This window comes from Myotis yumanensis, unplaced genomic scaffold (genome assembly GCF_028538775.1).
Source record: "Myotis yumanensis isolate MYYU_CA2020_CCGP unplaced genomic scaffold, mMyoYum1.0.hap1 SCAF_2, whole genome shotgun sequence".
Lineage (NCBI taxonomy): Eukaryota > Metazoa > Chordata > Mammalia > Chiroptera > Vespertilionidae > Myotis > Myotis yumanensis.
The window spans coordinates 210290206-210407182 of NW_027223753.1; the positions used below are offsets into that span (position 1 = coordinate 210290206).

A 116977-nucleotide genomic window follows, 5' to 3' on the forward strand; every position below is an offset into this window, starting at 1 on the left:
CACCTGTCAGGGCCTGGCCAAGGAACAGTGCCCCTGGGGTCAGCAGCCCTGACACGGTTTTCTTCATCCCTAGAAGGTGAGCCCCAGAGGAACAGGGAGGATCATGGGACTGCGAGCTCTAGGTGGCAGGTGGACTCTCAGGCCTCTCCTGTGCCTGGAGGGGAGCCCTGGTTCCTGGGCTGAGGGCTCCCTAGGACAGAAGGAAGGGGATACGCGGATTCCCCCACAAACATTCACACCAATCCTTTCATCTCCAAGGACCAGCCCATGTGCTCTGCTCCCTCAGGAGCCTGTGCTGGCCACACCCGTGGGAATCCAGCTCTGCTCCTCATGCCTCAGCCACCACTTCAATCCCACTTGGGGACTCCAGAAGGTCTGGACCCTCTGCCACTGTAGCCACACCTGGCAGGTGATCCGACTAGGCACTGTGTGACAGGCGAGGAAACTGAGGCACAAGCAGTAAAATGATGGCCCCAAGGTCACAGAGCCCAGACTAGCACCTGTTCTCTCTGCTTCCCCATCTTTGAACAACCAGGTCTTCCCTGGTCATTAATGAAGGGGACTCCTTAAGAACAGGGATTTGTCACCTTTCATATTCCTTCCCCAGCCCCAGCCCTGGCTCAGTGGAGAGTAAACTGAGGTAAATTGTAGCAGACACCCCGGAACACGGGTGGTGGGTTCTGGGCATTGGCTGCCCAGGGAATTCAATAATCTCTGAATTATCTGAACTGGGGGAAGAGGGGAGGGCGGGGGTGGGGGGAGGCGCACAGGCATCTACACGGTTCCAGCCTCCAGGTGATTATAAGAGCACTGGTGGATGCTATGGAAACGACTGCCTGTCAACAGATGAGTGGATAAAACAACTGTGATACTGCCTGGCCAGTGTGGTTTAGTGGTTGAGTATCGACCTATGAACTAGGAGGTCACGGTTCAAGTCCCTGTCAGGGCACATGCTGGGGTTTTGGGCTCAATCCTAGTGGGGGGACATGCAGGAGGCAGCCAATCAATGATTCTCTCTCATCATCGATGTTTCTATCTCTCCCTCTCCCTTCCTGTCTTAAATCAATAAAAATATAATATTTTTAAAAAGCTGTGATACAGTGGAATATTACTCAGCCATAAAAAAGAATGAAATTTTACCTTTTGTGACAGCATGGATGGACCAACAGGGTGTTATGCTAAGTGAAAGAAGTCACTCAGAGAAAGACAAATACCTGTGATTTCACATATACATGGAATCTAAAGAAGAGTATAAACAAACAAACAAAACAGAAACAGACTCATAGATGCAGAGAACAGACTGGTGGTTGCCAGAGGGGAGGGTGCTGGGAGGGGGGGAATGGGTGAAAAAGGAGAAAGGGTTGAGAAGCCCAGATTGGTAGTTACAGAATAGTCATAGGGATGTAAAGTACAGCACAGGGGATACAGTCAATAATATTATAATATCTGTGTGGTGCCAGGTGGGGACTGGAAGTACTAGGGGGACCACTTTGTATAGTACATGACTTTCTAACCAATATGCTGTTCAGCTGAAACTAATATAAAATAATATTGAACGTCAACTGTAATTGGAAAAATATTTTTTAATTAAAAAAAAAGAGCACCGGTGTGGACCAGGGCACATGGAGACCAGGCCGGTGGAGACGTTCCTGCCAGGCCCGCCTCCAAATAACCGTCCCTTCTGAGTCCGTTTCGGGGTGTTCGCGCTTTCAGTCCCACAGCTTGGCCGGGCCCGGATTCTGAGAGTGGGTAGGCAGGGGTCTGGCCGGGAGTGGCTCCCAGGAGTTCCCCGGGAAGATGTTTTCCGCAGCACGAAGCCCTGCATCTGCTGGCCCTGCATCTGCTGGCGCGCACTGTCCCTCTGGGCACGAAGCCAGAGCACTGAGAACAACCCAGAGGCCGCTCTTCCTGTCTCCAGCCCGCACTGACCGTGGAGGGGGCCGCCCTGCTCCCTGATGGAGGAGTGTCGCCCCAAGTCCATTCATCTGGGGCTCACTAAGTGCGAGGGGCTGGGGCTGGGGCTGGGGCTAAGGCGGTGATGGCGAACCTTTTGAGCTCGGCGTGTCAGCATTTTGAAAAACCCTAACTTAACTCTGGTGCCGTGTCACATATAGAAATTTTTTGATATTTGCAACCATAGTAAAACAAAGACTTATATTTTTGATATTTATTTTATATATTTAAACGCCATTTAACAAAGAAAAATCAACCAAAAAAATGAGTTCGCGTGTCACCTCTGACACGTGTGTCATAGGTTCGCCATCACTGGGCTAGGGAGTCACAAGGTAGGACAAGGCCATTGTCCCCTACGCGTGTACAGTCTGTCCCCGTTGGCTACTTGGTGAAGGACAACTCCGTGGACAAACCCCCGGGTAGTCAGTTTCCCCCAACACGTCCCCCAAACCCAGGGGCTGAGTTCGACCAGCTTCTGGGATGATACGCCAAACCCACCCGAGGTTCCTGGAAGGTCGCTGGGTAACGTTGGTGCTGAACAGATAGGTAAGAATTCTGCGGGCAGAAAAGAGAGAGGGGTCACAGCAATAAGAGGACCCACACTCTCCTGCCTCACCCGGCATCGCCTGCACAGGAGGGGCTGCGACGGACAGCTGAGCCCTCAGGGTCCCACGGAGGTGGTTGAACCTCAGCTCCACCAGGCCCACTAGAGTCACCTTGGACAGCCACCTTAATTTCTGAGTCTTATTTTGCTCCTCTGGAAAATGGGTAGACATATCCCCAATTCACTTAGATGTGCTGTTACAAAACACTTTCCCAGATAGAGCCTTCATTGAAAGCAAATGCAAGCTGGGCAAATGCATCTAGTAAGCTCCCATTTGTGTTAAAAGTGTGCTTAGATCTAGAGAGAACATTTCTGGAAAAACACCTAAGAACGTATTAAACATGAACACTGCTAAACAGGAGGGGGCTTTTGCACTGTGTGATTTTAAAAACCAACTGCACGTATTATATTTTATTAAAATATATTGAATAGCCCTAGCCAGTTTGGCTCAATGGGTAGAGCCTCGGCCTGAGGACAGAAGGGTCCTGGGTTCGATTCCGGTCAAGAGCACGTACCTTGGTTGCGGGCTAAATGCCCAGTCAGGGCGCAGGCAGGAGGCAACCAATTGGTGTCTGTCTCTCACATGGATGTTTCTCTCTCTCTGTCTCCCCCTCCCTTCCACTCTTTCTAAAAACCAACGGGGGAAGAAATATCCTCGGGTGAGGATAAACAACAACAAAAATGTATCGAATAACTTTACCTAATACATTTATTTAAATGTAATTAATAATAAACATATTTCTTTGCTGGAAAAATGCCAAAAAGGAAGGAAAAGAATTTGTACCTTGCAGGAGCCGCGAGAAAGAAATGAAATCGCAGGCACGAATTACCTGAGTGGGGTTTGCCCATCTTCTCATGACCCAGGGCCAACCTGGGACTAAGTGGCCCAGGGACTCATCATTACAGAGGGAACCTTCCGGACTCTTCCAGGATGGACTCTTGATACCGATGATCAGCCCCATCTTCTCTCCTCCTGGCCAGGCTGCCGTGGGGAGACACAGCCCTGCTTCCTGAGGGAGGAGTGTGAACCCCCACATACCACAGTGGGGTCGCACCACCCTCTCTGCTCAGGGAGCCAGGTCTCCGGGGGCTGTACCATCAGGTGCCGGGAAAAGCGGGCGTGGCCAGCTGCGGGGAAGGGCCATCCCCAAACAGAAACCAGAAGCCTGTGCAAACACAGGGGTATAAATGAGGGCTCTGAGCGGCCGGGTCCCCAGAGCCTGCCGTGACCATGGAGGCCAGAGCGCTCTGGCTGCTGGCCTTGGTCCTGGCCTTGGCGATCTCCAGCTCGTCCGCGCAATACGTGGGCCTGTGTGAGTACCACAGCAGGAGCGGGGGCCTGGGGGCAGTGGGGACCTGGGACAAGGGGACAGGACACAGAAGATCCAGGCTCGGGGGCTTTCTGGGGGCCTGAGGAAGGTGACCAGGCCCCCACATGCATTGAATAGTTGCTGTTTACCAGAGACACACCTTTTCTCTCAATAGCCCTATAGACTGGCTCTTGCTGTCCCCATTTTAGACAAGGAAACTGAGGCTCAGGACGTTCATAACAGACCTAAGGCCACCCTGCCCATCAGGGTCAGACCCCGGGGCCGGCCGGCTGGCAGCCAGTGCCTAGCCCCACCGTCCCAAACAAAAAGGACAGACACATGACAAGGGTGACTTCCAGAACGATTCCGCAGTCGTTCTGCCCTTGCCGTGCACCTCCGGGTTGGGGTGTGTGTGTGTGTGGGTGTGTGTGTGTGTGGCTTGAAGAAATGAGGGTGCGACTTTTATCAGTCACCTACCAAGCTGTGTCAAAGGCAGCAGTTCCCAAACTGGGTGCCTGTTAGACTCACCGGAGCCCAGGACCAGCCGATTCTGTCTGAATGTCTCTGGGGTGGGGGGTGGGGGGGTGGGGTGGGGTGGAGTGGGGCCCCAGGGGTGTTTCAAGATCCCCAGCTGATTCTAATGTTTGGGAGCCCGGGAGTAAGGAATTACGGACTGACTGGCAGCCGTAGAGGGGACGAGGAGGTTCTGTGTGCTTTCCGTCTTCCTAAGCAGACGTAGTTAGGTGCTGAGGCCCAGTGGACTTCTCACCTTGGAGACCTAGGCTTGGAGACCTCAGGACACACAGGGAAGGTTGACCAGCTGTCCCATCTGGGGAGAGGCAGGTACAGGAAGGGAGCAAAAAGCTCTGTGTGCACTGTGACTCACTCTACTGAATGTATACACACTGTCATGCTTTCCATTTAAGTGGGGAGGCGTTCATGTAGGTAAACAAAGGGAACTTGGTTTCTGGGTTCAGGGGCCCTGACTCCCTGGGCCGCTGCCAGCCTGCGGGAACACGGGCCCACAGTGACTTCTGACAAGGTGCAGGAAGCGCGCAGGCAGGAGGCCAGATCACCTACGGAACGGTTCTTTTTAAATATTTACACAGAAAGAGGGTTCACCTCAAGCAAACGTTGGGGAGGGAGTCACACCCTTTGAACTCAGGAGGGGGGAGGGAAGAGAGTGCAGACTTGCCAAACAGAGCCAACAGACCAACCCCAAGCCAGCAGGGCGCTGGCAGCTGACTGGGCTTTGTCTGGGCAGCGGAGAGCCAGTGTGCCATCCCGGCCAAGGACAGGGTGGACTGCGGTTACCCCGAGGTCACCCCCGAGCAGTGCAACAACCGGGGCTGCTGCTTCGACTCAAGCATCCCCGAGGTGCCCTGGTGCTTCAAGCCTCTGCAGGAGACAGGTAAGCCGGCGCCCCAGGCACCAGGTCCTTTCTGGGCACGTGCTGGAACCTCCAGGTGCCCAGGAAGCCACAGGCCCCTGGGCCCTGGGCAGGACACCCAGTGCCATGGCTGTTCCTTGGCGGAGGCCTCAGTCAGCGGCTTCATGCCAGGGCAGCCAGCCACCAGTTCCCTGCTGTCCTGTTGCCAAGTGGTTTGTGCAAAAATACAAAAGCAATTGTTTCAAAAAGGTGTCAAAGTCAAGGCATTATATAGACCAGTGGTTCTCAACCTTCTGGCCCTTTAAATACAGTTCCTCATGCTGTGACCCAACCATAAAATGATTTTCGTTGCTACTGTCATGTTGCTACTGTTATGAATCATAATGTAAATATCTGATATGCAGGATGGCCTTAGGCGACCCCTGTGAAAGGGTCGTTCGACCGCCTAAGGAGTCGCAACCCACAGGTTGAGAACCACTGATATAGAGGAACTAACTTAAACTCTATCCTGGAGGGAAACGGACACTGCGTGGGTTTGGAGAGCTGGGCCGATCAGCAAACAAACCACCAACATTGGTGACATGCAGGCTGGTGGCAGCGCTGGGCGTGGAGCCCTGGTGTCTCCACACCCCATCACAAGTGCATCCCCTCCCTGCCCCCTCCCTCAGTGGTGCAGTGGGGTGCAAGATAACCCCCCGGGAACCCCCTGTCAGCGACAGCTGGCATGCACAGGGGTGGTTGCCGTCCTGGTTCCATCAGCCCCGCCTCACACACCCTGGGTGCAGAGGTCACTGTAAGCCATCTGGCAGCCAAGTGCCAGCTTACTGCTAAGGAGGACACCTGTCTGGAGGCAGCACCCAAGGGGCCACCCTTGCCCTTTGTCCCAGGATAATTCGGAGGGGGCTGCATCCCTTCCTGGGCACTGGGTGGCCCTGCAGAGGCCCCCCTCATTGATCATCTGCCCTCCCCTCCCCCAGGGCCCAGTGGGGCATGTGGCTGATCTCCCACGAGGTGGGGGACTCAGCATTTCCCCAGTGACTTGGGGGAGAATGCAGCATAAGGCATTGACCTTGGAGCCTGTCTTGACCTTGAGAAGCTGGGCAGCTGGGGGGTGGAGAGGAGACCTGCTCCCGGTGATGTATGCTATGCTTTGTTTCCAGAATGTACATTTTGAAGCCACGCCCACTATCCCGGACACCATGGGAGGTGAATTTCCACACTGACGTCCTGCCTGCTCATCTCTGCTTTTCTAGCCCCTGATCCTGGCCAGGCTCTGGCTGAAAGCTAATGCCTGGGGCCCCATGTTTTAAAGAATAAAGATCCACGCTCAGCATGAGGACAGGTCTCTATTCCTGAGATTTTGTGTTTTGTGCTTTATTGCTGCAGAGTCACCCTCATTCTCTTGGCAGCGTGTCACACACAGATGAGGGATGGCGGGGGTGTCGTAGCATCTCAGAGCAGAGGGTCTGCCCCAGCCTGGGGAGCGGGAGCGGAAAATCACCCCTAAGTTGCTGCACTGCCTGTGGGTTTGTTGCAGACCTCAGACCCAGAGCAGACGAGATAGATAGGGAGGGTGAGCCACCTTCCAGAGATCACTGCCTCCTGCAGGCTGAGCTAAGACATTTCAAATGTAAGTTTCAAAAAAAAAAAAGAAAAAAGAAATTAGTAACGTCTTTCTCAGTGGAGAGAAAGCCAATAAAAGCAAATTGCAAAGTGGCACTTTTTTGTATTTATTTGCAAGTCAAATTTAACATGTGTTTCACCTTGGGTGGCCACCTCTTGCTTGCTTTCTTCTGAAAATAGACCCGGCTATTCCAATAAATGAAGTAGGGTCCCCTGGAAGATTCCATTAAGTTCCAAGAAGTTATAACATCCCCTCAACGGAGAGTTGTTCCTGGGACACCCAGTTCCATGGACAGCAGGGGCTCCCGGGCGGGCAGCTCAGCGAGCCCAGACGGGTTTGCACACTCGCTCAGGCTGAGCGTCCCCTGCCCTTCCTGTCGATGGGACTCTCTTAAAGACACAAGGACAAGCCTACCGCACCCTCATCATGCTGCGCAGTGGCCACACGGCAGTGCTGTCCACGGACCGCAGGGTGAGGGGTCTTGATCTGGGCCATCCTTCCCGCTGGAAAAGAGACACCTGCTCCCTCAAAATGGCAACCTTTGTTTCTGAGCTCGCACCTGGGACCAGGCCCCTGGAGACAGTTCTCTGCTTGTCATGCAGAGAAGGAACCTGTCCAAGAGTCCCTGCTGAGAGGCGCCTCGCCAGGAGGCCCAGGTCTTTAAATCCTAAGCCCTGTGTCCTTTCTAGCACCTTCAGGCCTTGGGGGTGAGTCCTTCCAGGGACATCTCAGACCAAGGAGCACAGACGGAAGCCCACTGTGCAATAATGTCCAACCCACTCAGCGCCCTCTGCTGGCTGACAGGAGTGATGGTGATTTCCTGCTGTCACAGCTGCAGCCTGGTTTCTTGCCTCCCCTCCTAGATGGGTTATTAAGATACCCAAGACCCACCTGCCCTCACCTCCTGATGCATCCAATCCTGATTAAGCCCGATTTCCTTGAACCTCCCCCAAATCACATCACACAAGCCCAAATCCTACACTAAGTCCTTCCTAACATCTTCTACTGAGATGCCCCACATGGGCGGTGCTCCTTGTTGCCGTGTGTCCTTCAACCCAGCTTGACTGTACGTGTGCTCCTGGGGGGCGGGTTGGGGGTGGGTGGGGGTGGGGCTTTGGCAGGAGGGGTGTCGGCAAGACACAGGCCAAAGGCCTGGTGTGGGTGATGGGGTCCCGGGGACACATAGTCTCCATGGGGCTGCACTGCCCTAGGGGATGGTTGAGAATCTGTGGGCTCCCTGTTGTTCTCCTGAGACCCTCCCGGTGCACCCTGAACCCCTAGGCAGCCCAGCCTGCCATGTGGCTGACTGATACTCAGAGTGATTGGTAAAGAGGACCAAAGCTGGTATTGACAGCACCTGGCATGTGTCAGACGCCAATCAATCACTTGAGATTTGCTAATGCATTGAATGCCCCTAACAAGCCTGCCAGGTGAGGGGTGTCCCTGTCATCGCCTCCATCCCATTTCCAGAGGAGGAAGCAGAGAGGGGCCAGGTAGTCACTTGCTCAGGGATTTGCAGCTGGGTGGCCAGCCGTGCTGGATACGCTACGGCAGGAGCCCTTCTAGAAGACGGTTGGGTCACTGCACCTCCCAGTCATTTCCATCTAATTCATGTTACAAGCAGCAATAGATACTCGGTGAAGAAACTAAGTAGTTAATATGCTTTCAACCTTATTTAAAGGTCCATCATAATTTTCTAGGTTTAAGATAAAACGCTGAAATGCTGACAAACTAAACTTGAATAATTAACTTCTAAGGACTGGCTTGCCAGGAGCCAGCACCAAATCCCACCGAGCCCAACGTGGTCCCTGAGTTCTCTGTGACCCACTGAGGTGGCAAAGGGGTGTGTGCCTGGCCTTCCTTGAGCAATTTAAACAACATTCTTGACTCTGGACAGTTGAGGCTATTTACGTACCCAGTGAGTGCTAATCAATTTTAAAAATGTTGGCTAGGAAATGCCACAGTGTGGACTGGAATATTTGTGTTGTTGTTAATCCTCACCCAAGGATATATTTTCCATTGATTTTTAGAGAGAGTGAAAGGGAGGGGGCGAGGGGAGATAAAGAGAAAAATGAGAGAGAGAGAGAGAGAGAGAGAGAGAGAGAGAGAGAGAGTGAGAGACATCAATTGGTTGCCTCCAGCACGCACCCTGACTGGGGCTGGGATCCAACCTGCAAACCAGGTATGTGCCTTGACTGGGAATTGAACCCACGACCCTTCAGTGCATGGCCAACCCTCTAACCACTGAGAAACACTAACCAGGACAGGAACTTATTTTAAAACTCAAAGTGCAGTGAGTAATCTTGTATTTATTCTTACTTTGCAAATGAGGAAACAGAGAAATTTGTTTTAGAGCACAGCCTTGCTAAGGTTCAAACCTGGGACGTGCCGGCAGTCTAGTCATCATTGGAGGACTTCAGGCACCTGGGCACTCAACTGTCAGCGACTGCCCATGGCCTCAGTGGCCTTTACCCGCCCATCAAACCTCCCTGCCTCCTGCTCAGGTGCCTCTAGACCAGCGGTTCTCAACCTGTGGGTCGCGACCCCTCTGGCGGTCGAACGACCCTTTCACAGGGGTCACCTAAGACCATCCTGCATATCAGATATTTACATTATGATTCATAACAGTAGCAACATTACAGTTATGAAGTAGCAACGAAAATAATTTTATGTTGGGTCACAACATGAGGAACTGTATTTAAAGGGCCAGAAGGTTGAGAACCACTGCTCTAGACTTTTCATGTACCAGCAGCTCAGGGTGAATTCAGATAATGAACCAGGCTCTGCAAGATCCAGGGATCATTTTGGTATCAAATACCTTCCTCGTTGACTTGAACATGTTATACATTTCTAGAACCTTCCAGGAACAATGGAATGAGAACTTTGACTTGCCCAGGAGAAGCCAGACTCCTTGCTGCTGGTGAAAGGGGAGATAAACAGGAGCCCTCACACACACACACACACACACACACACACACACACAAACACTGTGGCCATTAAAGCTGTTAATTGCTTCCTGTGCATGTAGTGCAGTTGGTCACGAAAGGCGTTGCTTCAACACTTACTTGGCAATGGTCCCTTCCGGGCTGGCTGGGTAGACGGGTATTGTTTCAGAACATGTTGGAATTCACTGAAATGCATCATTCTATTCCAGAATTCTTCAACTTTCAAAGGCATAGAGAGGCGGGGTTTTGCTGACACCTGGGGACATTTGTCCATGATCTTACCCGTTAACCACACGTCTGGGAGGAGTGTTCTCCCGGCTAGTTCATGTGACAAGATGGACTCTCCTCCTTTGCTCCAGGTCTCTTCCCAAGATGAGGAGTGTGATGAAGGGGTCAGGAGCTACACTATCAGCATCTGAACTCTGCCTCAGGCAAGTTATCTAGTCTCTGAGTCTCAGTTTCCTCATATGAGAAATGGAGCTGGTGGTGGCTGTCTGGCCCCAAGGATGGTTGTTAAATGAGACAACGTATGAAAAGGCACTTGACCCTGTGCTACCTGCCACCTAGCACTGGGGGGCAGGCATACCACGGCTGTCACTCTTATTCTTCTCCCCCACTTCACTGGGACCCACCATGACACCTGCCGGAGAGACTGCTGCATTAGAGTGAGGGCGGCTCGCGGGCCAAACCCAGGCTCCCGCCTCCCGCTGTGTGAGGGCTGGTGTCGGCGAAAGCAAGCAAGAGAGAAATGAAATCTGAAAACAACGTTGCTTTATTTGACTTAGGTCACATTTTCATAAATGGCATCTAATTTATCAGAAGACAAAGTTCAAGTCTGCAAAAAATGCACGTACAAATCCAAGAAGGTAACTCTACAGAAATATACAAAGCAGAGCCGTGGTGTGTAAGGTCTGAGTTAGAGCTCACATCTGGGGCCTGCCCGGGGCTGTGTTCCTTGGAGTGACAGCCAGGAACAAGTGCCCAGGGAGCCCAGGTTATTTTAAATATATAGATATAGATATAGATATATAGGTACGGATGTATATATGCCAAGTTTACCTACAACAGTGCAAACCTCTCACAGAGCGCAAGCAACTGTACTAGTATTTCCTAGAGAACATGGCTAAACCAAAGTAAAGTCACCCATACAGTCTTATAAAAAACAGGGCTTCCATAATTCTATATTAGACATAGAGATGTGTGCACACGTTTGCACGCTGGTTAAAAAAATGTTACTTGCATTGACTCTTGCTTTGGAAGGAAAACAAAGGGAAAACATTGAAATAGCTGCTCCTCAAAGGCAACGATTCACAACAGATTCAGCCACGGTCGGCCGGGGGCTGCACCCACGCGGCTACACGGGAAGAGCAAACGGGAGGGGCGCCAGGAACACAGGTTAACTTGCTACACATACACGTTCTGTTGAGCAACTCCTCCCGTGCCCCTCCCGCGGGGATCATGACTGTGAAAATGGAGAACTCTTATGTGGGGTTGGTGGTGGATGTGACGAGCAATTTGAATGGCCAGACTTTTCCTACCATTTTTGATTGGCTGAGGACTTGAAAGCGGAGACAGTTAGGATTAAGCCGGGCAGTCTGTGCCCCAAGGTCATGGAAAAGGACCCTGGGGTGCCCCTGACGGAGCTGTAAAGATTGCAAAGGCTCTACAACAAATAGCCCCCATGGTCACTGGATACTCTCAGCGAAACCACGTCCCGTGGTGCCCTTCGTTCTGGGCCGCGCTGCAGCCTCCAGGACCCCGTGGAGACAGGGCTCAGCCTTGAACCTCGAACCCAGGACTTCCTGCCTCCCGAGGGCCTGATCTGTCCCCCAGCAGGAGAGGGCCCATCGGGACCCAACAGGGGAGAGGGTTTTGGTAACTCCCCCCGGCAGTGGGTGTGCCTGGCGCTCCAGCAGAGCCCCATGTGGCAAAGGCTGTTTTCTGGAAAGCTCCCTGTGCTGACCCACGGCTGTGCCCGGAGGAAGGGCAGGTGTGGACCAGGCCTCAGTGCAGGCAAAGTGCAAGGACAATAGGTCACTTCAGGTGCTGGCAGCAAGAGCCCCCTGAGATCTCCTTCAAGGGACACTGTTCAGGGAACTTGAGAATGGCCCCAGGCAGGCCAGAAGCGGGGGTCACCCCTCACCGCTCAGACGCTTGTCCCCCTGGCTTCAGCATCTCCTCCCAGCTCGCCTGGGCCCCCCGGCGCACGTGATGTAACAAATCACTCCCATCATGAAAGGTAACAGCAGGTGGCTTACAAGTTCCCCAGAACCAGATCCCATAACATTGGTGAACATAGATGCCATTTGTATACAATATCAGGGCCACACTGATTCAGGCGCAAGTATAGGCCGTAGGCACCCACAGGGGATCAGCAGAGTCTCTCTCACATTTGCTCAGTGCAGACACAGCAAACAGGAAGGTGTCCCTCCATCGAGAGAACCTCCATTGAATGCAATCGTTTGGAATCTGGCCGTGTTTTACTCATGTGGCTTGGGCTCAGGCCACTCCCAAGATCTGGGCGAAACCACGAAACCCAGAGAGAAACGCGCGCATGCTGTGGCCACGTCCTTGACTTGGACTACAAGGTGGTGGCCATGGGGGTCTCCCTGGGACCAGGGAGCAAGCTCAAGTCCAGCTGTGGAACCTGCACCCCACACGCCCTGGGAAGGCCCAGGCCAGTGGGCGCTCCACCCGGTTGGGTGCCATAACAAGGAAGCTTTTGTGCTTCTGTTCCCTTCCCTTCAGCCGTGCAATGGTCGCTGCCTGGTGGGAAAGCGCCACAGTGGGTCCCGCCCACAACACTCCCCGCTCTGGGCAGACCAGGAGGCCGGTGTGTATGGACTGCTTCCTGCTGTTGCCCGCAGGGGACTGTCTGATCCAGAGGGAGTGGCACTGGGTCCCTGAGCCCAGACTGTGCCCACAGAGCAGGTCTCCTGAGGAGGCCACGCGACGTCTGTTGGAGGAAGGTTCCACGTTGGCGTGTTCGGAGAGAACGATAAACATTGAGCAAAGGTTAATCCTCTGCTTTCCCCAAGATGGGAGCAGGATGTAGGGGAGGATGCGCCACAGTTCTCAGAAAATCGAGCTACGCCAGAGGGTGGGCATGAGTCCCCTCTTCACACTGCCTTCCTGCCCAGGAGGCTTGGGGGTGAGGACAGGCTTGCCAGTGTGGAAATTAGTGGCCAGGGCTGGGGGTGCCCCGCTTCTTCCCTGCTCCTGGTCTCAGGGAGGCCAGAGAATTGCCCCAGAGGAATCTCCCAGATGTGAGAAGCCAAGTGCAGTGACCCAGAGGGACTTTAACGTGAGCTGGACCGAGGGAGGGTCTGCAGAGGCAGGGGGCTTGGTCGCAGGCATTGCCATCACCTGCTTCTCCCTCATCCGCGGTGCTCTCCCCCTGCGCTCACCACCTCTCTTTCCCTGTCACGTAGGAGGATGGCAGGGGCCATGGGTTCTGTGACTTTGTATGGCCCTGCTCTCTCTCTGTCCCAGGTGGGAGGGAGTCCAGTGTGACAGCCCAGCCCAGAGCACCGCTGCCTGCAAGCTCCGGCCGAAGAGCAGGACCTGGGAGCTCCCGCAGCTGTGCCTCCAGGCTCCTCTGGGTCCTGCTCAGCTCCACTGGAGCCCATCTCATTGGGGGGTGCTCCCTGGAGCCGCTCCCTACAGAGGCCGCAGCCTGGGATGGGCTCCCCAGACCCCGGAGCAATGAATGAAGCTGCCCCTCTGCCTGGAGCCCATGTCCACAGAGACCATGTCCGCGGAGACCACTGCAAGGCTGAAGGGTGGAAGGGAAGGATGGGCGGGCCGCCGGGCTCCTGGGGCCGTGGCACCTTTTGAGGTCATGGCCAACATAACAAGGTAGAAAAGTGGGTGACGGGCCTGGGAGGATGGAGGGAAACCACAGAACTCTAAGACAGTTCAACAGAAAACATGCACGTTCCCAAGAGAGGAAGGGGATTATTTGCAGTAGGTGTCAGACCGGAACACTAAGTAATAAACCCGATTCTGTCTAGAAGTGCAGCAAGTGTATTCACAATACAACCTCAAGGTCCATCTCACTTGGCCAAATCCAAGCGAATCATTTTGTATTTGAAGCATTTTAACAGTGAACAAAAATAAAAAGCTTTATATAAAATATTTTATTAGCAGTCGTCATTTCTCGGAAGTATCTAACTTTATATTCATACACTCTGCATCCCCCCCCCCCCCCCAAGCTGTTTGCTTTACTTTTGTCACATTGTCACTTAGCTGGCAATGGTGATATCTTCGTGATCCGGACCCTGCTCTTACCATTGGCGTGGCAGGCGTGACGTGCGGGAATGTTTTCTCTTCTTCTCGGAGTAAAGGGTGGCTGAGGATTCATAGATGAAGGAAACACCACAGAATAACACTGTGACATACAACCTAGCACAAGCCCGCACGTGAGCACGTGTGCACGCGTCTGTGTGTGTATCACACACTGCAGCCCCTCTCTGCCCAAGCTCGACCCCAGCGAGCTGCGTGAGGAGGCCAAGGCCGTGCCAGGGCAGAGGGAGGCGCACTCCACCCAGGCCGGAGTAAGCTCAGCCCCAGGCCAGCTCGGGACGCCCCTAGGCAAGGCGACTGGAGGGGAAGGGCACGGGAGTCCAGAATGAATAGCCCCTACGCTACCATTGCATTTCATGCCTTATAAAGTATTTTCACACACACCTGTACACTTTGAACAGGAGGCAGGGTGGCAAAGAAAGGAAAAAAAAAATGGAGATTTGGGGGTCAGACTGGGACTCGAATTCTGCTCTTTCCTGGTCCTGGGACCCGGGACCTTCCTGCCCCTCTGCCAGCCTTGGTGCCCTGCAGGTCCATGCCCTCCCCCTGCCCCTGCTGCCTGCCTGCCCTGGAGGGCCACCCATGTTGTCTGAGCGCCCTCCCCTGGCCCAGCGCCTGGGACAGCACCAAGCTCGGGATGGTCGGCCAACACTTGCTGAGTAAACAGATGGGGGAATTCCTAAGGCATCAGGGCAGGGCCTGGAATACTCGATAAGAGAGAGGTTCAATCCACTGGAGCTCGTGTTTTGCTCAGGGAGACAACCGAGGTGATTCCAACCTCACAGACATAGCCCGTCCCTGGCCTCCTGGCCGAGCCTTTTTCAGGGCGGGAGGTGACCTATCTGTGCACAAGTTTTACCTAAAAGCGCATGTCCCATTTCCTGGGACCTAAGGGTCCTGAAGGCCCCTCCTCGAGGTGACGTCATCTGATTCCGGCATCTCCCCTGTTCATGGAGGGCTTCTTCCCCTTCTGGGGAGAACTCCCCACGTCACCCACGGAGACTTGGAAAGAATGCCGTTCTCTAACTGATACTCAACAAGCGTAAGAGAAAGGGGGGCACAACATGATCTCAGGGGGGACAGAGGGGAAAGGTGCCCAGAATGGGGCGGGTCAGCAGAGACCAGGCCCTGACCAGGTCTCGGAGCCAGAACAGTGGGTAGAATCCCAGGTGCCCCCTCATCTCCTGAGAAGTTCCATTTGAAAGTGAAATTCTCCAGCCCTGCTGGTGGCTCAGTGGTTGAGCGTCGACCCATGAACCAAGAGAACGCTGGTTCGATTCCAGGTCAGGGCACATGCCCAGGTTGCGGGCTCGATCCCCAGTGTGGGGCATGTAGGAGGCAGCCGATCGATGATGTTTCTCTGTCATCTATGTTTCTATCTCTCTATCCCTCTCCCTTCCTCTCTCTTTCTCTCTCTCAAAAAAAAAAAAAAATTAACAACATAATAAAAAAAGAAAGAAAGCAAAATTCTCTGAGCTTCCGTTTTCCCTCTGCTAATGTTCGGAAAAGCCATGCATCTGTTACCCAAGAATCCATCCTTCTCTATATCAAGAAGCAGTCAGAGTGAAAGGGGTGTCGGCATCACTACATTCAGAAAGCACTCAAAGACTCTGATTTGAGAAGTTGGCCTGGTCTAAATTCCCATGTAGGAAAGCCAGCACATCGCCACCTACCTTTGAACCACAGCTACTTAGAAAACTAAATCAGTCCATTGCTTGGATGTTACCTTAGGACACTGGAATTAGGTAATTTCTCAAACTCCCCTAAAACAAGAGCAGAAGGCCAGTATCTGGAGATCAGCACAGAACAGCAACATCTCAGTGAAAGCTGTTAAGGGTTTATAATGGAGGGGGGCACTCGCTGAGAGTTGAATTGGGGTGAAGGCAGCAGCATCCTAGGGGTGACCCAAGCTCACTCAACATGGCTTTAGGTCTCCCGAGGCAAACTATCCTGCTGGCAGTACACCTGCGACACTCCACTTAGCATCCTTTTAAAATAGCCCTGGTCAGTTTGCACATGGTTTCCCTTCAAGCACCCAACAGCCCTCATGTCCCCAAAGATCTGCCCCTGGGTACGGGGGAGACCTCCATCAGTTCCTATCTGTTAAGGGATGAGCTAACAGTAAAACACTGAAATGCAGGGAGCATGAACTCCTATGGAAATATTCCTTCTGCGGGACTTACGTGTGTTTGGAGATGAGATTGTAAATCTAAAGGAATCTCACAGTTTCCTTCTGAAATGGCTGAGCCGGGACACTGCTGGCTCAGTGAATGGGCTCAGAGAATGAGATGGTCGACTCTGAGCACAGTTCCTGGCGTGCATGTCCTTGTAGGGTCACAGAGCCACAACCCAGGGGCTGACGTGGAGAGGAAGAGGCCTTTGAACACTGACCTCACCTGATATAATTCTGGGGCGAGATTGATGACTTTCTCCTCTTCCCAACTGTGTACCGCACTCGGCTGTTCCTATGTGGGTCTTCCTATGTGTGATGTCTTACAGGCAAATCTATCTTGAAATTAAAAGACTTTTTATAAAAGCTAAGTTTGACCCTGGTTAAATGACATGGCCTGCAAGGCAACGCTGCTCTATTTGCGTGGGACAAGCAGACTTAACATTACATTTTAATATACCTGGATTGTGTTTATCTACTAAAAAAGGATCTAAAGGTAAAAAGGGGGTCTGTAAGCATTTACAAACCCAATCTGTGTGCAAGTGAAAATTGAACTCTTTTCATTCCCTGAAGTAGGAAATAAGAGTTGGGGGGACAGAACCGAGGAATCTTTGAGCTGAAATGGCCTTGAAGACTAGCTCGTGCCATTATTCACAGAAGAGGACACCGAGGGTCAGAGAGGTTCGTGAGTTTTTTGCCCACAGACACACAGTCTTTCATTAGGGGACCCTGATTCCGGGACAGTGATGGTCTAGAAGGGGAAAGCAATGCCATTTTCCTTCAGACCTGCTTTGGCCAGAGGCACCTCCTACCCTGTAGATACACTCACTGCTTGGGGCTGACAGACACACAGGAGCTCTGTTAGGAAGTCAGAGGCTGTCGCCCTGCAGATACCACTGTTCCTGCCCTAGAGAGATTTACTCATGTGGTTACATCCCTGGGAAGATGTCTACACAAACCAAACACTGACAAGGCCGAGCTGCCACCAGAACCAGCTCCGGAGATGGACTCACCTCACAGCCTGTTTAACGAGCTACGAACACCTCGGCCACACTCAGGGTCTGGGGTCCTGCAAGGGCCTTGGATTCTAATGGGGTCTCAGCAGCTTCCATATCAGGCAGTCAGCGCAGCTTTCACGGCTGCACCTGGGATCCCTCAACGCTCACACCTGGATCTCCCTCAGCCCAGCGTTCCCAGGTTCAGTGGAGGTAGTTGATGTGATATATGAGGAAAGGGAAAATGTTTATAAAAACTCAACAGGGTGGGTCTTCTAGGATATTTTAGGCAAAATTAAGGTGCTCAGCCCCAGCTGGTTTGGCTCAGTGGATAGAGCGTTGGCCCGTGGACTGAAGGGTGCTGGGTTCGATTCTGATCAAGGGCATGTACCTCAGTTGCAGGCTCAATCCCAGGCCCTGGTTGGGACGTGTGTGGGAGGCCACCAACCGATGTGTCTCTCTCACATCGATGTTTCTCTCTCTCTGTCTTCCTCCCTTTTACTCTCTCTAAAAATCAGTGGAAAGATATCCTTGGGTGAGGATTAACAACAACAACTAAAAATTAAAGTGCCCAGAAAGTTAGGAAGAAAGAAACAATATATTTTGCTTAAAATAAGAAGTCTGGGGAAAATAAAAAACTTGGAAAGAGTGGGCCAACTTCGCCTTCCCACTTTCTGTGTAACTTTTTAAAATTTCTGCACGGCTTCGCGAATACAGTTCTCAAGTCTCTCAACTTGGGCCCCACACTTGCACCTTTCACGGGTTCTGTCTATCAGCGAAGCCGGGTCACCCTGAACAACTCTCTCCCACAAAGGCTGAAAAGACACAATTTCTTCAAATGAATGACATTCACAGGCTTTGGGCTTGGAAAGTGACTTCTCATTGGAAAAAGAGACAAACTGTAGAAATATGAAAACTCTGAAAAGCAAGTCATAAAACAGAACCGGTTTCGTCTCCGCCTTTCTCCCCAGGACGCCTAACGGCGCAGTGACCAGGCGAGGGGCTGCTCGCGGCCCCCGCCAGGGACCAGATCCACCTGGTCACGAGGAAGGGTGTGACCAGGGAAGCTTCTTGTCACCAGCTCTGTGGCAGGTTTCAATGCTGCCCCAGTTGTGGGCGGTTTAAATTCTGCACGTGAAAATTACCCCTTCTACGTCTTCTTCCTAGTTAAAGCTGGGAAGGGGGATGGAGAGAAGACCTGTCCCCCCGGGACAGAGCTGTCGAACGCTTGGCACCCACGAGCCAGACGTGGTGGCTAGGGGCTGGGTCCCAGTCGTCCCGTGTCCTCGGGCACAGGCTGGCGGCCGCGCCGCGGCCAGGTGCCCTTGGCGGCAGTGTCTAATGCTCCTGTCTGCCAGCAGTCAGGAGCTCTACCTCTCTGCCCGGATTTTGTACCTCAGGACAAAGTAGGCAATGATGCGCAGCAAGATGAAGAAAATGCCCAGGACGATGAAGTCCAGGTAGAGCTTGGCGTTCTCCACGTCCAGCTCTCTCAGGATGGCCTCCGACTTCTGGAAATGGCAGGTCTCGTCCACGTCGCAGTGCAGGTCCTCGCGGTCCAGGCCGTAGATGGACAGCATGACCCCCTCAAACCCGTACCTGCGGAGGAAAGCGCCCGCGTGAGGAGGGCTCTGCCCCTGCGGCCAGACGCCGTCCTCGCTGTCCCTGACTCTGCCTCCGCCTTCTCCGTGGTCCCAGTCGGCTCCTCTCCGCAGATCTCCCCCCCCCCCCCCCCCCCCCCCCCCCCAGAAATACTTCCTAACCTCCCAGCATCCCTGAGATGAACGCACGGGGCACCTTCACTACATTTTTCCCGTTTCATTTCCTCCAAATGGAACAAATCGTAGGGATTTATTCAGGGAAATGAACTGAAAACCACTTGGATTACTTCTGGTCGTACCTACTTTCTAAAAGTTTGATATAACGGAATGTCTGATAGCCTTCCAAGCAGCCTGCAGCACCTAACAAAACACGACTTGCCCATCCATTGTTCCCTGCCAGCCCTACATTGTCGGAACAAAAAAAAACGCTAATTCTGGGGAGAAAGACACGGGGTTCGGGTTTCCCCCGCGTTGGCGCGCGCACAGGTTGCTGAAACTCTGGACAAGGGCTTTGTTCCCAGTTTGTTGTCCAGAACAAAACACCTGGGTCTGAACGGACATTCCAGAAAAGAAAAGCCCGTTCCGACGTGGGATCTGCGTGTCACGAAATCAAAACGCTTTGAAGACCAGCGTGGCCCCCGAGGCCTACGTGCCAGACAGCCCCTGAGCGTGGAGCATGCAGTTGGACCAAGCGCCCATGTGCCAGAATACTCGTGTCCAAAGATGTTAGGGTCTTTTAGTCATGACTCACTTCCCACTGGATTCCTTTTTTTAAAATTTAATATATTTTTATTGATTTCACAGAAGAAGGGAGAGGGAGATAGAAACATCAATGATGAGAGAAAATCATTGATCAGCTACCTCCCCACACTGGGGATCGAGCCCGCAATCCGGGCATGTGCCTTGACTGGAAATCAAACTGTGACCTCCTGGTTCATAGGTCAATGCTCAGCCACTGAGCCACACAGGTTTTTGTTTTTTTAATATTCCTCCAGATTTCTTATTAGGGTTTACAATATTCAGGAACATGTTGTAAGCATGTTTATTTCAGAGAGGAATGAAGTGCCTGACAGGTGGAAACGCACCCCAGAGGCAGGTCTCCAAAGGACCAGGCCACGGGCCCACCTGGGCTCCTTCAGGGTACGAGTGGCTAGTACTTACTTTACCCTTGTTGTGTGTGTGTTGGTGAGGGCGGGACACACAAAACTAGGACAAAAATAAAAGGCACCGATCCTCTGGGATCCTGTGATATAGGAACAGTGCCGGCATTTAGCTGACAGCTAAGATGTGGCTTTTGTGAGCATGTGCATGTTAACAGGAGTCCTCTTCCCTCTGTCATTGTAAAGGCCCCAAGTTATACAGGGTCTCCGCAACCATGACCACCACACACACACACACACACACACACACACACACACACACGCTACCTGACGTAGGAGATGTAGGACATCCACTGCAGGTAGGTGGGGATGGTGCCAAGGCTGACGAAAAATCCTGAGAAGAGCAGGATGGGGATGGTCGTCATGGGGCCCACGAAGATTGCCACCTGGGGGGACACAGAGAGAGCTTCCAGTCCCGCCCGACTGTCTCTGCAGGTGGCCCCTGGAGGCCATATTCCTGGACAGTCCCTGGGACCACTGAGAAAGGACCAGTTTTCTGGACGGGTCATCCACGGGCCAGGATGGCGTGGAGAAGTGTCTGGTTTGGGGAGTGAGCAGCCGGCTCTTGGGTGCACGATTTACCCGAGTTCTGGCTTAGCTGTGAAGGAAAGGCCTGGCCTGAGCTCCCTGAAGTCATGGAGGTGCAGAAACGGCAAATGCACGTGGGTTTGTGGGTGGGTGGTACCAGGAGTCTAGAAGGGGCGCGTGGAGGGACTCAGATGGGGTGGGAATGTGGGGGTGCAATGGAGGTTGGAGGGATGGGCAAGTGGATCCCCTGAGGCAAAATAGGCATCCAGAGCTTGAACTCTGAGCCAGCTGTGTGACCCCGACCAAATCTCATTGCCTCTCTGGACCTCAGTGTTCACACCTGTAAGATGGGGCTAGCACAGCATCGAATTCAGGGGTGTGCCGGGGACTAACGGAGCTATTATGTGGACAGCACTGAGCACAGCACTGGCATACACTACGTGCCGCATCGGGGCACCTGCTGCTGTCGATATGCCAGTAGTGACCAGCCAGGACACTACGCATCCTGACCCAAAGACTGACCTGGACAAGCCGATCTAGGAAGTTAGGGCAGAATTAGGAGGAGGCGGGCGGTGCTGCGCCCTCCCCGTCCCCCCTCCAGGGGCAGCAGGGAAGCGTTTCCTTGGCTGGTACCTGCAGGGATGTGGCGGCAGCTCCAATCAGGAGGCCCAGGGACTGCGCCACCAGCGAGGTCATGGTGCCCAGTGCAGCAAACAGGACAAACCGCACGGCGTCGGAAGGCTGCGACGTCATCCAGTACACGATGCTGCAGTAGGCCACCGGGAACACGATCTGGGAACACAGGGCCCATCAGCCTCCCGTGGAAATCGCGATCTCCCACCCCGGTCTACAGGGTGTGAGGACAATGCCTGCCCCTCTTTCAACATACGCCCTTCCCAGACGTACCTGGAAGGGCACGTCGGCCAGGGTCTTGGCCATGTAGTAGGCCTTCAGGCTGTACCAGTAATTCAGGTGTTCCCGGAGAAACACGCCCATCTCCAGGGGAACTAGGAGGCAGGACAATAAAGAAGGCATCAAGCAGACATACCTGGCGTGCCAAATACTGGCTCAACAACCTGGCCTGTGCCGAGATGCGGGCCTTTCAACACCCCCGTGCTCAGGGTTTGGATGGAGGAGATAAGGACCGATTCACTAGCTTAGGAAAACCGCCATCCATTTTTATAACCTGAGGAGTCATCGAGTGGAGAATATCCGTGCAATAATGAGTGTTATTTTAGCGATTACTATAACACTTATCGTGCAACTTATTCTCATTCAATAACTGTGACAATGTGATTCCTTCCTGCGGACAAGATCTCTTGTGAGGTCTTGGAAATTCCAGGCAATTTAGGGAGGAGCTTTCTGCAGAAGCAAGGCTGTCTGCACTGTCAGCCCCACATGACTCTGGGAACAACCTAGACTGGCATGGAAATCCACCCAGAATAGCTTCATCCCCTCCCAAACTTGGCCGGACTGGGGCTGTCTTAATAACCAATGGGGTAAGCCATGCCTCTGAGGGGCTCCTGACTAGAAAACCTTTTAGCAATCTCTCCCGTAAGCCTTCCTCCCTGCGTGAAAGCCTTCCACCCTTTGGCTTAAACAGAAAATACAATACCTGCATCTGTCTACAAAGAATATTTTATTTTTTAAAAAAGCCAGGCACTGTATGTTCAGAAAACTCCTCTCTTGCCCAAGCCATGACCTCGGTCCCCAGTTGGTGGGTTGGAATGACAGAGGAGGAAGGAGAGGAGGCTCTGTGGTCTGTGGGGCACTCACACGTGAGCACGGTGGGCATGAGGGCCGCGAACATGAGGAACAGCATGGAGAAGAAGAGGAAGCCGGAGTTACTCATGACCTTCTTGGCTTCGTTCCCGATCCCCAAGTAGAGCAGGCCGATGAGGAGGCCGATGGCAATGTGCGAGGTGGCCCGCAGGTGCATCAAGACCTGGGGGCAGACCTGGCTGTTACTCACACGCCTGGAAGTGGGGGAGTGAGGCAGTGACGGAACAACAGGTCCAAGGCCTCTGGAGACATGGTCCATGTCAGACCTCATGATTCATGCCGCCCTTTTCCTCCAGAAAAAACCAACCTCCAACCCTAAAGCAACTCACCCACATGCACACATGAGGCAGCATTTTATTGCTGTTAAAACAGATTTGCTCAAAACTTGCAAGCAAGGTCTGTCTGCCTTCAGAGGAGAGGACAAGTGACAGCGATGGTGGAGAAAGGGACCAAGGGTGGGTCTATCAGAGGCCACCCTTGAAGAGCTGTGGCATGAGTTGCTACAAGCCCTTCCATCTTTTAAACTAGGTCCCAGAGGCCCACTGAGCACCCGACCCATCCTGGGAAGGTTGTTCACCTTAAAGGTGGATGTTACTCTGTTCTCAACCATTCAACACCTCCTTCCCAATAAGCCCCCACACAGCCCCAGTGCCCTAGGCCTTGCTGTGCTTTCCTGAGGGAGGGGTGCACTCTCTGGTGACATGCTTGGCCATACGACTTGCTTTGGCCAGAGGAATGTGAGCACAAGTGACAAGTTGCCACCAGAAGTTTTACATTTGATTTCTCCCTTGCACCTTCCCTATGTCGCATTCTAGAAAGGAGCTGCCCTTCCATTCTGAGTCCCAGGAAGAGAAGAAACAGGGGGCAGAGTCATAATGCTCAGCCACCAACCAGTAACACAAATATTTACTGTCAGAGCCTCTAGCATACGAGGGAGTGTTTGTCACAGCAGCATCTCGGAGTGAATGCTGACTGATGCAAATGGAGGAAAAACAGTCAGGACAGATACACCTGAAAATGCCGGCAGCTTCCTTTGCCACAAGAGGCGACTGTAGACACACTTACCGCATCCCTCACGGTACTCAATAAGGCCCTCTTGAAGAGGATGAAGAACTGGGTGAGGCAGCTGGCGGAGACGCTGTGGCAGCTTTCCGTGGAAGTGGAGTTCTGAGGACACACGGAGAAGGGAGAGAAGGTGAGACCCCCGACCCCATGACCCAGTTCCTCAAGGCTAAGAAAGAGCACCGTGCCGCAGGGGGAAAAATGCAATGAGGGCTCCCCCAGGCCGGGGGAGGAATTACCTTTTTCCGCCCCTTCCATCCTTTGGACTGCTTTACCTCTTCCGAGGGCTGGTGCTGGAGGAAGGGGTTCACCTCGCCATCGGCCCCAGGAGGCTCTTTCCTACAGTCAGCGTCACACAGGCCCTCACCGACGGCTCTCACCAGGCGGCCGTTCTGATCACCGTACTCACCGGACGCCACCTCCATGACTGCATGAGACACAGGTGTGTGCTGTCAGCCAAAATCCGGGATAAGAGCCTGAGACCGCCAACGTGAACTGTGGGCCTCTTTCATTTTTGCAACTACAGAGCCATGAATCCGGCGGGAATATGTTTAACTGATTATATACAAGTGCATGGTCACGATCATACAATCAAATCATTTAGCTACCGATGTTCTTTCAGCTCTAAACCCCCAGCAAGGTCATGGCTCATGTCAGGAGCCTGGGAATGAAAATAATTAGCTCGTTCTCTATTAACTTAGGCATCCATCCAGGGTTACTGACCGCCTGCTGTGGGCATCCAAGCCTCAGAGCAGAGCTGGAAGATGAGCCAGATGGAGCAGGATTTCTGTTTGGAGAGTTCGCATTTTGCATGTGGGATTGGGCATGAGTGATGAGAGCTGTGGCAGTTCAGGGGGACCACGGAAAAAGGGGTGACCAGGGCCTGAGGTGTGCTTGGCACCCTGGGGGCATTGAAGTCTGGGACCATCTGCCCCACCTTTCATAAACCGGACGCGGTGGCCCATTTTCATCAAGGAGGCCACACGGGCTCAGCACTGTCCGCTGTGCTGGTCACTCACACCCACCCCTCCCCAGACGCCAGTCTCTGTGCACTCCAGTCCTCTCTCCGGGTGACGCGGAGGAGATAGAAGCCACACCCTAACTTTTCTAGAACTTCCCGGAGGTTGCATGGACCCTGTTTCTCTTTCTGTCTATCTTTCCTTCTAGGTTCTCACCTCTTTGCAGGCCTTGGACCTCACCACCCTCCCCCGCTCAGCACACCTGTCCCCAACCATGCTTCTCTCTTGTGACTATAAACCAGACCCGGCCCCACTGCCTATAAACAAAGCTGTCTGTTCCCTTCAAGTTCCCATTCCCACACTCTGGCTCAAGTGAGAGAAGTGTTTCCCAGGAACAGGGTCTTGTGGAACATAACTTGGGAGATGATGTTGGAAATACGAAATCCTGGGAGTATGGCCAGATGTTTGAAAGAAAAGCAACTGAATGAGAAGTGCTGATGACCAGGAGGGTTGTAGTGGGTTGAATAGCACGTCCACCTGGAACCGCAGACTATGACATTATTTGACAAATGTGTTTTGCAGATGTAACTGGTTATGGGTCTTGAGGTGAAACTATCCTGGAGTTAGGATGGGACCTGAATACAACAACAGAGACACGCAGAGACAGAGCCATGCGAAGACAGAGATTGGAGTGATGGGGCCACAAGGTTATTTCTTGTTAGAAATAACTTCCTTTAACCTGGGACTAACACCAGAGGTGTTAGAAAATATTGCTCCTAACAACAGCTCCCTTGTTATTTTATCTGGAGGGGAAAACAACCTCTTTTTCTGTCCTTAAAAGTTCCACCATGGATGGCACTTGAGCCACCTGTGGACTATTCACGTAAGCCCTGGCCGAGGGCCTCTGGTAAAAGTGAAAATCCACCAAGCGTGGCAAACAAACAAACAAACACTTCCTTTTCCTTCCTGGTCAAGGTTATACTTACCAAAATCAGCGGGGTTGTGGTAGGTTGGACAGTTCAGACCTAAATCCCTCAAATATGGTACAAGATTGGAGACTTTCCCCCGGTACACACACTGTCCTTGACTAAGAACGTAAAGCTAGAAAAAAGCAAGGAGAGGTAAACATCAACTCTACCTGCCTCCATGCTCTCAACATCCATCCACCCACCCACCCACCACCTACTTAACCACACTCCCACTCCCCCATCCATCCACCACTCAACCACCCACCACCAATCCATCCATCAATCCACTACCCACCCATCCATCCATCCATCCATCCACCATCCACCACCCACCACCTCCTCACCTCCACTCCTACATCCACCTACCACCCATCCATCCATACATCCAATCACCCACCCATCCATCCATCTACCCATCTACCCTCCATCCATTCATTCAACCAAATCTATCTATCTATCCATCTATCATATCTATATTCTCTCTCTCTCTCTCCATTTAAGACTCTGTTAAAGTTCACAGGGAAATCCATGGTGAGTCAGGGAAAACTGAGGATATCATGAGGCCCTGAATTATTTTCTTATATTGTTTTTGCACACTAACTAACCACCTGCCTGGGGAAGATTCGTGAGCCTACACCTTTCAACCCTTGGGATTTTTTTTCTCTCATAATATCAAAACCTAAGGTTTACAAAACATGATATTATACAGTAGGTCCTCAGGTTACATCAGAGATCCATTCCTATGGCACGACATAACTCGATTTTCACCATAAGTCGGAACCCACCTACATAAGCACCTACATCACTCACATGGAGCACATCCACAGCAGTAATGAAGTAAAACAGTAAAAAAATTTAACAGAAAGATAACAATTCCTGACCTTTACTTGTGGTAAATAAATAATAAAAAACATAAAGCACATATGTACATACGTCAAAATGACAGAACTTTTTTTTTTTTTAATAAATAAATGGGAGATGGCGACATAACCACGAAACGACGTACGTCTAGTCTGACGTAACCCAAGGATTGTCTGTACAAATAATCTCTCATTTAATTCAGTAAAACGGGTATTTCCCCATTGCAACATGAAGCCTCAGCAGTGTCTATAGTGACTCACCCAAGTCCCCATGGCCACACAACAGCTCCTAAGAAGACACTGGCCAGCTCTCCTGACCTCCTTCCTTAGTTGCTTACGGCTCCAACATCTTATGAAACACTAAGGCCACGCAACAATGAAGACAACCCATGGACTAGGGGAAGCTGAGAACCAGAACTCAGGTCCCCACAGGCTGACCACAGCAGGGATATACCTGGTCGAACATCTCGAAGAGCTTGGCGCTGGGCTGGTGGATGGTGCAGATGATGGACCTCCCTCCCTGAGCCAGGCCTTTCATCAGGGAGACCACCTGGAAGCAGGAGGAGCTGTCCAGGCCGCTGCAATCAAGGGGCACCATGAGACATTTGTGGGGACCAGCCCCCCCCCCAAACCATGCCCACATTCAAAGCACACTGGGTAGGTCCGTGTGCAAGCTTGAGCCCACGGGTGTCTCCAAGTCTCAGACAGGGAGAGTGGGGCAAGTAAGGCCTCTGCTCTGTGACCCCAAAATAGGAGGAGAACAAGATGGGGCAGGCAGGGCACACACCTCCCCCTTCTGAAGCTGCAGTAGGGGCCCCCTTAAATCTGCTGGCGCAGAGGTCAGGGGCTCTTCCCCTGCTGCTCCTGAGTACCTGGTTGGCTCATCGAAGAACATGACAGGAGGGTTGTTCACCAGCTCCAGCCCGATGGCCAGGCGCTTCCGCTGCCCGCCTGAGAGACTTCCGGTCCGAGTGGTGGCACAAGACAGCAAGCCCAGGGCCGTGAGGATCTCCTTGACCTGGAGGGAGGAGCAGAGCCAGAGCAGCCATCAGGGACCTTCCACCACCTGTCACCACCTCCAGCACCACGTGGAAACCTGCTGCCTCCCCCACCCACTCCCAGCACACACAGACCCACGCAACACCCATCCCAGGCTGCCCTTTTCCAAGTCCAAGGTCCTGATTTCAGCCTGGGAGGCTGAAGCAGTGGTGAAGCAGGGTCCCTATCCTGCCCCCTGTCCTGGCCTTCACTTGTAAGTCTGGCTCAGGGCCAGGTCAGGGAAGGAGTTCAGTGAGTATCTGTAGAAGGGTGGATTGGCGGACACATGGATGGATAGATGACCAGGTGGCACAAAGGGCAGGCCACCAAGGCGGTGAAACGAGATAATGAATGAAAGTGGTTGGCAGGCATGAACATTTAGTTGACGGCAGCTCCTGTAGACACACAACTATCCAGGCCAGGCCTCTCAGAAAAAAGGGAGAGAGCCCCCTTTGCCCTTGTCAATAGGAAAACAAGGTCTCTGAAGGGGTAGCAAGACGATAAAACTGCTTGAAGCAGCCAGTCCCTCCACAGCGGTCCCGATGTCCCCCCAAGACGCAGGCCCACTGAGACACAAACAGTGCACTGTGGGCTGAGCCCTCCTGTCTGATGGGATTATTGATCCACTATTGGCTCAGGGAACAGAAGGGTCAGCAGACTTCAGGGCAGACAGCAGTGCCAGGTTCAGCCCAGCATCTTCTCAGAGGTCAGCTGTCGGCCTCCCGGCCTCCACAACAGGCTCACCTCCCCGGGGTCCCACCTGAATTTGCCCAGCCGTCGTCCCAGCCCTGGGTGGCTCCTGGGGCCATCTGGGTGGACCCAGTCTAGCAGCTTCTCTGGGAGATGAGGTCATGCAAAGGAGAAAGAACTCACAAGGAGGACAATTTCCATTCAGGCTCTTGGATGACTTAAGCACAGTCACTACAAAATTAGGCTTAGGTGACAGAAAGAGGCAGGACACCACAGCTCCACGGGCTGGGAGGCAGTTGGTCAGACAGGCCTGGATTCGAATCCTGCTCATCCTCTCTCTTGTTGACCCCTAAACCCCACTCCACTTCCTCCTCTAGAATGTTGTGCCTTTGAGGGACACCAACCCAGAAATAGGTCAGCGAGGCCATCCTCTAGAAAAGGCTATCGACGTGGGGCAGGTGGGGCGGCTCTTCCGGGTACACTTCCACCCTGGGCAGACAGAGCCACAGGCCAATGTCACAGCACGAGGACTCACACTGGTCATTCTAGGCTCATTTTGGGGCATCACAGACATGGCACAAGCCCTTTGCCCACGCTGGAGGTGGAGGGGACGCTGGAGGTGGAGGGGACGCTGGAGGCGGAGGGGACGCTGGAGGTGGAGGGGGCGCTGGAGGTGGAGGGGGCGCTGGAGGCGGAGGGGACGCTGGAGGCGGAGGGGACGCTGGAGGCGGAGGGGGCGCTGGAGGCGGAGGGGACGCTGGAGGCGGAGGGGACGCTGGAGGCGGAGGGGACGCTGGAGGCGGAGGGGGCGCTGGAGGCGGAGGGGACGCTGGAGGCGGAGGGGACGCTGGAGGCGGAGGGGGCGCTGGAGGCGGAGGGGACGCTGGAGGTGGAGGGGGCGCTGGAGGTGGAGGGGACGCTGGAGGTGGAGGGGACGCTGGAGGTGGAGGGGACGCTGGAGGTGGAGGGGGCGCTGGAGGTGGAGGGGACGTCCCGCTGGAGGCGGAGGGGATGCTGGAGGCGGAGGGGATGCTGGAGGTGGAGGGGACGCTGGAGGCGGAGGGGACGCTGGAGGTGGAGGGGGCGCTGGAGGCGGAGGGGACGCTGGAGGCGGAGGGGGCGCTGGAGGCGGAGGGGGCGCTGGAGGCGGAGGGGACGCTGGAGGCGGAGGGGACACTGGAGGTGGAGGGGACGCTGGAGGTGGAGGGGGCGCTGGAGGCGGAGGGGACGCTGGAGGTGGAGGGGACGCTGGAGGTGGAGGGGGCGCTGGAGGTGGAGGGGGCGCTGGAGGCGGAGGGGACGCTGGAGGCGGAGGGGACGCTGGAGGTGGAGGGGACGTCCCGCTGGAAGTGGAGGGGGCGCTGGAGGCGGAGGGGGCGCTGGAGGCGGAGGGGACGCTGGAGGCGGAGGGGGCGCTGGAGGCGGAGGGGACGCTGGAGGCGGAGGGGACGTCCCGCTGGAAGTGGAGGGGACGCTGGAGGTGGAGGGGACGCTGGAGGTGGAGGGGGCGCTGGAGGCGGAGGGGGCGCTGGAGGCGGAGGGGACGCTGGAGGTGGAGGGGACGCTGGAGGCGGAGGGGACGCTGGAGGTGGAGGGGACGCTGGAGGCGGAGGGGACGCTGGAGGTGGAGGGGACGTCCCGCTGGAGGCGGAGGGGACGCTGGAGGTGGAGGGGACGTCCCGCTGGAAGTGGAGGGGACGCTGGAGGTGGAGGGGACGTCCCGCTGGAGGTGGAGGGGACGCTGGAGGTGGGGGGGACGTTGGAGGCGGAGGGGACGCTGGAGGTGGTGCCTTCCCTTCACCCGCCCATCCAGCGTGTTTTCTCCAGTGGGCTCCCAAGAGTGACACTGCAGGTTAATTCTGTTTCAAAACTAGTCAGACAGAACAATATCTGGCCCTGGGACCTCGCTCCTGAGGAAGACCCCCTCCCTGGAGGCTCTTGAAGTCCAAGCCCGCTTTCTGGTAAACAAGGCCTGACAACACATTCCACTCAGGCCAGAACATTCCCATCTATTGTGTTTCCAGGCAGGGAGCTGGAGGGAAGTGAGTCAGGGCATGTAATGGGCTTCTTATCCTTAGAATAACCACACACTCCCCCTGAAGGATCGCCGGGGGAGGTGGACCTGCACGTGGCCGAGACCAGGAGGGTGGGTGGGCGGCCTGGAGACTCCCAGTGAGAAACGTGTGCAGGGCCCGAACACACCTGTGGGCCCTGCAGGGGTGGCTCGCTGCCTTGGTCAATCGGCATCAGACGGATCTGAGGAGAAGTGCAAGGCCCTCACTCCCTGGGGGTGATGCAGCCACAGGGTCCAGGGGCGACCCCGAGTGAATGCACGTAAACGCAGCCGAATGTAAACGTGTGCATGGCCCAAGCATGAGGCTCTGTTCTGGCCCATGTCTTCGGCCTGGGACATGGAGGACATGCACTCGGCACGCCCCCCAGAAGATCCCTCCATTCCCTACCAAGAAAGCCATATGCACCTGCCCTTTCTGCCCGAGCAGACAGAGGGGGTTCCCGTGGACTTTGCCCCAAGACCCTACCCAGCTCCCTCTGCGCTCTGGGCTTCCGTCAGTAAGAGCGACAGGGACGGGAAGGCCAGGCCCCGCCTGCCTTCGGGGCAGTGTGAGGCTGGCTTGGATGGTGCCAGCTCCCGGGATGAGGTTAGAAGCTGCCTCTGAAGGTCATGACGTAACGGACAAAGCCGGTGCAGGAAGCAAAAAGGAGACCGGCTGTGCTCCTCAATATAGAAAGTCAGCTGAGCAGCACACACTGTGTTCCCAGCCGGTCAGCAAAGGCTGCCCACCCTCCTCAGCCCCTCCTCCCGTGTGGAAAGGCGGGTCCGTGCGGGTCAGGCTGCAGGGAAGTGCTCCACGGCCTATTTACTTATGGGCCACGCCTGTCCGCAGCTCAGACACGCTGAAGCAGTGGTTCTCAACCTTCTGGCCCTTTAAACACAGTCCCTCACGTTGTGACCCAACCATAAAATTATTTTCGTTGCTACTTCATAACTGTAATGTTGCTACTGTTATGAATCGTCATGTAAATATCTGATATGCAGGATGGTCTTAGGCGAACCCTGTGAAAGGGTCATTCGACTGCCAAAGGGGTCGCGACCCACAGGTTGAGAACCACTGCACTACAGTCCTCATCTCACTCAGCCTCACGCTGCCCAGAGGCGATAGGGCCTGGCCTTCCCCCTCCCTACCACCTTCCAGGGGAAGCCCAGGGCACTGCAGGCGGTGGTGGAGATTACCCCCCGGGTCCTGGGAAGCCAGGGCTGAAGGGACTCCCCCTCGCTGCGCTGGGTCACAATTGAGTTGTTTGCACCGAATCAAGTTTGCTTCTTCACCGCAACGCAAAGTGAAGGTGCCTGCTGGTGTCCAATTGATGCCAACGACCTTTGATCAACAAGGGACAGAAACACGCGTGGGTCCCACATTTCCTACATCTCTATTTCTGGTTCCGTTGAACCCGCTTATTCCTCTCAACCTCAGAATGGAAGAGTTCCACGTGACACATCTCTGGCAGCACAAGTTTCCCTGGTCACAGAAATGGGGCTCTTCACCTACACTGTGCAGCTAGCCTTCCCCTGCCCGATTCAAGGGCTGAACCCCAAGAGCCTGAGGGTGCGGGGGGAAGGGAAGGCAAGGAGAGGAGGACAGGAAGGGCGAGGGGAAGCCTAAAGATGCCAGCTTTTCCTTCCATACCGGGGTGGTTCACATTTATGTGACAGCAGCTACTATGTGGGACAGGAGAGGGACAGACGTAAACAGAATTGCTGCTAGTGTTTCCTTGGCCTGTAGAACTATTCCCTTCGCCATCCAGTTCCCTTCAACACAGGAAGAGTCCCGCTACACCACTGGGGCTAATCCCGTGGACCCTACGCCTCCCCCTGCTGGGCTGTGAAGACAACATGGTATTTCATGGGCCGAACTTCACCAAATTCTATACTGAAAACCCCACCGGCGCTCAGTGTGGAGTGGAGAGGAGGGAAGCTGAGTTTCCCTTCAATGTGTGTAAATATAAACTAGTTCCTCTCCCCCCCTCTTCCCCTCTCCATGGGGCTTCCGGTGCTCCCCACTGGGTCTGCTTACCCTGCACCCTCGCTGTTCCCGGGGAGTGAAGAGAGCCATGAAAGGGATTAGATGGCCTACTCACCCTGGAAACTTGGTCAATTTATTTTTTTAAAAGGCTGGTCAATAACATGTGAGAATCAAATTTCTTCTTGCAAGTGTGTGTGGGTGGAGGCTGGTTATTTTTAAATGAGTGACTAACCACCTTCATTGTTAATATTTTATAACAACAACTGCGCGTGCGGCATGTTAACTAAGAAAAACACGGCGCTTGGGCAGACCCGAGGCCGGCCCTCCGGCCACCTGAGCTCTCGGGCTGGTGTCCCGCTGCGCCCTTGCTGGTGTGGCAGCCCCAGGACACGAGAGTCAAGGCTGTGGCTTTGGCAGCACAGTGGCCAGTTCTGGCTGCCCGGCGAGAGTGCAGCACACTGCGATGACACCATCGCCCACACACAGACGGTAAGGCGACAAATCAACAACGCCAGCGCCAAAACATCCCCGCACATGTGTTTGCCAAATGCAGTTCATGCACTTTCTGGCCCACCTGTGGCCCCAAGGCACACACTTACCATCTCCTTTCTGCCTTCGTCTTTCTCCTTGAGCTTCAGATGTGCGGATACCTGCAGGGGATGAAGGATACAGTGTGGAGTCAGAACAGATGGCCCTCGGCAGGGCAAACCTCACAAGCCACACCACAGGCCAAGAGCCCAGGGGTTGCAGGAAAACCCTCTGAGAAGGCTGTGGCTTCCCAGATCCCTTGGCTCAGCAGAGCGGGGTCTAAGACAGCTGTGCATGTCTGGGTGCTTTCCGTTCTCAGCTGAATTTGCAGCTGTGTCCGTGAGAGAAATTAGATGTGGGCAACTGTGAGATAAGGAACCTAAGGCCTCAGGGGCTTGAAGACTAGTGGTGTATATTTAGGAATTTCACAAGCCACCTGGGAAACCGTTGGTAGCTTAAAACTATCCATTGCTCATTATGGAGTATTTGAGAATATTTACACCACAGAAATTGGCAAGCACTACATATCAGGACTCTGGTGGTGTTGTTGTCTTGTTTGCGATCCTGGTTGCCAGCACACCCCTGGCCCCCTGGCCCTGCCGGGGAAAACCCTGACTAGTCATCACCACGCCCAGGGTCAGCGTTGGTTCTGTTCTGCCAACTTCTGTGGCTTTAGGAAATGAGCCTGTTTCCTCTTGGGCACAATGGTGAGGGTAGAACCTGCCCACCAGTGGGCTGGTGAAGTCGCCATGAGGATCGATGACAGACTGAGACGCAGGGCAGAGGGGAGAGGAGGCCGCAGTTGTGGAGTCAGACAGGGCCAGGCCTAGGTCAGCTCGGTCAGGCCAGCTGCTTGCCCGGTGACACCAAGTGTCACTTCTTGGTTAGTCTCATGGTTGTGAGGGTCAGAAGCATTCATGAAGATGCATAACCCATAGCTGGTAGTCAATATTAGCCCTACGTGTGTGACAAGACCTCAGGGAGAAAAAGAGATCATGGCTTCAAGTTAGAATCTCATTGAGTTTCATTGTGAAAATAAATGAATTTCACAGCAGAGCCTGGGAAGACCGTAGGGGGAGGAGGGAGATGACAACAGGAGTCACTAGTCTTGTTTGCAAAAGAAAGCAGCAACTGAGCCAGAAATCAAAGTGAAGATTCTCTCTGGTCACCTGAGATGAGACGAAGTAGCAATGGGATGTGTAAAGCTTTCACTAAATGTCCCTTTCTGTTTGCAAGCTCCTCCTAAGGGCCCTGTGGTCTCATCACATAAACAATCAGAGCCACCGGGGCACAGGCCTCCTCGGGGGGCCAGCTGGGGGACAGGTGTCCCCTGCCTTACACAACACTGAGTTCCAGGGACGACGAGGGAACAACCCCGTAGGGCCCTCCTCTCTGTCTCCCCACAAAGCAGGTTAAGGAGCAGATCACATAGCTGACACCTTACCCTGCTCCCCTTTGCTAAGAGTTGCCCTTGGGATGCAAGGCTGAGCAGTGCCTCTCTCTGGTGCCAAAGGGAGGAAGCTCTGCCCCCTTGCGATGAGGAGCTCGGGCTGGAAAACCAAGGCAAACCCCGGCCTCTGACCAGGGCGCAAGGCAGACAGGCTGAGGGCGTCGCGTCACATGCCAGGAGCGGCTCAGAGGCCCTGCCTTTTACAGTGGACGAGGAGGAAGCAGAAAACCAGGCACCTTGCCATGAAATGCACCGTGAGGAGCCAAGGGTGCTGATGGGCCTTCCCATCTCTTCTCAATGGGAGACACTCCAGGGGTTCCTGGTGCCCACAGTTGGGTCAGTGTGGTCCCTGATGGTGTGGGTGGGGTCTTTTAAAATCCTGGCCTTGAAAGCCCAGGTCAGGGCACTTGGCGGGGTCCTGGTCTGTTCAAAGAGCATGATGGCCAGGGCATTCTGGACCCCAGTGTACAGGGTGCCTGGGGCCAACAGCTCCCTCTGGAGGCTGGCTCCCTCTGTGCTTCCGCAGGACTACATGTCTGATGGCTGTGGGCTCTGTGAGTGGAGGGCCCGGGACCCAGCAGGTGGGCAGAACCCAGCAGGCAGGTGAGTCAGAGGAGGAGGAGACTTAATCCAGCACCGGGCTGACTGGAACTTGGCCCTAAATCCACAAATAACTGAAGAACAGCTGATGGAAAGAGCAGACCCTCAGCCCAAGGGGCTAGGACCGGGGTCACCTTGGAAGGGGCCACCCACATCAGTCGGGTCAATACCTTTCTCAGGAATTTGACCTTGATTTGGCCACCCAGGGTCTACGTGAACCCAGGGTCTAGAGCAGCAGTTCTCAACCTGTGGGTCGCGACCCCTTTGGGGGTCGACCGACCCTTTCACAGGAGTCACCTAAGACCATCGGAAAACACATATATAATTACATATTGTTTTTGTGATTAATCACTATGCTTTGATTATGTTCCATTTATAACAATGAAAATACATCCTGCATATCAGATATTTACATTAGGATTCATAACAGTAGCAAAATTACAGTTATGAAGTAGCAACGAAAATAATTTTATGGTTGGGGGTCACCACAACATGAGGAACTGTATTAAAGGGTCTCGGCATCAGGAAGGTTGAGAACGACTGGTCTAGAGGTTTGTTTTCAACAAAGCTGTCCAAACAGGGCTGGTGTCGAGCTCCGCTGGGAGGAGGGGCCTGGCAGAGCCCAGCCCCACAGGGAGCGCTGCCCGCTAATGGAGGAGAGGGGGGCAGCTCACCATCATGGCCTCCTGCACCGTGAGGTGCGGCATCAGCATGTGGTCCTGCATGATGTAACAGGACACCTTCCGGAAGCAGCGCAGGTCTCGGGCTTTGCCATTGGTGAGGATGGTCCCCTTCATGCCGGTCTCCCTGCAAGGCCAGGAGAGGACTGGTCAGCCTGGCTCCTGCTCCTGCCCCCGCCTCCAGGGCTGGGGAGGGCCTGAGAGAGAGGCGGCCCCTCCCAGCACCTTCCAGGCTGGACCGTGTGCCACAGAGATGTGGGGGCAGGAAGGACGGAGACCTGGGACAGCCTAGTATTCGCAGGAAGGAACTGCAGAGAAAATGCCCAGCATAGTAGGGAAGGGCAGAGGGAGGTCTCTCAGGGACGGCATGTTTGTAGCAAATGCCCATCAACAAGCAGCGATGCGCATGGATGCTCCTACAGGCGGCCACAGCTCAGATATACACCCGGGCTTCTTGGGAGGATTTCTAAGGTTGGCTTCTGAACAGTCCTGTGTGTAGCCAAGGTTACAGCAGCTGCCCAAAGGCCAAGACTCTGCAGTCTGGGGTGTGGCCGCTACATCAGAACCAGTTCCCCAGGGCCCGGGGACACAGCAGGGCCCCGGGGCTCACGTGGCTGAAAGAGGAGGGGGCCTGCGCCTTGGACCACTCAGCCAAACGTGTGGTCCTCCACCGGGCAAGGTATTCATGGTGGACAGAGTGGGCATTCATGTGTACTTTGGAAATGGAAGGAGCACAGTCCTGCCAGCCACACTCCCTCCCTCCCTCACCTTGCCCATCCTTACTGCCTGAGGCCTTCTGGGGCGTGGCCCCAGGCTTCACTGGAGCCTGTGCGGAACCTTCAGAAGGGACGGATGGACTGAGGTGGCTTCCCTGTCCATATTGCCGCCACATGCCACATATGGCGGGGACCTCATTCTCCGGGGCAGGGTGTGCTCACCTGTATCCGGCCAGAATGTTCATGAGCGTGGACTTCCCAGCCCCGGAAGGACCCATGATGGCCACCAGCTGCCCACTGTTGAATTTCCCAGAAATTCCTTTCAGCAGGGTCTTGTATCCTGCAGAAAAGCAGATCACACTCACTCTCTATCACAGGACTGGTTGGTTTTAGCCCCGGGGCCGTGCAGGTAAACACACAGTACATTTGATCTTGGATCCAAGGCCAAAGCGAGATTTCTCACGCCTCTGTCCACTTCCTCAATCGAATTTCATGGGTTATGTTAATGAGAGTGACCAGTGTGTGATGCTTTAGACCAGTGGTCGCCAACCTTTCGGACCTCATGGACCACCGGTGGACTGCGGACCACCGGTTGGCGACCACTGCATTAGACTGCACAGAGCACTCTCACACATACTATCTACAGCAGTGATGGCGAACCTATGACACGCGTGTCAGAGGTGACACACGAACTCATTTTTTTGGTTGATTTTTCTTTGTTAAATGGCATTTAAATATATAAAATAAATATCAAAATATAAATATTTGTTTTACTATGGTTGCAAAGATCAAAAGATTTCTATATGTGACACGGCACCAGAGTTAAGTTAGGGTTTTTCAAAATGCTGACACGCTGAGCTCAAAAGGTTCGCCATCACTGATCTAGGGCAACGGTTGCCAACCGGCGGTCCGCAGACCACTGGTGGTCCGTGAGGTCCGAAAGGTTGGCAACCGCTGATCTAGGGCATGAGGAGTCCACCATTCTCCTTTTGGAATGAGGAAGCGAGTGTCCCGGATGCACCAGGGACTCGTCCAGGCTCCCACATTGCTTCTGCCCAGGGTCACACCACTGGTCACACTGCTTCTGCCCCCACGACGGTTAAATTATTAATTTATTATTTCATTTGTGATTTTTATTTACAAGTTATACAAATATAAATGATTCATATAGGATTTGTTCATAAATTATTATGCTAACCTATTAATTATCTGATCATTAAAAGCTTATTATTTGTAGCCACACCAAATTGCTTTGGAATTTCTGCCAAGTCTCCATGCAAGAGCTTTGTTAAAAGACACACACAAAAATCTACACATCCCAAACAGAGGCACACGAATTCTTTTTGAGTGAACTGTCCATGTGTGTGATAAATAATAAAACAGAAGAGACTGGATTCGTGTTCAAAGACTCCTAAGTCAGAAACACTTCTCAGTTCCTGAGAAACGCTTGCAGAACGGGACCGTGCAAATGCAATATTTTAGCTCCCACACGATGTTTAGGAGGCCCAGTGAGAAAGGGGTGTGGGGCCTCCCACCAGATCCTACTCTCCCCCAGCCTGAGGCTGGATGCTCCCTGGACCCCAAACCTGTATGTTTATTTGAGCCACAGCCACAGTCTGGAGAGTTCCCATCTTTCACAGATAAGACACCTGAACACCCAAACTGTCACCAGGTGCCACCTTGGCTCAGATGGGGAGTCCCCAGGGCCTTGATTAATCAGGCAGAGAGAAGCGGAAACGAAGGCAGGAAGCATGTGGCCCTGCGACGCGGCTCATTACGAAGAGTGGCAGTGCCCGGGGAGGGCTGAGACAGTTGTCCCTGTGGGGAAGGGACAGAGGGACAAATGGAAGGCGTCTGGAAGAGTGGCTCAGAGCTGCAAATGAGCCAGATGCCTACCACTGGGAGGTCCATGACACCAGGTCAGCAAACACCAGCCGGTGGGAGCTAAAGGAGACCCATGGGTGGGAGGGGATGGGGACCCCAAAGGACTGTGTCTGCCCCTCAATGGACAGACAGACAGAAGGCCTGGAGGACACCAGAGACCCCTCCTCTGCAAGGTCAAGCTCGCCGTGCAGCAGGTTCCGAATCAGGATGGAGCTCTGTTGGGCCAGGGGCTCTGGAACCTGGGCCACAGGGGACCTGCCTGACATCACCAAGGGAACATGAGATGTTCTGCTCATTAGATGCTCCGCCAGCCGTCTGCTCATTTACTGGCCTCCTGTCGGTACAGATCCCGAGCAGGGTCACCTCCGAGCAAACCCTTTTATAAGCTGTTTCTTCTCAAAGTTCAAGGCTGTTCCCCAGCTGGTTCCCTATAAACCAGGAGCTGCCTGAGGATGCAGACGCATTGCTGAGATGCCATGGCCACTTGGAGGCCACGGGCAGTCAGTCTGCACATGGGTCAGGACAGCCCCAAAGCAGCCTTGCTCTGCGACTCAGAGGCCCTTCCCTCCGGGCCGAGCCCCTGGGCACTGCTCTCCCTCTGACGTCACCTGGTGCTGGCCCTTGGGGTTGGGGTCCTCCCTGGGGCTCAGATCATAACAATCGCTGCAGGAAGGTCACAGGCCGGGATGCCCATGGGCAGGAAGCCAGGAACACACACGGGTGTGGTAGCTGGGGCGGCCTCCGCCCCTTTCAAGGGAACAGGCGGGCAGAGTGGGGGACAGACTGTGGTCTCCTCCCTTACAGCCACCGGGCTGGAGCTGTGGGTCTGACCGTGAGCCCTGGTGCTGAGCAGGTACACTGTTGAGTAAAGTGAGTCACTTGGCCTCACGGGCAGACGACCCATGCCTCGGAGAGGGGCACCAGGTCCCAGGAGAGACAGGAGTGCGTGTGTGTGACATGCTGCAGGGTCCTCACCTGTGGGATCCATGTGGGGTTTGGTGGTGGAGAAGGTATGAGGCCCAACCTGGGGCTCCCTTCTCTACCTTTAGAAACGGTTTTTCTTTAAATATGACAAACATGTATTTGGGATTTAAGACTTAAAAGTGACACTGGAGACAGAAGTCAAGGAGGCATCGATCTCCTGGGCCCACAGAGGCTGCGATGGAGGAGGCGGCGCTCACGCAGAAGTGGGCTCCCGGCACAGGCTGAGGGGCCAGAACACCTGTTAGCACGTGCACGGCCCTATTTCTACGCAGCAAAGCTGCCCTTCACCTCGGAGCCTTGCACGGTCCCCTCTAACACAGTGAAATACAGATGGACCATCCCAACACCCCGGCCGCCCTACTTTCCCGCCGATCAGGCCTACTCAGCTCGTTTTCTTGGCATCACGGCAAGATCACCTGACAGGCTGGGCCATGGGTATTCATCCGCCCCGCAGGGCACAGGCGTTCCATCCTTCTAACAGCCAGGCCAGAACCCATAACAAAACCCGGACCAGAGAGAAGAAGGTAGGCGCAGAGAGAAATGGAGACAGACAGACAGAGATGACGGTGCCTGCGCCCCTCTATCGCAGGGAAGAGGACTCTGCTCAGACTCGGGGGGGCCCGGGGAGAGCGCTGCCGGCATCCTCTGAGATGGAAGATGGAAGGGGCACCTTCTGCGGGGAGAGGACAGGGGACCACAGGCGGGAGGGCTCTGCCCACGCTGGCATCAGGAGCGTTGGGGCAAACGGGCTGCTGGGCAGGAGAAAGGCCCAGTGGGAGGGGCAGCTGGAGATCGGGTTCTTGTTTGTCTCGGAGACCCTGATGCTTTCCAAGTGGGGACTGGGGAGGGGTCTCCAGGGGAAAGAGGACAAATGCAAAATGTGAAGCTTGGTTCTGGCTGAAACTCAAGCCGGGGCAGCTGAGCAGGAAATGCTGTCAGCTCAGGCACCTCGCCTTCCATCTCAGAGCCTCTGGCCCTGCCTACGCCCCCAGCGGCACGCTCAGTGCACTGATGGACGGAGCAGGCATGAATGGGTGTTGGAGAACCTGTGGAGAGAGGCACTTCTGAACAGCTCAGTGAAAACTGAAGGGCTTCCTTAGCTGCCCGCAGGATTCACTTCAAAACGTGACAGACTCAGAAAAAGCCTGGCCAGGCGCCTGGATCTCAACGACTGGGTTCCTGAAGTTCAATAATGGGGAGAACAAAGGGGACATCAGAGCAAGACTTCTCCTAGAGGCCAGCCAGCCAGCCAGCCCCAAACCGAGTGCCGACAGGAGCCCAGGCCTCTGATACCTGCCCCGCGCACACCTCGTCTCGCCTCCCCGCTCTATTCATTATTGCCCCTGGGACCCCAGAGGGTCAGCTCCATGATAATGTGACCAGAACTGGCCCCTAATCACCAGGTGCTGTGTGTAGGACGGTGCCTGGCATGCAGTGGTCACATAAAAAGTGTTTATGGAATGAGTGAACAGAAGGTGAACGCTGCATAAGCAACTTCAGGGTCACAGCCACTGTCTTGGGCACCACCATTTAGTAAGAGCCTCTCTCCCACTAAATGCCCCCAACAGGACCCCTCTGGGCTTCAGATCAGCGTGTGCTGGGTCAGCATGAAACTCCCAGCAGCCCCTGCAGGTCCCGCTCTTCAGACAGCCCCTGAGGTCAACCCACAGGGATGAGTATTGCTGTGCAATGCCTTTCAGAGGGGCCGCTGGTGTCCCTGTGTGGATGGCACAAAAGTCACCGGTAAGCCCTTATATAATCACAATCAAAACGTGCGTGATATTTCCTTCAGAGTAATTACTTTTTGATACAAATTTTCCCGAAGTTTTGCATGCACAGAGAGAAGTGCACAACTCGTGAGTGTGTGCAAAGCTTGACACTCTCCAAATTGAACCTCCTGGGGAACCGGCTCTCAGGTCAGGAATGGGATGTGCATGGCCCTGGGAAGCCCCCTCCCACCACTTCAGTGGGTAAATGCTCTTGAATCTTAAGTAGGACTCCAGAGGGGCTAACTTTGAGACGGAGGGATCTATGTTTCCCAAAGGGGAAAAAGTTATTTTCCTCCCTTGGAAAGGAACATTATGCCCGCAGAACATTCCTTAGCCGGGAAATTGTGCCCAATAATCCCATGAGCACCTGCTGCTGCCCTCCGACCCTGCCCTGGGATGAGCTGGTTCTTGCCCAGAATGGATGTCCAGAAATCACGGAGAAAGGAATGACTGACCATTCGCACGTATCTGTCAACACCTACCAGGCTCTGGGGACACAGAGCAGCTTACGTCAGGTTGGGTAGGGTACAGACTTTCTCATTCGTAGACATGTGCCCTGAAGGACAGTTCTGGAGAGGAGCCCAGTCCCCCAGCAAGCCCAGCTCTGGAACCGTCCATTTGGGGTAGGGCAGGGTGCCAGCTTTGCTCACATTTTCTCCTTAATGCCTCACAGCAAGCTAAACACCAGGTTCTTCTCCATATTTTATAGATAAGAAAGAAGGGCTCAGAGAGGGTTAACGACCTGCCCAAGGCCACAGAGCAGCTCCACAGCGGAGCCAGCATTCCGACCACTTCTGCCCAATTCCAGAGGTGGCCCTTGTACTGGGCCACCAGCCTCTGCCAGCCTGGGCAGTGCAGTTGAGGGGTCTGAGCAGTCAGCGCCCCCCACCCATCCCCCTGCCCATTAATCGCGATGGTCATCTCAACTCAAAAGTATCATTCAGTCTACTGTTGCACCAATTCTTTAACAGAGGATTGGGAAAAACTACAAAATGAAATCTCTTTGGTCACCGGAGGCCAAGGCTGCCCCTGGGGGTGGGCAGAGCCGCTCCCAGTGTGGGTGTGGCAAAGTGATCTGACAGCTAAGGCCCGGATGCCCTCCATGCATCCAAAGAGCTCGTAACTCATCCAATTACCCTCATCCTTCATTTCCTTTACTTTCCATGAAACATTCTCAAGTCAAAAAAAAAAACAAAAAACAAAATCCTTGCCAGGACATGGCCAGGTCTCATTTAGGGAGGACGCACACCCTGCTGGGGTCAAGGCCCCTCTGCATTCGTGAGGAAGGGTGCGTCCTCCCACTCACACGGCGCTCCCCTGGCTCCTTGTTATAAAACTGCCCCTGCTTCCTGCCACCACCGGCTGCCCAACAACAGGGATTAGAGCAGCTGCGTTTGAGAGCAGCTCCCAGCACGCCAGGCCCCTTGGGGGCCATTAGGCGCGATCCTAGTGACCTGCGGAAAGTAATAAGCAGTTTGTCCCTCAAACTCCAGCGAGTGACTCCCTCACTCACTCAGGTTTCACTTAACGCAGTTTCTAAAGTTCCAGGGTCAGGCCATCGCTGGGTTTTGTTTGTGAGCTGCACCCAACAAAGGCTGTGGTCTGGCCGCTGTGGGGGCGGGGCTGGGGCAGGTGGAGTGGGTGCCCCCTGAGAAGCAGGCTCTTTGTGTGCTTGTCCAGATGTCAAATGCCAGGCTGATGGCCGGGTGAGCAGGCTGTTAAGGTCACCGCAGACAATCAGGTCATCGTAGACAAAGGGTCACGATCCTGGTTTTGTCCTTTCACCTGAGAGCTCGCCAAGGTGGCTGGGCCACACCAGATACTCCTCCTCTAGGCCTCATGGAAAAGAGGTGAGTCCCGTCACAGATGAGGGGTTCCCAGGGCGCAGAGAGAGGCCTGGTCTTCAATAGAGATGGTCAGGGAGCTGTCCCAAACCCCCCATGTTCCCTTCTTTTCCTCTTGGGGTCCCTGCACCCATCAGTCAGGGGCTGGAGATGGAGTTTCACATCCTGCTGGTCCATGTCCTCATCGGGACCCCTCCTCTCACAGAGGGGACAGTAAAGCCCAGCATAGCACCCCCAACAGCCCCAGTCCCTTCACTCGGCGGCCAGCATGTCCGTTTCCTACAGAGCCCTGCTAACACTTTGATTCTAGAATCTAGACTCTGTCCTGCAGGATGCAAGAGGATAACTTTGTGCTGTTTTAAACCACCGAGTTTGTAGTCATTGATCACAGCAGCCTCGGGAATTAACACACTCACCCTGACCCTGCACACAGCGGCTCACCCCCATGCCAACCCTCACCGGCCCCACACCCGCTGAGTCAGACCCTTGGGTGGGCCCGTCCTGGTGCTCACTCAGGTTTGAGACCATCGGCTCCTGTCACTTCAGTCTCTAGACGGTGACTGAACAAAGCATCACCCGTGGGCCACTGCTCTCTCCACCCACCCTGAGAGGACAGGGGTGGGGGAGTGTGAAATAGCACAGGAGCTGGGGAGAGTGAGCCAGCCCCTAAGAGGTCAGCGCTCTCCCAGCGGCTAATTCACCTGACTCATCTCTCAGCATTTATCCCGGCCTTACTTTTACCATTTGGTTCTGGACATCAGGCACCCACGCCCTTAACTGCTACAGCGCCCTCCTCCCTTCATAGTACAGTTTTTTTTAAAAACCCAGTGTTCCCTACTAGAAACTCAGAAAGCCAAATACACTGACAAGAACAGCACCTGCTTTGGTAATTTTGCTTAAAATAAAATGCACTAGAATCTACCTTAACACTGGCCCCACGTTTCTTAGAAACATCACTCACTATTCTGCACTTTCAGTAACAGGCGTGTTTGTGAAACGAGTAACCAAGTTGCACCGGCATTCTTAATGCAATGGAAGTTCTTTAGAAACAGCATGAAATTATTAATACCGCCTGGGTTTTCAGGCTCCCCATAGGGACACTTTCAGTGCATGGCGAGCTCGCTGGCACCACCATGAAGGAAGACGTCCACCTCACACTGGTTTTCATGAAAGCTGGTGGCCCATCGTCCTGAGAGGCAGTCACTTTTGAACGTGGGCAGTGTCTTATGAGTCTGTGAACATCAGAATTATTATATTCCCAGAGATCGCCATGCTGCTCAGTGGACTGCAGGTGGCTGGAGTGACCATTCCACCTCCCTGTGCCCCATATTCCTCTGGCAAACTTGCCCACACCCGCCCTGTGCTGGCAACGTGACCAAGCAGCTGAATTTGCCCCTAACTGCCCCCTCTGCCCTCAGTGACTTGGGTGGCCCTAGTTGGCATGCCTGCTGCTTGTGAGCATGTGCACTGTGCACTTGTGACGGCTGTTCACTCTCCCCGAAGCTAGGCAGTGGGTTTAATCTGAACCGCAGCCCTCCACACCGCTCAGCCCTCCACGCTCATCTGATTTCTCTCCCGTGACACTGCCTCATTCCCACTGACAGCCAAGCTTTGAGGCACACATCAGGAGGAAGTAAACATTTTCATGTTTCCAGTTCACTAAAAATGGCCGTGAACCTGGTGGTCACTGGATCTGTGTCACATGACAGAGGGCAGAGAGGTGGAGCATGAGGGTCAGTCAGGCTGCACTTGATCCTGGGAGGCAAGGTGAGTTCCTGGCAGAGAGGTGGCTCCTGCAAAGAACCCACAAATACTGGTTGAACAAACCCCTTTCTTAACAGGCAGTCCACCTGGCTAGCCCCTGGGGAACGGCTGCAGAGAAAAGAGGCTGGGAGACAGGCAGGAGAGGGGTGTCCTTGAACGGTTTCTGCCAGGCTCAGCACTTTGAAATGTATGTCATCGAGACATATCCCATTCTACAACCAAGCACAGAACTGCCCTGGCCAGTGTGGCTCAGTAGGTTGACTGCCAATGAACCAAAAGGTCGCCGGTTTGATTCCCAGTCAGGACATATGCCCGGTGGTGGGCTCAACCCCCAGTAGGTGGTGTTCAGGAGGCAGCCGATCCATGGTTTTCTCTTTCCGTTTCCCTTCCTCTCTTTCTCTCAAATCAATAAAAACATATTTATTTATTTTTAATAAAAAGGTTTTTATTGATTTCAGAGAGGAAGGGAGAGGGAGAGAAAGATAGAAACATCAATGATGACAGAAAATCATTGATTGGCTGCCTCCTATACCACCCCCACTGGGGATCGAGCCCGCAACCAGGGTATGTGCCCTGACCGGGAATCAAACCATGACCTCCTGGTTCATGGGTTGATGCTCAACCACTGAGCCACACCAGCCCAGCAAAACATATATATATATATATATATATATATATATATATATATATATATATTAGCACAGAACACTTCTGGGAAAAGGGTAACTGACCAAATTAAAAACACGACCCTCTTCTTCAAGGCAGATAAAAATCAGGGATGAGGAAAGAGTGCATGGTTTGGCCCAAGACACACACACCACACACACCACATTTCTGCCAAGTGAAGAATGGCAGGACTAGAAGCATATGGTTAGAGGCTGCCTGCTCACCATTTAGGACCCAACCATTTTCTAGACAAGCTGATATGCAGGTCTTTAGAAACAGGAAACTCACAAGCTTCCTCTATAATTCTTAATAGGGATTCCGATAAGATGTGAAACTAAACGTAAGGGCTCCCACTTTTCAACCAGACTTTTGTATATAGTATGTTCTTATGTTACTAATGTGCATTGTGATCGTTTATATTAATGGGACACCTAAGTTATCATAAAAGGGCATTGCCTTCCCTTTGCAAATGTCTTCACTTGCCTCACCAGCAAAACCTCAGAAAAACAGAGTTACCCACCATCACTTCTAATTTCCTGTATTCCACCGTCGGCTCAGTGAGTCTCAGAGACTTAAGAACTATAATCTCCACATAGGTTTACAAAAATGTCAACTCTGGCCCTGACCAATTTGGCTCAGTGGATAGAGTGTCGGCCTGCGGACTGAAGGGTTCCAGGTTCAATTCTGGTCAGGGGCATGTACCTTGGTTTCGGGCACATCCCCAGTGGGGGGCATGCAGGGGGCAGCTGATCGATGTTTCTCTCTCGTCGATGTTTCTAACTCTCTATCCCTCTCCCTTCCTCTCTGTAAAAAAATCAATAAAAAAATATTTTAAAAAATGTCAACTCTGCTGTCAAAAAATCAAATAAGCAAGTAAAACCCAAGACTATGAGAAAAATCATGAGCCACTGACAACTTGCATGTATTCAGGAACCCAAAAGGTTGAGCAAAGCATACCAATGATGGTGTTTAACTTCTCATAACACATAGAAATTAAGCCCAAAGAAACCAGAACTGCCAGGAAGGCCCAGGAGAGACAATGCATGGCACCTCCTATTCCACCAGGTGGTACCAGGCCTTCCAGGTGATAGAATGCAGCCCAAGTGGCAGAGATCATGTTGATCCATCGGTGGGAGTCACCAAAAAGTGTGCACCAGGTGCCACAGAAAGCACACCTCACTCACACGCCCAGGATGGAAGTGACCGGGCAGGGAGCAGGGGAGCAGACACCTTGCAGCGTGACGGCTGGATTCCAGCCAGCTGACTGGATCCCTGCTTCAGATTCCTGAGGGCAATTTCAGGATTCCAAAACCCACCCTGATCATTTTTAAACACCTGGGAGAAGGACCACAGCTGGTTGCTTCCTGCCCAACCTGCTTAGCCCAACCCAAGAGGCCCTGCCTCTCATCACTTCACCCACATGGTGAACCCAAAACAAAACAAGACAAAACAAAACAAGAATATTTAAAAGGATTCAGATATCAGTTGTCTCACAGAAAGCGTGTTAGGCCTGCGCGTGTGGTTCTACCTGCAGCTTTGAATAGAAGTCTGGAAAATCGTGACACCTCCCCACTCTGATGAAAGCTACAAGAACACAAACACCACCCGGAATGCCAGCCAGCCATTTTCGTTAGGATGGTCCTACGAAATATCTGCGCGCTATTTCCATTCCAGTGAAGTCTCCCAAAGATGCTTTAGAAGACATCAAAATAATAATAATCGGTTTTTAAAATATCTCCATCCATCAGATCTATTTTAGAGACTTTTCTGGAGTAAAATTAGGCTATGGGAACTTTCAGAGACCAAATGTTCCAAGCTCCTGCGGTGGAGCATGGGGTTTGCACCCCTGGGGAGGGGGTCCACAGGTCCCCCAGTCCAGGGGAAGCAGAGACCCCGCCACCCCCGGAGGCATCCGGACCCCAGAAACTCTGCATCCTCAGCTCCCGCTTAGCAACAGCATCGGCGCGCAGCCAACCGCAACCAGCCGCTGAGGTTCTCCTGGAGCATTGACCGCGAGTAACCTTGGCGCGGAAGGCGGTGGCCGTCACTGCGCCTGCGCAACAGCGCACACCTGCCCCGCCCGCACTTGCCCGGCAGGCACCCAGCAGCGGGAGGGGCTGGACAGTTCTCTGCTCCAACCGGGCAGATTTTAGGGTTCCCTGGGAACAGGAAAGTGCTCCAGACAGCCTCCAGCAGACCCACAGCCGGTGTGTCCGGCTGCCTGGCGGGGAGAGCGCAAAGGTCACCCTGAGCCCCAGGCCTGCAGAGTCAGCGGGGCACCATACTGGGAAAGGGATGGGGTTTTACTCCATATTTAAAGCCCATGGAAGAGCTGCCTGAGCCGCCCCTTCGCTACAGCCCGCTGATGTACCAGGGCCAGAATGAGCTCTCTCCCTTGAGACAAGCCAGTCTCAACGCAACGCCCTTGCAAGGACTAGCTGGATGCCAGACAGGGGGCCCCTTTAACCCCAACCTGAAGGGACTGGGCAAGCAGAGGTACCCAGCTCAGCCCCCAGCCCGGTGTCCCCAGCACAGCCCATGAAGGACATCTGGGAACCCCCTCCCCAGGACAGGTGGGAAGACCTCTGCTGTCGCCAGGTTTTGGGGTTGTGTATGTCACGGGCGGAGAAAACCTAACAGCTCACTTTAGGAGCCTGAGGAATGACAGGGGGAGAGCTGTCAGTGGAGTCCGGTGAGAGGCAGGTGGTTAAGACTAGAGGTTCAGCCAGAATGTAGCTGCAGATTGCCTCCCTCTAACCTTCCTCCCTCCTGGGTAAGATGTCCATACCAGCATGCCCCTATGGCTTTCCCAGGATGACTTAAGGATACAATATGCTACAGCTAACAGCATTTGCTTAGTAAAAAAAAATATGTTTAATTAAAAAAATATGCATTCTCCCCCCAAAAAAAAGTAGGAGGAGAGAAGTAACAACTGAGAAATCCCATAAAACTCCTGCTAACAGGTTCACTTTCGAGAGAGGCGGTTGAGATGCCAGGCCAGGGACTTTTTTGTCTGAGCGCACAGGCTTGGGGCTTGTCTGAATGACAATGAAAGAAACAGAAAGAGTGACTCAGCTGCTCTTCTCTGGCGCCCCACCCTTATCAGTTCACAAACAGCGAAGGAGCACATTCCAGCAGAGGCTCCTGCGCACCGCCCTGCCACCATGGATGTGCACCAGCACGCTCGCTGATGCCTGCTCCCAGAGAGGCGTCAGGCCTCCAGGGCCACATGCCTCTTTCCTCCTTCCCAGATAGCCCCAGCTCTTGACGCACTTGACTACTATTTTGTACCCGGTCAAGCTTTATCCCTTCTAATCTGTGAGCTCATCTCAAGACCAAGACCGCCCGGTTGCGAGTCAACCCATAAACCAGGAGGTCACTGGTTTGATTCCAGATCAGGACACATGCCTGGGTTGCAGGCTCAATCCCCAGTAGGATTCTCTCTCATCATTAATGATTCTATCTCTCTCTCTCCCTCTCCCTTTCTCTCTCTGAAATCAATAAAGACATGTCTAAAAAAATTTTTTTAAAGACCAAAACCAAGATCTAATCTGCAGAGTTCCAAAAAGCAGAACTTGGATCAACCAATGAACGTTACTGGAATTCAGATTTCAGCTCAACAGAGAGGAGCCTTTTCTAAGAATTAGATGGTGCAAACATGGACCTGGCTGCCAGGGGAAGTGTCAGAGCCTGGCTACTGCTCAGACAGAGGCTGGCCACTACAGCTGGGGATGGCACACGGACTCCTCCTCCTTGGGTGAGAGGTCACACCCAGGGAGCTCTGAGGCCCCTCTGGGATCCAAGATTTGGATTCTAAATATAGGCCTCGGTTGGACATAATCACAGTCTTGAAGTCACTCTGGCATGTTTTAATGTTGACACCAAGTGCCACTTACCCTACAAAGCAGAAAGGGGACTAATAACACCTCAGCTGACAAAGTGAGAAGTGAAAATGAAGGCTCAGGTCAGACTGGACCTGCAGGCGCACCAGCCTCCATCCCTGACTCTGCAAACTTCTCTTGCTGCCTTTGCTCACATTTGGGCAAAAAATACTGGTGTTTGATGTATTTTATTGGACGGTACACTTCCCTCGAAGGTTCTGGAACTTCATCAGCATGGGTTTGATAGAGAATCACCCCTACTTTGTACGACGGTTCCTTCTTTCTAAACATACTATTTTATCTGACCCATGTAGTACCTTTGTTTCTTAAATAAGCAAATCTGTTGATCCTAGAACTGAACTCAAACAGAGCAGGTGTATGGTTACTAAACACATTTGTGCCAATTTATAACCAAAATAAATGGTTTCCTGCCCAGCAAAATGTCGCCTTGGCTTTTTTGTGGCCGTGGCAGAGTAGGTTCTGGTTTGTAAGGAGGACTTTGGTTCGAGAAGATACAAGCATATTTGAGGAGTTAAAAGAAGACGGGGGCACCCACCCAGCAGGTGAAAATACATGTGGCGAGAATGTCCGCAGAAAGTGAAACAGTGACACCAAGTCCCCGCTGAGCAGAGCACAGTCCTGCAAAGTCGCACTGAAGAGGCCAGATGGCTCAAGAACAGGCGCTCTCTGGGAAAGTGACAGAGTGTGAGCCCAAATAAAGAACTGCCAGGGAACAGGGCTGGCCAGACATTGAAGCAAAGCAGGAAAGGAGACCTCCAGGCCCCTGCTGGCAAAGCCCCCTGAGCCATCTCTACAGGGGCGTGGAGCCTGACAGTGGCGCATTTTTGAACCATGGAAGATGGCTTGGTTTCCGTGCTCAAAGGGAGAGGGTGTGCTGGCTGGAGAAGGGAAGTGACTAGACTCCTTGGATGTAAAGCTCTCCTGGTAAACTAGCTAACCCTTTGTACATAGTCACTATACAGTCATCTGTCACAAGTCTGCCGTGAGAGCTGGTCCACGCTCAGCAGTTTTTCAAAGCCTCTCTGAGCCTCTAGGCAAAAGGTCAGAACTGTTCCCGGAAGACCCGTCATCAAAGGGCCCTGAGGGGTGTCCTGCCTGCCGGCCCCAGGGAGCCTCCAAGAACTGAGAACCTAAGCACTGGCTCCAGAGGGGAGGAGAGGCTCTCTCCACTTGGTTCCGGTTATAAACAGCCCAGCCTCAAGCAAGGAGCCCCTGCAAGCAAGGTTTAGGGTCACCACACTGCACCAGATGAAAGACTAGCTACAGCTTCAAATAAAGACAAAGGCAGAGTACTTCCTTTTCCAAAAGAAAACCCACCTTAGCATGATGGTTCCCAAGAAGCACACGACTAACCCATTCATGCCGGGGGAATAGAAATCCCCTCCGAACCTGAGCAGCCCACCCCCTGAACACCCACTGCTGCCTCGGGGGATTTCGGCAGTCCCCCCTTTAACTGGCTGCCTTTCCCACCCCTGCCCAAGTGGGTTGGATCAAGTCACCCAGCACTTGGTTAGACTCCAGTCTTCCCTTAATGGAATTCCTGAAAGGCATTTATGAAAGGCACATTCCACTCATTTTCACCAGCCTGTCCTTACAGGCCTTGGGGATAGCTATGGAAATGGAGAGGTAGCCAACTTGAATTTGAGAAAGGTGTTGAAACACATTTTTATAGCTTAAAAGCAAACCAATACAGATAAGCAGGAGCTGCCCGGATTGTTCCGCTCCTTCCTGGCATTTGGCAAGGAGGAGGCGGGAGGATTGCATTTCCAAGTAGGAGATGCTATTTCATCCCAGTGGAGTGTTATCATGTTGGGACAGCAGCCTGGCCGAGGAATAGTAAAGAGAACTTGCTAAAGCCCCAGCTATGATTACTTTTGTTCTCCAGCTGAACTTCATCACCAGGTAATCCCGGGAGGGGTATTTAATTTCTCCGAATCACGGCATCTGTCTATGTGGAGGCATGCCACACACCTCAGCCTCACCCCCGAGGTGAGGGGACAGGACAGCTGGAGACTGTCCAAAGGACCAGGAGATGCCTTAGGAATGGCAGAGGTGAGTGACATCCAAGCCGGTTAGTTAAAAGGAAAGTCGGTCCGCATTGTCAAGGCAACACTAATAGTTTCGTAAAATGGGGAGAGGCCCATCCATGCTATGGTGGTCCAGTGGTGTGCCCACCCCAAAGCCAGGTGCTGACTGGGTTCCTTGTTGGGTATTAGCCTCAAATCCCACAGATCTGCCATCAAGCCCCACCTCGTGTGCACCTGTGCCCTGGGCTCTGAGCCTCATGTATTCCACGGGTACAGAGGGCAGAATTAGCCCCTGCGCCAAGAGGACCTGCTTGAATGTCACAAATGGAAAATGCTGTGGCCTCCTCTCGGGGCGTGGGCGCCAGCACTATCCAGAGGACCTCGAGTACTCCACTTGTAAAGTGTGACCAGTCACATCCTAATAAAAAAGAGACCCCTGTGTGAATGAGCCCTGAAAGCCAGGAAGTGCTACGTCAGCGTCAGATCTCAGCACCACCCACATCTTCATCTCAGAAGTTCAGGCTGCGGATTCTCTTCTCAGCATGGGGTCCTAAATGTCCCCAATGACGTGTCTACCTACGGGACGCAGAAGCTGCTTTCAAAAGTCAGTCACACTGAGGGCTCAGCAAGAACAACCAACCTGGACTGTTCAGGTGGTCCCCTGACATAACGAAGTCCACATCGTTCCAAATCTTCTGCCCCATCAACTTCTGCCACGTGAGCGAATTTCTTGAGGGAAAGTGATTACTGTGTCAGAAGCCGGTGAAATCATCCTTGGGGTACACAGTTTTATCTGGGGAATAGTTCCTTTCGTAATTATGTTCTCTACTAGGAATATATTATATGATGTATTTTTCCTCCAAAGACATCACTAATCATATGTTGAAAATGTAACTACAATGAAAATACAAGATGTTTTGTTAGACGCCATATTCAGTGCTTGGCAACTGTCAAGCTCAAGACCCAGTGCCTGACTCCGTCAATACTGCCGCTGATCACTCACACCCTTGTTCTAAGGATGTGAGGTTCTCTTTGTCTGTCGTCTTTTAAAAAAATAATTATGTAGGAGTTTATAAGATTATTCTAATTACAATGCAAGCTTTGCTACAGCATTCTATGTTGAGTCTGTGTTGTAGCACCTTGTTCGGGCAGAGACTGTGTGAGGAAAAATATTTCCTTGGAATTCACTAGACAGTGTCTTTGTGATGGAAAGAAAGCTGGACTGGGAGTCAGACAGCCGAAGTCCAGCGTTGGCTCTGACCTTGAGCAAATCACTTCTGCTTTTGGGCTCCGTTTCCTTCGCTACACACCAGGCATGCAGCCCTCACACCTCTCCTATCCAGAGATCCCTGTCTCCTATGCAATGCTCTGGCGCCCAACCCCAGTGTGGTCATTACAATGAGCTCCACGTGGAAAGCTGAATTTAAACATTAACAATAGTCAACAAGATAGAGACAGCAAAACTAATATGGTGAGAGAGGTAAGAGAAAGAACTCCTTCCCCAAAGGCTGGTCACACTGGGCATCACACCGAGGTGATGCCAAATATACAACTGCCACATCGAGAGAAAGGAAATGAGAGAGAGGCTGGGATCTGACCTCTCAGCTTAACCTCATCATTGCTGGGGACGGAGCTCAGCACCACCCACATCCATTTCCAATCACCAGCAATCAGAGGGACAACGCAAGAAAGGCCAGGTTGAGGGGGAGGAGCCAGACCTGAGAAGGAGTGGCGGGAAGCCGACAGGAAGTCGGTGAACCTGGTGGGAAAGGTACAGGAGGAATTACAGGGATCAGCCCAATGCCTGGGTCCAGACTTTACGCTGACTTGTACTGTACATCCTATTAGTTGGGGAAACGTGGTCCCCAAGTTACTAGCTCACTGGAGATGTAGCACGTGAGAGCCTGCTGGTGATGGGGACGCAGCGAGCGCTGAGAGGAGCCTCGGCAGCTAACTCCTCTTATTCAGGAAAACTCTAGGCTTCCCTGGCTGCAGCCTCCAGTCTAATGGGGCAACCAGTCCAGCAAACAGCAGCAGAGCCAGACCCGCGAGCACCAAGCCTGCAGAAGCAGCACGGGGACCCGGGCATCTCTGAGGGCCTGTGCACAGGCCCCAGGTGAGACTGCAGAGTTGGAAATCACCGCCCACAGACCCAGGCCTGCCTGGCTAGCTGGGGCACATGGGCAAGCCTTAAGCACTCGGTTTCCTTTCTGTTCAGTGAGAAGGTGGACCAGTATTTCACACCCTGAATTGATGCTGCAGTGAGCTCATCTAAATCTAAATTGCAGGGTGCCAAGAACAAAGGACACGTTGGTGTACACAGTCAGGGATGGGCAGACACAGGCGCTGCTACTGAGGAGGGAGCCTGGGAGAAAGTCAGAAAAGGGGCCTTGCTGGGTCAACAAACCAGCCACGGGGACACGGAAGCCCCATGATGCCCAGCTTCCTGGGGCCCTAACCATCTCTGACTCATGGGCAGGTCCCTCAGGGCTCACATCCTCCTCCACCCCTCCTGAGTAACAGGTGTTACTATAGGGCAAGTGTCTATCTGGCAGCCACTGGAGCTGAACTTCCAAGTGGCGGCCCCTCCCTCACTGACTAAGGCTCCATCACGTTGGTGAAGTTGGAGAATTAGTGGGACCAGTTCTAACACTCAGAGAATACAGGGTGGACAAGCCACATACCTGATGGGGACACGATGTTCTTCGCGCGCAAACAATGGTTGAGTATCTGCTGGATTGTCCAGCAAACCAAGGCTCTGCCACGGTCTGCAGATGTTTGCATCTCGGCATGGCAAGCTCTCTTCCCTTTACAGGAAAGCCATCCAGGCATTTCCAGCCATCAGGACAACATTCCCGAGGCCACATGTACCAGATGGACCGAAACTGATCTATGCTGCCCATGGGCTTGCCACGACTGGTCTACACAGACAAATCAAGCCAAACATAGCCAGGCCCTCTGATCACATGGTGCATGTTTTTTGTTTATTTGTTTGGTGAAATCTTATTTCAAGTTCAGGAGAAAAAGGCTGAAACCCTGTGTTGACATTTCAATAGGCTCATACATTTTCAAGATGATTTAAATAATTTGTTAGAAACTAGGGACCATCATTTCTTGATGATGTGTCACGTGTCCTCCCCCGCCCTCCAGAAAGTTGGATGGATAATGAATGCAGGGAGTGAAGGACAGGGAGATGAGGAGTAAGTGCACCAGGAAGAAATACCAGCCCAGGTGGCACTGACGCCACACACTTTGAAAACCTAGAGCCGGCAAAGGAACATCCAGGTTGCTAAGAAAACTCAAAATACTGTCCTTTGTCAATTGCCATTGACGTGCAACAAGCTGATAGCAAACTCAGGAACTATGTGGCTTTCCAGAGACCTCCCAAGTTCCATCCTCCCTACCTCTTCCGTTTTTATTTCTATGGGTCATTCGTCAACAATGTGTTGTTGTTGTTTTAAATATCCCATCAACACCACTCATGAGAGTCCTTTAAAGATCCTTAAACGTAAATGACTGGTTTTGAGAGAGGTCAGGCTAAGTCACCTGCTACCTTTTAACACTTCAAACCTGGGAGGGCGCTCCTGTCTCCCATTTTGCTCTGAAACATTTAAAATAAAACAGTCCCATCTTGAAAGACTAAGATAAACAGCCTCCAGTAAAGAGGACCCTCTGCGTGCACTCCAGAATCCAGCCCACCTGGACACTGGCCCATCTTTGTGAATTCATTGTACTCATATGGGAAGTTAAGAGCCACCACGAATCTTGAATCATCTAATCCACCTGTTCATATTATAGGTGAGAAGGGGGGAAAAAACGGGCATAAAGCAATGCAATAAACTGGCCATGGCAGAGTGAAAGCCTCCCCCTGCCAGACCCAGATTTCCCCAAACCACCTGTTACTTCCTTCACAGGTTCCTCCCACCTCCCAACACAGCAGCCGCCCTCCCTACCTTTTTTCTTCCACCAGGGTCCTTCTGGGACCGAGTAGGAAAGGTCCTTGAATTCAATGTTGATAGCTGCCCTCCGGGGCAAGGAGGACAAGCGCTGGGCCTCTGTGAGGTTGTTGTCCACTTTTTTCAGATGCCCATTCAGCATATCCTTCTCGCACAGCTCCGTGTTGCTGGAGACCACCTCGTCCACCGAGACGCACACCGACTTGAGCTCCGTCATCACTGCAGAGTAACTGCTGGTGTTCTACAAGAGAGAGGTTCTAAGTCACATCAGGGCGAGGAGCACAGGGGACCTTGAGCCTGGTGGCCAGTCCCCAGGTCATGGAATACTTATAGCAACACGTCTTAAACTACAAAGTGACTTTGGTGGGAGAAACAAACTTACCCAGAGAAATCTGTTACCTCTAGCCATCACTTTTTCTTCTATTGAAACACTACTTAAGATATTCAACTTATCTACCAGTCTTCCTTTGGAATCATAAAAATCTAATCACAAAACCATAATAAATGAGTAATAACCAAAGAAGGAAACACTGGCCACCATAAAATGTTACCTATGTACAGTCAACTCATTAAAAATCCTAATAAAGGTACACAAGGCTCCTAAAAAATGTGCAATTGAAAGTTTTATTTAAAATGAGCTCTTTTAGTGCCTTTCTCGTGTAACCTCATCGGCATGTCTCAAGAGCAATGACACCACTTGAACCTCTGGGTTTTGTGCAAGTTGGCCTTTATGATTCCCTTGTAAAATTTCCAAATCACTCTCAACTCTCCTCTCTCATCATATCTTAATAAGAGCACCGAAAAAAAGATTAATATTTGTTCGCTATTAAACAGACGAGGAAACTGAGGTGCGGACGATTTAAGGAACTTGAACTTGCTCTGAGCCCTGTAATCAAGTGAGGGGCAGAAGTGACCCCAGAATCTGAGTCATCAAAAAGAAGACACCTTAGATGCCCCTTTCCACTGCATCACATGAGTACCTAACATGTAGCTACGATGGCTTCCATTGGGAGTCACCGACCTGCTACAGATGTGCCAAGAACCAAGGGTATTTATGCAAAGAAAGGAATATCTTTTTCTAACAGTTTGGCAACTCTGAACAAATCGATATGCTTCAGGTACTGCCAAAACTCAGAAGAACCCTGGGGTGGGCAAATATTATGCTGTGCTTTCTCTTGACTCAAGAGGGAACATTCCACAGGGCCCAAAGCACGACACTCCTTCATGTTGCTGAAGGCAGTTGGCCCGATGGGGAGAGGCCATGGGTAAACTGTCTTGGGTAATTCAGGACCTCGCGACTGCGGCAGGATCGGGGACACACTGGGCGCTGTCGTGTGCGCTAAAGAGGAACGCCGGACTGTTATTTTTCCATAGGTTTGTTAGGCCCGTCGCTTTAGAGCTGATAGCTTTTTATCATTATTGTTCCTAATAAAAAAATCCAAAACAAACCTGACAGTGGATCACCCATAAATATTCCTACAAACCTAGCAACTCCTGTGGCCAAGACAAGCCTTTCCCCTATTGGAATGCGCTGTGGAGGACCTGGCTGTGTCCTCAAGTCCTGGCCTTTTTCCCATCGGGTGCTTAAGGGCTCACAGAGCTTGGAGGGCTTGGTTTTGAATATCTCAAGCACAGAGGGTTGAGCAGATGTGGGCATAGGGGTTTCTGGTTCTTGTGATGTTTGAAAATGTTGCTTTGACATTTAAGAAAAGGGCACAGGTACGTACACACACACACACACACACACACACACACACACCCCTCAGGCATCTCCTGATCTCTGGAAGGCTTAACCTCTGGAAATCTAAACTGACTATAACACACAGTGGATAAAAATTTGAGTGCAGAATAAAACCAACAAAATTAAGCTTGGTTTGCTACTGGCACGGAGCACATGAAATGTTTCAAATGCAAACGTAAGTAGGTTCATACATTTCAGAAGTTAAGGAAGGTCTGTGTTAGCCCAACATCGGGGCTCCTGAGAGCCCTGGCATGACAGGATGCCACCTCTGCCTCCGAGCTTACCCCGGGCCTTCAGTGTCCAGGCCTCTGGAGGAGCAATAGCAGACCCTGCCTCAGCTCACGCTCTTAGCTTTGGCTGATAAGGAGAAAACTTAAAACTTCAGCTCTGGCACCCAGAGCGGGCACCAAATGCCAACCCTTTGCCCACTCATCTTGTCCTTGAGGGCACATGCTGCTGTCCTGGGTTTATAACACACTTTAACTCCATAATTGCCCTCAAAGCACCAAATCCTGGCCTTGGGGGTAGCAGAGGGAGCAACAGGCAAGACAATTAGCTCCAGGCCTGGTCCCCCAACCAAGTAAAAAGGCTAACCTATGGTTCACGCCCACATTCTGCTGACAGACTTGGCTCTTACCTGGGATCCCCCATCGTTGGATGTTCAGTTGGGGGCAAGGAGTATTAAGCAACTCCTCTCCAGTGGTGGCCCCCCTGGACTTCCACCCCAGCATTCCAGCTGCCTTAGACCACCTATGCCCTCCCCCAGAATTCACCACAAGTGTCAACCCCTGCTGAGGCCCAGGAATAGGTCCCAGCTTTCCTTTGTGATGAATACAGGGATGAACAGCCATTACTCCAACCACCTGCTCACAGGCTGTAGCAGATGCCAGACTTGTATTAGGATGAGGGCCTGGCTTTCCCCGCTCTAGACCCTAAGCTTATCTGTTCTCTCACTTACTCGTTCATTTAACAAATTGAGCACCCTGGGGGTTAGCATTCAGCCACACAGACATGGCCTATGGCAGTGGTTCTCAACCTTCTGGCCCTTTAAATACAGTTCCTCATGTTGTGACCCAACCATAAAATTATTTTTGTTGCTACTTCATAACTGTAATGTTGCTACTGTTATGAATCGTAATGTAAATATCTGATATGCAGGATGGTCTTAGGCGACCCCTGTGAAAGGGTCGTTCGACCGCCAAAGAGGTCATGACCCACAGGTTGAGAACCGCTGGCCTATGGCCTCAGCAAGCTCATGTTCAAGATTGAGCCCCAGGCAAGAATATGGGCACTTAGTTATAAGACTGTGAGGCCAGAGCTACAAAGAGTCCATGCAGAGACTCAGAAGGGACATGCAGTCCTGGGCAGGACAAAACTGGGTGACGAAATGATTTGGTAATGAGAGAGAGAGAGAGAAGCCAGAGGCGAGTGCTCACGATTTAAAGTATTAGACAATAACACCTTGTGCATAGTAGGTGTGACTACTGGTATAAGCAGTGACACTTGATGCAGCAAGTACAATGAGCCCTTTAAACTCCAGGATGCAGAGGCTATGCCTCTTACTACCTCCCCAACTCTAGCGGCCTTTTATCATCTCCCCCCTCATCCATTTCAGAGGAGGGGTCTAAGGCACAGAGAGACTGCCCGACCTGCCCAAGACCCCACCGTTAGTGAGTAGCCAGGCCGGGGTCCAGCTCTGTGCGGTTCCCATATCTGCATCCTGTCCTCCCAGCCAGCATCCTTAACAGCGCTTAGCTTTTTACAGGCAAGTTGTAGGTGACCCTGGGTCATCCCAGCCCCTGTCCATTATAGGGAAAGCCACACATAAAAAACTGAGAAACCATACAACCCCACCCCCAGAAACACTGACGCCAAGGCTGTGTACACCACTATCCATTCTCCCTCCATGGGTGTCCAATGGCCTTGCCCAATTAATAAAATCATGGAATCCTGTATGATGAGAGGCAGAGGCTGTCACTCCGAAATAGACCAGCTCTCTGGAAACACATCCTCAGATGAGAGCGACCGCCAATGTAGGTTACAGCTCGCTGTCCTCAGCCTCCTGCGCTCATTAATAATGAAACAAATCCATCTGCCCTCCCCACTGATTCCCTTCCACTGTGTGTTCCCTACCTGACTGAAGCATTGTCTTGACCTCGTCCCCTCCATGCACAATGTGTGCTGCATAATAAATGGTAAATAACAGGAAGTCCATTCACGGGTGTTGGGTGCGAGGAGCCCATGCTTGGCGTGGTCCTGCCTGCTGTTGGTGAGGATACTTCCTAGGTGCTAATGTCAATTTGAATGCTAACACATACATAGATGCCTATTTAGCTGGGAGGGTCTCTAACAGGCAGCAGCCCCCCAGGCCACTATGAGACTGGCTCACTCTACTTACCCAGGAAAGCCTAGTTAGAGATAGAAACACACACACACACACACTCAGCATCATGAGGGAGGAGGGAAGGGAAGAGGAGCTCACAGGCACCAGGTGCTGGCACGCACTCTCTCACTTCTCTGTTCAGTTTCTCATCACTGGCCTTGGTGTCCACCTAGCAGATCTGTCCTTGGTACCCGGGGCACATTAGAGGGAAATGTACTGAGGAGAATTCTCAAGGCCACTGCCTGAGGGAAAATAACCCAAACAGCACACCCTCCACTAAGCAAAGGGCAGATGCCACCTGCATGGTCACTCGGAATGCCAACCTCCCCAAAGCCAAAACCCGGCTTCAAACCGGCCCGTGCCTCCCCCTCCCTCCAGCTCAGGGACTCCCCTACCCAGGCCAGGCTACTGCCTATTTCCTCTCCTTAAACTCACCTCCGGCCCAGTCTGCTTGGGCTGAACCCCAGAGCCAGGGTGACGGTAAAGCAAACTTCAGGATCCCGGGAGCTCTCCCAGGGCTCATTGTCTACATCCTGAGTAGAATTTATTATTATTATTTTTAAAAACCCGGCTACTTTTTTTCAGGGAGGAAATTGATTTGAAAAGAAAAAATTATCTGAAAAAAAAAAAAAAGAACCCAGCCACTAGCACCTCCACGTGCCAACAAAACACTGGGGCTGTACCAAGCATGATGTAACATAACAATCTTGACATAAAAAACTCTATTCTTCAATACATTCTGATTCATTCTTTTCCCACATGGATAAGCCCTTTGGCAGCTTTGAAAGGACATCAAGGGTTACCCAGCACCTAAAAGGCCGGAAACTTTCTTTACCTACAACTATCAGTAATAATCTCCTTCATTTTTCCTTATCAGCATGATTGAGGAATCCCAAAGAGATGGGCAAATGCAAAAAGAAGAATTGCCAAGTGTGATCCAAACACTCAACCAGATTTAAGCAAATGTCCTGAGAAGGGACTTCTCTTTCCTGGTTTTCCTCCCCTCTCATCTGTAAGAAGCCAAGCAAAGCAAGCCCAGAGATGGGCCCGGCCTGTGCTTCGCCCGCTCAAACCTACTCTACCGACCTCCTTCGCATGCCCGCGGCCCCATCCTATCGGTTTACACAAAATCATTATATAATGAGCTGGCGAGGCGCGGTGTGCTCTACAGTAACCTGTTTGGAATCACAGGATGCAGTTGGCAGAACAGAGCATGCGCAGACACCCGGCTACTTTTTTTTTTCTTTCTTTTTTGAGCTTAAGGTAACTGTCGGTTAAATACCGCTGAGCCCTGCTGACTTCAATACAGGATGCTAAAAATGAAATAAGCGGAGGGGTGGGGGTGACAAATTGCTGTGCACTGTGGGTTTACAGCCTATGGGGAGGAACTGGCAGGATAGTAAATACACAGACAGGATAGGAAGAGGGATGGATGGGGAGGGTGATATGGGTTGAAACACATAATATTCTCTATTTGCACTTTCAGTGACCTGAAATCTAGTCTGAAAGTACCTCACTGCAATGCCGGCTTGCTAAGCACAGACATGAAAAGCCCTATGATGGGTGGGTCGATGGTTATTTGTTGTCTGTTTTGTTCTAATGTGACTTTAAGGAGCTATTATAAACCAGCAAGAGGAGATGCTGGACCGCCCGTGGGAACAGCACTTGCTGTATGTAGCAATGAATTCCCCGGCACTAGCTGGTCCCCCTACAGAGTTGGTACCCTCCCGAGAAATGAGCGCCTCTGTCCCCACCCCGTCTCTCCAAAGGGCGCAGAAAGGTGGCCTGCCGGCATCCAGGCTCGCTCTCATCTGCCTAACCCGGGACTCCGCCGCTCCGTCCCCAGCAGATCCCAGCGAACATCCCCGGGAAGCTCAGCGGCAGTGCAGGCTCTGGCTTCGGGAAGCAACTCCCTCTTTTGTTCCCCAGATCGTGCGGGCGCTCCAGAGGGCGGTGCGGGAAGTGCCGGCTCCAGGAGCCCGGGCCGCGCGAGCCCGCGGGGGATGGGACCCTCTCCAGCCCAGGCTGCCTCCCTCCCCCGTGCGCTTCAGGTCCGCAGGCCCCGCGCCCCTCAGCCCAAGGCGGACGAGGTCAAGGCCGTCTGTGTGGATGCTGGCCGCCTCCCGCCTACTCCTGGCCCCTCCACCTTCCCGGCGTCCTCAGCTGGTGCCAGGAGCATCCCGAGAGCCAGGTGGCCGGAATGTGGGCGATGGGAGACGGGCCGCTCCGCCGGGACCAGGGGCAGGTGTCAAGGGGAGGGCGCGGGTCTTTGTGTTTCTTGCTCCCCTGGAAAACAGCACGAAGCCCCCGGGGCTTAAAATGCGCTCACTCACCAAGGCGGTGCCGACCGAGAAAGCGGCCGTCAGACAGGCCATGCCCCGGCGGGGACGGCGGGTCGGCGGCGGCTGCGGCGGCGGTGGGGACGGGCGGCGGGCGCGAGGCTGCGCTCGCTCACTCGGGGCTCAGCCACTGCGCCCAGCGCCGGCTCAGGCTCCCCGGCCGGCTGGAGCGCCGACCCCGCCCCGCGTTGGCCCCGCCCACGACCAGCCATTAGCCAGTGTGCGGTGTTGGGCGGGGCCGGCAGGTGCGCGTGCTCTTGTTTTGCTCCTGCTGGGGGCTGCTCCCTGGCATCCCACTCCCAGAGCCTTTCAGGCCCCTGAGCCTAGGAGGCACTGTGGGCCCTACTCAGCACCTAGGCCCCCGCCCCGAGTCTGGAAACAGGCAGGGGCTAGGCCAGCGGCCCAGGGCTCCCAAAGACAGCAGGGGGGGGGGGGGGGGGGCGGAGGGGGCCCCCATCTAGGACCCCCGGACTAGAAGTCCTGGGAGGGAGGGGAAAGGAAAGGGGATCTTCTCTTTTCATTTGTGCACCTCTCTGCCAGATAGGACCAAGAAGGCTAATGAAGAGATGGCTGCTCCAACACCCGCTTCCCCGTTATAGCTCATATATCTAGGTGACCCCCTACACACACACACACACACACACACACACACACACACACTGAGGCAATATACACTCATATGCAACATTGCTTTGTGCCAGTATAAAGTAAAACGCTTGCTTTTGCAGAGTGATGTGAGTGATGTTTCCAGTGCCTGGCCCTGTACCTGGACCACAGCTATGTACCCGTGACTGGATAAGGAATGACACTCCAGACACCCTCTCATTTGGCCTCAGACTAGAATATCAGATGGCCTGGCGTCTGTTAAAGCCCTTATTATATACTAGAGGCCCGGTGCACGGAATTTGTGCATGGGGGAGGGGGGGACCCTCAACACTGCCTGCACCCTCTCGCAATCTGGGACCCCTCAGGGGATGGACTGATCCCTGTGGGATCAGGTCTAAACTGGCAGTTGGACATCCCTCTCGCAATCTGGGACCACTGGTTCCTCACTGCTCGCCTGCCTGCCTGTCTGCCTGCCTCATCGCCCCTAACCACTCGCCTGCCTGCCTGATCACCCCTAACCACTCTGCCTGCTTTCCTGATCACCCCTAACTGCCTCTGCCTCAGCCCCTGCCGTGGTGGCTTCATCCGGAAGGAAATCTGGAATGACATCCAGAAGGTTGTTCAGCTGTCCGGTCTAATTAGCATATTATGCATTTATTATTATAGATTATTATAGATAAGTGGGACTAATTTTTGGTAACCATGGTGACAAGGCATTCTTTACTCCCAATCTCAGAGGCTATGTTTTGCTCAGTAGTTTTCATGTTGGGACTGCACACAGGAATGCACTTCTTTTCACCTCCAGCACACCTGGGTCTCCCCTCACCATCCACACCGCAGATGAGTGAGCCCCTCTTCTCACTTAGAAAGGAGTCACAGCTCTTTATGCCAGGCAGGTGGACTTCACACCCACAGGGGGCTTTTGTCTGAATAGTTTCGCTTGAAAAAACAATGCATTACCTCTGTTCTATCTGCCTGCTGTATTTCCAGGTGCCAGTCTCTGTGTGCCAGGCCCAGGAGGTCATGTGGTGCCTTTAATGCACTGAACAGGGAGCCAACAACCTCTGAATGTTCTGGAAAGAGGATTCAAATCCACAACCTCCTGGGGAAAGTTTAGGCCAAAGGGCGTAGTCCAAGGTGCCTAATTTCTGGGGGCCAGGGTTGTGGATAACCCTGCAGCCACCACTTGCTCCAGGGGCAAATCCTACATTAAAAAAGCCTAATATGCTAAGTGTCCAGTCCTCTGGTCATCCATTCAACCAATCAAAGCATAATATGCTAATGATATGCTAAGGCCACTCAACTGCTCACTATGACGTGCTCTGACCACCAGGGGGCAGATGCTCCAACTGGTAGGTTAGCTTGCTGCTGGGATCTGGCCAATCGGGACTGAGGGAGATGGGCCAGACATGCCCTGGAGCCCTCCTGCAATCCCTCCCCGGCTGGACAACCTCCTGTCCCTCCCCAGTCCAGATTGTTCACTGGTGGAGTCCCTCAGCCTGGCCTGTGCCCTGTCACAATCCAGGACCCCTTTGGGGATGTCAGAGAGCATCAGTTTCAGCCCGATCCCGCAGGCATAAAAAAAGGTTAATATGCAAATCAACTGAACAGCAGAACGATTGGTCACTATGACATGCACTAACCACTCGATGCTCAATGCAGGAGCTGCCCCCTGGTGATCAGTGCGCTCCCACAGGGGTAGTGCTGCTCAGCCAGAAGCCAGGCTCATGGCTAACGAGTGCAGTGGTAGTGGTGGGAGCCTCTCCCTCCTCTGCGGGGGGAGCGGGCCTAAGCCATCAGTTGGACATCCCCCAAAGGCTTCTGCATTGCGAGAAGGTGCAGGCCAGGCTGAGGGACCACCCGAATGCACAAATTTTATGCACTGGGCCTCTAGTAGGACATAAAGCAGGAGAGGATGACACGGAATGCACTTGGGGAGGGATTCTCTGTGAGAATCTGGCTGAACACTGCCCAGCTGCATGACAGGACAAGTGGCAGGACAGTGTGGCCTATTGTGTTGGCATCTATTCTCTGTCCTAGTCTCACTCTTACGAACATGTTCAAAGATTCCTCTGGGAAATCCCCTTGCCCCTGAGTTCTATGCCAGGTGATTTGTGGCAGTGGCTGATCAGGAACCAGAGGTGTAAGGCGATGTATGCTTGCTGGGCTCCTGGGAATGGCCAGGGGGACCGTGCAGAGGATGAAGCCAGTGACAAACTGGGTCCTTGTTGGCGTGGCCTGAGCTGCTGGCTTTTCTGTTACAGTCCCTGGGAGAGCCCTCACTAAACACCTACCCAGTGTGATGATAATAATCTTAGCCGCATGGAAAATAATGTGTGTCAAGCTTTTCTCACCATGCACGGCACATAGCAAGCACTCCAGTCTGATCCTCACTGATGCTGCCCTTTTTTGTGCCAAATTAGGGAATAGGCAAATGGTAGAGTAGGTCACATATGTGACATTTGTGTCGGGACTCCTGGTTGTAAAAGACAGAAACCCAACTCCAACCTGCTTACGCTACAGGTAATGCATGGTCTTAGGTAGCAGAGTGGTTCCAGGTGCACTGGTTCTAGGCTGCACTGGTCCCAGGACTGAGCACCTGTTGTATGTCCTTAGCCCCCGATCTGGAGCTCTCTCCATGGCTCTGATCCCTCTCTGCTGGCCTCTCCCTCAGCGTGGTTGTCCCTGCACGGCCCTCCCGACAGCTGTATTCTATCAGCTGACAGCCAGCCACTGTGCCCAGGGAGCTGACAAACACCGAGTGGTCTGGCTTGAGTCACATGTGCTGAATGGGCCAAAGGGAAAGTCAGCCCCAGCAGACCATGCATAAAAATTGGGACCTGGGTGCTTCCCCGAGGCTATTTTAGGGTGCTCTGAGAAGAAGTGTGGGTGCCAAGCAGGTAAACACAAGAGGAGCTCATCACAGGACCGTCCAGTCCACACCCAACCCCAATAAGAATTTCTGCTAAGACAGGTTGGCCAGGCTGGGCTTGAGAATCTCTGGGCTAGAGGCCTTCCTGCCTTAACAAGTAGCTGTTCCAGTATTAAGTAGCTGTTGCTCAGTGGTTAGAGCGTTGGCCCATGCACGGGGGCCTTGGGTTCAATTCCCTGTCAAGGGCCTATACCTGGGTTTTGGGTTCGCTCCCTGCCTCTGGCTGGGGTGAGTTCTGGAGGCAACCAGTTGATGTGTCTCTCTCACATCTATGTTTCTCTCTCTCCTCTTCCTCCCTCCCTTCTACTCTGTCTAAAAAAGGCAATGAAAAATGAGGATTAACAACAACAACAAAATAGTTGTCATTGTTAGCAAGCAGTTCCTGTGACTAATTGCACTCACTGTCACCCTGGGAGCTCTGTGTTCCACAGTCACACAGTTAGTCCTCCTCCTCCGCACAGTAGGCCTCGAGCTCTTCAATTGTGGCGCCATATTTCTCTGGAGGCCTTTACTTCCATGGACCAAACATCCCTGGTCCCTCCAACATTGTGTCATAGAGAGGCTCCCTCTTTCTCTGCATGGGTTCTGTTTTTTCGGTGTCCCTTGTGAAACTTGGGGTCCACCACTGAACACCTATTCAGGGTGCTCCCTCCTCGCTAATGAGTGAGCTCTCCCAGGTTCACTCACACTGTTGCTAAGGACAAGCCTCCCTGCCGCTGAACCAGCTAACTGTGTTAGGCAGTTGGACAGACGAGCAGAGCAAGGATAATGGGCCAGGTACAAAGGGAGGAAAGCCCTGGGTGCCCAGCAAAGGACAGTTGTAGGGCGGGACCTCGCCCCCAGGGTGACCTTTCCTCCCTAGCATATCACTGGTCATGCTGTTTGGAACCCCCCACCTTTCCTCCCTAGAGTTAACATCTAGGCCTCAGTTGTATTTCAGCTCCAGGCCCAGAAAAGCAGCAAAACCAGATAAGCAATGTCATGGCTGCCCTCAGGACCAGTTGCATTGGATAATGACCAATCAATCAGTGGAGACCTAGACCCGGAAAGGACACACCTGGAAAGCTGATGAATTTGAGATCTTCCCCTGGGACCTCCCCTAAAATCTCTACCCTTAAAACCTCTAGGATTTAGGACCCAGGGAGCTCTCCCTCCTGGGAGCACACACTGGGTCTTTCCCAATTCCTCTCCCTTTCCTCCCCCCAGACACCTTACCATTGCCTTCCTCACTCCCAAGTTCCTAGGGCCCTTCCTTTGCCTCTATAACTTGTTTCTTAAGCCCATTTCTTCTATGAATTACATCTTCTACCTCTGTGATTTTCTCAATAAACTAGAGGTCCGGTGCATGACAATCGTGCACTGGGGGCAAGCGGGGGGTACCCTCAGCCTGGCCTGTGCCCTCTCACAGTCCGGGACCCCTTGGGGGATGTCCGCCTGCCAGCCCAGGCCTGATCCCAGGGATTGGGTCTATGGGGGGATCGGGCCTAAGCTGGCAGTCAGACACCCCGCTTACAGTCTGGGGCTCTCATAGTCCAGGACCCCTCGCTCCTTACAGCCTGCCTGCAGGGTAGGTGGGAGAGGCTCCTGCCACTGCTGCTGTGCCCACCAGCTGGTAGCCGACTTCTGGCTGAGCAGTGCACTGACCACCAGGGGGCCGCTCCTGCATTGAGCGTCTGCCCCCTGATGATCAGTGCGTGTCATAGCTACAGGTCGTTCTGCTGTTGGGTCAATTTGCATATTAGGGCTTTATTATATAGGATGTTCTCTTATAGTTTGAGTCTTGCTCTGAATTCTTTCCTAGCCAGAAACCAAGTGCAGAGGTTGCTGAACTCAGGTCCAGTCTGACCCCATGGTTTTAACACCTGGTACCATTCTGCCCCCCACAACACAACGACCTAATATCCTGGGGGCACGCAGGTCCATGAGCTCAATCGGCAGTGCACCACATTCACTGCCCTTATAATGATGTAGTTCCAATTGACTGACTTGCACTTTATCCCCCAAATTCCATTTTTTTATTGATTTCTGAGAGGAAGGGAGAGGGAGAGAGAGATAGAAGAAACATCAACGATGAGAGAAAAGCATTGATCAGCTGCCTCCTGCACGCCCCCTACTGGTGATTCAGCCTGAATCCCAGGCATGTGCCCTAACCTGGAATCAAACTGTGACCTCCTGGTTTACAGGTCAACGCTCAACCACTGAGCAATACGGAATGAGCCCAAATTCCATTTTTAAGGAGTGTCTTCTTTTAAAAAAAATTTTTTTTATTGACTTCAGATAGGAAGGGAGAGGGAGAGTTAGATAGAAACATCAATGATGAGAGAGAATCATTGATTGGCTGCCCCCTGCTGAGGATCGAGCCCGCAACCCATGCATGTGCCCTTGACCGGAATCAAACCCTGGACCTTCTGGTCCGCAGGCCGACGCTCTATCCACTTAGCCAAACGAGCGAGGGCAGGGGTGTCCTCTTTACTGGTATCTCTGCCAGATGCCCAGACACTGAGGCTGGGAAATGAGGGGGTAGGAGAGGGGTGTGCACACTGAGGACTTGGCCTCTGTGTGAGGATTCTGCTCTGGGACTGATGCCCGTGGTTGTCTGTCCCCAATGTCCAGAAGTCCCTTCATGGTATCCCCTGGGAGCCCCTCCCTCCCCAACCTTCCAGGAGGTGGGGGCAGAGGAGGGGCCAGGAGATGAGAGTGGAGGGAGGAGGAGGGGAAGTGCCCAGAGGCTGAGGTGAAAACATAACAAAACAAAACAAAACCAAAAACTAGATTAATGAGAGATGTTTTGAGGGAAAGAAAAATGCAAGTAAATATTTCATAAACTAAATTAGGAAGAGGCAAAGCATTGCAAACAGATTATTTCTGTTTTCTTCCACTAGCCCTCTGGACGAAATGGTGCCACATGCTGACCTGACCAGCTCAGGGAGGCCTGTGTGGCCACCCTGCAAACTCAGAGACCTGAAGTGACCACGTAGGATGGTCTGAAATCAAAACTTTAAGTGAAAGCAGTTTATGATAGGTAGTCATGTCCTAGGCTGATATCTCCTCTGACAGAGGTCAATCTTTACCTTAACTAAGCCTTTTTTATTTCTTTTTTCCATCTATGATAATACATCGTTGGAATGTCAAAGTAATTCTTCTTTTTCCGGGCCCCTCAAAGCACAGGCACTGCTCTGTGGAGACCACACATCTCCTCTTTGTCACTGAGTTCATTGTTGGCTGTTAACTATGCTGTACCCACCTAAGTAAGAGAAGCATGTGTCTATCAGTTTACGTTTTATCCAATCCCAGAGGTTTCCCCCCTTTGCTTTCTCCCACCTCCCTAATCTATCACCAATGGACTTCAAGTAACCCGCTTGCGTCTCCTCTTTTGATTGTAATTTTTTTATATAAAACAAGGTGCAAAACCGCCATTCTCCGGAGCATGGTCTCAATCCCTTGAGGTTCTGCTTCCTGGCAATTGTGGAGAGTTTGGCTCAGATCAACTCACAAAAATTCTTCACAGGTTTGAATGTTTCTTATGTTAACAGCACAGAACAAAGAGTGGCGTGCAAGGCCTAGGCAAGTATTTCTATAAATGGAGAAAGAGGAAATGCCATCTGCTGTCGCGATGGCCTTCGGCGCTGAGGGTGAGGACAGAGTCTCAGAGGCAGACACAGGGACATGACTGCAGGCTTCCTCACCACTGGTGAATATTGACGCAAGTAAATGACCAAACCTGTAGAGAATTTTTATGCGTTTATTTGAGCTAAACTGACAACAATTTTAGGGAAGCAAAATCTCAATGGATTGAGAAAGTGCTCTGGAAAACGGCAGCTTTCCCACTTATTTTATACGTCAGGATCAAAGGGGAAGACATGCGCGGTGTTACATAAAACCCATTGGTGGTAGCTCAGGGAGGCGGGAGAAAGCAAAACTGGGAAATCTCTGAGATGGGAGAGACACGTACTTCCTTTATGTAGGTGGGTACAGGACAGTTAACAGTAAAACTAACATGATAATAACAACAATGAGGGGATTTGTGGTCTCTGCTCTGGGGTGTGGTTGTGCTTTGAGGGGTCCAGAAAGAGGGAAATTACTTTGCTATTCCAAAGGTATGTTATCAGGTATATTATTGTAGATGCAAAAAAAAAAAAGACGACAGACTCAGTTAAGGTAAAAACAGACCCTTGTTAGGGAAAAATACCACCCTAAGACATGACTACCCACCACAAACTGCTCTTAGTGAGGAAGTTTCCATTTCAGACCATCCTATATGGTTACTTGAGGTCTCTGAGTTTGTAAGGCCACCATGCAGGCCTTCCCTGAGCTTGTCAGGTTTAGTATGTGGCTCCCTTTTCACCCACATAAATGCCAGCCTCCCATCACCCCATCAGAGGTCCAGCTGAGAAATAACTGCAGCTCACAGGCCTCTGTGCACCCAAGTTCTTCTGAGGAGCCTCCCTCCCGTAATCCATCCTAGCACACAACCCGGGCCAGACAGAACGGCCCATTCCTCGGGCCACTGCCGTTGTTCTGGAAAGGATTTACAAACCCAGTGGGGCCACCGGCGCTCTCATGGGGACTTGCCTGGGCCCAGAGATGTGGAGGGCTTCTTTCCCTGTTAGAGTTGGCAGCCACATGCAGTGGCCATCTTTCTCGCCCTGAGGAGAGTGTCTAGGTGACAATGATGAGAGCACTCTGAGGAGCAGAGCTGAGGGATGGAGAAAGTCATAGAGCCCTTTCCAAGAAGCTGGGCAGCATGGTGGGTGGTAGGCACTGGGCTCTGGAGCCAGGTGGCCAGCTCTTTGAATAGGTTCATATCTCTCACTTTTTAAAACAATATTTTTTAAAATTGATTTCAGAGAAGAAGGGAGAAGGCTAGAGAGAGAAACATCAATGATGAGAGAGAATCATTGATGGGTTGCCTCCTGCACACCCTTTACTGGGGATTGAACCCACAACCCGGGTGTATGCCCTAACCGGGAATGGAACCGTGGCCTCCTGGTTCATTGGCCAATATTCAACTACTGAGCCACACCAGCCAGGCAGGTTTGTATCTCTAAGTGCTTCCATGACATCCGCTGTGAAGTGAGTGACAATTGTGTCCATCTCAAAGGAATATTGTGAGGATCATATGAGTCAATTTTTGAAAATCATGTCCAGTTCATAGTGTGTCTTATAAGTAGATATTGGTCATTGTCATTATTTATTTGCTCTATGGGGCCCTCTATTCTCCCTCTGACTTTGAGCTGGCATGAATTAGCTTTAAAAGCCCTGATTAAGACAGTTTGGCAATGTTGTTAAAAGTCAGGGGCCAGAATCCAGTTTATGGAAAAATCCTTACAAATAGTTCATGACAACCTGTAAGCCCTTATTGCCTTAGGTTCTGTTCACCCGGGCACGTGACTTATCTCTTCAGCATCTCTTACATATTTCTTTGCCTATGACATCATTCTTAGCATGGCATCTAGTCAGAGTAGGTGTTTGATAAAAATCCTGCGTTACATTGGAACAGCTGCTAATGGTTTGACAAGTTCTGTAACATGTATTAACCCATGTGACATGCAGAGCACCCTGTGGGGTAGGAGGGCAGCTGCCATCACTGAAACATACGTGACTCTGACTCCCCAGACCCAGGTGCAGGGAGGGCTACGTTCTGTTTTCTCTATCAGCCAGACCATCTGCCTCTGGTCCCTAGAACGCAGTGCCTTCATATCATGCTAACTTGGGCATAGATCAACTTTCCTGGCTCCAAAGACCACAGCTCACGTCCAGGGTGCTCAGTACCCTGGTCACCACTGCAGAAGTTCTCTTGGCTCCCTGAGACACCTGAGCTCTCCTGGGATCCGCAAACCCCACCCCTGCCCTCCCTGGACTGGCAAACTATCCTGAACCTCTGTCTCGCTACTTCAGCTCTCCATCCCTGCCCCTTCAGGAAGACCTGGGTGGTCACCCCATTGAACCCCGGCTTGTGAAAGCAAAAGTGTGGTCAGGGAGATTATCTTCTGCATGCCTGGAAACTTCTGGGAAGGTCCCTGCAACTCAAAAGTACCCAAGGCAAGAAAGAAATAAGTCAACTAAAAAATAATTTGAAAAAAGTCTTGACTATTTTTTAAGGGAGGGAAGAGGGAAATGGCTAGAGCAAGGAAATTAATATTGGAAATTACCTCAGTAAATTATTCGGGCACACGGAAATAAGACTCTATGAGGTTTGAAACCTGCCTAGGGCCACAGTGCCCTGGCAAGGACCCAGGCCTCCTGCCTCCTGCCTCCTGCCAACACCACCTTCCCACAGCTGTCACATATGTGTTGAGGAATAGGCCAAACCTATTTCAGATAGGGAGGGAGTTCTACAAGAAGCCCCAAGTTCAATCTGCTACAGGTCACAGGCCAGGCTAGTGAGGACATGGAGTAGACTTGCTTTTCTCTACTCCTCCCGGTAAGCACAACTCTGGACATTACATGAAACACGCGTGAGGGGGCTCTGCAAGGAGGGGAGGTCTGGCCAGGGACCTTGGGACTCAAGGAACCACACGGTGGCGAGGTCCCTGTGTTTTCTTTCTGCCTCATATATCCCAGACTTTCAGGGGAAGAAACCAACAACCTTGAAATGCAAATCGGCACAGACAAAAAAAGACCCAACCAAAGACTGCTTTCTCTAGTCGGAGAGATGGAAAAGGAGCCACCTAGCAATACAGAACGTGTTTAGAAAGTTACTACTCTGCTCCAGCCCACACCACACAATACACTGCTCTGTCCCCAAGGCAAGAAATAAACAATTCAACTAAAACAAGCAAATTACTACTCTGTCCCACCCACACACACTAGCAAAGATGAGGGAGGAGCTTATATTTCCACCTCCGACAGGTTGTAATGAGGTACCCAAACCTGCTCCTACCCCCACTCAAAGTGGAATCCACCCTCCCAGGCAGTGGGGTGGTGGGAAAGGAGAACCAGTACAATCAGGACTTTCACCACCACCCAGTGCTCACAAGGACACTTCTCATGCGTGGAGCAACCATGAGGCCTGCTATCGCTCCCAGCTAGGGAGATATAGGGAGTGACCAAGTGGAGGGCAGAACCCCAACCCTTCTCTGCAGTGATGAGGAGCCTCTCTCTTGGGTGTCTATAAAGGCTGAGTGGGGAACTTGGACTTGTACACTCCCTGGACAATAATGAGGAAGTGTCCCTGCTTGAGTAATGTCAGAGGAAGCCAAAAGACTTAAATAAGATCTAGAATCTCATAACACCAAAATATCTAGGTTTCCATCAAAAATTCCTCCTCTTCCAAGAATCAAGAATATCACAATCCAAATGGGGAAAGAAAAAAAAAAAAGCTATCAGTAGATGTCAACATGAAGAGGACAAAGGTGTCACAATTACCTGACCAAGATTTAAAAGCAGTCATCATTAAAAAATGCCTCCCGAGCAATCATGAACACCCCTGAAACAAATGAAAAAAAAATAGAAAGCCTCACAAAGAAATAGAAGGTATAAAGAATAAAATAGAAAATTCAGAACAGAAAAACAGAATAGTCCAAATAAAAAACTCAGCAATGGGCTCAACAGCAGAATGGAGGGCAGAAAGCAAAGAGTCAAGGAACTGAAAAACAGAACAATTACAGAAATTACCCAGGCTTAGCAACAGAGAGAGAATAAGCTGTACACCAAGTGGACAGGGCCTGGAGAACCTGTGGGACTATAACAAAAGATCTAACAGAAGAACTGACAGTTCCAGAAGGGGGTTGGGGATGTTAAAAAAGTACTCAAAGGAATAATGGCTAAAAACTTCCCAAATTTTGCAAAAGACAGAAATTAACAGATCCAGAAAGTTGATCAAATTCCAAACAGGATAATAAAAACATCTACAGACATACCATAGTCAAACTTCTGAAAACTAAATACAAAGAAGAGATCTTGAAAGCAGTGAGAGAGACATGACATCTTACCTAGAAATAAAAAGCAATTCAAGTGACAGCAGATTTCCCATTGAAAACAATGGAGGCCAGAAAGAATTGGCACATTTTTCATTTGCTAAAAGAAAAAATTGCCAACCCAGATACCTATATCCAGAAAAAATAACCAAGACTTGTCACCAGTAGACATATCCTAAAAGAGTGACTAAAGAAACTTCTTTAAATTAAAAAAAAAGGTAAGAGAAGGAAATTGTATATCAAGAACAAAAGCACTATTAAGTAAAAATATGGATAAAATAGAATAGCCTTCCCTTCTGCTCTTGAGTTATCTAAATGTTGTTTGATGGTTAAAGCAAAAATTGTAATGCTGTCAAATGTGTTTCTAAATGTAAGTAGAGTAAATATTTAAGAGAATAATATTATAAAGGAAGGAGGGTAAAAAGATATAAAGAGAGGTAAGGTTATATGGCACATGAACCTGTAAAACAATGATACCAGTAAACTGATAAAGCATGGATATGTAATAAAATGTGTAGAGAAACCACTAAAATAGCTATACAGAGAGATTCACTCAAAACCACCATAGATAAATCAAAATGGATTTCTAAAAAATGTTCAAGTAACTCCCAAGAAGACGGAAAAAAAGAAAATAGGAAAATAATAAAAAGAACACATAGGGAAAACAAAAAATAAAATGCATACTTAACCCCAAAATGTCAATGCTTATATTAAATGTAAATGAACTATACCAATTAAAAGAGAGATTGGCAAAGTGGACTAAAAATATATAATGATATAGGCAGCATGCAAGTAAAAATACAAAAATGATATACCATGTAAACATTAATCAAAAGAAATTAGAAATGGCTATATTAATACCAGATAAAGTAGACTTTAGGAAAAGAAAGTTATCAGAGTTAGAGAGATTATATTTTGATAAGAGGCCCACGAAGACATAGCAATCCTAAATACAGGGTGGGGCAAAAGTAGATTTACAGTTGTGAGTACTTGAAACACAGGGTTTATTCTTGCATTATTATTTATTAATTATTATGTTATTTTCCATACGAATAACCATAAACCTACTTTGACCCCACCCTGTATATATGAACCAAACAACAGAGCTATGAAATATGTGAGGCCAAAAACTGATAGAACTGCAAAGAGAAATAGACAAACCCACAATTCCAGTTGGACACTTCAACACTTCTCTCACAATAATGCTAGAACAACTGGACAGAAAATCAGCAAGGACATAGAACTCAACAACACTGACCAATGGGATGCAATTAATATTTATAGAACACTCCATCCAACTATTACAGGCAAATACACATCATTTTCAAATGTTAATGGAACATATACCAAGATAGACCACATCTTGGACCATAAAACAAACCTCAACCAACTTAAAAGAATTGAAATTAGATAGGGTGTGCTCTCAGAGTCAAATGGAATCGAATGAGAAGTTAGTAATAGAAAGTTAATAGAAAAATCTGTGAAGACTTAGGATCCAAACAACACACTTCTAAATAATCCATGAGTCAAAGAGGGAGTCTTCAGACACAATACAAAATACAGTTAACTGAAGTAAAATGAAAGTGCACATATTAACATTTGTGGGACACAGCTACAGCAGAGCAGAGACGGGAATTTCCAGCACTGAATGCATATAAATTAAAGATTAGGAAAAGTCTCAAGTCAATAATCCAAGCTCCCACCTCAAAAATGTAGAAAAAGAAATAGAAAAAATAATAAAGAGCAGAAATCAATGAAATGATAAACCTCTAGTATTACCGACGAAGAAAAAAGAGAGAGGACACAAATTGTGAATGTTAAAGATGGAGCAATGGTTATCATTACAAGTTCCACAAACATCCGAAGGACAATAAGGGAACACTATAAACAACTCTACACACATAATTTTGACAACATAAATGAAATGGGCCAATTACTCAAAAATTTGTATACTATACAACTAACTTGATATAAAATAGGTTATATGAGTAGTACTATAACTTTAAGGAACTTGCGTTCATAATTTTAAAATTCCAAATAAGGAACTCTCCAGGTCCGTACAGTTTAGGAATATTTCCCAATTCATTTGATTTGGCTAGTATTACCCTGATACCAGACAGAGATAGTATATAAAAAAAGGAAACTATAGACCAATATCCCTCATAAAAGTAGATGCAAAAATCCTTAACAAATTATTAGCAAATAGAATTCCATAATATATTTTAAAACATATGCGCTATGTCCAAATGAGGCTTATTCCTGGCATGCAGGACTGATTTAATATTTGAAAGTAGGTTAATGTAACATACCAGATTAACAGAAAAAGCACTTGGCAAAATTCAACATCTATTCATGATTTTTTGAAAAACTATCAGAAAAATAGATATAAAGGGCAACTTCCTCATCCTGATAAAGAACATTTACAAGAAACCTACAGCTAACATTATAATAAATGGTTAAAGACTGAATGTTTTTCCCTTAAGATCAAGAGTAATACAGGATATTTGATTTTGCCACTCTTCTTGAACACAGTGCTGAAATTCTAGCCAGTGTGGTAAGGGAAAGAGAAATAAAAGGCACACAGATTGGAAAGAAAAAAGTAAAACTATCTCTTTTTACAAATGACATCATTGTCGGTCCTCATAGGAAATTCCAAGGAATCAACAAAAACATTCCTAGAATAGTAAGTGAGTTCAGCAAGGATATACGATAAACATACAAAAATAAATTTTATTTCTATATTCTAGAATGGACACTGAAATTAAAAAAAAACACATCTATATCATTTATAATTGCTCAAACAAAAGTAAATACTTAGGTGTAAACCTACGAAAAACATGTACAAGACTTATATTCTAACAGCTTGAAAAGCTGATGAAAGAAATCAAAGCTCTTTAAACATGGAGAGACATGTTTTGTTCATGGACTGGAAGACTTAACATAGTAAGAATGTCAATTATCCCTCAATTGATACACAGTTTTGATGTAATTGCAATTAAAATCCCAGCAAGATTTTTTTGTGGAAATAAATAAGAGTAATCTAAAATTTTGGAAAGTCAAATGAATTAGAATATTAAAGCAATTTTAGGAGAGAATGAAGCAGGGGAAATTGAATGACCTGATTTTAAGATTAATTATAGTCACAGTAATCAAGACTGTGTGAGACTAGCAAAGAGATAGACACAAAGATCAATGAAACAGAATGAAAAATCTGGAATTATATCACACAAATATGCCCCAAAATATGATTTTTAACATAGGTACAAAACACTTCAACGAAGAAAAGACAGCTCTTTCATTAAATGGCGCTGGAGCAATTGGACATCCAGAGGCAGAAAAAAAAATAAGCTGGGCCTAAGTCTCATGCCTGATGCAAAAATTAATTCAAAATGGGTCATTGATTTAAATGTAAAACAATTTTTTAGAAAAAAAATAGAAGGAAAAATCTTTGGGATCCTAGGGCCAGGCAAAGGGTTCTTAAACACCAAAAGTATGATCCATAAAATAAAATAAAAAATAATAAGTTAGACTACATCAAAATGAAAAACTTTGTTAGAAAGATGAAAAGACAAGCTAGTCTGGTAGAAAAGACTTGTAAACCTTATACCCAACAAAAAAAAACCTAGAAGGTAGAAAGAGCTGTGAAAACTCAACAGTGGAAAAAAAAATCAAACAATCCAATTAGAAAATGGACAAAAAAGCCTGGCCAGTATAGTTCAGTGGTTAAGCATTGACCTATGAACCAGGAGGCTACGGTTTGATTCCCCGTCAGGGCACATGCCCAGGTTTCAGGCTTGATCCCCAGTGTGGGACGTGCAGGAGGCAGCCGATAATGATTCTCTCTCATCATTGATGTTTCTCTCTCTCTCTCTCTCTCTCTCATCAATAACAAATGTATTAAAAAATTAAAAATTTTTAAAAATAAAATGGGCAAAAGACATAAGCAGACATTTCCTTGAAGAAGATTGCAAATAGGCACATGAACAGAAGGTCCACATCACTAAGCATTAGAGATATGCAAATCAAAATAAAATCAGGTGGCACTACATGCCTTTCAGAACGGCTAAAATAAAAAATAGTGCAACACACCACCTTGGAGGGTGTAGGTAAACTGGAGACTAGTTCGCTGCTGGCACAGCCAGCTGGTAAACAGTCTGCCAGTTTCTTGAAAAGCTGAACCTGCAATTCCCATTTGCCCAGCAATGGCCCTCCTGGACAGTTATCTCTGAGGAATATACAGTTACCTTCACACCAAAATCTGTGCACAAGTGTTGGCAGCTGCTTAACTCGGCTCAAACTTGCCAACGAGCCAGATGACCCTCAATGGGTGACCAGTTAAACAAATGTGCTCCCTCCGCACCACGGAACCTGACTCAGCCATAAGAAGGAATGAACTACTCATACACGCAGCAACCTGGATGGGTCTCCAGAAAATTCTGGAAAAGGCCTATTTCAAGAGATTATATATCGTGCAAGCCCATTCTTGAAATGACAAATTTATAGGATGGAGACAGGAGCAGTGGCTGGTAGGGTTCAGGTGGGGTGGGTGGGTGGGAAGAGAGGGTGTGGCTGTAAGAGGGCAGCAGGAAGGAGCCCCGTGGGGAGGGGGTGCTCTCTCCCTGGACCGTGCAGTGTCCACATCCTGGAGGTGATGCTGACCTAGAGCCGTGCAAGACGCCACCTCTGGGGAAAGTGGGGAAAGGGTCCATGGGATCCCACAACTAAACGGGAAACTACAATTTTAATTTTGTAGTTTCAAAATGAAAAATAAATCTTTAGAGGTCACAGGACAGTCCTCATTGAGGCCCCTCTGGATGAGGTGGCCTCGGATCAAACCTGTAGCAGAGCACGGACATCATGCGGAGTGTGGGGCGTGAGGAAGTACTAAGTGGAGGCACTTTGGGGATGACAGGGGGAACACAGGACCGGACAGCACCTGGGACCAAAGGAGTGTTCGTGACTGTGCTTTGTCCACCATGAACTTGATAAAGGGAAGACTCTTCCTCTTTACTGGAAGAGAGCGAGACAGAGACAGAGAGAGACAGAGAAACACAGGCCTCTGCAGGCCGACAACAGTGGTGGGATGCCACCCCATCACCAGCCATCTGTGATGCTGGGCCTGTTCCGAACCTCTCAAAGCCTCGGCCTTCATCAGTAAAATGGGAATAAAAGGACCACCATTGTGACAATTGAACGAGATGGGGTAGTTATGGGGTGTGGGAGCCGAGAAGAGACAAAAGAGGAGGCTTGTATGCATCCAACATTTCCACATCTGAGCCCATGACCCTGCCCCTAACGTCACTCCCCCCCACCCCCCGAATTGTTTTCACTGCTCACCTTCACTCCAATGGCTTTCTTTATTTTGCTTCCTATGATCGGCTGTTGTGTGGGACGCCCTACAAGGGAAAATGGGTAGATACATGTACAAAGGAACTCCTCGATCACCAGCCTCAGAGTGACAGTATTTCAGTATTAAATAGTAAGACATCAATACGATGGTTACAAAGTGAAAACTTCTAGTTACAAGATAAATAAGTCCTGGGATGTAATGTACAGCTCAGTGACCACAGCCACCAATACTGTGTTACATATTGGACAGTTACCAAGAGATTCATCGTAAAGCTCTTATCACAAGAAAATAATTGTAACTATGTGAGGTGATGGACGTTAATTGAACGCATTGTGGTGACCATTTCACAACATAAACGTATTTCAGGTCATGCTGTTGTACACCTTGGACTAACGGAATGTTATATATCAATTATATCTCAATAAAATTGGAACACTATTATGGCATCTGACTTTGGCCCATCCGAATTTACAGATGCATTGGGGTTCTCACTGGTGCCTGGGCCCAGAGGCTAGAGACGACCAGGTGCGTCCTCACCAACCCCCGATATCTTGCAGGTGCCTGGTCCTGAGTGCCCTCCCATATAGTTGACTGACTGCTGTCACAGACACTCTGCATCACAGTTCAAATCCAAATAATTGTTTGCTGCCTGAACAAGAGACATGACTTCAGTTTTTTGATCTGCCACTAGTTCTATTAATTCCATATATTCACATCACAAAATATTTTTTTTTACTAAAGAGCCTTTTGCCGGTGACTTACCCGCAGGCTTGGGTGTAGACAGCGCCCAGGAGTTCTCCTTCTGCAAAGAGGCCATCACTGGGGAACCTATTTATTTGGGGATTAATAAAGGGAAGAAGCCCCCCTTAAAGCAGAACTCCAGTGTTCACCGCTGCAGACACGTGAAAAAGCCCAAGCCACAAACTGAGATTCAGTTTCTGTTTTATACTAGAGAGAGAATGGTCTAAAATAGGGATGATGCAATCGTAGCTGTGATAACATTGCCCAATGCAATTGTTACTGCAGACAACAGGAAGCCACTGAGGTTACTAAAGGGCAGTCTGCTCCCTCCCAAGTTACTAGCACAAAGGAGAACCCACCACCTGCCTGGTTGACCAACTATGAAATCTACTGATTTATCACTTTGGGTCCGATGGAAGATTTTGCATTTATGAACATGGTGGGAATTATCTAATTTTTGTTAATCCTCACCTGAGGATTTTTTCCCGTTGATTTTTAGACAGACTGGAAGGGAGAGGGAGAGACAGAGAGAGAAACATCAATGTGAGAGAGACACATCAATTGGTTGCCTCCCGCATGTGCCCAGGGATCGAGCCTGCAACCAAGGTATGTGCCCTTGACCTGAATGAACCTGGGACCCTTCAGTCCATGGACCGACGCTCCAACCACTGAGCCAAACCGGTGAGGGAAGAATTTATTTATTTTTTTTATAAAGCATTGACAACAGCACAAATGGAAGTTCATCAGGGTCTACAGGGTAATAGTGAACAGTAAACAGTATTTCCTAGTAGAAGTTCTAGAATAACTTAAAAACATCGTATTGTCATAGCTCTAGCCAATGATTCTTGCTGCAAAATGGGGCAACCGTGAGCTGCTATCTGAGACCTCACAGCTTGAGGGGAGTTGGCCATCACCTGGTGACAAGGACTAGTACCCATAAGGCCAGAGTAGGTACCCGGAACCAGGCTTTGAACTCTATAGCCACTAACTCACTTAATTTGCATCACAACATTGTAGACCAGACACTATTACTGTGAGCAAAGGGGAACAAAGGCATGGAAAGGTTATCTGAATTCCTGAGGTCACACAGCAAGAAAGCAGCTTATCTCAGCTCCCAAACAGGCAGGTCTGGCTCCAGAGGTTAGGCGTTCTTGTCCTTCCCATAACAACGGATTCCTTCTTTTTAAAGCACACACATCTTAATGTAAAGCTGGGTGATTTTTACCTGTATATTCACCTCTCAGATCCATCACCACGGAGGACATTTCCGTGGTGTGAAATGGTCCTTGTGGCGGATCCCAATCAATTCCTGCCTCTAGAGCAGTGGTTCTCAACCTTCCTAATGCCACGACCCTTTAATACAGTTCTTCATGTTGTGGTGACCCCCAATTTCATTGTGACAAATTGAACATAATGAAAGCATAGTGATTAATCACAAAAACAATATGTAATTATATATGTGTTTTCCGGTGGTCTTAGGCGACCCCTGTGAAAGGGTCGTTCAACCCCCAAAGGGGTCGTGACCCACAGGTTGAGAACCGCTGCTCTAGAGGCAGACCCTACTCTGGCTTCAGTCAACACAGGCTACTTTGGTGTCTTCTTGGACGGCAACAAACTGCACTACAGTCTGTACCACTTCGTGTCCGGCTCCTTTCACTCAACATCACGATTTTAAGACTCATCCGTGTTGTCACATGTATCCATTATGCCAGTTTCCTTTTGCCACAGTTGATTTTTTAAAAAATATATTTTATTGATATATTTTTTTTTACAGAGAGAAAGGGAGAGGGACAGAGAGCTAGAAACATCGATGAGAGAGAAACACCAATCAGCTGCCTCCTGCACACCCAGTACCAGTGATGTGCCCGCAACCAAGGTACATGCCCTTGACCAGAATCGAACCTGGGACCCTTCAGTCCGCAGGTCGACACTCTATTTACTGAGCTAAACCCACAGTTGATTTTTTAATTCTCCTACTGATGGACACTTGAGTGTTCCCAGTTTGGGGCTATTATAAATAAAGGTCCTGTTAACATTACTGTACATGTGTCTTGGTGGACATAAACATTCATTTCTCTTGAGAATATACCTAAGCAACGCAATGGCTGGGTTGTGGGATAAGAATATGTTTCATTGTCGTAGAATCTGCCTGCCAGTTTTCCAAATTTAAACCAATTTATATGCCCACCAGTGGTGTAAGAGTTCCAGTTGGTCTGCATCCTTGCCATCACTCTGCCTTCTCAGTTTTTTTAAACGTGCCCGTTCTTATAGGTGTGTGGTGATTATATCATCAACGTTTTAATTTGCCTTTCTGTACTAATGATTCAATTTTCCCCCATTTAAAACTTGGATTTTTTTAGTATTGATTTGTAGGATTTCTTGACATAGTCTGCATGTGTCTGTCACGTAGACATATTGAGAATGTATGTTCTCTTTATCTGCAGCTTCCCAGTCAGTTTCTTAATTTTTTTAATGATAAAAGTTTTTAGTTTTAGTAAAATATAATTTTTCAATATTTTTCTTAATAGTTATAGGGGGTTTTTTTGTTTGTTTTGTTTTTGTTGGTGTTTTTTCTTTTTTTGCACGTGTTTCTTTAAGAAACCTACCACAAGAATATGAAAATACTTTTCTGTTTTCTGCTAGAAGTGTCATTGTTTTCATTTTCACATTAAAGTTTAGGAATTTTGAATTCATGGCATTTATCCAGTTTGATCCATTTGTCTGTCTTTACACCAATATCACACCAGCTTTGTTAAAATAAGTCCTAAAGTATGACCGTGTTCTGGATTCTTTATATTTCTATGTAAATTTTAGAATCAGCTTGTCAGTTGTCACCAAGAAAGGAGAAAGGAGAAAAGCAAACCTATTGGAGTTCCAATTGGGACTGCATTAATCATAGATCACTTTGAGGGGAACCGACATCTTTTTAAAAAATATATATTTTCTTATTGATTTCAGAGAGGAAGCGAGAGGAAGAGAGAGAGACAGAAACATCAATGATGAGAGAATCATTGATCGGCTACAACCCACAACGGGGATTGAGCCTGTAACCCGGGCATGTGCCCTGACCAGGAATCGAACTGTGACCTCCTGGTTCAGAGGTTGATGCTCAACCACTGAGCCACACCAGCCGGGTGAGAACCAACATCTTAACAGTACTGAATATCCAAACCCATGACTACGGAACATCTCTCCATTTACCTGTCATCTTTAGTTTCTCTCTGCAGTGTTATAAAATCTCCAATGAAGAGTTCTTGTCCACTGACTACATCTTTAGTTAGGCTTATTCTTTTTTATACTTTACTAGAGGCCCGGTGCACAAAATTCATGTGGGAGTGGGGGGTCCCTCAGCTCAGCCTGCACCTTCTCCAATCCGGGATCCATCCTGCAATCCAGAATCACTGGCTCCTAACCACTCACCTGCCTGCCTGTCTGATGCCCCTAACTGCTCCCCTGCCAGCCTGATGGCCCTAACTACTCTCCCCTGCTGGCCTGATCCCCCTTACTGCCTAACTGCTCCCCCCTCCTGGCCTGATCCCCCTAATTGCCCTCCCCTCCTGGCCTGATCCCCCTAACTGCCTATCTGCTCTCCCTTCCTCTCCACGTCCTTCAGACCCCTGGCACAGGCATGCTGAGAGCTCTCCACCGCAGCCCCGCCTCCATCTTGATTGTTACGTGATGGCGTCCCAGACAATTCGCATATTCCTCTATTATTAGTATAGATATTATTCTAAGTGATGTGTTTTCATCTCGCTGTCCAATTGTTTGGTGCTCAGAGGTGGAAATAGAATTGGTTTTCCCATATTGACGTTGTAGCTTGCAACCTTGCTGACATCGCTTATTTCTGCTCCAATCCTTGTTCTGTCCTTCCTTCCGCTGCTTTGGGTTTCGTGTGCTCTTTTCCAGGTTCTGAAGGTGGACATTTCAGTTGTTGCTCTGAGGACTTCTTTTCCGCAGTGGGATTTCTAGCTATAAATTGGCCTTTCGGTGCTGTTCTTGCTGCATCCCATACGTTTTGGTCTGTTGTGTTTTATTTTCATTCATCACGAAGTCTATTCAACTTTCCTTGTGATTTCCTCTTTCAACTATTGGTTATTTAGAAGGGTGTTGTTTAATTTCCACATATTAGTGAATTTTCCAAGATACTTTATTAATGATAACAGTTTATAGATTCACTTATATATAGTCAGACAATGATGTGCTCAAGTTGGATTTTTTAAAATTATTCATCCTGTTTGGATTTATTTTCCTGAATCTGTGGTTTGCTATTTTTCATAAGATTTACAAAATATTTGGCTATTATTTCTTCAAATTTTGCCCCTCTCCCTGTCCTCTCGCCTCTTTCCAGAACTCTGGCTACACTGTGTTGAGATTGGTCCTGTCCTGCATGTCTTACCCTTTGTTTTGTTTTTAATCATGATTCTTTTCTCTCTGTGATTCATTTTGGTTGAATCTATTGATCTGTCTTTAAATGTATCAGTCTTATGGTTCTGTGTATTCCATCTACTGTTACTGTCATCTGAAATACCCATATATCAAAATATTTATTTGTGCTTCTAGAATGTCCATTTGATGATTTTTGTAAATCCCAGTCTTCCATGGAAATGCTCCCTCTTTGCATCCACTTTGCCTACCTTTTACTCTATCTTAACACATTAGCACAGTTATTATGAAGTCGTTGATGGCTAACGTTACCCTCTGAGGTCTGACTCTAGACATGCAGCCATTTGCACAGGGATGAAGCCTGGCCCTGCCTGCGGCCCCTCCTGCTGGCGCCTCACCTCTCACCTACAGCATATGGCCCTTTGGGCCGATTTGCTTCCCATTCTGTTACTGCGCCCCCGGCAACCCGTCAGCAGACAAAGGTTGCACCCCGCCCTTAGCAACAGCACCGTGCAATAACCCGGACTGTGTTGTCACAGGAAATCAGGAGGTGGCCTTGGTCCTATTCACATGGCTGGGACAGTCCCACTAACTGTGGGAAAGGCCATTTCTGCGACCCTGGAGCCACGAGAAGAGACAGAAGCAAAGCTAGCAAGCACCTCCCCCAGGGCCAGAGGACTTGAAGGCAGGCCTGTTGGGTGGCTGAGGGTCCCTGTGAATGTTCCCCATCTAGAAGCTGCAAATCCCCACACAGTCACCATCCAACGTGGACAGTGTTGGTCACAGTCAGGTCTCTGGGCGATGACAGAGGGGGCTGGGCACAGAGAGCTGGACCGAGTGGCCTGGGTCGTGCGAGGAGGCGAACATGGAGCAGCATGTGGACAGGACCCCAGAAATATGGTCTAATGTCCAGACCCTGTGAGACTCAACCTGGATCGCTGAGCATCTCACGGAGATCTGCCAGGGCAGCGAGCTGTCCTGTTCCCACTGAGCAGAGCGAGGGCACGTGAGGGAGTCACCAGGGCATCAGTGTCACCCTCCCTGACCCTTTGCCTCACACTGGACCCAGAACGATAATATGCCCTTGTTTTTAGGACATCGACTTGCAAAGGCTTTGCCCTCCAGAATCATCAAATTCCCAAGGGATATTAGAATCTCTTTACCGAATGAGCTCAGCCAGCTCCCCCGCACAGCCCCGCGCCGCTAGGAATGGGGGATCCACGGCTCATGGCCGGCAGCACCATCAGCGCCACCTCGGTGCCGAGTCCCAGTCCCCGGGCACAGGCAGCATCCGGAGAGCTGGCAGTCCCCAGGCAGGGCATGCCAGCACTTTCTCTGGCTTATTGTCTGAGATGTAGAATGCATTTTCCCATAGACACAGGGGTTAGGTTCCCAGGCTAGTCCATAAAAGCCCGTTTTTGTTTTATTTGTAGATAGATTGCATTACTGCCATTCTTCACGGTATTAAATTGTGGACCTCAGTATAGAGAGCTCTACAACACTGCACTTGTCAGAAAATACCCCAAATCCAGCCTCCAGCCTCCAGGAGGTGGGGCCTGGGCTTGGTCCTTTGCACAAGGCCAGTCTGCAGTGAGGCAGGCCCCGGGTGCCCACCTGGGTCCAGGTGGGAGTTGGTGCCTGGACAGTCCAGGGCAACGGTCCAACCCCAGGACCTGGAGGAGACGCAGGGGAGGAAGGGATGGGAAGAGTTGGGTCAAGGCCAAAACAGCCTTTCGTGTGTTAAAGGTATCAGATGGCACAGTGATTTCTAGGGGTGGAGCCTTGAGTGATGTCTGCAAGGGAAGGGGCAGGGACAGTCTCCAGGGGTTACCAATCCTATCTAAACCCTCACTGGGAACAGAAGTACCTGTCACGTTTCGGGAATTCCTCAGGGAAAGATGTGATCTTACAGGCAAGCAAGCACTTGGATCTTTTTCCAAAGCCCATAATAGCAGCATCGTTTGCCAAAGATACACAATTGAGCCCATAGATTGAAAAATGTTCTATTCCAAATAATGTCTATATAGTGCAGGGCTTGGGAGGGAAGTGGACATCATTTTGGGGGGGAAGATACTGCTTTTTTGTACATAAACTTAAGTGCAGCCTGGTTAGCTGAAGTCAGTCCTGTTGAATGTTGTATGTTTCTTACTTCGGTGTCCGGAAAAATGTGACCACTGTGCATTGTGCCTGAATTTGTGTTATAATTTTATCTCTCCACACAGTATGTGCTTCCAGTGCTGTATTAGCATATTTGGGGAAATAACATATCTTGTATCGATTGGTTTACAACATAATGTAAGGGATGGCTTTTCTCCAAAATAATAAAACTCTATTATTGTCATTTTCAAGCGTTTTTATCTGCAACTACGCTCCTCAAACTGTAGGTTTCAATGTGTCTGAGAATTCCTCCCCAGGTAGTTCCTGGGGTGCAAGCAGGTGCTTCCAGGTCTCCAGGGGAGCACACGTGAACCTTGGGGAGTGGGGCTCCTTGGACAGAAGGGATTTCTAGCTTCGTGACACCCCTGAAAGCTCACAGCTCAGATCAGAGATGGGGACTGCTGACGACAGCCTTCCCCCAGCCTGCGCCCAGCTGTCCCTTCCATGGCCTGCACCCAGCTGGCCTGCAGTGCTGTGTGTGCCCTAGAAGCTACAGTGGGAAGAGCCAGCTACTTCCTGACCCCTGCAGAGCACAGGCCTCCACTGGAATCCACTGCTAATCTTTCAGGCTTTTTAAATAAAAAAGATGCCTTTTTGTTAACATCAGTGAGCACAGGAAGCAAGCACATTTAGGGCATCTTTTTGAATAAATGGATGAGAGGTAGGTAGAGAACAGATCGATGGGTAGATGATTTTACCCGTGGTCTTTATCTGACTTCCCTCTTCCTGGTCACAGGTTTGAGAGCCAACTCCCCACAGCAAGGCGGTGACGACAAGGCTGCCCTGCTCCTCCCTGGCCGCCAGGTCGTCACGGCCTCGCTGTGAGATCTGACCATGGAAAATACCCTGATTTCTCCTTTGGCCTTGCTGCTTGCTGTGCCCTGCAGCGCCTCTCTACCTGGAGAGGAGGCGGCTGGTCGGGCCCCTGCAGCCTCTGAAAGGCTGTGGTCTCAGGCTGCAACGGCTGGGCAGGCGGACCTCCTGGTGGGGTTGTCCCCTCTGTATGTCTCAAGGTTGCTGTCCCCGATGAGCACCTGCAGCCTGGAAAATAGACTTAGAGGCACTGCCGAGGCGGGGTGGGGGAGGGTGCACCCCGGCAACCAGCGCCTGGCCGCCCGTGCAGTTTATCACCAGCTTGCACAGCTAAGTAAAATATAAACATGGGCTTCTGATCAGCTGTGTAAGATGGCTTGTTTATAATCCCGAATCTGTTTTGTACACGAGATTTTAATATTCCACACCTTCGCCCAAACAGATGTCCATAAACTGCTTCCATTATTATGAAAACCATATCTATCTATCTATCTATCTGCCACAGCCTGGTGCCTTGCCCAGCCATATACATGCACTTTACCCCTCAGGACAACGTAGAGGTTGGGGGTATTGTTTAGGGCCATGGTCGGCAAACCGCGGCTCGTGAGCCGTGGGAGTCAGGCCAGACTGGTGCTGCGGGGGGGCTGGGACCCGCACCGGACTTGCAGCATCCTCCGGCCCCCCTGCCTGTGTCCGCTCCGGGGCCGCCTGAGCCACCGCGCCACTCTGCTCCCAGCCTCACCTTCGCGCGCAACCTCCTCCTGTCCATGACCCATTACCGTCCCAGCCTAATTTGATATGACCTCTTTATACTCGAACTGTTAACCTAAAACTAAAGGGCCAAACGGAGAGGCTACAAGCATTTAAATGAAAAATTTTTATAAAGAATACTATTCAGAAAGCCCATGATGGCCGTGACCCCCAGGCATTGCTCAGAGGACACGGAGCGCCCACCGCCCCACTGGGACAGTGGGCCAAGCCCATGCCTGCCCCTGCCTGGGTAGAAGAAGAGCCACAGTTTGAATTTCTGGGGCAACAGAATCGGGATAGAAAGACCAGCTCACAGGTAACACACGGTGTTCAGACGAGGGCCTCACCGGTTCTGACGGTCAGCGTGGCGGTGACATTGGCCCTGCCGGCCTGGTAGCTGGTCTTCACCCAGTACAGCACCCCGGCCTCCAGCCCCGTCACCTCCAGGGTCGTCGCCTGGGTCCTGGCGCTCCTGAGCGGCTCCTCGCCCCTGGAAACCTGCACGTGGAAGGTGCTGTTCTGGGTGGAATTTAAACCCAGGACACTTGAAAGCTGCTGCTGGTGACATTGAGGATCATGTAGTCTGTGATGGCACCCGTGCCTCACGTCAGCCCCCACCATGGACGCCTCACTCTGGCTTTGACATCCGGCACCACAGCGCCCCTCCGTGTGGACCACCCTCACCCGCGCAGGCCCCAGCACCTCCCCTGGCCCTGGCACTGCCCTCCACTCCAGGACAGATTCTGCCCTGCTGAGCCCACCTAACGCCCTTAGGACTGAATTTTTCAAAAAGTGAAAGGAGAGGAGGATCTCTTTTAAAAAATAAGACTAAGGATGCACGCTTATTATAACAAAATAAACACATAAAAGTGATTATAGCCTCTTTACCTCCATAAAGAGAGAAGAGATGGAGCCACTTTAAAATGGAGTCGGAGCCACCATCCAGAGGACCAGCCCTGCGCGTCTGATGCCTCCAACCTCGGAATGTTCGAACCGGGCAAAGCAAGCTTGCACTGGGCCTGAGCGAGCTGGTCTCCCAAGCCCTGTTTGCAAAGATAACAAGAAAGCAGGTGCTATAACTAGAGGACTGAGGACTAACGGACTAAAATTTAAAATATTCTTTAGAATTAGCATCACTATATTGTTATCTGCACCAATAGCAATGGCTTCCTTCAATTCATGTAATTGCTCCTTCCCTTTCTCACCGATACCCCTGGCCTTTGCCTCCTAACCAGAACAGGGCTTCTGCCGGAATCACTGCCTCTCCAATAGTATTTGTTTTTTAACTCAATAAATGCTTGTTGCCTCTCACTTTGGCCTTTTAGTTTTAGGTCAACACCTCCAACATACATACAAGACACCGTGTTAAGGGTTAGAGGTATATCTGCCATGGACTGAATGGTGTCCCAAAATGTATATGTTGAAAACTTAACCCCAATGTGAAGGCGTTTGGAGGTGGGACTTGGGGAGGTGATTAGGTCATGAGAGGGGCGCCCTGTGATAGGATTAGTGCCCTTAGAGGAAGCGGCTCCCGAGAGAGCGTCTCTGAGGACCAGTGAGAAGATGCCACCTGTACACCACGCCGGCACCCTGACCTCAGACGTCCCAGCCTCCAGAACTGTGAGAAATAAAAGTCCCCAGTTTATCAGCCATCCAGCCTATGGTGTTTTGTTAGAACAACCCAAGCTGACAAAGACATTGGCACTGAGAGGGCAGAGTGCTGGTGTAACGAACATCCCCAAAGGGGGAAACGGTCTGGCCCCAGGGGAGGGTGGAGACTGGGAGAGTTTGGCGGTGAGGCGAGAAAAAGCTGAGACTGCCACGAAGGGCTTGCTAAAGGTGATGGCGGTGCGGTTTGATGGGCATGAGGGCCACGCTGTCAGAAACTGGAGGAAAGGGCTTGGCTGGCCTGCGCCCGGTTCTGGTGTTTTGTGGACGGTAAGACCTGCACGCGCTGGAACTGGGTATTCAGCTGAGGACATTTCTAAGCCAAGTGTTGTGGCAGCAGCTTGGTGCCGCCTGGCTGCTCACAGCCAAATGTGCGAAGAGAGAAATGAATCTGAGAAGAAACTGTCAAGCAGAAAAGAAGCCAGAACTTAAAGACTGGAAAATTCTCAGACTCTCCAGATTGCAAAAAAAATGAGGAAGTGTGTTGTCTGGGAAGACTAAGAGTGTGACGTCCAGAACCGAGAGAGAGAATTTCTGTTGATTAAGCCACTGAGCCTGTGGTACGTTGTTAGAGCAGCCGGAGCTGACCAAGGCTCCCATATGTATACGTACCCTGCCAGAACCTTCTCTTTAGTCGTAAACAAGCGTGCGTGTGTGTGCGTGTGTGTGTGATTCAGGTAAGGTAATTTGCTCTTTTTATTTTTTTTTTATTTTTTATTGCTTAAAGTATTACAAAGGGTATTACATATGTGTCCTTCCCCCCGCCCTTGACAATCCCCTGGCCTCCCCTACCCCCCAGTGTCTTATGTCCATTGGTTATGCTTATATGCATGCATACAAGTCCTTTGGTTGATCTCTTACCCGCCTCCCTCCTGCCCCCCAACCCTCCCCGGCCTTCCCGCTGCAGTTTGACAATCTGTTTGAGGCAGCTCTGCCTCTGTATCTATTATTGTTCAAAAGTTTATAATGGTCTCTATTATCCATGAATGAGTGAGATCATGTGGTATTTTTCCTTCATTGACTGGCTTATTTCACTTAGCATAATGCTCTCCAGTTTCATCCATGCCGTTGCAAATGGTAAGAGTTCCTTCTTTTTTACAGCAGCATAGTATTCCATCGTGTAGATGTACCACAGTTTTCTAATCCATTCATCTACTGATGGGCACTTAGGCTGTTTCCAGATCTTAGCTATGGTGAATTGTGCTGCTATGAACATAGGGGTGCATATATCCTTTCTGATTGGTGTTTCTGGTTTCTTGGGATATATTCCTAGAAGTGGGATCACTGGGTCAAATGGGAGTTCCATTTTTAGTTTTTTGAGGTAACTCCATACTGTCTTCCATAGTGGCTGCACCAGTCTGCATTCCCACCAGCAGTGCACAAGTGTTCCTTTTTCTCCACATCCTCTCTAGCACTTGTCGTTTGTTGATTTGTTGATGATAGCCATTCTGACAGGTGTGAGATGGTACCTCATTGTTGTTTTGATTTGCATCTCTTGGATGATTAGTGACTTTGAGCATGTTTTCATATGTCTCTTGGCTTTCTGAATGTCCTCTTTTGAAAGGTGTCTATTTAGGTCCTTTGCCCATTTTTTGATTGGATTGTTTATCTTCCTTTTGTTAAGTTGTATGAGTTCCCTATAAATTTTGGAGATTAGGCCCTTATCAGATATGACATTGGCAAATATGTTTTCCCACACAGTGGGTTTTCTTGATTTGCTCTTTTTATATATAAGTATAGAATCATCCTAGCCACATTACTTTTTCCCCTAACATGAAACTATTCCATAGCAATATATAAAAATCATACCCATTGTTTTATTAGCCACATAATCTTGCACTGAATTGTAAATGCCATCATTTATTCAGTCATTCCATGAATGTACGAACATGAAATTTGCAGCTAATTTTCTTTTGTGTTATTGTTAACAGAGGCAAACTTAGTTATTTATTTTTCCTTTGTGTTTTCTCGGTCAATTTAAATGTCACTGACCTGCTACCGTGGTTCTGGGAATGGTCAATAGTATCGTATTCTTTCTCTATGAGCCATGGTTTTTCCTTACCTTAATAGTTTGTTTCTAAGAAATTGACAAACCATTTTTCTTTTACATTGATTTTTCTCATGTTTCCTCTTGTATTTAAAATAGGTTGGTGTTGTGTTGTGTGTTTTTTTAAGGACTTTGTTCATTTGTTTACCTAATATCCTGAGATACTTACCTTTCAACAAGCGAGTAGTTGCCAACATTGCTAAGCTACTACTATCCACCGGAAGTGGCACAGACATGAGGGATGAGTGAGGCCTTACCAACCTGGAAAATGAAAAAACTATAGTGTTAAGCAGCTGTGACCAATGTGTGACAACTGGCCGTTGGGAGAGGAGAGAATATCTGACCTGCAGAACTTGCCAATTTCCAAAGTGTAAATATTCCCGCCATCCACCAATTTCAAGCTGCCAATCTGATCTCACTGAGCAGGGTGCCAGCAGAGATGTGCACAGCAGACCACCAGGAAGCGTCCCCAGCAGTCAGGCACACCTGGTATCAATAGTCTCAAGAGCACAAATAATAGTAAAATGTCACAATAATTAGGAAGTGATGTGGTTGGAGTGTCTATTGCCTTTGGTTTTAAAATTCGTTCATTTTGGATAATGGCTGGGTTTACCAGTTGATCCTTGTTGCCTGTTGGAAGCCAACTCCCACCCTGGACTGGAGACCCCAGCAGCTGGATCGCCTGCCTTCATCTCCTCTTCCTCCCACCACCAGCCTGAGAGCATCCCTTATGCATACAGGGGAGGTCTACCGGAACAATGAAATGCCTGCCCACGGAATTCTTCACTTCTGGCATGGGAACCACTTACAGTGTTAAAAACCCATTTCCTCAACTTCTCACCAGTAAGGAATTAAAAAAAATAATCTTAGGCCTGCCTGACCGGTGTGGCTCAATGGTTGAACATCAACCTATGAACTAGGAGGTCATGGTTCGATTCCTGGTCAGGGCACAGGCCCAAGTTGTAGGCTTAATCCCCAATGGGGGGTGTGAAGGAGGCAGCTGATCAATGATTCTATCTCATCACTGATGTTTCTATCTCTCTCTCCTTCTCTCCTCCTCTCTGAAATCAATAAAATTATATTTTAAAAAATCTTAGGCCCAATTTTCAAGAACGTCCCTGATATGTTAACTCGGGGACCCCCTCATTTATTACTTTTCTCCACAAACACACAGATGGGCATGCACGCACACACACACACACACACACACACACACACGCTTTTGCCTTTTCTAATTAGAAAAACAACAACAACATTGGCTTTGACTAGTTTATTTGCTGAACAGTTTCATAACAGTTCATATACACTTTTGCAGTTGCCCACTTAGGTCACAATGATATTAAAGCTTGTTTTTCGCTCTGAGGCAGCCCATGGCAGAGGGACCAGAGCTCTGATGGTGGAGATGGGCCTCCTGTCCTTGGCCCTCTGCAAAGGGGCATGCGATTTCCAGCAAGCGCTTCACATCTCCGAACCCCTTCTTCCGCTGAAAGGGAGAGGGGACCTCCGGGCGAGGTGGTACAAGGTGGTGCAGGAAGCTTGTGCTGCCCCAAACCTACAGTCTGACAGGAGACAGCACAGCCAAAGCCAGGTCTGAGAGCCCTGAGGCTTGGGAATAACACAGAAATGCGGAGGCACAGCCCTGAGGGGATCTGGGGCTGGAAGCAGGTGCCAGAGGTCAGGAGTCAAGCTGGGACTCAGCCAGGTCCCTGCCTGAAGGCAGGGAGGGGACAGAGCAGCGAGAGGCAGTGTCTGCTGACGGCTCTGTGGGTGAGGCTGCTCGGACAAGGACATGAAGGGCGTAGCAGGCACACATGGCCGCCCTGCGGAACCCGCTGGACAGGAGCCCCAGCCTGGTGTGGGCGTGGGATGCCAGTCGGCCATGGAACCGCTGCTCAGAAACAAAACTTCTCACCCAGAATGAGCCTGCACATGTAACACACATGAAGAAACCTAAGGCCCAACCATGATTAGTCAACAAAACCAACATTCAAAATACAAATGCACTTCAGTTAAACAGAATGCGTGAACGGACAACAGAAACAGACACGGATGCAGAGAAGAGACGGTTGCCAGATGGGAGGGGGGTTGGGGGAATGGATGAAAAAGGTGAAGGGATTAAGATGTGCAAATTGGTACTTACAGAATAGTCACAGGGAAGTAAAGTACAATGTGGGGAATGTAGTGAATAATATTGTAGTAACTATGGATGGTGCCAGGTGGGCACTAGACTTACCATGGGGAGAGTTAGGGGTCACTTCGTAAGGTCTATAAATGTCTACCCACTCTGCTGTATACCTGAAATGTCCACTAAAAATAAAAAAGTTAATAAAATAAAATGTTTAAAATGGCAAAAAATAATGTTATAGGTGATCCTGGCAGAAATAAATGAAGAAAACACTTAAAATTTATAAAAAGAAAAAGTAATTATTATATAACAACAAATAATATAAAAGAGCCACTTAGAAATTTTTTGTGTAAAAGAATAGAACTATTGAAATATAAAACCAAAATATATCTGGGACAGAGTAAAAACAACAAAATTACCATCAACAAAAATAGAAATTACTGAGTTAGAAATCAGACTCTTAGTAGAATGAATAAATGGGTTGCTCCTTTGAAAAATTCTCCAGAATGGAAAATCCAAGAGACAACCTAATTATTTAAAAAGAGCAGAAGATAAACACAGGTTTGTGACGGTTCGTAAAAGCTGGGTGCGAGGTACACAGTAGTCTGTGACACTATCCTCTCTACTTTTATTCTTAGACATTTTTGTGTTGGAAAGGAAGGGAAACATTAGCTCAGGTTCCACTCCCAGGACAAAAGGGCTCATGGTCTGCGGAGTGGAGGGTCCCTCCCCAGCGTCCACGCCCACTGTTGACTAACCCGGTGCCCATTCCAGGGCACCGCCGCCCTGCCTGCCTTCTCTAACTGCAGAAAAACTCAGACACAGAGATGCAGATACTGGCCCTTGGGAGTTGGACGGAACATCTCAAAATGACAGGTCCCGGGGGAGATAGATGGTCACTGACAACACGGTGACGTAGAGAGAACAGGTATTTTTCAGACACACCTAGAACATTTACAAAACTTTACCTCCATCTGGGGCACAGAGCAAGTCTCACAAAAATGTCAAGTTTGGTTTCATTAACATCCCATTGTTTTTTTTGTCCATAATTAAGTGAATAATTCACCACAAAAGTAACTTGGGGAAGAGGGACAAGTGTGTGGAAATTAATAAAACACTTCTAACTAACTCATGGGTCAAAAAAGAAACTATGTTGAAATGAGAAAATATTTTAAATAGCAATATAACAACTACTCTATCATCAACAAATCAACAAAAGACAAGTGCTGGAGAGGATGTGGAGAAAAAGGAACCCTCCTTCACTGCTGGTGGGAATGCAGACTGGTGCAGCCACTGCGGAAAACAGTATGGAGTTTCCTCAAAAAACTAAAAGTGGAACTCCCATTTGACCCTGTGATCCCACTTCTAGGAATATATCCCAAGAAACCAGAAACACCAATCAGAAAGGGTATATGCACCCCTATGTTCATAGCAGCACAATTCACCATAGCTAGGATCTGGAAACAGCCTAAGTGCCCATCAGTAGATGAATGGATTAGAAAACTGTGGTACATCTACACAATGGATTACTACGCTGCTATAAAAAAGAAGTAACTTTTACCATTTGCAACAGCATGAATGGAACTGGAAGCATTATGCTAAGCGAAATAAGCCAGTCGGAAAAAGATAAATATCACATGATCTCACTCATAATCTCACTCATATGTGGGATATAATGATCAACATAATTGGATGAACACAAATAGATCCAGAGACAAACAGCAGGGGGGGGGGGGGTGGGTTAGAGAGCAACCAAAGGACTTGTATGCATGCATATTAGCATCACCAATGGACACAGACACTGGGGTGGTGGGGGCTTGCCTGGGGTGGGAATGGCTGGGGGTGGGGGTCAATCGGGGGAAAAAGGAGACATATGTAAAACTTTAGACAAAACTTTAGACTACTACATCTTAAATTATGAGGGATGCAAGTGAAATGTTTCTTAAAGAGATATTTAAAACCCTGACAGCTTACAGCTTACATTAGAAAAGTGGGGAGGCTAAAATAACAATGAACTAGATTTCCAACATAGGAAGTTAGATAATGAACAAGCAAGTGAGCACAAGGAAAACAGGCGGAAGGAACTGATAATGCGTTAATGAATTAGAAGCAAACTGCACCAGATGCCTGGCATGTCACTCAGATCTGTGGGCTCCCCTGAGGTGCCAGCAGTGGCCTCAGAAACAGACAGGTTCCCTCCCAGCTGACGGCTGTCACCCCAAGCCTGCCCAGCTCCCCTCTCTCAGGTCCTGCCTCCTGGTTTCTCTGACGCACTGGAAGTAGGGTGCCAACAGGATCTCACTCAGCACTCAACCCTGAGCAGCCCAGAAGCACAGGATGCTAACAACCCACGGGTAACTCCACTGGCGGGAGGCGGGAGCCCCAGCCTTCAATCCTCGGACAGACAAGTCTGGGAGAATTCTACACCCTCCCCAACAGGTCCCAGCGTGGTCGAGCCCCAGCTGCTCACAGCAGTTAACACTCCCCAAAAAACACATGCATTATTTCAAACGAGGTTGATTAATCATAAGCAAAGGGTTTGTTAGTTTTGCTGGGTTGTTTTTTTTTGTCATCAGGTCTTTAAAATTGCCATCATCCAGAACACATTCTCAGACCTCAATGCAATTAAATTACAAATCAATAATGCGAAACTCAAAAGCATGTTTAGATCATTTAAATGCTCTCTTAAATGACTCTTGAGTGAGGAAATGACCGTGGAAGTTGTGAGACGCGGGTTCCACCTGAGTGGATGGCCAGCAAGAACTCCGGATTTCATAACAGCTAACCACCATCCCTAGAAACAGCTACAGCAAATCAGACAACGGAAAAGTGAGCTCACTGCCAGCCAGAGGATATAGAGGAGAGAGCAAGTGTGGGAGGGAGTGGAAGGAGGGAGGAGAAGGGGAAGGAGAACAAATTATGACTGAGAACAATGAAAGATGGGATTTAATTGCAGCGAAAATTAAAAATGCACTTACGAGATACTATAAGTAACTTTATCCAATGAATCTGAAGCCAGCAATGAAATGGATAACCTTTACAAAAGTAAAATTCACCAAAGTTGGATCAAGAAGAAAACAAAAGCCTGAATAAGCCTATAAACCCTTATATAAATTGAACAAGTAGTCAAAATTTTCCCATCCCCTGCCCCAGGCATCCCAGACAGATTTTTACATAAATTTTCCCAAATCTTCAAGAAATCGATCATCTTCATCTTACACAAATTGTTTCAAAGAATAGAAAAAGAGGCTGTGCTATAATCCATTTTAAGATGCTAATATAAGTTTGATAATAAATTGGATGAGTAAGATATATATGTACAACTCAAATACAGACTTAATGCACAGAGTGGGGTAAAAGTAGGTTTACAGTTGTTTGTAAGAAAAATAATACAATAATTAATAAATAATAACACAAGAATAAACTGTTTTGCATACTCACAACTGTAAACCTACCTCTGCCTTACCCTGTGGAGACTACATAAAGAAATCTCACCAATGAATCACAAAAAACAGTTGAACATTTAAAATGGACAAAGTAGATGAACAGGATATTCACAGAAGAAACTCAAGCATCCAATAAATGCAGGAAAAGATGCTCAAATTTTTCAGTCCACGTGGAACTGGAAATTGAAAAAATAACAAACCATTTATACCCATTGCACTGGCCAACATGAAGTCTGTCTGTAACAAGGGTCCCAAACACCTGGAGAAACAGTATTTCCACATACTCTCAGGGGGGTGGACAATCCACAACCACTTGGGAGGGCAATGTGGCAGCATTTGGTGAATTTAAAGCTTCCTATCCTCAGCAGCCTGATCCTTTTATTTATTTACTAGAGGCCCAGTGCATGAAATTCATGCACAGGGGAGGGGGTCCCTCAGCCTGGCTGGCAATCGAGGCCTATCAGGGGGCTGACCAGCCGGGGGGAGGGACCGCAGGAGGTTGGCCAGCCGGCCCCCTGATCAGGGCTGGGGGGAGGGACCGTGGGAGGTTGGCCAGCTGGTCCCCTGATTGGGGCCAATGTGGGGGACCAGCTGGGTAGTGGGGGAGGAGCCGCGGGAGGTTGGTTGGCTGGCCCCCCCATCGGGGCCAATCAGGGGGCCAGCCGTGGGGAGGGGCCACAGGAGGTTGGCTGTTGGAGTGCATTGACCACCAGGGGCAGCTCCTGCATTGAGCGTCTGCCCCCTGGTGGTCAGTGGACATCATAGCAACTGGTCAACCATTCATTGCAGTCGTTCCAGTCATTTGGTCGTAATAGTCGCTTAGGCTTTTACATATGTATAGATTTCTCTTGTTGATCCTCCCCTGAGGATTTTTAAAGAGACTGGAAGGAGGGGGAAGGAGGGCAGACAGAGAGAGAAATAAACATCGATGTGAGAGAGACACATTGATTGGTTGCCTTCTGCATGAGCCCAGACCAGGGCTGGGGATCAAGCCTGCAACCCAGGTACATGCCCTTGACCAGAACTGAACCTGGGACCCTTCAGTCTGAGGGCTGACATTCTGGCTAGGGCGTGCAACCTGATCCTTTTAACGGTAAAGGAAGAGAGGCACGCAGTTTGGGCACGAGATTACATGGTCAGCGGACAGCAGTGCCCCGTTCGGTCCGTCAGGCTGCCCGCCTCCCACATACAGAGAATCTCCCCGTGCAGTGGTCACTCTCGAATGGCACTTGGACATTGTAATAAGTCAAGATGGTTTTCACTCTAAGAATTGCCTTGTAACAAAAACAACAACAACAGCAACTTCCAAAGTGTTTCATCCAAATGGAAGGTCTCACCATGAAGTGTCAGCTCCTTGCGCGTGTTGGTATGAGATGTCAGAATTGCAAGTAGAGAACAAACCAGTGGGTGCATTTTTAGTTTTCGTGCCACACGAAGCATCAGTGCCCTCATGTGAGGATGTTTCCAAAGATGTTTAACCATTTTATGTAAAAACGGCCTGCTTTCTGAAAGGAAACCAAGGGCATCTTGCTGGAGGAAATTCTTGTTTCCAAAAGCCGATTGGATTGTAGGCGTCTCGGAGGGATACGGGTAGGTGCCCCCGAGAGTCTGGCTCTTCAGCTGGAAGGAAAGTGGGAGCCTCGTGCCTGGCTCGTCGTTTTACAGATGAGGAACATCACCTGGCATTCCTCCTGGTTCCTTGTGATTGTTACGGAGACTTTGGTGTGTCCCCCCAGTTACCTGGTGACCTTTCTCAACTTTGGGGGAGCACAGTGTCCCTGGGAGGGGAGGTGCCAGTAACTGAGCTCTTCTGGAGATACTCCAGCATTGGGCTTTGTTCATCAGATGTTGGGCCTTAAAGTAGATTCAGAAAACAGTTCCATCGTCCGTCCCCCTGCTCCCGCCTTCCTGTGACTGAGCGGCAGTGGGCAAACTCCTAAAGGGTATAGGGCTGAGGGGTGTCACAGCAGACTGATGGGCGGGGAACTGTGAGCGAGGATGTGTTAGGGTGACTGCAGAGCTAGGGGTAGGACCAGAAAGGAGAAAACACGTGTGTAAATGTCGACATCAGTCTTGAGTTTGTTGAGAAGCATTTATTGAGCACCTGCTCTGATGGAAGTCATGGTGCGAGGCAGGTGCTGTGAGACGTCCAGAGCTGAGGGACATTGGTTCCTGGCTGGGGTTTTACAAGTTCATTAACAGTAAAGTTCCATGAACACATACAACACGCCTGTGAACACGCACACACACACTCATACACACACGAACACTCGTACGCACATGCATCCGAAACATAACAAACCTGGGGCCAGCATTTGATCAAGTGCCGAGGTTTTGTAGAAGCACAAAGAAGGAAGTACGTCCTGCGGGATGAAGCAGCAGATCGGCTTCTAGAAGGAATGGGGGTGTCAGCTGTGCATCGGAGGAAAATTCACAAGCAGCCCACCCCATCGTGTGCAGGAAAGAGCCGGTGGTGGCCTCGCTACATGACCAAGGAGCGGGTCTCCAGCTTTGAAGACCTGGAGCAGCCCACCACTGCTTTACAAAGCCAACCTCAAAACTGCAATCGGAGGTCATTTCCTACAGACACGCATCAAACCGCAGCACCTTGATGGCAGCTAAGAGAGGTCATGAGGGGCCACGGAGCTCTGAGAAGCTGTGAGGGACGGTCTGGGTGATCAGGAGGCTTCCACAGCACGGGGATGGCTGAGGGGGAAGGTGTGCAAACAAGTGCTTAGGGTGAGTGGGGAAGTACATTGACATTTTGAAAAACATGACCAGGAAGAGCAGGAATATCCATGTAGCTTCCCCTTCCTGGCAGGTTGAAGGTCGGTGGCTGGGGAATTTGAAAGCAAGGACAGCAGGGAAAGAGGCATGGCTGGAAGGCATTCCAGTGCCAAAAGCTCCCTGTTAGAGATGCCGGCACATCTCTCCGAGTTCTGGACATCGAGGGTGAAGGTACTGCCAGGAGAAGTGGGCTCTACTAGTAGATGAAGAGAGGCAGCTAGACTGGAAGTTGGATGCAATGAAAGCACCAGCAGCAAAGGCAGCAGGCAACAAGGTTTCAAAACGAAACACCGCGTATATTGATACACAGTCTGTATTGACACACAGCCTTGTTCCAGGGAGGACTGGGTGGTAGGATCTGTGCTGTTGTGGGACAACCAATATTGAAGGGTCCGAAAAGCAGGGCCAAGCTCTGGTGGCTTTTGTGTGTCAGCACCTACCCTGCCTTTCTGCAGTTACCCACCCGCTTGGCCCGCAGGAGTGCTTTCCACCTGGCCCAGGAAGGGCTGACTTCTTGACAACCATGTGGTCCAGCTCTGAGCAATGAGAGCTCTGAATTTCCCTGCCACGGGGATTGGATGGCACTTGCTCATGTGACTCAGGCTGGGCCAATCAGAGTCCCTCCTGGGCCTCTGCCCTTGGAGCCAGTGGGAAAGCAGTCTGTGTCCACTGCCAGCCTTGTCCCCCGCCTGGCCTTGAGTGCCTTTGAGAGACGACATCCTTGCCGGTGGCCCCCTGTGTGCACCAGGACTTCCCATTTATGTGAGCCAGTGAATGCCCTGTTTTGCTTAAACTAGTTTAAAGTGGTTGCAGCTCAGAGAGAGTCCTGACAGATAAGCCAGTTTTTTATAATGGTTTTTACAGCCAGTATTTTATAATGGTTTTTTAAAATGACATTTTAAGAAAATTATAGCTTTATAGCTAATAATTGCCCAAAATAGAACTGGGTATTAATTCAGACCATCGAGAGAGGAATGATACATTTTGGAGGCACAGATAAACCTTTGCCTTTATACATTATTTCCCAAAATATTCTCTCTCTCCCTCTCTCTCTCTCTCTCTCTCTCTCACACACACACACACACACACACACACACACACACACTTTAGAGAGTGTTGTGAGAAAAACCAATCTTCCCAGGTGACGGGATGTCATTAACTACTAGAGAGCAGTCCTCTACTAAGTGGTGCCTTGTCATTTTGGAAGAGTTAACGGAACTTCTAAAACAACCCCCGCGGGCTTTCCTGGAGCGGCGTTTGAATTGGTTGAATCAGGCTGAATGGTCCCAGAACCCTACGCTCCAGCCACAGACTCCATTTTAAATGCAAAGGAGACACTGACACCGTCTCATTTGGTGAAGTCGCTGGGGGTCCTAGAAGGCGATATGGAAAGTTCTGGAACAGACCTGCTGCCTCTCTTCCCCAATGAGCATAGGGAATGTCTCCTGAGGGAAAGCCCAACCCCGAACCCCCTTGGCGGGTCTCCTGGATTCACTGACCTCTGCGTGCAATCCCTAGGTGACCTGGCAGCTCTGCACACTGGCCGGGCCCCACATGGACCCCAAACAGGCTTTTTTTGCAGGATCCTGTCCTAGCCTTCAGGCTTAGAGAGGCCCCCACTCCCTAGGGCCCCTGGGCACTGGGAGCCCCGGCCACTGGCTCCGCTGGTCCCACTGCTGCAGCTCCCCAGGCCATTTCCAGATGCCGGCACTTCCCAAGGCAGTGCCTCTCCTCCCCACCCACCCCCTGGCCCTCACAGGGGGACAAAGCTCTGAGAATCAGGCAACCCTCACCCAGGGGTCACATGACCCCAAAGGACCCCATGTGAAGCCCTTGCTTTCCTCTTCCTGCCTGTCAAGTATTCAAACTGTCCACTGCCCAAGGCTGGGCCAGGTGGCGGCCTGCGGGGTGGGGAGGGGGAAAGAGCAGCAAGTCTCCAACCTGCAACCGGGCAGCCCCTCTTCCCTCTGAGTCACCAGACACCGGCCTGAAAAAATAGCGTTTGAAAAGCAGCACCATAGATTATCCTCTACTGCTTTTCTGCTTCTGTGATGCAGTGAATGGGGAGACAAATGGCGAATCCACAGTGCATTTCACACACACACACACACACACACACGCACACATACACACACAGATAAATCTAGAGAGAATTGGTGATCACTTGGGGGATGTCCCCCACCTGTCTTGGGCGTGACTCCAACTGCCTTATTCCACTGTGTGGGGGCACGTTACCCCCCTCACCCTGACCACGCCTGCTTCATACATATGTGTTACGTCAGTAAAATAGGGTAAGGAAGATGGCTGAACCTAAGTTTAATTCTTTAGCTTTCCAGAAGTTTCTCTATTTGCACTAAAGATGCCTCTTGGAAACACGTGCTCTCCTAGGAGGTCGACATTGGCTGGAAGGGAGACACACTGCTTTGTTATTAGTATGATTTATGTAGAATTTTTGTAAAGCACATTGTGAACATTTTTATAATCCTCTCAACATTTCAAGGATTGGGAAGCGAGAGAGAGGTCAGCAAAGCAGGGTAAAATCCATAATGCTCTGATTGTTCGGAATTCAGAATGCTAGAGGAGAAGTATTTCCACAGCCTCGTTTCCAGAAGAGCCCGCTGTGAGCCAGCTTTAACTGTTCCCAAGCCAGCCAACCGCGAGGGAGAGCATCCGGCATACAACTTCAAAGGCCGAAGCACGGAAATCCACACCCCAGGTCATTAGTACCGTTGGCGTTGTTAGTCAGCCAGGGCTGCAGAACATTTTCTGCATCTGAGAAAGCTGCTTAGCTGCCTCAGTTTCCCCGCCGAGGTCGGGAGCAACCAGGCGCACAAAGACCCAGGCAGCAAGCGCGAGGCTCTGGGCCACTTCCCAGGCCAGCGAGGACATGATCCTGAAGTGACCCACTCTCCGTTCCCAGACCTCAGGCAAGGTCACATTTGTTCCCAACACAAACACATCTGAAGCCGCAAGACAAATGGCCACACCCAGCAGCTCTTGGAACGCCGCCACAGTCGGATTCCACCCTGAGTCCTGATCTGTGACCTTTTAAGTGTCCTTGAAGCACGCTTGGCGTCCTTGTTTTCCTCTTCCTGCCTGTCAAGTTTTGAATGGGAGGTGGATGGTGAGAGTGAGTGGGGACAGAAGGAAGAAGGCATGCATCCAGGCGATGAGGTCCTGTGCATCTGTCTGCCTGCTAGAATGTTTCCGTCTGGGCTTCTAGTACTCAGGCTTCCACCCTCTGGTCATTCCTTCATTCAGTAAGTCAGGCAGTTGGGCAGTCAGCAAATTAACGAGTCATAAAACATTTGTTGAACTCCTCCCAGCTCCATGCACTATGCTAAGGTTACAAGATGAATAGGTGTTGTTTTGGCTCTCAAGGACTTTATTGTCTAATGCAAGAGAAAGACAAATAAATAATGGCAGCATGGAAAATGCTGCGATCACAGTACAAACAGTACATTCTAGAAGCAATGCACTTGCTGTGTCGTTTTGGCATTTTATGTTAATGATATTTTTAATTAAAAATCACTTTTTAAAAAATATTTTTGATTTCTGAGAGATAGAGACAAGGAGAGATAGGAACATCAATGATGAGAAAGAATCATTGATTGGCTGCCTCCTGCACTCTCCCTCCTGGGGATCGAGCCTGCAACTCGGGCATATGCCCTCGACTGGAATCAAACCATGGCCTCCTGGTTCATAGGTCGATGCTCAACCACTGAGCCATGCCAGCTGGGATAAAAATTACTTTTTTATTCGTGATTTTAATAGACCTGCTTTAAAATATGAACACATGTTGTGAGATCCCTAACATGTAAAAGTGAAATGTATGAAAACAATATTACGAAAGAAGGGATGGGGAGAAGGAAGGTACAGTTACCGTTGCAAGGTTCTTACACTGTGTAGGTGAACTGGCGTGATATTAGATGAAGGCAGACTGACCAGTTAAAGGTGCAATAAACATAACACTAAAAACAACAGGGCTGCCACTCAGTGACAAAAGAATGAAGTAGCGCTGATAAACCAAAGTGAAGAGAAAATGAAATACCGAAAAGTGCTCAGTTTAAAATGCTATGTTTATTTTACTTCACACACAAAAAGATGCTTGATGCTCATTTGATCAAAATAAGGGAGGAAAACAAGGGAAAAGGAACAAGATGATAGATTTAAAGCCAACCATAGCCCAAATGATCTCAACTATCAATGGGCTAACATTTCAATTAAAAGGCAGAGACTGTCAAATAGAACCTAAATATTTAAAGAAACTTCCTTTAAATACGACAACACAGACTAAAGGTAAAGGAATGGAAAAAGATATGTTGTACTAGGTGCGAAATTAGCTGGGAAAGTCATATTAATACCAGACAAAGCCGACTTCGGAGCAAGGAGTATCGCCAGGATGAAGAGGATGACTTCAGAATGAAAAAGGACAAGTTCACCACGAGGATGTACTAAACAATCCTAAATGTGTATGCACCTAATTACAGAGCTTCAAAAACTCAACAGGGAAAAGATGACAGGCCTAAAAAAAGAAAGAGACACAGCTGCAATTTTAGCTGGCAATTTAAATGTTCCTCCCTCAACGATTGATAGACAGAAAATTAGTAACAGTATTGCCTTTACTCAGGAACCAATTTGCCTGATTTATGGCTGTAGACACTTCACCGAACAATAGCAAAATACATTCTTTTCAAGTACCCATGGAACATTCAGCAAGAAACAAGTCATAATGATTCATGTAAAGTGATTCAAATGACATAATGTCTGTTCTTTAACCATAAAAATAATTAAACTAGAACTCAATAACAAAAAGTATGTGAAAAAAAATCCTAATTTGGAAATTAAATAACACACTTCTAAAAAAAACCCCATGGGCCAAAGAAGAAATCACAAAAGAAATTAGAATATATCAAACTGAATGAAAATGAAATCACAACATATCAAAATTTTGGGATGTAACTACAGTACTGTTTGAAAGGAAATGTACAGTTTTCAGTACTTATGTAAAAAAAAGAACAAAGTCCACAAATCAGTGATCTAAGTTTGCAAGTCAATAAACTAGAAAGACAACAGTGAATAAACCCAAATTAAGAAAAAAGAAAATAACAGTCAGAAATGATTGAAAAAGAAGATAAAAAAGAGCAGATAATCCAATGAAAGCAAAACTAAATTATTGGGAAAAATAAATGTAATTGATACATCTCTAGCCAGAAAAATCAGAAATTTTAAAAAAAGTAAAAGCATAAATCACCAGTATTAGGAATTATAAATAGGACTATACATACAATGAACATTAAAAGAATAAAGGAATATTATGAACAACTCTGTCAATACATTTGTCAAGTTATTTAAAATGAATAGATTTATTGAAAAATAAAAATAAATGACCTGAATATCCCTATATCTATTTTTTAAATTGAATTTATAGTTATACATTTCCCTCTAAGAAAACTCTAATCCCAGGTGGCCTCATTGGTGAGTTCTACTAAACATGTTAGGAAGAAATATTAATTCTGTACAAATGCTCCCCCCAAATCCCAGTGGCTTCTTTCTTTCTTTCTTTCTTTCTTTCTTTCTTTCTTTCTTTCTTTCTTTCTTTCTTTGTAGAAATTGACAAGCAGATTATAAAATTCCATGAGGAAAAACAGAGAACATAGAAGGGTCAATTTTTTGGGAAATGAATTAAATTAGAGGAAGTATACTACTTGACTTTAAGACTTACTAGAAAGCTACTATAATCAAGACATTGTAGTACTGATATAAAGATTCATGGAGGGAAATGGTTAATTAATTTTTTAAAAAGATTCCAAAGTAATTCATTGGGGGGACGAGACCTTCTTTTCAGAAATGGTGCTAGAATGACAGGATGTCCATATGATAAAAAATAAATAAACCTCAAACCTTACCTCATGTCATAGTTACTGGGTGGTCACTTAACATGGATGTCCTGTTGGCTATGTAAACTCTAACTCAATAAGCTTACATTTTTTAAGAGCTGTTTATTTTTAACCGATTATGTCATAATCAAAAAGTGCCCACAACACTGGATCCTTAGTCTTGATTTTTTTTTTTAAAAAAAATTGATTTTAGGAAGGGAGAGAGAAAGAAACATTGATTGGCTACCTCCCCTACACGCCCTGACAGAGGATCGAGCCCACAACCTGGATATGTGCCCTGACCAGGAGTCAAACCCAAGACCTTCCAATGCATGGAATGATGCTCCAACCAACTGCGCCAGGGCTGCATTCTTAGTCTTATGATGGCCATCTGTGAGCAAATAAATGTTGATACGGAATTATTTACCTGGCAGAAATCGATCTAGTTTTTTACTTGACAAAGGAAGATATACGGATGTCTAAGAAACACATGAAAAGATGTTCAGCATTGTTAGGAATCAGGAAAATCCAAATAAATCACAAAATGTCATTGCACACTCACCAGAATGGCTAACATGGAAAAGAATGGCACCCCCCATTGCTGGTAAAGGCATGGTACAACTAGAATCCTCATCATTGGGAGTGAAATGGTCCAACCGCTTTGGACAAAGTCTGACAGTGTCTTATAAAACTAAACATCCACGCATCCCATGGGCCAAACTTCTACTTTCAGGTATTTACCCAAGAGAAGTAAAAGCATCAAAGGGATCGACAAGAAACAGCAGCTTTATCCAAACGAGCCAAACACTGGAGTAGCGTGGGGGCCTTCATCAGAATGAGTAAACAGATGTTGGCATATTCATACAATGAAATGCTCTTCAGTAGGAGGGCCTGCACCCACACAGGCAGCAGCGTGGTTCTTAGAATACTGTGCGGAGTGGAAGAGCTCCCACACAAGACTACAGGCTGTGCAGTTCCATTTGTGTGAAGGTCCAGAACCCGCCAAACAAACCGAGAGTGAAAAATCAGAACTGTGGTAGCCTCAGTGGGGTGACTGGCCTGGGAAAGGCCACGAGGGAACTTCATCTTGATAGAGGATGAGACTTAAATGTTATACGTTTTGCTGTTTGTACGTCTTACCATGTACAAAACACCCATAAACTAGTAATGAATGCTGGTTAATGATATGCACACTGAAGCATTTAAAGAGTGAGTGTACTGATGTCTACAACTTTCAAATGCATCCAAAACAGTATGGGTTGATGAATGGACAGAGGGATGGACAGATGGGTGACAAAACAATGATAAAAAAATGCTTATTTTAGAATCTAGGGCAGGGGTCAGTCAACCTTTCTGTAAAGGGCCAGGTAGTAAATATTGTGGACTGTTGCTCTATTCAACCAATCAATCTATGGGGCTAGAAACCAGCCATGGACGATATGCGTAGCCTGTGTTCCCGCACAACCCTATTAATAAACGCTGAAATTTGAATTTCACATAATTTTCATGTCACCAAGTATTTTCTCTCTTTTGACTATTTTTCAACCATTTGAAAACATAAAGCCATTCTTATCTTACAAGTCATGCAAAACAGCCAGTGGGTGAGTTTAGTCCCGGGGCCAGAGTTGGCTGACCCCTGACCTGGGGAGGCTGGATATATGAGTGTTTAGTGCACAGCTCTTTCAACTTTTCTGAAACTTTTTCATGGTTAAATATCGGGTAAATTACCAAAAAGAAAAAAGTTAACAAATAAATCACAACAGCTATTTCCTGAAAAGCCTCCTATTAGCACTATGCGCTTGTATATACTATCTCGTGTCTCCTTTTTTGCTTTGTAGCGGTTGAATCATTTTTGGTACATGAGTGTTCATCACTGGGACATATTATTGTGAGTTGCCGTCTTTATTATTCTAAACGACCCTTCTTGGTCTTGCCCAGTGCTTTTCAACTTAAACTCAGCCTCCCTTGACATTAACCACCGTCCTTGGATTTCCAACCTTTTAATAGGTGTAGGCTGTCTCCTGGACGGGGCGTGGAATTGGGTTTCTAAGATTTAAGTTCGTCCCATCCGCATTACATGACCTGATGTGAGCTGAATCTGAGTTCTCCCATGTTTGCAAAGATTATGCTTTCTCCTCTTCTAAGAAGATGTTGTGGCACCCACACACGGCTTCCTGGCAGCGTGGTTTGCCAACTAATTCCTTACGTAGCCCCCATGCTCTGCTTCTCAGAACCAATCAGGTTGGGGACACGCCCTGGGCCTGCAGGTGGACACCCCTCCCCTCTTCATTTGGGGGACCTTGCCTGAGCTGTGCGTTCTGTCGTAGCCTTTTCTAACCCTTGCAGCTGCAGGGTCCTCTCTCCAGCTCACCACCACCCCCGCCCCCCTCATTGCTTCCTACACCCCTCCCCCCATCTCCAGGCCTGAGGACTCACTTCATTACAGATGGAGTGTATCCTACGTCCTCCTGGCTCCTGCTCTCCATGGGTCTTCCTCGAGGTTAGGGGAATGCTGACTTAGGCCCCCTGTTGGTAAACCGGAAGTCTCGCAGCACCTTCTCAAAGTGTATTGGCTCTGACGTCATTTCCCTTCCTCCCATCTCTCCTTCCATCCACCCCGGGCCAGAAGTTTCCGTCTCTTCCCAAGACTGGGAAGGGAGGCCAGGAGAGGCCTGCTCTCCGGCGGGCACCGGCCTCGGCTGTGGGGCGGGCATTTCCTGTATGAGGGCAGCTGGGAGGCACACAGCCGGCAGGTCCTGCTTCCCACCCGGCCTCCCCACGGCTCCAGGTGGTCTCCAGACTCCAGGTAAAGTGAGAGGAGGTACCAGGATGAGTGCCTGCACCTGGGAGTGGGGCAAGGACGGGAGAGGAGCCCGAGAGGACGTGGACAGAGGCCCTGGGAGCTCGGCAGCCTGGAGCCGGCGAGTAACGGGCAGCTGCATTAAATATCTTAGGACCAAGGGCAGGAAGTCTTCTGTGACCTCAGGGTCTAGGAGGCTGTCCTGTGCTGACACTTACCAGGGGCAAACCTCAGTCTCCCCGCTGTAAAGAGGGTGTGATCCCGAGAGCTCCTACTCAGGCTGGTGCCAGGAGAGGACCTAGCCCGGGCCTGGCATGGCTAGGTTCCAGGCAGCACTGCCACCATTACTGCTACCTGACCAGGCATCTCTCCTGCTGCCTTCGTCAGCGCCTCCTGCTGTTTGCCAAGGAGCCCTGGTGAGGGTGGGGACAGGGCAGCCCATGAGGGCGGCCTCCACACCTGGGCTGCCTGTGCCGGGGTCCCCGGGCCGCTGTCTCCCTATCAACTGCCTCACACCGGCTCCTGTTTACCCTCTGAGCACACCTGGGGCGGATCCAGCTCCCAGGGCCCGCTGGGAACGACACTGATCTGCCCTGAGTGCTGTGCTCCCTGCCTCCCGGGGTCTGCACGAAGAAACTCTCTGTCAGGGATGCCGGCCTCCAGGCACAGGGGCGGGCATGTGGCATTCCCCAGGGCCCTCCATGTGCCCAGAGACCCCGTCTGCTGGGAGCCGGCTCTCTTCGGGGCTGTGTCTGCATCGGTGCTTTCTTTCTCTCTTCTGCTTCCTGCCGTGACCTGGGGGAGATTTAAAGGCTTTGTACCCAGCCAAGAGCAACTCCAGCTCCTTACGTGCGTGTTCTACCCAACCCATGGAGTGAGCGTTCGTTGAGCACCTGCTATGTAGGAATTGGGCTGTTCTGTGCACAGCCAGGCCAGCAGTAAAGATAGAGAGCAGCCTGATTCCAGGTGTGTGTGTGTGTGTGTGTGTGTGAGAGAGAGACGTGAGCTGAGGTGGAGGGAAGCTGGGGCAATGAGTGGCATTACACCCAACCCCGGGGTCTCTGGGCTGTGCCTGAAGGACAAGCAGGATAGGCAGGTGATGGCACAGGGTGGAGTGGGGTGGGGTCCTGCCACCTTGAGAAACAGTGTGTGAACAAGCAGGGAGGATTCTGGGAAATTCGAGAGGTTCAGAGGGCCGAACACAGAGCACATGGTGCTGGGAGGTGAGGCTGGGGGACGGTGGGGGGGGCGGCACGGGGGCGCTGGTAAGTGCTTCACAGCCACTCTGTGCAGAAGGAAGCTGGTCCCTGCATCTGCCCATCGGCTCACTCTCCAGATTATTGCCATGGAGGGAGCGCGGCACGCAGCTTGCAGATAATCGTGAAACAGTTCTTTGGGCTGTAAATTCCATGTAGCCAGCTAATTCACACAGAACCCTTTCATGGATCTTTGCCAAACTCTTGTATTTGTAGCCAACTAACAGTTGCCATTCAATTATGATTTGACCATTTTTGTGCTATTCACAATGTGGCAGTTACAAACATGACAAATTATTCACAATGTAGCAATGGCAAACATGGCATATTAATATTTTCTCCATTACTTTAAATAATCAACAACAAAAAATAAAAATAAATCAAGCCCTGATCTGTAGTTTGCTCATTCCCATGGTGTGACTAGTCCCATCGTGGCCAATTTCAAGCTGCCACCATGATTTGGAAAGAGATGGAAGGTACTAGAATTTCTGCCATTTAGATATAATAGAGGCAAATCACCCCAAGAGGGTAGATGACAGTAACATGTAGAAAAACAATTAGAAAGTGATGAATTGGAGCATTCGTTACCTTTGTTTTAATGCAATTTATTTTATTAATTGTGTATCTATGTAGCTTTTAACAACAGCTACTTAACTCTTGGCTCCCAAAAGCCAGGTAAGCCAGCCCCAGCACATCCCACAGGGAGAGGCAGGGCCTTGGAGGGACGCCCAGCCCAAGTCACGGCATGAAAGGAGGCCCTGGGGGCGCAGACCTGAATGTCTCCCTAATCCTGGAACCTGTGAACATATCACTTTACAGGCTGGAAGGGATTAAGGTGGCAGATGGAGCTGAAGTTGTTTATCAGCTCACCTGACAACAGCAAGATTACCTGGTCCCCAGGTGGGCCCGGAGCGATTACCTGGACTCTTAGATGTGGCGGAGGGAGGCAGAGACCTCGGGGTGATGTGAACTGAGGCTCTGAGACTCGACCAGCCCTTCTGCCTTTGATCTTGGAGGCGGGGCCACCAGCCAGGAAACGAGGCACCTCTGGAAGCCAAACAGACAGAAAGGAAGCTCACCCCCCACCCCCAGAACCTCCAGGTGGAACCAGCCCTTCCTGCTCCCCGGTTGTGTCCCCGTGAAACACAGGTCAGCCGTCTGACCTCCCAAAGTGTGAGATAGTGCAGTTGTGTGGTTTTACACTAGCACTAAGTGTATGGCTATTTGTCACATTGGCCACTGGTACACCCACAGCCCTGGCCTTCCTCTCTCCCATTCTGTGACCTCTGTGCCCGGCTTGGGGTGCAACAGCCAGGGCCTGGCAGGACCCCCCGGGGCCTTGGCAGCCGCTTAGCTGCAGGAAGAGGAAAAAGGAGAGCGATACTGATCTCAGCGGCTGTTAGGATTTAATAAGATTATGAATGCCGGCGAAGCTCTGCTGGCTGTGAGCCACGGCCATCTTTTCCGCCACCGGACGAGAGGCAGGAAGGGCTGAGTCCAAATGAAGCCGCTTCCCTGGGAAGCCTGGGGTCTTTTTCCAGAAGCCGCAGCGGTTGGAAGCCAGCCCGGTCTCAGGGCAAGGCCTGCTGTGCGTTGTCTCACACAGATGTGGCTGCAGAATGTAATTCCCGACGGTGGCCTGGCCTGTGTGTAGGTTTGCTTCATCCTTTAGTGATTTGGGAGAAAGCCCTCTTCGGGCATCATGTCCTTCAAACAGATCAGCAAAGCAGGAAATGCCCCTTTCCTCTGCCACAGCTGGACCACGAGTGCCCCGCCCCACCCCAGTCGGAGCCACATCCGGGGTTCCAGTTGAACGCTCACTGAATGCTCACGTGGAGGTGCCCGCCTCCAGCCCTTCGAGCGTCACCCGAGAGAAGGTGCAGGTGTAAGTGCCATCAGAGGCTGGGGCAGGGCCAGAGGGTCATTTTCACAAACACACCTGCGGAGAGAAGGAGGGATAAAGATCACGGGCCGGACTGTTTCACAGTCTCGAGGTTCCCCCACACCTGCCTCGATCCTTCACCATCCAGTCCCTACAAGCCAGCAATCCCAGGTTGCTCCCAGGTTAAAGGTGTGGGCTGTGGAGCCTGGAGAAATGCCAGAAAGGCCTTGCTGCTGCAGGGCCAACGAAGGGCAAGGGAGGGAGCTGGGTGCCAGGCTCCCCTTTCTTCCTGTGCCTCCTGCTCCCTCCCCCAACCTGGTCTGGCCTCTCCATCTGCTGCCTCTCCCTCTGCGGTCTCATTAGCATCAGGCAGATCCCAGGTCCCGGCCAGGAGGACTAGCCTCCAGGCCCACATGTGAGGCATAGGGAGCTGAGCCCCTGGCCCCACACCAGCCACCCAAGTGGCTCTCTCCAGGGAAGTTCAGGCCTCAGGGAGAAGACGAGGCTCTATTGCAGACGGAGCTCTATCTGGGGAGGGGGGTCCCGTGTGGCCATCAGACCCCAGCGGCCAAGGCCAGGACAGCACAGTGTCTGCAGCATCCAGCAGGCTCGGTACCAAAGGAAGAGAAACGCCCTCCCGTCCCTCTGCCCCGAGAAGTTGGCTGCAGCGAGTTGTGCCGTGGGATAAGCACAGGCAGCAGGAGACAGAAAGCTCAGCTGCCAGTCCCCACGGTGCCCGAGTGCATATGGGGATGAGGGACTCTCAGGTCAGCCTTGGCAGGGAGATCTGGCTGAGCAGATGAGCCCCTGGCAGGGCCCCCAGGTGCCAGGACACATGCCCTGCTTGCTCACAGTGGATGGGCTCTAGGGCTCTGCATTAGGCCTCCCCCGGCCCTGCTGGGCTGTGCCCCCACGGGGCCCCCAGCACTAGGGCTCCTGGGCAGTATCCTCTCCTAACTCGCCCATCCTCCCTTCTCGGCAATAAGTCCTCAGAGACACGGCTCGCTCCTTTTTCTCGCCCCAGAACGTCTCTTTGTTTTGTACATAGGAGGCTCAACAAGCATCGACTTCACCAGCAGCTGCGAAATTTACTCCACTGTGCCCCATAAAGTCTGGCCCGAGGAGCAGGGCCTCGGGGTGGCACCTCCATTCCAGTCCTCGGCAGAATTTACAGCCACGCCCACCTGAGCTGCCCGAGCAACGAAAGTCCGTGGGCATTTGGACATCTGCAAAGAAGACTCCAGCAGTGCTCACCTGAAAGCTGTAAGGATTGTGGATACAGAGTGAGGCTCCCTCCAGTTTATTGTATCAGAACTCTTGCAGGCCCAGGAATCTGAAATACAACCCTCCCCCCTCCCCCACTCCCACCCCCCCAACCCCCCTCCCTCTGGTGTTTCTAGAGCTGGTGAAAGTTTGGGAAGACCCTTCTCAGGTCAGAGTGCTCCTGTGTCACCGCACATCCCATCCATCCCACAGATGACGAGGCCTGGCGGGACCGGACAAGGCTTCCTCCTGCCCTGCGCACATGGGATTTGAGTTCACGGTCCCCATGATGCTTGTGAGAATGTTGTGCAGCGGCAGGCAGTATCCACAGCCTGGGACTTCTGTCCAGGGGGTTTTCTGTGCTTTGTTGGTATTTGTCGCCCAGATCTTGCTCTTCCTCGGGAGCAGCCCGTCTTTTGCCGGCTCGCATTGAGAACCGAGACTATTCTTGCAAAACTGCCTGGCAGCGCCCATGAGCAAGACCTCTCCTTCCAGCAGGACCCAGGGAGCCAGCCTCGGTGCATGGAGTGACCTGCACAGGTACCTCTCCCTTAGAGTCCACCTCGGCCCTGAGGCCAGGTGTGCTCACTCTAGGGTCTTGTCCCGTGAAGCCATCTTGGAGACACCAGGGCTTCCCTATGACCCAGGTCAATTTTGTTGCATGGACTCTGGACTCTTTTTGAATTTGCACAGCCCTAGATACAACCCCTTTTGATAAAAGGTCTTTGCTCCTGATTATAGGAGCACCATGGAACGTCTGTAAATATGTTTTCCTAATTCCATGTAAAGTTGGTGTACACTCAAATGCAACCAGTCCACAGTAGCTGCTGCTCTCTGTCCAGGCCCATGATGGGTCAGAAGGAATTGGGTGGGGGAGCCAGTGGGATTTGGATGAGTGTCTGTTCCCTGTAGGCCAGTCAGGGGCTCAGACCTTTAGACTCATTATAAGTTATCACTGCCAACACAGAACAAAGCGTGTGACCTGCCCATGTGAAGCGTGACATCATTCAAGATGCTAGTCTTGGAGTCTAGCCAACCTCAGAGCATTGGAGCTGAGCCTCGGAGCCCCGGGGAGCCGAGCGCGGCCAGCCCTGCGAGAGGGCAGCCAGCCTGGGCCTCTCTCGGAGAGCCTGCCTTTGCAATCCTTGGGCACCAACTTTGTGAACAGGAAACCTGAACATGGTGGGTCTGGGCTGTAGGCAAGGAAGCCTGCTGGACAGTGTCCTCCCAGCCCAGGGAGCTGGGCGTGGCCTTGGGAGGCCGGCCTGGGTGCCAGTGACCACAACCCCTTGTTGAGCTTCAAAAATTGTGACGTAGGGGGACAGGCACCTGCGGAGAGAGGAGAGCCGAAGCTCACCAGGCACCGTGAAGGTTTTCCATCTGGTCCGTTGCGCCTCCATCAAACCTGGGTAAATGCATTAAACCGTGTCCGCCTGAGTTATTTCTGCCCCGCGCCAAAATGCGCGTGTCACCATGGTTACTCTATGTTTGTTTTTGTTGAGCTAGTGGCAATTGCGGCTGCTGTTAAAAGAAGATGTATAAACACTCGGAGAGAGTGTGAATGTGATGCAGCCTAAATGCCTGAGCACGCTCCCTGCTGGACCGGAGTCAAGGACATGGAGCTGAGCCCCGCCCCGCGCCCAGCTCCACCTGGGTCTCAGGGTGACTTCCAGGCTCTGCAAGGCAATCTGAGCTGGAGGCAGGACGGGGCCGGCCTCCCAGCTGCACTGAGGGCCCACGGGCACCCTCAGACACTCGCTCCCTCCCACAGGTCCCTGTGCAGTGAAGGCTTAACTCGGCCGGGTTGGGCTGTCCAAACCCTGCACCTTCCCAGAAAGCACTGGATCTCCACGGGAATGTCCCACCTGGAAGAGCGTCTCCGAACACCTGGGCCCTGACTGCTAGTCCTGCCCGGCAGGTGTCCATCGGGGGCCCCGATGTCCCAGGAGGCTGCTGGGCACTGAAAACACCTTCACAGCTACTGACAATTTCATGTATTTATGGAGGATAATTGTTAAGAGACAATTTATTTTTCTTAAGTAAATTCAGCTCATGAATCTTTTACTTATGTGTGTTTTTCATCCATCTGGGAACTTTTAACCATCTTTCCAGGGAACATCTGGAGTTGGATGAACTCCAGTGGTGGAAACCCTCGTCACCAGTCCGTCCTCTTCATCGAACATCCTTGCGCATGAATTTAAACTGTGTTTACAAACTTCATCCCTTTGCTTTCCTTTGGCAGGCGCTTCGGCGGGGCGGCACCTGCGCTTTAAAGAGCTCCAGCGACATGGATGACAGAACGTGGGAGCGCGCCGCTCTCGGTTCTAGGGCACAATCCACTGACACATTTCGATTGTTTCTCCTCCATCTTTCAGCCTGGACCCAACAGCCCATGAGGATAAATTCCGAAAAGCTGCGGAGCCCCTGTCCCACCTTCCTCCCCCAACCTCGTGGACACTGGGAAACAGAGACGAACCCGAACCTGACAGGGGAGTGTGAGTACGACGGGTTCGGCTGATCACCTGCATCTGACTCTAAACATTGCTGGAGTGAAAAGGGACTTCTCCCTGCAGAACAACTTCCCCACCCCAAGCAGGAACGGGCCTGCCCTCTCACTGTGGGAGCGATTTGGGTCTGGATTTGGGGCCTGGATGACATGTTCTGGATGGTTCTATCAGGCTGCTGATGAGACCTTTCATAACAGTTGCCCTGACACCGGACTCTGTGTCCTATAGAGGAGCTGGTCTCCCAGGCCATGTTCCCGAGCTCAGGGGCCGAGCCAGGGAGCCCCAGGATCTGAAGGCCGAGAAGCCCAGGGCCAGAGTGGACCTTGGACAAGCCCGAGGCAGTGACCTTGATCCTGAGACCACCTCCTCCCCAGCCTCCAGCTCATTCCTTTCCCACCAGGTAACAGGAGTCACCTGGCTGCAGGCCAGCAGGTGAGGGAGGCGCCGGGCAGAGGGCCCCCTTGCGTCATTCCACACCCAGCACCTGCCTCCTGGCCAGAGGGATGGCCTTGGGGGTGGGGACATGACCCAGGAGGTGTCAATTGAGACAGTCACAGCACCTTTGGTCCACAGCTGGAGACACCACCTTTCTTCTGCTAGACATGCATGAAGAAGCGTGTAGCCCTGATTACTGCTCACGGCTATTTGGGGACTAAGAGGGAACTTTTCATTGAGGCTGAAGCCATGGAAGGAGAGCAAAAGATGGACAAAACCAGGTCCTTGAGATCTGCAGGACCGAACCTCACCTGACGCGTATCTGCCTGGGACTTGTCACTGACAATCGGCCAGAAATGTTCTTTGTTGCTTGTTAAAGCCTGTGGGAGTTGATGTTTCCATTGCTTGTGGCCCAAGGCTCCCTAACCAATGCCAGGACCGTCTCCATTTTACAGGCAGGGAAACGGAGGCTCAGAGAGATTAAAGGCGCCATCTCTCCACATTACCCTGACAATCACACGCTACGCTGTGGGGGGCAAACTCTGAGCTTCCTCTGGTTTAAGGAACCCCCAGCGAAGTCCTGACTGCCAATTTCTTTCCATCAGAACGACTTTGGTGTCCAGTCTCCAAAGTGAGATCTGCAGTCCCTGATTATGAGACTGACCCTCCCGTCCCACCAAGGCTCAGCGTCCGGAGTCGTGGGGGCACCCAGTGGGGCTGCGGTTCTCCTCCATGCCCTGCACTCCTCCCTCCCTGCGAGATCATAACGTCCCAGCACTTATTCCCCCGAAGATGCTGGAGTTGTGTCCAGGCCAGAAGCACTTCTGCTCTAACACTACGCTTGCCTCCTCAATCGGCCAGATCTCCAGCTTTGCTCAGACCCTGAGAACCTGCTGCAGGAGCCAGCACTGTCCCTCCCGGAGTCCTCGCCCAGGGACACTGCCACACTCTCAGAGACTGATTCTTGGCAAGGCTGCCCTTTTCCTCCCAGAAACGCAGAGGGAGGGGGAAGAAGGTGACTCCCTTTGGTGGGAAGTTGAGGGAGGGAGTGGTGTCCACACCGGCTTTGCCCACTGGCCAGAGCATCCAATAATTCCTTGTTCTGGAGATGCCGGGTCTGTCCACCCTGAATGACCAATGTCAGTTTCTGAGCTGCTTCCAGGGCACCCAGGACCCCTCCCCCACAGGACCCCAAAACCCTGTGGGATGATTTCAAATTCCCCTTTGTTTGTTGGCAAGAGGAGCAATCCCGCAAAAGAAAACAAGAAAAGCAGGGCTGTGGAGGCTGAGGAAACAGAGCGATCGCCTGCCCTGGTCTGCCCGCCATCTAGTGGTCATAAAGGGGTGGTGCAGTCTGGGCCAGAGAGGGAGAGGACCACACAGGTAACTCTCCATCAGACTCTCTGTCTCCATCAAACCCGCCACCACAGAGGGGATCACAGCCTGGGCTCCTGGGCAGAGAAGGACTTGGGGCCCCAGGTGGTGTCTGAACATGAGAACTACCCAGGACTCAGAACCTCAGCTGCCTGAGGCCAACCTGCCTTGGCGAGGGCCCGGGCTACCTCTCCACCTCTCAGATGTACGCTGAGTTCTAAGGTCCTCAAAGGTCCTCCCTCCCATCCCTCACCAGTAAAACAACTACGTCTTCCCTGGAGGTGCAAGAGCTTAAACTAAAAGGAAGGAGATCTGCGTTTCCATTCTGAGCTGCTTGAACCAGTAATTTAAACTTTCGGCCTCAGTTTGCTTATCTGTGAAATGGGATCAACAACTTCTAACTCACAGGGTTAGAGTGACAACTAGACGACTGAGGGGAGAACCTTGGTGGTCATGTTCCTTGTCCTCCCTGGGCCTGTGGCAGGAGGTGGAGTGGGAGCACGCCTTCACAGCCACACGGGCGTGGCTTTCATCCCAGCCCCTCCACTTTTACTAGCTGCTTGACTGTGGAAAAGTTGCATAATGTCTCCATTCCTCAACTGTAAAGTGAGAATAATTATACATGAAGGCTGGTAAT

The 116977-nt window shown here is 50.4% G+C and overlaps 2 protein-coding genes across 5 annotated transcripts; one reads left to right on the forward strand and one right to left on the reverse strand.

Annotated features, from left to right (window-relative positions):
* The first annotated feature begins 3760 nt into the window (after positions 1-3760).
* TFF3 (trefoil factor 3) lies at positions 3761-6613 on the forward strand. The gene is made up of 3 exons (XM_070407146.1): positions 3761-3870; positions 5132-5278; positions 6418-6613. The coding sequence occupies exons 1-3, from the start codon at positions 3789-3791 to the stop codon at positions 6429-6431; spliced, it is 243 nt and encodes an 80-aa protein (XP_070263247.1). The 5' UTR covers positions 3761-3788; the 3' UTR covers positions 6432-6613.
* A 3967-nt stretch (positions 6614-10580) lies between these two features.
* Positions 10581-78890, reverse strand: ABCG1 (ATP binding cassette subfamily G member 1). Of its 4 annotated transcripts, none has more exons than XM_070407148.1 (16): positions 78790-78890; positions 78015-78073; positions 54755-54998; positions 36184-36301; positions 35240-35372; positions 32587-32637; positions 27089-27234; positions 26671-26794; positions 25375-25489; positions 23705-23856; positions 23433-23534; positions 22362-22530; positions 21492-21592; positions 21219-21377; positions 20325-20443; positions 10581-18895 (listed from the first exon to the last, which is right to left on the reverse strand). In XM_070407148.1, the coding sequence occupies exons 1-16, from the start codon at positions 78842-78844 to the stop codon at positions 18667-18669; spliced, it is 2076 nt and encodes a 691-aa protein (XP_070263249.1). In that variant the 5' UTR covers positions 78845-78890; the 3' UTR covers positions 10581-18666. The 4 variants fall into 4 exon arrangements, with proteins under 4 accessions (XP_070263249.1, XP_070263248.1, XP_070263251.1 ...); XM_070407147.1 differs by having other exon boundaries at positions 23669-23856; XM_070407150.1 differs by lacking the exons at positions 78015-78073; positions 78790-78890 and adding an exon at positions 61215-61335.
* Positions 78891-116977: the final 38087 nt, after the last annotated feature.

What these genes read in the sequence shown, in the direction of transcription:
- TFF3 (XM_070407146.1), top strand. Translation starts at nt 3,789, where the DNA reads ATGGAGGCCAGAGCGCTCTGGCTGCTGGCCTTGGTCCTGGCCTTGGCG. An exon ending in CGCGCAATACGTGGGCCTGT is followed by an intron (nt 3,871 to 5,131) that starts GTGAGTACCACA and finishes TTGTCTGGGCAG; the next exon opens with CGGAGAGCCAGTGTGCCATC.
- ABCG1 (XM_070407147.1), bottom strand. Translation starts at nt 78,844, where the DNA reads ATGGCCTCTTTGCAGAAGGAGAACTCCTGGGCGCTGTCTACACCCAAG. An exon ending in TCTTCGAGATGTTCGACCAG is followed by an intron (nt 25,490 to 26,670) that starts GTATATCCCTGC and finishes GCTTTTTTCTAG; the next exon opens with CTTTACGTTCTTAGTCAAGG. An exon ending in CTGCCGCCACATCCCTGCAG is followed by an intron (nt 20,444 to 21,218) that starts GTACCAGCCAAG and finishes GTGTCCCCCCAG; the next exon opens with GTGGCAATCTTCGTGGGCCC.